Source organism: Ruditapes philippinarum, unplaced genomic scaffold (genome assembly GCF_026571515.1).
Source record: "Ruditapes philippinarum isolate M1 unplaced genomic scaffold, ASM2657151v2 ctg2196_1_1_1_1, whole genome shotgun sequence".
Taxonomy (NCBI): Eukaryota; Metazoa; Mollusca; class Bivalvia; order Venerida; family Veneridae; genus Ruditapes; species Ruditapes philippinarum.
This window is the reverse complement of record NW_026860476.1, coordinates 200-117,303: the sequence shown is the minus strand read 5'-3', so window position 1 is coordinate 117,303 and position 117,104 is coordinate 200. Positions and strand designations below refer to the sequence as shown.

Here is a 117,104-nt window from a genome sequence, read left to right as displayed (position 1 = left end):
CTAATAGAAGAATATTTTACGAGAAAACTCGCATTATATGTTGGACGCGCTCGTGGGACCTGTTAAGCTGTATCTTTAAGGATAAAACATTTGTAATTAGAGTTTCCAAACTGTCATTTATTGCAGTCTGAAGTCTTTAAATTTAATTTCATATTCACAGACCGCAATCAACAACTTGCGAAATATTTTAGCAGCAAATGAATTATTACAGCCTTTACAAAAATTTGTTGACGCATCTTTGTGGTTTTGAATGCACATTAAATTATGTCTAAATCTTTGTTACAGTCAATATTGAAGATACAAGTACATTTCGGAAAAGTATGACACAAGTGCATTTTGGAAGAAATATTACAATAAATATTAAAGTACTCTAGACAATGATAAATTGGTCATTGAATTCCTCTTAAGCTAATACATTACATGTAGGTCATTTAAGGCCCTTTCACATGTACTTGGTCTAATAAACAAGTCGTTTGGCTCTGCAATTGCAGTTATGGAATCTTATTAATCATATCAAAGAGGTCATATAAATACTCACATACTCATTAAGACATACATTATACTATATAAACCTTTAAAGTGATCGATGCTAACATGTGTTTCATATCACATGACCTTACTTCTGATCTTGGTGTATATTATTACCATTTCATTTAGTCAACTCTCAGAGATATACAGCTGTTTGAGTCACACATGCAAAGTAAAATGAAACAAAGCTAACGTTATCGTGACAAGAATAAACATATTATTTCTTTCCATATGGGATCCGTTCAACATTAAGGATAAAAAAGTCATTGAAAATATATTGGTGCTAGCCAAATAAGTTGTTTGAAGCATCATTGTGTTCCAAATTGAAAAACTAAGAAAGTTTCCTTTAGCTAAATTAAATAGATAAATTTAACAAAGTAAACGTGCTCTAAGTAGTTTAGATATAGCATTTACATAGTTTTGTATTGGAAAAAATTGTGTTACATGTCTTATGCTATAGTTTAACTGAATAATACAACATATTATGGTTAAAACTGTAACTCTGATTGTGTTATTGTAAAAAGCTAAAACAAGGAATAAGTCATGGAAATAGTCTAGATATATAGAAGTAAAACTATTCAGTTCTAGCACATATCTATAACATGGACACAGCATCTGAATGATAGAATGATATTTAACATCCCGAAAGAAAGATGATCAAATAAACAATGCAAAAAGCTACACGATTACAGAAAGACATATAAAAAAATCGTAATGTTTTAAATTTTAGTTGTCTTTGAAAATCCGATCCGATGGGGAGAAAATTGGATTCGTAATCCAAGGTCGCTTGTTCGTTCCTCTGGCGAGGCGAATTTCTGATATTGTTTTGTCATTTGTCGCCCACTGCTGACTCTGAAATCACGTGATATATAAAGTCGGTCAGTCGAAGAGAAATCGGTAATTAAATGTTACTTATCCAGCCGAGATATGTCCTAACATGTGATAAAATTCGGTGTTAAAACAACCAAACTAAACATTTGGCTCATACCAATACGTTTGTGTATGAATTTGCAGATACTGTCAGATAAGTAAAGGAACACACGTCATATACGTGGATGCTCTCGAAAAATGTCTTACCAACCCACAAACATCAATGTCAAAAGGACTGCTTTTAATTTCATCTGTGTCTTATTTGCCTATATTCAATATTTAACTCAGTATATTGTATCAGTTTAAACGTTCATTTAGAAAAGGTTAACCGTACATGATAAGACAGGTTGAAATTATTTACTTCATGTTTGAACTGTTTGCAACATTATGAAATTAGGATTTTATTTTCTTTGTTTTAAAGACAAAAAACATTGTTTCTAGCTAAATTGAAATTAGTTATGGGTTCTGTACTGAATATTTCAGACTAACCGAGCATGAAAACTTACGCCCATTTTTAAACACATACTTGTTAAACAAAATGAAAAGTTGAATTAAGATACATTTTAAATGTCTGAGTATAAATTGATAATATAGCTTACATAACTCTTGTGTTCTCTGTTCATCGAATAAATGTAAAATGACGAGAAGCAATTCGTTTATAGTTCTAGAATTTATGATTCATCTGCCGTTTTGTTCTTCCTTGAACATAAAAAGGTCTTAAAGGGCACAAAATATATCATCAGCAATCTATCGAATTATTTTTTATATTTCAAATAATTGTATACGCGATCAGACAAATGTATATATGAGCCGCGTCATGACAAAACCAACATAATTGGTTTGCGACCAGCATGGATCCAGACCAGCCTGTGCATCCGCGAAGTCTGATCAGGATCCATGCTGTTCGCTATCAGTTTCTCTACTTGTTATAGAGTTTGTAAGCGAACAACATGGATCCTGATCAGACTGCGCGAATGCGCAGGCTTGTCTTGATCCATGCTGGTCGCAAACCCATTATGTTGGTTTTGTCATGACGCGGCTCATATGATGACGTAGAGGTATCCAATTTTATCTCAAAATACAAAGGTTATTATTCCTGTAAAACTGTGCATGCATAAAATACTTAAACAGATTTTAGACATTCGTAAGTGCTAGCTACTGACAACAGTTTCCCAGACTTTCTTCGTTTAAAAGACAGATTTATTGTTCTCTAGGGAACGCTCAACACGTTGTACGTATCTAATAAGAATAAAATACCCGACAATTACCCAAATACGTCAAGACATATTTTGAACTTTATGGCCGTTAAATTACAAACTGTTTCAAGACCAAAGACAAAACATTTTATGAAGAATGACAAATCATTTTCTCCTTTTCGCAATTGCTTGTAACTGTTTTAAAATACTGATTGAATTTCATACAAGTAATGGGTGATTCTATTAAAGTGTAAATTTGTTCCAAATCGACTTGCAGTTGGTCATAATATTCTAAATCAACGCAATTCTAGCATTTATTGCACTATATAGAATCATTTTCAAATTTTATGAATAAAAGCTGTCTTTTTAAATGTCAGGTTATTTAACCATGCAAAGAAGTAAAAGACCAAACGATATTCTGACTTTTAAATTATACTAAGATTGCTAGAAACATTGTCAATATGTTCATCAGACAAAGTCATGTTAATCATTACAATTATAATAAAACAATAACCGTTCAAACACTGCATAGGTTAGAGACAATTAGAAAATGATTTTTTTTTCAAATTTGATTCGAACTACTAAATTTTAGAAAAATAAGGCATCTATCTAGGAATCTTAGGTACATTATGCAACTTACATATCTTTGTACCACAGGAGATGCTGACATTTTTGAATATCATTTACGTGTATGTTTATTTATAATGTGCATGTATATGCTTTATCGTCATTAAAATGGCACACGATCGTGAAATGTGATTCAAGCTAAAATCTGAGATTATTAGAATGGTTATTACATAACACTTAACCTAGCATTTACAAATATGCAAATATGCAATCCTAAGGAACAAATCTTGAACAAGGGTGATCCCTCTAAAACATTAATGAAAAAGTGAAAATATTTCTCATGCTCATTAGCACTGGCTCCAATGGTAATAGATTTGCAATACTAAAGTGCTGAGACAAATGATTCCGAAGGACCAGAACATTTTTTAACAACTTTGTAACAATTACTGCTTAAACACTAACTAAATATTCATGCACATACAAATGCTTGAAGCTTATTCACACGATTTACTTTAATAATTGTTGTAATCCGTAGTAAATTACGTTGATACAAATTTTAGAAAACAACAGCATGGTACGGTGTTGTGTACCAATTTACTTAAGAGTAAGGTCAATGGTGGTCTAAGAAACATTGCATCGCCACATTCTTGTTTGTATTCTCATTTCTTCTCTCCAAAATACCGGGATTTTAATACAATAGTCTATGGAAAAAATGAATTGTTTTAATATAGAGGACAACAAAACAATGCTGTTTATAGAATAATTGAAATAAAAACACTGATACTGTAACCAACAGGACGCGCCGCTTCAACCACCGTCCCTCCTACCTCTTTCTCTCTCTGAGTTGAATAATCACTCTACAAATTACTCCGGCATAATTGAATTTGGCAGGCAATTTTGTGGTGTATCCCATATAATGACTCTCGGGTTGATGCAAAAATACGTTAATGGACTCCCTTCACTGTATTTTTCACCAAGATGTGTCACATTTTAAGAATAAGTATAATCCAAGATTGTCTCTAATATAACCAATACAATTTCTGTTTCTAACGATTGAATTAAATTACGACTAAATTCCATATTTACTAAGTGTAATACCGTTTTTTAATACATGTATTTAGGATGATTGTTTGGCATACGACACATTTCCTGTACTAATAACCATACAGCTGCTATTGAGGTGATGTGACAAAATAACTAAATAGTTCATGGATCTTAGCTACCCGAAAAATAACGAAGCGCAATATGACATTTTCAGTTAGTAATTCAAACTAAAACCTCACAGATTTTATATATCTACAAGATATAGTTATCAGTTACTGTCAGTCTTGATTTCATATAATAAAGTTTAATCACGCATATATATTAATGGTAGATAATGATAGGTTTTTATAGGAATGCGATACTTTGTCTACGATTTAAGGGCTGTTAATGTGATTCTTCACATTAGTTGACGCGAGCAATCACTCTTTTATATGTCAATACTAACCAGACATAAATACATTAATACTGTACAATTTACATAAATTGTATAAAAATCCTGTTATAGCATACATTTTACAGGGTATAATAGGAAACATTTATTCTATAACAAAAACGAACTCAAACGTTTAACAATTGTCACTTTTTTCGGTTTAGGTGCTTTAACATCAGTCAATAAGAGCTGGCTAAAAAGTATAATATATACCGTTATGTTCATTTAATTTACTAAAATAAAACCGTAGCAACAGCTATTATTTCTATTTTAATATGTTATCATCTGTAAAATACATTTCTATTATGAACTTGGATATCATATAGGCTAGATGTTTAGATAATGTCCCCTTTCCTCGTAGTATAATTGATGAAGAAGCTATTAGAAATAACTCACTCAAACTATCTGTTTACTTGATACATGATGATTACTTAAATCATTTCCTTAAGCTTGACCTACTTAGGAAACGTTAATGTTTACTTGTCATGTAAATATATTAATTAAACGTTTGCGATTTTCTCCCGTTCATTTTTAGATTTAAGTTTGTCTTCCTAATCTTCGCTAAGTTTTTCAGCAAAAATAAATCTACTTTTCACCGGTCAAAATTGTACGCATAAGCTGAAATATGACGTGCAACTGAGTCTGCAACATTTTAAATGTTGCCGCTTTGGACGTTCTTAATGGATTAATGTATATTGTGGTTGTTTTCCAACTTATTAAACGTCGAAAATTATTTTTTCTTTCAAGCAACAATCTTATTACTTTAGTCAAGCTATTATAGCGACAACATGGTATTGTTTTTCAATTGCTTTCATTAGCGTCACAGTGTATCGAGATAACTGCTGGATACTTTATCAGGAATGTTCAGTTGTTCACATATTATATGTTGAGCGCTCTCGTGGGAGCATGTTTTTATTTCATGCTCAAGATGAACTATAAGTATTAGCAAAGTGATGTTCTTTCACACTGTTATTTATTACATTTTATATCTTATATTTTGTGTTCTCCTGTCTGGCAAGCGCTTATGTAATGAATTTTCGCCAAATTTGTGTTGAAAGCAAAATTGAATGTGAATGTTGTGTCTACGGCGCTGTTCTAATACTCACACATTGAATGTATTTAATAGAGAAACTTGTACAAGAGACGTATTTATGTAACATATATTTCCTTTAAATGTAAAATTACTTTCGTACGTTTTGTCTACATACCATTAACTCATTTCCAAAGGCACTGCACTGGGCAAACATTATTTAAATTTTATTCATCAGCGACCACTAGCCATATTTAAGAATCAACCCTTATCAATGGTTTTATGTAAACTGCATACATATCATCAATACTCAAATACTTTTTACTTTGGCAGATATCAAGTATATTAATTTCCATGATGGTATTCAAATGTATGGACGGTTATGAGAGCGCGGTGTCTTTATTGTTAGTCACATTAGCGATAAGTTACAGTTTCGAACCTTAAATATATCTACATATCTTTCCCAGGGATCACTTCATTCCAGAAGATTGACAAAATATTTTTAGCAGATTCAAGAAGAAACCTTTATCTTTCTCGGTTTCAACATAACTTATATTATTATTATATTTCTGCAACATTAGACAAAAATTGACATGTCAATTTTGTCGCGTTGTGTATTACTATAGTCCGAATTCAAGTTAATATAGGTTTAAAACTGTGTCGGGTTATTTTGAAATTTATGTATTTTGTTTTTATGTGAGTAATTATAGGTTGAGGATATTAAGTTTTGTTTGTAGAGAGCTTGGTATTGGTTGTCAGTTATCTTTGGTTTTTTGACATAGTTATTTAAACATCATATGTGCTGTTTAAGGCTTTAGCAAGTGAGAGTATATATTGATATTATGTCGAGGCTGTTACTGTTAAAGTTTTACTGTTTCTTTATAATGTTTTATTGTTTTGGTATATTATATGGATACATGTTTTTTTGCTCATGTTGACGGCATAGTTGTGTATGGTGTGTGATAGAGGAGGTGTGTTTTTATGTTAGCAAATAGAGAATGTGTTCTGTATTGCAGAAACTTTTTATTCTCATGATGGTGGAGATAAATTAAACCAAGCTTGAAACAAACCATACTATCAGAAACGCCTGTTTAAATACTGAGCAATTCACGAATGATTTTTTTTTTTATTCCAGAGAAGCAACAATAAACCTTCCGTGTCATTTGGTTTATAGATAGTAAATGACCTTTCATTGTAGACCTAACTATTCAATGCTTATATATTATTTAATTTTTACTTTGATCTTTTTGATTAATAGTCCTTTTGTCTTTCGTAATATGTGTAATGGTGTGTTATTATGAATTATATTTGTTATTGCACGGCTGGTGTAAGTTATTGTAATGCAATGCCTGTGTTTTTTATATTAATTGCGTATGATAAGTAATGGTCTATTTATTTTAAGAGTGCGGATGTGGATGTGTTTCTTTTATTCTGGTTAAGTATTATGTGGTCTTAGCATTGCTACGTTGTTGGTGTGAGCTCTGCACGTGGTATATGCAGTTAGTGGTGGGACTTAATAGGCTTTCTGTAGTAATGTGTACACTCTGCTATTCTTGTCAGCCAGGTAGCAGAGTGAGATGGTCGTGTTTCATGAACTGATCACCTCCCCCTCTTTCGATGTGTGCTTATTTTTGTCAGACTAGCGCTGGGTGGAGGTATGCGTGGCTTAAATATCATCTTCGCGCGTTTTTAAGCGCCATTGTTACTTTTTAATCTGGTGTGGTTAGTTTGGCGCTGTAAAAAACCTAACAAAACGAAAGAGCAATAACTATTGTATACTGTTCCACATACAGTTGTTGGTATATAGATTCTGGTTGCTGCTTTGTGTTTTTAGCGAAGAGGTTTGCGCCTGAGAGTCTTCGAGCCGAATAGCCGAATTGATCGTGATTCTACATATCTTTTTTTTACACATAGTGATAAAGTGCTAAGAATACTTATCTTAGATATGGCAAATCTGGCAGAGCGCGAAATAAAGGTCGTAATATGAATAGTATCAAAACCTTGAAGAGTCACATTATATCCACAGGCTTGTCGGTTTCCTTCGTCATTCAGTTTTATCTCTAGAGAGATTAGACAGGATCATAGCGCCTTGCAATATATTTGTACAGTTATTGCCTAGCGCAGTATTAGGGCTATGTGTTGAAGGTATGAGTTGGGGAAGCTGGCGCACGAGAGAGACGGGGGTTTCTGTAGAGTTGTGGGTTGGTATCTTCAGCTGCACATCGGATACAGCGACTAATTATAGTCTGGCGTTGCGTTGTGCCAGAATTATGTAGTCACGTTCCTTGATTATAGATGGTGTCCGGAGAGTCGTGTTTTTTTTCTTCGAGAGAGTATATTGTCATTGTGTGATGGCGTATTGAATTTTATTTTCTGTCTTTTTTACATCTATGATTTTATGGCAAATTAATGTAGGTGTTTCTGTGACAAATAGGGATCTAGTTTTTTGGGTAAGAGGCATTAGGTTTGTCATTTATACGTACTAAGTCACAAAGTTTGTAATATTATTTGATTCGGTGAATTGATCTATAATTTTATTCTTTCGGTTTGAAATAAATAAGAAAATTAATTATCATTTAATAATTTGTTTCTATTTTTATAAATATTAGATATTAATATTGAAAGGTTTATAACTATTGGAAATATTGATAGAATTGGGTTGAAGCGCCATACGTCTGCTAAAAGCTTTAAAATATTTGCATAGTTCGTTTTTAATTGGTATGCGCTGATTTCATTTGAGTTGGATTGTGAGGTTTGTTTTGGGCAGGTTCGTAGAGATAATGTTGTAAGATCAAACTATCCTTCCTATCGCCTTGGACTAGTCTACGCGGTACGCGTGAGGGTCAAAATGTCACATTCACTATATCGTAAAGTCGGTAGTTATTAATTCGAGTTATAATATATTGATAGTTGCATGGTTCTCTTGATTATTCTTGTGATTCGGCATATTCATGGTTGTTGTGTGTTGATATTACATTAATTATTTATTAAATATTTTAATTCTATCAAACTTAGTATTTTTTTTTTAAGTATATTCCTACGGCGCATACACGATCTCTTTGCATGTTTTTTAAACACTATATACCTTTATTTTGGATGGAGTTCATTATTTTTGTAATAACCGCGTCTTAATTATAGAAATGTAGCCTTTAGTCATACAACGTGTGAGCATTTCAAGTTCTTCTTTATGAGTCACCTAGTTTTTTAAATGAGCTGTCCAATATATTGAAATTAGTCAATAAATATATAATGATTTTTGGTGTAATTTATATTTGTCTCTCAGTAATTTTAGTCTTAATCTGGGCGCTCATGTCAACGCCGGGCCTCATATTTTCTAATTCTCTTGCCAAATGGTAGTCTAAATGTGTCTGGCCGGGCGAAAATTAGATCAACTTCCGGCCTAAAAGTTAGTGGCAAGGCGGCGCGGGCCCACATTGAGTGCCACCGACCTCCATGGTTTATCTGATTTCTTGTCAACCCGACCCCATTTTTATAATAATTTATTTAGCACTACCTTTCCATCATTATCCTTTTCTGCACATCGTACGTTGTATTCCGTTAGTTTTCAAACGTTGCATGTGTGTGTGCCGTTCAGGGTCTTTTGCTTCAGAAATCATTTGTTAGTAGGCGGTGTACCCGTTTGACGTGTTGCCCATCCTTGTTGTCCTTCTTTATGTAAAAAATATGTCCAACTTGAAAAGCAATAATATTGGATTTTTCTTAGAATAAGATTTGTTTCAAACTAAAAAATATATAAATCTGCTTCGATTGTACATCTTAAGCTTTATATTAGAATATTTTTAGAGCTACTGTTGGTTACAGGCCGAATAGATATTGTCTCCATTGATCTTATAGGTAGCATTTTGTTCAGAGTTTGCACGTGTTGGGGAGAGATATAGTTTTTGTTGTCCATTTATGGAGTCTATGTTTTTAAACTACTATTTTTTCAAGACAGCTCGGCTTTTAATGCGTTCACTTTCTTTCGCATAAGTTGGTGATAGGCGCTATGATGTTTATTGATCTTTGAACTGGCATTTAAGAGTTTAGTCATGCAACTAACTGTGCTGTGTGCGCATCACTATATATTTATGCTTTCTATAAAGACGTCTATCATGTGTAGTATTTATGTCTGAGCGGTGTTGACGATATGCATGGTAAACCTTTTGGTTATATCAGACACTAACGTGAACATGTTTTTGAAGAATTGCAATATATTGTATGTATAGCTTAGAGGCACATAAAAATTAAATGCAATATATCCATCAAAGGTTAGACCTCCTATGACATATAAATTATTGTTTGTAGTACATTTGGCAGAAAAAAGAACACCCAATCTGAGATTATTAGAATGGTTATTACATAACACTTAACCTAGCATTTACAAAATATCAGGAGTAGCACATCTCTTTATGGAGTTTACTAAATTCTTTGACAAGGGGGATCCGTCTGTCAAACACATTTAGAGTGATATATGAGTGAATGATATTTCTCTTGCTATTAGGCACTGCTCAATGTAATGAGATTTGCAATATCTAAAGTGCTGAGACAAATGATTGCTCGGAGGATCAGAATAAACTGATTATCTTTTATGCATCTTTGTAAACATTACTGGCTTAAACACTAACTTAATTTCATGTACATACAATGCTGAAGCTTTTTCAACTTTTTTGATTTTGTCAATTTACAATAAGTTAATTGCTGTAATCCGTGTAGTAATAACGTTAATACGATTTAGAAATCCACAAACAGGATTGGTACGGTGTTGTTTACCAATTTACTTAAGAGTAAGGTCCATGGTGGTCTAAGAAACATTGCATTGCCACAATCTTGCTTGTATTCTCATTTCTTCTCTCCAAAATACCTGGATTTTACTACAACAGTCTATGGAAATAATGAATTGTTTAAATATAGAGGACAACAAAACAATGCTCTTTATAGACAAATTGACATAAAAATACTGATACTGTAAACAACAGGACGCGCCGCTTCAACCACCGTCCCTCCTACCTCTTTCTCTCACTGGGTTGAATAATCTTTCTACAAATCACTCAAGCATAATTGAATTTGGCAGGCAATTTCGTCGTGTATCCTATATAATGACTCTCGGGTTAATGCAAAAATACGTTAATTTATTAATGGATTCTCTTGCAGACTGTAATTTTTCAACCAAAGATTTAACACATTTTAAGAAAATAAGTAGTAGGTTTAGGGTATCCAGATATGTCTCTATTATCTAATCTTCAATACAATTCTTGTTTTTTCTTGTATGGAGAGAGATGATTTACGCGACTAATTTGTCCATATATAAATCATAAGGGTTATAAAAAATTAATAAATTTAAAAAAAAAAAAAAATAGAAAAGATAAGAACACTATTTAATGTGTTGCACTGATGAAGGCATAATAGCCGAAACGTGTATGCAATTAAATTAAATTACTAAATGTTCGTGTTTGTGTGGCTTGTCTGATATATAAACAAAGTGTAATTACCGGGTGTTTTTTAATCATGTACAGAAATCAACTTTAGTGTAATAATGACTTAAGAAAATTAACTCTCGAAAATGCAAACGCTGTTGTTTTACTCAAGTTGAAAAATTTTGAAATATGTCATCATCGCAACGAAACCCAAATGTGTAAAAACCTTTAACTGTGAAATAGGTGCAAGTGCAATGTATTGACTCAAAAGGATTGGCAAGGTATCAGGTCTTGTGAGCCGTTCTATCACTGTTCGGATATTAATGTTCCGGTTATCTAGGAATAAATTTTCGAGGTCGACAGAGATTAGGTTTTTTTGAAAGGGGGCGTCAGAATGATATGAGTTCATTTCTTAGAAATGTATTAGGGTTTGGCTATTTCATCGTAACCTGCTTATACTTACAGAGGAGAAACAACTAGTATTTGCGGAAGAGAGAGCGTTTTAAGCTAGCCTCTATGTGAATTATAGCATGTTGTTGTTTTCTTTTCTTATTAAAACAAATTCACCTGTTGGGCGGGGGTTACTTCATATTACCTAGAACCATTTCGTTTCCTTTTTATGACGTGCATATATTATATAACAGTGCATTATATGACTGAATTATCCTTTTCTAAGAGAATAAGAGAATAATATGGGTAATTTTAGAACAATCTACATGTATTTAGTGTTCGGTGAATTAAGTTTTGGTGGTTCTGTATTTCTGTCGAAAGGGCGAGTTTGGGGGGATGTGATGAAGAGAGGCTTTACTCTACTTTGTTGATATAACTTCATTTCATTTGGTATATCATTATTCATTATAACGATAAAGCACATAAAATTATCGAGTCGATTTAGAACGTTCGTCTGGCGAAACTCCCAATTGTTCTTTGGGTCAGTGATGAAACAAAGTCAGATATGAGATATGATTATTTTGATAGGATGATTGTTTGACATACGACACATTTCCTGTACTAATAACCATACAGCTGCTATTGAAGTGATGTGACAAACTAACATAATAGTTCATGAATCTTAGCTACCCGAAAAATAACGAAGCGCAATATGACATTTTCAGTTAGTTATTCAAACTAAAACTTCACAGATTTTCTATATCTACAAGATATAGCGGTCTTGATTTTATATAATAAATCTTAATCACGCCTATATTTGATTGATAGAGGTGTGAGGAGGAAGAGTTTGTGACTATGGAAGGCGAACTTTTGTCTACTGAGCGGATTTATGGTTTTTTTCTCGGCCTAGATGGCATTAGCCGTTTGCTGCTTTATGATTAGAGTATTTTCAGAGTATAGTGTCTGTAGATACTAATCTGTTTACTTCTACATTTTGATAATATGTTTAGGGTCCGAGTTTGGTTAACTAATGGGCCCGGCAGAGATGTGGTTCAAACTTTTTTTGTAGTTTCTTTTTTGTCTTTTACACATATTCTAGCTGTACGGCGCGATTATCCCATGGTTGGATAAGGATAGAACATAGTGATGTGGATTTGTTTGTGTTTTAATTTATTATAAGATTGGTGATTACGGAAGTGTTGAGCTTAAATTATTCTATATCATTTGATGTGACACTGTATAGTTTTTATTCTAATAGTGTAATTCATTTTCATCAGACTAGAGCGGTATATAGAGTAGTAATTTTTTCATATGTGATTTTCGAAGATCATCTCAGATATTATTACAACGGTTTATTAAAATTGTATGAAACTTTGAACAGGACTAGCGTGCAATTGGTAAATGTGAGAATTTTTTTTTTGAAATAGGGTGTGGTTTGCGGCGCTATAGGGTTGAATTGGTCACGCAGTCATCGGGTGGGTAATTAATGGTGCGTGGTATTTAGGGTAAATTATTATACGGACGTCGAGTGATTAATTTATATAATAGTAGATAGTGACCTCGGAGAGTATGATGTTCGCTGCTTATTGAGGATGGATAGTATTGTTCTTGATATGTATCGTTCTTATTTGTTTCTACCTGATTTAGGAGTGGTGATAATTATACTATGTTTCATTAGATGTTATTGTTAGTGCGATATTTTATAAGGTTTCGTTCTGTGCATTTCTAAAAAAGAGCCCCATAACATCCTTTTGTCGTTGATTGAGAAAGAGAGGGAGGGCATATACACGGTTTGATTTCCCTGGTGAACGGTAAATTCTTTTTGGTGTTAAGGGTAATGGTTGCATTACACGTTGTTAGCTTCAGAGGGTTATATCATGCTGACCTATGATGTGATTTTTTTTTAGTTCTGATAGTGCCCATTGGAGGGGTCCTAATAACCGTATATTTATCTGTTGTATTGTGATTTCTCACCGGTAGGTTGACGACTGAGTTCAATCATAGTTTTATCCTTTTGAGTGAGGTTTCATATTACCAGACAGTCATTATTATCATTTTATCTGGTTATTATCTTTAAGACTATATAATGTGTGATTATTAAAATCTCTGTGATCTGAGGTTTGTTGGCGAGCATGTTTACAGGGGATTATATGGCAACTTGAGTTCTTATAAATTATTTGTGTTTGATTTGCAAACGAACTCAAACAGTTTAACAGAGTTTGTTGCACTTTGTTTTGGTTTAGGTTTCTGTTTTATAATCATCAATGTCAATTTTAAGAGCTTGCTTAAGTAAGGTATAATATGATAGGTTTGTTTTATCGTGATTTGTTTTTTGAGTTTGGGGTTTATCTAAATAGATAACCGTGCTTAGAGCAGCTTATTTATTTATTTTTAATATATTTATTCATCTTGTAATATATGATTGTGTTTACATTTTTTCTTATGAACTTGGTGTGATATCAAGATAGGCTATAATGTTTAGTAATGTCCCTCTTTCCTTCGTAGTATAGGTTTGGTTGATGATAGTTTATTTAGCTATTAGAAATAGATCTTCTAGCTTTGCGGTTTTGTCTATCTGTTTATCTTGATACATGAAGAGATTTAACTTATAAATCTATGGTTCCTTAAGCTTGTTACTTAACTTTAGGTATATAGCGTTATGGATTTACTTTTGTCATGTTAAAGTATTTAAATTAATACGTTGCGTATATCGCTCTCCTTTTGCGATTTTTTTTGAAGTGTTTTAGGTTTTTAGTCTTCCTAATCTTCGCTTGTTTTTGTTCAGCAAAAATAAATCTAACTTGCTACCGGTTGTGCAGGACCTTATCCCTTCGAAATATTTATGGGTTTGTTGGGTGTTGTGTGTTGTATGGTTGTATCGTGACTAATCTGTGAGTCTTTGCCATTTTTAGATATGTTGCTCTGTGTTGCTTTTCTTTGTGTAGTCGTTCTTAATGGATGTAATGTTGTTTTTGTTTCTTCGTTGCAAAGCTTTTTAAAGGTTCATTCGAAATTAGACTTTCTTTTCAAGGTCATACAATCATTATTTACTTTGTTGCGCATAGTTGATATATGTCGACGAACTATGTATTTTTTGTTTTGTTTTGGTTCAAGTCAAGATAGGCTAGTACTATTCATTATAGCGTCTTGCATGGTTATTTTATTATTAATTTGTCTGGTGGGCTAGAGCGTTTAATCAGAATCTGGTTCAGCGTATATTATCATTGTGTTTGAAGCGCTCTCTGTCGGAGCTGTTTATTTCGAGTCTGTCAAAATGACTAAATGGTAATTTTTAGCAAAGTGATGTTGCATGACACTGTATTTATCCGCTTTCCTTAGTATCGTTTATGTAGTGTTTGTGCGTGGTGCTGCGAGAGCCTTGTATATAAGTAGGGTTCGCGCAAATTTGTTTATGCAAGGCAAAAATTGAATGTAATGTTGTTTCCACTCAACTCACACATTGATGGTATTAAAGAAAACTTGTACAAGACGAATTTCTGTAACATATATTAATCCTTTAAATGTTAAAAATTAGCTTTCGTAGCGTTTTTTGGTCTTACATATTGTTCTCGATTGAAGCGGTTCATTTCCATAAATTGGCATCTTGCATTCTGCAATATCATTATGGTTAGAGATTTGTATTCTAGGCACTGACTATCTAGCCATTATGTTTATCGACGATACTCCTTAATCGAGATGGTTTTTTATGTATAGAGCTTGCGAGCATATTATGCGCGAGAGGTACTGATGGCGTGTCTAATATACTTATCTATTTCAGTTGGTTATATCAAATATTACTAAGTTCCTATATTGTAATATTATGGGATACTTAATGAGTTTACCAGAGGTTCAAACAGTAGATAGGGCAAGGTTACTCGGTTCTTGAACGTTATATTATAGGTCCTACATAATCTTCCCATCACTTCCCATGTCTCGGAGAAGATGACCAAAATATTTTTAGGCAGAGTAAAGAAGAAACGCTTTATCTTTGGTTTCAAATAACCCGGCAGAACATACCAAAAATGAATGATCCAATTTAAGCGTCATTTTATATGTAATAGTTTCAATTGACCAGCAATACGCCATTACAAATTGTGGTGATTATTATGTAATAGGTTGATGGGTTCATAATGTATAATTAATCTGTAATTAAGCTGTTCTAGTACATGGCCATTTTTTATTATCTGCGTATGTAAAGTGTAATCTTTATTTTCGGGAAGATTATTATGTCTACTCTTGTCAAAAGTGTCTTAAGAATAATTTGGTTCAGAGGCACGTTTCTGTGTGATATCATGAGTGTCGAAATTATTGATTGTTGTTTTTGAATAATTAGATTTCGATTTAGAGGTGCTATGCATATATCTTTAGTTTATATCATTGTTATAGATTGCTAGGTGTTTAATTTCGAGCGAGTGTGGCGTGTGGTGTCGTTTACTATCATAATCTTGTTTTATGGTCATAAATTTTCAATTCTTGAAACCAAATGTCTTAAAAGCAGGTGAAGAATTAAGTACAAGTTGTATAAAAAAACGAAAATATGTATAGAAAATGGAATTCTTTCTTTAAAATCAGACATTAACCTGCAAATGATGTTACCAATAAAATTTTAGCATTATTTTCTTTCATCTAAAAATTCATATGTAGCCACCAAAATACTGCTATAAGTATTGCAATAACCACCTGCAAAATGTATCTTATTTATGCTAAACAGCCTTAGATCAAACTATTCTCTACACGCTGTAAGCAAATGTTTCAGTAAAATAATCTGCACTAGCCAAATACCTCGGTAAATATAATGGACATCTATTCACGCTTTTTCTCGGCAATTTATATAAATTTATGTTTGTAAGAAAAATGGATATTTTCTGCCAAATTATGCATACAAAATGTCATTTGAATAATAAAGATAATAGAAAAGTCCCTAGCTACAATTGTAAGATCAAGTTGTCTAACTAAAAAACAAATAAATATCAGTGTTTAGATTTGTTTCACTAAACAATAATAATTGCATATCATTATCTGAAGCATTATAAAGAAATATTTTTAGACTTTTTGTTAACATGCATATAGTCCCAAAATGATTTAGGTACTATTTCAGAGTTTGCGTGTTTGGAGAACGTTTTTGTGCCATTATATCTGTTTTCGCTATTTTCAAAGAGACTGCTTTTCATCTCACTTCTTTCCATAAGTGGTGTACTCTTAGATTTTATTTTAATACTGGCATAAAAGATACGCAACACGCTGGTGCGCATCACATATTTCAAAAGAACTTCTACAGATGTGTTCATACGGTGACGATCATGGAACCTTGAGTATGACACTAACGTGACATTTTTGAAGAATTGCAATATATTGTATGTATAGCTTAGAGGCACATAAAAATTAAATGCAATATATCCATCAAAGGTTAGACCTCCTATGACATATAAATTATTGTTTGTAGTACATATTGCAGAAAAAAGCACACCCATGGGGATGCGCAACACGTAGGGAGAAAATGTCATTTTTCTTACATGAGAAATAAAAGATACATATTTGACATTTGTTCATTTTTATGATAAGTGAGTACTTTAAAAACAAGTTAATGCTTTAAAAATGGTTCAGTCAATACGTTTGGTGAAATTAAAATTTATTTTTGAATAGAAACTAAATAGGACTTCGTTCCACACTGTTCTCCCTTGATGATTTTTCACTTTCCTTCTTATCACAGAAACTTGAGATTAAGGACAACTATAGTGTAGTGTGTATAACCTGTCTCATCCAAAGTTTAACTTAACTCAGCTTTGGCTTTAATGAAGTAATAAAAATGTTTGAATAAATTAGGTTTTTTATTAAAATTAAATTTCGTGTTTGGTGTCCTGCTCGGCTCCTTGATCACTATCCTGTGATGGGGTTGGGTGGCTTAGTGCGTTCGTCTCCCTTCCTTCCTTGGTGATCTTGTTATTCTTTTAATATCTATAAATGCGCATTTGCTAATAATAATTTAAAACACAATTAAAGCTTAGATTGATCATCTATTCTTACAAATATAATTAAGAAGTCATGACATTAATACACTTTATGTATTCAACCAAAGGAGGAGTACGTTAATTATAGTGCACGACGTCCAACTTATTTCATTGCTTTTTTATTTATTACTATCATGTGATGATATACGTACGTATTTTGAGACAAGTTTATCATAGATACCTATAAAGCCTTTAGTACAGTAGGTCGAAAAATATAACGCTGTATATTACATATTCGATTTGTTTGGATATGGAGACAAAGGCAATTTTTCATCTGATTTTTTTTTTGAAGAAGACACAAATGGTTAGGCAGCAGTAAAGCGGTCGTAAATCATCAGTGTATACGTTCCACGGAAAATGTGTAATCAAGGACTTCGCGTATTTCTGGATGATTTAGCAACTAGTATTTCGCGTGATCACTGGCCAAATTGAGGCTTTCATGAAATACTTTAAGTTTTTTTTCAGTGATAACATGAAATCCTTGAAATTATTTTGGATTTTTACATGAATTCCCTGACATGATATACTGCATCCTCTACCATTTATAATAGTGGAAATTGCTGACAACTTATTTGATTTATAACTTATCGTGTACATTACTATAAGGTGCAATCTTTTTTAGCCGACATAATATTTCCGGTTTTCAAAAAATGCAATATTCTTACTGCATTTTTCATAGAAGCAACAGAGCCTTTTTCAACATGGTTAAATTTATATATTTTTTCGCTGAAAATCAACAACTTGTTGTAAGATCACATCGTTGCATTTTGAAAATTTGACAATGTAATATTTTTTATCAGGTAAGAACATCTTAACCATTGACCTGTTTTTACTGGAGCTAAATATTCGTTATCCGTTACAGAAGCAGAGGCAATGCTATTTCAATTTTTGTCAAAGCTGATTTTGATAATATAGATTCGTGTTATAACAGGTTTCCTATATTTAATCATGTAGTTTACACAAGGTCACAATGAAATGTTTTTTTTATTCATGATGTTGTTGTCTTAAGAATAATATAATAATAGGGGTAATGCGCCGTAATATGATTATTTTTGGAACCGAAATGTGCGGAAAAAGTGGAAGTTGAAAATAAAAATATTAGCAAATGACATAAACAAACAAGAAAATGTGATACTTTTTAGGAATGATCTTACACCTGCAAAAAAAAATATTTTCAATAAACTTTTAGCATATATTTTCTCCTAATCTAATAACTGAAATGTACACAGCAAAGTGTTGGTATGAGAATTGCAATAACCACCTGCAATATCTATCTAATTCATGCTCAATAGCCTTAGATCACACTATTCTATCGTTAAATCTACTTGACGTCTGATAAATGGCTTTCTAAGAAATTGATACGCTCTGCGGTGCTCGTATATTTGCTATTAAGGGAAAGAACGATATTAAATATTTTCTCGAAGTACCAAAACTGTGGTGTTAATTAGATCAAAGGTAAAATTTCATTGGTAGTATTCAATTTTTTTTGTATTTTTCTTCTAATGTTGGAAAGGGAAGTTTATTTTAACGGAGACGGATATTTTGCATATTCTATTTCTACTATTTTCTCTAAATGACATAGTGATTCAGGATTACTTGATTTAACTCTGTTCTTGTGATCGGAAGGAGATACATTTTATGATATCTTGCTTAATTGGCAGAGTTTCCAAAACTGTTTTTCTCACATTTCCTGTTTTCTCCAACATTTTGAATTTACATCTTAGTGTGCTGACGTTTTTGCGAGTTCTTTATATAACTTTAATAAGGTGACGACATGTCTGTGTGGGTTTGTTTAAAACTTCCTATCTAAAATACTCTTCGTTAAAATATCGATGTCGATTACTTTTTGAAATTATACAATGATATACATACAAATACTTGTTATGCGATTAGGTCTATAATGTGACGAAAGATAACATTTATCTGGAATTGTATAATTGTTGTTATATTTTGTCATAGTTAGAATGGTTGAGGTTATTCGTGTTTTGATACAGAGGTCTGACCCACTATGTTGTGGTTGCTATTCGATATATATATAGGATTGAGTCCCTATGTTGTATGGTTTTATCCTTTTAGTTAGTAATGACGTTGAAGTTTCTGATATGTTGTGCGGTATGAACGGTCCGGCCTTGACATTTGATGATCTAAAAAATAAACATATGACGTATAAATACCTTTTTTACAAAGTACTGGTTGCGAGCTTGCGATTATAGTGTCTGCTAATGTTTATGTTTAGGATTGATATTTTATATGCAAATACTTTTAGCTTATAATCATTTCTTAATTTAGAGACTACTCTCTGAGTAATATTGTCCGTTACGGTTCCAGTTATCTGTTTTAGGTCGCCTGTAAGTAGTTTTACAGTTTAAGTTTTAACTGATTCAGATTTGGCCTTTTGTTCCAATAATACAATATATTTTCATTGGTATCTAGTTCTTGTTCTGTTTATTCTGTTAAACTTGAGTCATACTATATATCCGAGAGACACGTTTTACATAGAATTTTAATGCGTCCCACTTGTATGATTTTTGTATTTTAAAGAGAAGATGTCACCATACATAATTATCGGTGGTTTATAAACATTTAATTTTTGTTGTAGTGTATTTGCCTTTGTTTTGTAATTGTCGTTGCTATATACATGGCAGTGGTAATTAATTGGTCACTTTATATTGAATCGGGGTATTTTTTGCGTGAATTTAACTTGATTATATATTTTACCGATCTTCTTAAACTTTTATTTTGGATTACTGTAATTGACCGTAGCCTAATTATAGTTTTATCATCTAGAGCAATCTACTTTCTCTTGAAAAATCTTTAAATAAGAAAAGTGTATAAGAATTTTCGGTGTAGCATTAGAATGCGACAAAATTTTTTATGGCTATGTTTTAGTATATGAAAATGGGTGCAGAGAGACGTACTGTTATTTTAGATTGAGCTTCTGGTCCATTTGAGAGTGAGTACTGTAATGTCGTGCAGACAGTCCTCACGGGCCCGTCCTTAGCAACGGTTAACGGTTTAACTGGTCTAATTTCTGCAACTTTTAGTAGTAGCTTTGGATCTATGATCCTTCGAGGAACAGAAAAATATTATTAGACATAGTCCTCATTAGATTATTGTTCGGTTTATCTATGGCAGCAGTATCTACATCAACAACGCGAAGTTGGTTGATTATTAGTGAAGATATCCCCTAGCAGTTTCTGTTGTATGTTATTGTGATTGGAGTTATGATTATAGCGTTGTAGATGTCGTCGGTAATTGATGGTACAGGTAGGTTTTGCGACTTGAGAGTGAGAATCTGCGAACATTTTTTCGAAATAATTATCATAATTCATCATGAAATAATTGGTAGAAATGTGATATTCGTACATCCTTACATGTACTTCTTATTAGCGTGTTTAGAGAGCGATAATGACAGGGTTCTGTTTTTTTTTCAAAGCGAGCTGCAATTAAGGTCATTGTGCTACTCGTAAATGTCTCGTGTTACTTCATGCCGAGGTTATTGATGAGTAAAGTAGAGCGGGATTTATATAGTAGAGAAAGACCTTGGTCAGTAGCTATTTCAACGAGGCAAGATTACCGTCCGTAATGGAACTTCTAATGCACCTATTATAATTTACTGTTACTGTTTTGTCCTAATATATTTGTTTTTATGAGTCATTTTAGTGGTGTGGGGATTTTTTTGTTTAAAGTAATATGGGAATTTAATTAAGTGGTGTGCAGAAATTTGTTTTTGTCTATGGTCATGATTTATAGATATGCACAGGTATAATCTTGATGTGACATAATATGTTTTTGTCGCTTATATTTGAGGAGATTATTGTCTACCTAATAGATCTGATGCGTTGGAAGCTATTTAATTTGCTTCTACTGTAATTTAGATTCTCTGATATGACTGAAGTGTTGTTGTTTTTGTGATTCTTCATTTTCACGAGTTATCTTTAAAGGTTTTAATTAGATTAGTAGTCTTTCGTACATTTAGTTTTATAGTATCGATTGGCGTCGTCTCTTAGCTATTAATGATGTATATTAGCGAGAATTATATTGCATTGAAAGACATGTTTAACTCTTCCTCTAAGCTCTTTGAAGTATTATTATCCGTGTGTTATGAGTATCTGGTATGCTAGGCGCATAGCTATCTTCCTCGCTTGGCCTTAGTTTGTCTGTCTAATACCTTTGTGCCTAATTAAGAATCAGTTTGGACATGTTTTTTTTTTTTAACATTGGGGTGAGTGGTTGTCAATAACTGTTCAATCGTCCGAAGAAATGTTCGTATGTTGAAAACTTTTCGTAAATACTATTTAGCTTTTTGTCTGCGTTTAAGATATTTCCAATCTAAAATGTTTTAGGCTTTACTCTACATATTTTGGGCATAGATAAAAGTGTTTTACCGCTTAAGCAAATTTCAACATTAAATATAAAAACTGTGTGAATGTAGAATTAAGTAACGTCCGCAGACGTTTTCACAATTAAGCTTAAATAGTTATCTTTTTTCTTGGATATAATATATCCATTGATTATATTCTAATCACTAATCTGAAAGTGATTGGAAATGTAATAGCTGAGAGAAACTAAAAAGTAATATAATAGAGAATCCTGTTCACAATTATACTGTGACTCAGTTATACGTTTTTTGATTGAACTACAATTGTGCAGAAATAGTACGCCCATGGGTATCCGCAACACGTAGAGAGAAAATAACATTCTTGTATCTGAAATATAAAATACAACGCTACTTTATAGTATAAAAATCTGTCCCATCCAAATTGAAGCAAAACAATGTTTCACTTCAGTGTTATTATATTTTTTACTGGTCCTTAATTTTAGCACTTTTAAGTGTTGAAAGTAGAGCACCGCTCAAGCCGGTGCTAGAGGGCGTGAGGGATGTTGCATTTTTTCATCATCCCTCATGCAAGATTCATTTAAACCGAGTCTGCAATTTTCATATAATTCTGTTGTGGTTACGGGTTCCAAGGAATCACGTTTTTTTTTTCAGAATTTTAATAATATGTACAGAAGATGTTACACTTTCCTTTTTCTCATCGATTTTTATCGAAAAGGTACACAAACCTATCATGAACCTAAATACTATTGAAATGACCCGTCAGCCGAATATTGTTTTCTTTCATTTGCGAACTTACCAAATATCAAAGAGTAGTAATCGTTCGCATGTTATGCAAGTGCGCTTTTGTTAAATGGATCAATAAGTTAAAATTATTAATCTAAAATTACCCTATCCCGATCAAATCTTGTTTTAGGTATATCTTCCATAAGGTCTTACCTTAGACGAATTATTCACGCTGCAACACTACGGTTGCTCAATACCATCATTAGTTTCTCCTAGATTTCTCGTCATGTTTTATATGAAATAAATCTTTGTACTTGTTAATGAAATAAGCGATATATCATATCAGCACCACGCCGAGAATTCATTATTTTGGGATAGGACAAGGGAGAACTGAAGAGTAAAATATTGTTTTGTCTGGTCAGTGCTGCTTGTTGAGTATTTATCAACACTACTTTACATGAATATTTATAAGTAAATGTGAATATTACTAAACAGTGAGGAACAGTTCATTCTGTTGATATAAATATTAAAACTATAAAAAGGATTTTCTGATATTGTTCCATTTGATATTACTCTCTTTGTCCAAAATTTAAAACATTTTTTAATGTTTATCAAAGTGAAGTATCCTACTTTCCAGCAGGTTTCATGCAATGCAGTTCTGAGAAAAACACACACACTCGAAAATCTTGTTTGATTATGAATATATTTTATAATTTTTAAGTATTTCAAGTATACATTTTATCTTCTTTAATCGTGTCATACATTTTCTAATAGAATAGTTCATCAATCTCTATTTCTATTTACCTCTAATATCATGATATTACAACAATTTCTATATATAGTTATATTACAGTTATATCATAAGGAATTCCTCCAAGCGTCTTTAATGAAGATTAATGGAATTTAATCAAATACGCATATCCAGTACCGCTGCTATCATAAACGCATGATTCATTCTGACGTCACATTCCGCATTGAGGAATGTTCTATTTTAATAATTTTGTCTCCTTGACTAACGACGAATTTTGCAAAATTTTAAGTGAAATACAAGTTTATATGTATGTCTTTGAACGCCGATTTCAGCACGTTGTTTTCTCAAATCTCGGCGGTCGGACCGCCTAATCGGTTTTCTTGGATGACGAACCAGTTATTTCAAATTTAGCCCCAAGTAACAGATGAGCCGCGTCACGACAAAACCAACATAATGGGTTTGCGACCAGCATGGATCCAGACCAGCCTGCGCATCCGCGCTGCATCAGACTGCGCGGATGCGCAGGCTGGTCTGGATCTATGATGGTCGCAAACCCACTATGTTGGTTTTGTCATGACGCGGCTCATTAACTATTTATCATTCATGATTTTTGCATAAATGGTTAAAGACAAATGGCCATTAGACTCAATATACGAGATTACTTGTCTCGGAGTTCTGCCTTGCAAACGGACCAAACCAGCAAAACTTGAAATAAATTCCACGCCATTTTTTATTTAGCATAAGTTACTTATTTTTCATTATTACTGTTGTATTGTTACTTATTGTTGCAGCCCGACATATTAATGTATTTAAGTATCATCATCATTGAATGGAGTCTTATGCTATGTTTGAAATAAAAAAAATATTATGTTTTCATTTTCAATTGATGTACAAAATTGCATTAAGTTTTCCATCTAAGTGTATTCCAACTTATATTTTTATCGAATAAAACGTATTACGTATTATCGGTGGCAGCAAGAAACTAAAACTGGTTTGTTTATTATTTATCATTATTATAACAAAGTTTCGAAACCATTTCAATAAAGTAGACAATTTAGTTTAATATTTGTATTCATTTATATTATATTTTCTGTAATGTATGACAAATGCTTAACTTGTAGTTTATCGATCTGCAAACATACAATATGTTCTGATAAAGATGGTATAAGTCAGAAATAGCTGGCCCTTTCAGTAGGGGTGACACTATAATAAACAAGATCTTTACCTTTATATATTTTATATAGTTACTTATTTTCATATTATCATAATGGTATATCATGTTTATTTTGCCATGGTATTGCATGTTAAAATAACCATTGAAATTGTAATAAAAACTGGCCTTTATTTCCAGATAAAGGAATACAACTTCTGCATGCAATGTTTTCGATGTTGAATACATTTAATTCCCTTGGGCACAAATATAACCAAGGTCTAAACAACAACATATACAATATAATTAATAACCAAGGAAAAATGATATCGGATCACATGTTTTTATTAAATATAAAATAATGTAAACAAAAATCTAATAAAGAATTGTTACAATTGATTCTTTTCTAAAGAAGTAAATACGTATTCTTATGAAAATATATGCTGTATATAATATATAAAGTATTAAGAAAGAAAATGTATGAAATATGAAAAACATGTATTACATTGTCATAAAATAAGTTTAGAAAAAAAAATGTTCAAATTTTATAGATAGATCAAAATATAAGGTCTTCAGAACAATTTTTAAAATGAAAATCTCAATAGATTTGTTTTAAATAAATGTTATCAGGTCACAAAGTTGACAATAACTTAAAAATGATGGGCAAATTCTACTAGTCGTGACACTTTACTTCTTGATATGCCTCAAAAAAGTGAAGAAACCATTTCAGAATTGACTTTCAACAGATCTAAGACCGTTTAACAAAGTATATTGTTAAGTGATACCCTCATGTCCACCACGGTATGCCATAAATAATTCATTTACGTATAATTTCCTCCGGCTGGCTACCTACTGATCGTCAGACCCGTTCATTACTATCAATCACGTGGCAGAGCGGGCGTTAAGACGAATTCAAAATATATCGCATAAATACACGCGATCTTGCGAGAGTTTCGCAATGATTACGAGCGTGAATTACGTGAATTACGAGCATATGTTATTTTTCATTCGATTGTTCGGTACGAGAAGATTGGTGAGGAACGATTATGGAGGTCTTAAATCTCTCCACGAAACATTTATCATAGTGGCAATGGGATAATCTTTACCCTCTACTTATTTCTGAATCACCGCCAAAATCAATGCCTTGTTGAGAAGGGAACGAAAAATAGACATATTACAACAGTGTGGTCGGAAAACTTAAACATTAGTATATAGACAGAACAGTCTGCTACCCACCATACTGAAATAAAATGTAGGGCTTCATCAGGAGGTTAAGTTTTTATTTTAGTTATAAACTTATCTTTAAAAAAAAGCATTAGATATCAACGTTATTTTATATGCATCTTTTTGTTGCAAAAAATGTTAACTTGACATATGTCCTGACTAGTAGGTTTACAATTTTATCTCGTACATAACAGGGGATATAAGGGACTTTTCCTTGAAAAGAAAGAAACTATACAAATTATTTATAAGGGTGTTTCAATAACAGTCGTTGTTATGTGAAAAAAAATAGGTTTAAATATCACTATTTACTAAAATTCCTATACAATGCACTTACATATTTCATCTCCTCTGTAACAAAACCTACTTAAGGAATGCAACTTCCCAAACATACTTTATACATTCACTTAGATATATTCAGGAAGAATTTACTAGATTTCAATAAATATCTGCAATAGAAGTATTTTACTCCAAGATGAGCGAAGTAAATCTTTAAGAACAGAACAGAACAGAACAGAACATAAGTTTATTAATAAATCGTATGCGAACAGCATATTGATTAAACAATAATATTTTACATGCATGCATAAAAGTATGTAATGAGAGCATATACAATAATGAATCAATGTATCAAAGATAAATACAAAGTCTACATATTTTCGATAGATTTGAGATATTCGGCTTTGCTATTTCTGACTATTCATATACAATTATGATAACGAAAATGTCAAACTTGGTAATTGTTATTTCATATGACACAGTATTTAAGTTAAGTATTTTAATTAACTATTTGTATTTAAGCGAGTCTTTCTTTCTTCAAATGCTTTGATTAGATATTTTGCCAGTCTGTATAAAATTTGCACATCACTGGATGATAATAAATCAATGAATTTAATCATATTTGGCCTTGTTCTATACCAATGTGGTATATACTGTCTTCTAATGTTATTATACACCGGACATTCTAATATGAAGTGGAATTCATCTTCTATTGTTCGTTGAAGTAATTTACACAGACGCTCGTTCCTAGGAATGTTCCTATGCCTACCTTGTTCAATTTCAAGGCAATGAGAGGACAAACGTATTTTTGTTATTACATTTCTATATTTCTTATTTTCCATCAATGTTAAATAATCTGCCATTCCAAAGTTTTGTTTAATACTATTAAATAACATGATACTTGGGCTACTTCGCGTACACACTCTCCATTCACTAACATATATGTCATAACATCTTCGTTTGAATATTGGTATAAACGCGTTAATATCTACCGAACGTGGATATAGCCATACTTCCCCAAAGCCACATACATCAAGTAGTTTCTTCAATTTTGAGGCCCAGTTTTGCAGTCCATTTTCAGCTGTTTTTAACATAGATTCGTACACATTCCATATTATACAGTTCCGTTTTGTCCGTTGTGTAAAAGTTTCAACCAAAAATTTAACAATTCGAACTTTTCTGTTAAGAACTAGTGGATGTCTACCCGTTTCACCGTATATGCCATGGCTACTTGTCGATAGTTTCACATTTAGGACTCGCTTAATGAATTTTCGGTGTACACGTTCTATTACTTCTGCGGATGAAAAACCCATTTTTCAGCACTATAACAAAGAAATAGAAGTAACATATGCGTCGAATAGGTTGAATTTTATCTTAACTGGCATTTCTATGTCTTTTTGTTACCGATAGTAAATTGTTCATGGATTTTATAGCCTTTGATGCAAGGCATCAATGCCCCGTTTCGCCGAACCATTACTGCTTAGTACGTAGCCCAGATAGTTGAAAGATTTCGACGATATCTATCCCGTTGCCGTTATATGTCCATGTTTCGTTATCTCTCACACGCCCGTTACCTTTTTTGAATACTATAAATTTTTGTTTTCGTTACATTGACGGTTAATCTCCATTTTTACACAATAGTTATATAGCAAATCGAGATGTGATTGCATTCCTTCCGGGGTTTCGCTCAATAGTATGCCAGTCATCCCGCATGAGAGCAGAAGGTAAATGTTTAATTGGTCAAGAGTTAATCCAGACTGTGTATTTTCTTGTATGGTCATTTCGATATCATTTAGGAAGAGCGAGAATAATATGCTTGACGTTATTTCTCCTTGAAATACGCCTATATCACAACTGAAGAAGTCGGATACTTTGTCTATTTGTTTCACACAAGATTTTACATTTGCGTACATTGATCGTAGAACTTTTAAAAGTTTGCCGTCGATTCCATGTTTTATTAGCTTATACCATAATACACTTCTAGAAACAGAGTCAAATGCCTTTTGATAGTCGATGAAAGTAGCGTATAGACGTTTCCCTTGACTTAAGTATCTGTCAATTAATGACTGTGATACAAATATCGCATCTGTAGTTCCATAATTAGGTTTAAATCCGAATTGTGCGTCAGTTATTGTTTAAGATAATACAAAAAAGTTTATGACACCTGATAATATGTCTAGAATATTATTTTGTAAACTGTTCTGGTCCGTTCTGATATAAATACCTGAAAATAATAGTTTTAACATAAATTGTCCAGTTTCTTGATACATAGTAACAATTGTTGTGACCATTTACTACATATAATATGCGGTCGTTGGTCGCGCTTGCTTTTTGAGGGTTGTTTCCCCTTACACATACAACAATTGATATATCTTATATGATTTCCTGATATATGACAGGAAATATAAATTAATTTAAAAGTTAATTTTCATACTTATTATGATATCAAAATATTGTAACAGAAAAACAGTTATCATCAGACATATTTATTCGCTGTAAAATGCATTGTATCTCTAAAATATAATAGTATCCTTCCAAAAAAATGTAAAATTTTTAAGCATGGGTGATCTGTTTTAGGAATGGAATAAAAACAAAATACTGAAAAAAAGAAACACACATGTAGTTATGTATTCAGATACTGCGAAAAAGGGAAGAAAAATGTAATCAGTGCGCCGAAAAAATACCTCTTTTACCGATATGCCCTCTTCCACCTAATTGCGGAGGGTTAGTTTAATATTTTACCCTGATTAGCCTTTGCCATCAGAACAGAACTTGCTCATTCGGGAAGTCTCAACAGGATCTATTGGCTGACTGGCACATATTATATTATACATTCCTCTTCATATCCCTAAAATAGATAATGGAAGTCACTAAACTTGAAAAAGGACAAGTATATTAACAATAAGAAAGTGAAGAGTATAAAATAAAATAAATTAAATACTTAATGCAACAGCAATGTAAAATTTTATGTCATAAGTAGATCAATTGTAAATAGAATGTGACTGAGATGAAAACAAAATTAACATTCCTACTCTTCATTATGACAATGACAGTATAAGATTTATCAGTAACATGTTTCAGGTGTTACCTCTGATTTTCTGATACGTATGAGCCGCGTCACGACAAAACCAACATAATGGGTTTGCGACCAGCATGGATCCAGACCAGCCTGCGCATCCGCGCAGTCTGATCAGGATCCATGCTGTTCGCTTACCAACCCTATTTCAAGTAGAGAAACTGATAGCGAACAGCATGGATCCTGATCAGACTGCACAGATGCGCAGGCTGGTCTGGATCCATGCTGGTCGCAAACCCATTATGTTGGTTTTGTCGTGACACGGCTCATATAAATGTTCATAATGAGTTATTTTCAAGGTGCAACGACAGTTAAATTCGCAGTTTTACATGCACAACTTGTACGCCATACGCGCCAATAAAAGTAGGCAGCCATTGGTTGATGTCTTTTAACCGTGACAAAGTTTGGATGTGTAATTAACAGGTGATTTACGAGATATAACAGCAGATGTGGGGTCGATCCGTTTACTATCTGGGATATGAAAAAGTCATTGAAAGTGTGGTATTTCTATGTTGTACTCCATATTATACCTTTGTCTGAAATTCAGTTTAACTGTAAGTGGTGTTTTTGACCTATAGAGACAGTTCACACCATTTTCAGAACATTTACGCATGCATTATAATAATGAAACTGATATTGTGATGGTAATACATGCTCAAAAATATTGATATTTCAGAATAACTGAACGATAAAAGAAACTTTTAATGACTGATGTTACGAATATAAATAAATAATAATAAAATAATAATAAAAATATAATAATATTGTATCATGTAAAAAATGACACTATCATTAACAATTTATTTCTGTTCAGTACTTGTAGAAAATATGATTTTAATTCATATGACAGCGTGATATTCCATAATGGAAAATGTTATAGTTGTTGCAATTGTCACAACACACTTTTCCTTTACTCCACTGAGGTCTTTTGACATAATGGGACTGAAAATATTTTTTCCAGATAAATGTAGCATTTGATATAGGTTTAGACTACTAATCTTTGTGCATAATTTCAGATCATTCCCGCACTTCGTTTTTCAAGAATAATTATTCAAATTGTAAAAAAATGACCAAAAATAAAAAGCGTCAAACATTTTTCACTGAAATCGGGCTAAGAAAAGCATAAAAATACGATTTTCAATTTATTTCAAAGTATATTTCTTAACTATTTTTGCATATATTTCTGTTTAAAGTGCGCCAGCTCATTTATGTAAGGAATTCAAATGTTATGTTTTAAGGCTTTTAAATTTCAATGGAGTCCCTTTAAATAATAAGACCTTTTGCTACCTATTTTGAATGATAAAATATTACCACTTTCCATTCCATATTATATATTGCCCATTAAATGTTATTTCAAGAGATATAGAAATGTTACTACAGGCATAAACACCCATAATACCGGGGGTAACACGTACACGAAAGAGGACATAAATTGGTATTTGGCTTGCTTTTTGTGCAACTCGATCATTTGTTAAATCAAGTTCATTCAAAAAATATTCAGCGGTCGCGACTGATGCCTTATCTGCAATTGTTTCGTCACGCGACATGCACGCGCACATTAGTGACGGCGCCATTAAAAGCACGCAGCAGATATCGGTTGATTTAAATTTTACCTTAGAAAATATTTAACCCGTGTTTAACCGGTTGAAATTAAAGGTTCTATGTCATGTGATTTTTTTTGTTCGAAAGTTTGTCTCATATCAAGATTGTTACAAAAGTTGTAGTTTTGTCCTTTAAAAGAAACAAAAAACTTAAGTAAGAAAAGAGAACATTTTAGAAATACATGTAAAAATAACTCTAACTTTAGGTAACGCTGCGTATATCATCTTTTTATATTTGTTAATTTAAAAAAAAGCTACTGAAATGGCCCTTTAACTATTTTTCATTTTTTAAAGTTTGTCCGGACTACTTCTTTTATACCACTAAAGCAATTTCAATGAAACTTTACAGGATTGATAAGTAGGCAAAGTACTTGAGCATATTACACGGGTTTTCCGCTTGAATGATTTTTGGCCTTGTTATGGCCCTTTAATGAAAAGGGTGTTAATAAAGTTTGTCAGGACTACTCCTCTTATACCATGCATGCAATTTCAATAAAACTTTACAGGATTAATTGGTAGGTCAAGTGCTTTTGCATAATACACAAGTTTTTCGTTTGAATGGTTTTCAGCTGAGTTGTTGCCCTTTAATTAAAAAGTGTTTTGCCATGTTAATGGTTTCTGGGTCTCCTGCTACACAGTATGCGATTGGCTATCATGAGGCGACACATGTCATCACTTATGGCCCTTGTCTACATAATACGGGGTCGTTGGTCGCGCTTGCTTCCCCTTTAACTTACAACAATTGATACATGTTATATGATTATAATTATTAATTGCACCTTTATTAAATTATGGTAGTGAAGTGATGGCTTTTAGTTTAAGCCAGTCAATTGAAAAAACACATTTGCAGTTTTGTAAACAGATTTTAGGTATTAAGAAAACAACCCAAAATGACTTTATTTACAGTGAACTTGGAAGAATATATTTTCAGTGTAGACACTTGTTTAATATCATTTAATACATGTACTAGACAAAAGTTTTAAGAAGTAACGAGAATAGTACATTTATAAGATATATCAATTGCTTAAGAACGATTTTGAAAATAATCCAACTAAAGTGAATTGGTGTTCACGATTGAAAAATGTATTATGTGTTTGGTTACAGCAAAATGTAGGAAATGCAGACATATTTCTAGAATTAGTAAAACAAAGATTACAAAGACAATTTTGTTCAAAACTGGCATGATAGGATACAAAGTTCACCACGAGCATTATTTTATAGAAATATAGCAATTTTCAAGTTTCAAGAATATCTAGATCACATTACAATTAATAAGTTTTGTTTTTCATTGATAAGATAAAAAGTGTCTTATTGCAAATAGAGGCAGGTAGATGGACTAGACCATTAAGAACACCAATTGATGAAAGTTAATGTACTATAATTTGTATGTAATATGTTAGAAGACGAATATCATTTTATTCTTGAATGTTCATTGTACACTGATTTAAGGAAAATATATATACATAAAAGATATTGGAAGCATCCAAACATGATTAAATTTATTGAATTGTTAACAATAGAAAATGTAAAAATTGTTAGGAAACTTGGAATTTATGTATTTAAAGCTTTTGAAAAACGAAATAATGTGTTGTACGGAAGTAATACATAATACAATTATTATTATTATTATTATTATTGAAATAATGTGTTGTACGGAAGTAATGCGTAGATACAATTATTTTTTTATTTTTTTTTTTTTTTTTTTTTTTTTTTTTTTTTTTTTTATTTTTTTTTATTATTTTTTTTTTTTTTTTTTCTCCAACTTTCGATGCATTTTAAGATTACATCCTTATTAAATGTTAAGTATTATTACTTTAATGAAAATATTAAAGTGAAATACTTATGAAATACTTACGATATCTCCTTAATATTGGTCTTGAATTTCGTCTCGTCAAGACCAATAGCTCGATATGGAGGTCGTTCTAGACATAATGACTGAGATCGGTTTAATGTATCAAATATAATTTATGAATACATGTATATCAATATGATCTGCGCATTACATCCGTAAGACTTATATGTATGTACATATATATATATATATGCGCGTGAGTGTGTGTGTGTGTGCGTGCGTGCGAGCGTGAATGTGTGCGCGCGTGTGTGTGTATGTTCTTATGTTTGTAATATTCATGTTCGAACTTCTCCAATTATTGATGTTTAAGGTACATTTTACTTGTCATTGTTCGCCATTTATAACATGCTTGTAATGCCATCATGGGCATATTGCCTTATGGAATAAAAGAATAAACTACTACTACTACTACTATGATTTTCTGATATATGGCAGGAAATAAAAATTAATTTAAATGTTAATTGTCATATTTATTGTGATATCAAAATATTGTTACAGAAAGACAATTATTCATCAAAAATATTTATTCGCTGAAAAATGTATTGTATCTCTAAAATATAATAGTATCCTAACAATAAAATGTAACATTGTTACGTGAGTGATATGTTTAAGGAATGGAATGAAAACGAAATATTGAAAGGAAATACACATATTGTTATGTATTCGGATACAGAAAAGAGAATATTTAAGAAATACATGTAAAAAATAACTCTAACTTTAGGTAACGCCCCTTTCAATGCTTGCGCATATCATCGTTTTGTGTTTGTTAATTAACAAAGCTACTGAAAATACTTATGTCCATTATGTACATAACAAACATTAAAACTCCTGGATAAAACCTTTATGCAACCATTTTATTAAGAATTTTTTGGGACTTAAAGTTGTTAGAATACAAAGTTGTATCTTCACAATAGAACGGTCACATCCATTGATCATCTCTCATGCGTCAGAATAAGGTAAAAATAAAATATATGTACATAGGCTACGACAGATGTTTCATAGAAGATTTAGATAAAAGATAACTTAGCAAATGTCATCCAGTTGAAATCTAGGAACTTAAAGTATTCACACACATTCTAAAGATAAAAACCCTTAAAGTCTATGAATATTTCGTATAAGCTTTGTTTAAGGTTGCGGAATTTATCTTTTAATTTACATGTTTATAAGACGCTGTGATAGACTTACTTTAAACGTAATTAATAAAACGGGTGGAGAGAGGGGGTTGACTAATTATGGATCATAAAAGTTGACCATCGGTAGAAAAGATATGTGAATTTCCGTTAATCCAGATATGCAGTTGAACCCCATATGCAAAACAAAGTCATTTACAAAGTTAGTTTTCAACTTTTTCAACATTTCTATAAAAATCAAAGCCTTAAAGAAAATTGATATGTTATTATATCCTTCTGACTTTCCTTTATATTTACCACTTTTTATTTTGGATTTTAATGCAGTCTTTGTGAAGATATTTGTTTCCTATCGTGGGCTCTGGTGTGAATATGCGTATGAAGAAAATGCCGCAAAACGAACATATGAGGTTCAAGTGCACATCTGAATTAGCGGAAATTTACATATCTTTCTACCGATGCTCATATTTGAGATCCATATGTAGTTCACCCCAACGTGCATTTAAGACAAGCATCGGCATATATCATTCAGGGATATATTGGCCTTTTTATCCCTTAATATATATCGTTTAATATATCAAGTCAAGTCGTCCAGTTTTTAGTAAGATCTGCCCATATAACCATCAGGTTTATTTTTAGTATTCTGCATTTTTTTTTTCAAAACGATGATATCAAACACCGTTCTGTACAATGTCTGGTAATTGTTTAGTTTTTTTTCCAGTCAGACAAACATGAAGGAAGTTAATGATTGTGTCCAGTAAATTACGATGTTTTCCTGATATCATTCAACACAAGGTGGCAGCAGTCAATCCTAGTAGCCGTCAACACAAACAAGATGTAGTGAATGAGAAAGAAATAAGTGTCCGTCTATTAGACATAAATACTTTTGTTCTCTTTCAAATGGTTTGTAAATTTATACTTTCTGATGGTAAATTGAATTATTTTCTGGAAAAAAAAACAACATGAGTGTATTGTTAATAAATGGACCGTGGAAAAGCATGGTTTGTGCATTTCGTTACTGTTTGTTGATGATTGTTTTAGTCATATTGAATATTTTTCTTTCTGTGCTTTTTATTCGCATTATAATCTTACTTGTGTTGATAGTTATGATATAATTGTCATGAAAAAATCAGTTTTATTTATGCATACAGTTCAGATAACGAGTTTTCTTCCTCTCTCTCCACCATGGCGGTTTAGAACCATTCACGTGCTCGGTTGATTCAGAAAAAGGATGAAAACAACAAATGACACTACAAAATAGCGAACAATCCTTTGTATTGTAGACGATTGTTGGTTTCCATTCAAACCTAAAGCGCCAATGCTGCATCGAATAAACTGATTGATAATATAACAAGCTAACGTTGCAAGTATATTATATTGTTGTTTACAAAATGTTGTACATTCTGAGTTCATACTAATTAGCTTCAGTCTTCTTTTTAGGGGGTCATTTTGTTGATTGTACAAATGTACTTTAATTGAATGTACTAATGTACTTTTAAAAAACTTTTAACTTTACTTAAATCCCCTAAATTTCTATATGAAAAGGTTTAAATAATAGTTTGCAAAAACAAAATGATAAGCTGTAAGGACGATGCTTAACTTTCAAGAATTAATTCAACTATGTACAATGTAAATTTACGTTGTGTACTTACACAAAATATTTTTGATAAAAAATTTAAGGGAAAATATTTTGTACAATTAAGATCTTGCCATAAGGTAAGCTCGTGTTATTTTCTGTTATAATTCCTGTTATTGTTATTGTTTTCAGCTGTTTTGTTGTTAACGTAGACAAATGCGGTATAATATTAGGACAATAGTTATGAAGGTAATGAATAAATTACGATGTTTTCTTGAAATCTGTCTTGCTAAGAATATACTTTCTATCTCCATAGTTGTCAATACCTTGTTAATATGTCTAAAACAAGCTGTCAAGATACTGAAATATTTATCAATCTCTTTAATATCGGATTCTAATAAATTGAATGTTAATTATCGAGATACATTTTCAGTTTGCTCAGAAACGTCTTAAATTTCGATTTCCAGTTATTTACTGTTCATTGGTATCGTTTGATTATATCTTGTTTTACCTTACTTCAATTACACATTAATTAATACAAAGCTTTTAGTTTTCAAAAAATTAGAGATGTCAGGTTTCGTAACTAAATTGAAGTTATTTACATTGTCGATTTGAATATTGATACTGTTTGATATACGAGGTTTGTTCGATATGTAATGTATATTGTACCATGGCACGATAACACTTTGCACGACTAATGTTTATGCGCAGGAATATTTCTATTATATACCTTTGCAACGGTATTAACACGAGCCTTCAGCTAAACACAGTTTAAACCAATTGCAGATTTGAAACAACCAGCCGGCTGTTGACCACTGTTGTAAAAACGGTTGGGAAACGGGTCGAGAATATTAAGAAATAAGAACTTTTATAAAAGTTCGCATAAAACTCGGTCACGCGGACAAACATATTTTGACAAAACAGTGAGGGAAGTAAATAGGTCTGATTAAGTATCTTACAGGACAGTTCGTAGGTGGCAAATAAGTATCTCCATACGACTTTCTCTCTTTTCCAAAATTTTAAAAAGTTTTTATCTGGTCGTCGATACAAATCCCGACAGACCCTTGGCTCAGCCATCAGTCAGTGCTTCTGAGGTCTACCTAAATCAACGTAGCATGATGAATTTCATAAATGTATTTCAGCAGCGTCATGACAAAACCAACATAGTGCGTTTGCGACCAGCATGGATCCAGAACAGCCTTCGCATCTGCGCAGTCTGATCAGGATCCATGCTGTTCGCTTACCAACCCTATTACAAGTAGAGAAACTGATAGCGAACAGCATGAATCCTGATCAGACTGCGCGGATTCATGCTGGTCGCAAACCCATTATGTTTGTTTTGTCGTGAAACGGCTCATATAGTAAAAGTCACTGTTTTTGTTGTTGTTAGTGTAAACAATATTTATTTATAATCTATACATTTACATAATTAGGTACATAAAATAAAATTTACGGATTGAGTAGAAAGCTTGAAAAGCTTTTTTGAAACTCTCTCCTTAATCAGTATTTAACAAATTTTAAATAAATGGTAACACAATATTAAATATCTAAACTAAACCCTATTACAAGTAGAGAAACTGATAGCGAACAGCATGGATCCTGATCAGACTGCGCGGGCTGGTCTGGATCCATGCTGGTCGCAAACCCATTATGTTGGTTTTGTCATGACGCGGCTCAAATGTATTTAAAGATTTCAAACCACGGAGGATAATTTGAAGGGATGTAATTTCAATTGACTGAGTCGATAGCTTTTGAGAAAACGTACAATACATATTACATAAACTCAAATACATTCTTTTTGCCATCCGTTATTTTTTTATATAAATTAGTATTGAAATATGGATACAATTCATTATTTAAGTGAGTGCAATTACTAGAAAAAATGCCATGTTCTTTTTTTTCTCTCTAAAACATCATTTTTATATATAACTACTAATTGGGTTAAAACGTCTCTCAACGATTCTATCAGGCACTGTTGCTATATAAAAACTTTTTCTATAAACATAAAATATCAACACAAAAAGCAGCTTAGGGACAAAATGTGTCGCATGAAAATCAGATTTTCTTGATGGATGTTGGTTTCAATTATTAAATCAAAAAGTATTCTTATTGTTTTGTAAAAGAAAATGAAATTCTTCAAAGAATGTTCGAAAAACATAATTATTGAGTTTCCTGTACATTGAATATAGGAAGATGTCTTCCCAGAATGAACAGTTAAATGTTTGTCACACTTTCATGAAAACAAGGATTGCTTTATAGATTTGTTCTTATTTCTAATTGTATGGCATTTTATCATTGACAACTTTATCCCATGTTGCATTCATCACAACGACACCGATTTTGACTATTTGAGCCGTGTCATGACAAAACCAACATAGTGTGTTTGCGACCAGCATGGATCCAGACCAGCCTGCGCATCCGCGCAGTCTGATCAGGATCCATGCTGTCCGCTATCAGTTTCTCTACTTGTTATAGGGTTTGTAAGCGAACCTGATCAGACTGCGCGGATGCGCAGGCTGGTATGTTGGTTTTGTCATGACACGGCTCATTTGACTTTCAATTACTATTTGCAATTGTCTGACGTTTTATCACATGACATTTCTTGTTTTAAATGCAATTTAATTAAAATAAATGTTTTGTTATTTATGTTAATAAAAATGATATGCCAAAAGCATATTTTGAAGTGTTTCGGCATTTCTAGCATTTAATACTATGTATTAAAAATGAAAAAAAAAATCCAATTACTGAAATGTCATGTAGTCTTATACTACACTCGTTCCACAATTGCGACATCCTCGTTTTAAATCTTTTAAGCAATTTTCTAGACATTTTTTACAAAAGTTTATATACAATGACAATATCAGAATAGTTGTGTAAATGGTATGTAGAATCCGAGAAAAAATTTGCCGCTATTAAAAATAAAGTACTTCAGACTAGGTAAAAATTAATGTGTTTTAAAATTTACATTGTTAAGACTAATCGTTAAAGTGAGACTTTTTGCACAGTTCGGAAAACTATACCATTTTTTATGTTGTTTTAAAAATTATGATACTTGTTTCAGAGTAACTGTCATGCTATTTTGTGTTCTTACTTATGTTTTTGTGTCTGTGGTCATTATCTTAAAAAAATAAAGCACCTTCAAATATAAAACGGAAGTGTCGATGGGTAATTTTGGTGGAAGGGCAGGGAGTACTTCATTTAACTTATTTTATACATTGCATCCCCTGTTCTGTAATGGGTTGAGCGAATCATGTTTGTTTGGTTGAGTTTAACGTCGCAACAAAACAATAGAGGTCATATGGGGACTTTTCATCTTAACTGATGAAGGAAAACCTCAGGTACCCCTCTGTGCATTATTTCAGGCACGAACGAGCACCTGAGTAGAAACACCACTGTTCCGTAAGCTAGCTGGATAGCTTCCTCACACGAAATAATAGAAAGTCTTTGGCGGGATTCGAACCTACAACGGTGAGGGGCAAGTGTTTGAAGTCTACACGGTCACGAATCAGTAAACAGTACTATGTCACTAAGTGTGTTAAAACTTTGGTTATATTTTTCGGGAAACAAGGGAGAGAGTCCACGATAACGTTGTTAACATTTTGCATGACCCTTTTGTATCTACAATAAATTGATGTTAAATTGTGATAAAAATGTAGATTATAAGTAAATGTAAATATTAAAATATCATTTAACTAAAATTATAAGAAAAAACATACACTTCTGATCATAAATACTTTCAGACTTATAAGTAACTCAGCCAGGAAATATAACAGGTTTTCTTCTTTTCAGACCCTTTCCTTTGTAAAGAGAACACATCTTAATGTGTGTTATAAGGTCTTCGGTTATATAATTTTCTAAAATATTCCATCTGGTATTGTTGCTTTGCAACACCAATGTGACGGATTAAACAACAATAGCAACACAAAATAGGGTTTAGCGACAAAATCTGTTGCATGCAAATTAGGTATTGTTATCGTGTATTTGTTCCTTTTTGAACACAAAACACTATTGTTGTTGTAAAGAATCTGCTTCATATTGTTTAAACGAACTTGAAAGAGAGGTATGGTATCCTGTTATTTTGAACATGGTTCGTACTTGATGCTATCAAAAGCATTTGGTAAAATGTGATCTTTAACTTGAATTATACCAGAAAAAAAAACATCTTTTTATATAAATGGCAACATTTAGACAAGATCAAATTATTATTCTCAAAAGGCTTATATTAAAAGAAATTGAAAAATAGCACAAAACATTTTTTAATGTGACTATTAAGATATGCTCTAAATTAGGTTTTACCAGTTCATTTTGTTTTTAAGAATGTCGACTACAATCTTATTTTACAAAATGTTTCAGGTCCCTAGCTTACTAAAGGACAAATATAGTATAAAATAATAAAACAACATTGTATTTTACGACGATTTTGAATATAATCATAGCGGGACCCGTCCCCTACCTACAGTGATCAATGATATTTTAGAATATGTATCTTATTCCACTGGACATTTAATTTCATTAATGATCAAAATTGCTCTTTCTGTCTGGGAAATCAAAATGACTTGTGGTGAAATATGCGACACCTCTGATGCTCTGATATTAAGAAATCGGAATCAAAAATGCGTGGTGTTCTTCATTATGTAATTAAAAAAAACATGCCACTTAGGAAGGAAAGTGGTATGTACATTTTCTGTCAGAAATGTCTGATAATAAGATTTGATCATTCTCCTCGTTTTTCTCCCGTTTTATTTGGTTCATAAATTCGCAAATCCATTCGGAAAACAAAAGTTAGAGTGTAATGAAAACTCGAGTCGGCAAGCATAGTCGAAAATTTGATAGATGAGTCGAAATTGGTATTGTTTTAACCAGCATGAGTCGAAATTGGTATTGTTTTAACCAGCATTTTACGTACATGTTATTTCAATATTGTTAAGCTAAATAAGAGGTAAAAAATAGAATTTCACGATATGAGTCAAAATTCACTTAAATCAAACCATTATTTTCCAAGACAAAAAGAAATAAATAAAAATAAAATGAAAAAGGAAATAAAAACTAAAAAAATAAAACACCACTCCCACCCCACAAAAAAAAACCAACAACACAAGTTTAGTTTAGTTTAGATATTTAATATTGTGTTACCATTTATTTAAAATTTGTTAAATACTGATTAAGGAGAGAGTTTCAAAAAAGCTTTTCAAGCTTTCTACTCAATTCGTTAATTTTATTTTATGTACCTAATTATGTAAATGTATAGATTATAAATAAATATTGTTTACACTAACAACAACAAAAACAGCGACTTTTACTATATGCTACGATGATACGAACCATTTTTTTAAAGCTATTTATTTAGCTAGTAGCCTAGAATTAATTTTAAATAAATAAAGATTGTAGTGAATTCGTGATATTATGTAATTCTTTCATTTTTTCTGTTAATTTATATTTCTTTCGTTATTTACAACCATAATAATGTTTGGTTAACGCAGTCCACTAAATTTAATACATCTGCCTAATATTTGATTGAGTTGTCTGTCTGTATTTCTTTATATATTTGAGCCGCGTCATGACAAAACCAACATAATGGGTTTGACAACCAATTCACAAAACATTTTGTATTGGATACTCTCTCTTATCTTTATTTTTTAAATATATCATTTTCATGAGCGAAAACAATAACCTTATTTCTATAGATCTAGCTGACAAGTGACTTTAGCTAAATAAAATCAGATAAGACAGCTTCAAACATAACGTGTATTTAGTTTACTCCTATCTTTTACACCATTTACTTTGTTTAACTTTCATTTAAAATTCTTTGCTTAGATTAAAAGAAAGACAACTCCATAAAACGAAATCAATCAATCTCATTCGGCTATCAAACCACCGTACTACAAGCCATTAAACAATATTTTACACGTATCAACACCTTCCTTTAAAGAAACAAGTTATCAAATACGATTGTTGATATTTGATAGTATGCATATTTATTCAAGCACGCGACCTGCACGCGGCAAGATTTAAAGCCAGTCATTGGTCGTTTTCATGCTACCATGACGATCACGTTCGATGAATGACTACAGGTAATTTTACTACCTCAACAGCAGGTGAGGAATTAAGTTCAATATTCTATCTGATGGCATTTAACCTCGTAAAATGGAATCGATTCTTTTAGATCTCAACGTCAGTGAACTTGTTGAACTAAACTTGTTAGTTTGAATATTGATGTTTCTAGTTCTTATGAAGTATGTCTTTTTCCATCCTCTCCGTTTCAAATGTGATCACAATGTCCTCTTTTAAGTACATGTATGTGGCGACTGGTACAAAAACATCTTCAGGGCTGTCGTGAACTTAAATAATCTAAATCTATTAGATCTATATGTAACTCGTCTCTTTAAAGCATAAATTATTCAAAATATGTACAAAATGTAACAAAAAAACCATCGCTGGTAAATCAAGCGTCATACAGTTTTCGAAATCATGAATGTAAAGAATATTATTCCACGACACTTTAAACATAAAGAAATTGAGAAAAAAATCAGTTCCCCGGTGCATTATTAGATGACATATTGGCTTGAAATTTTGACCCCATTTGAAAATCAAGTATAGATGTATTATAAATATATCGCTAAAATGTTTTGTAGCACCTGGAACCTATTTACCCCGGTAGCACTGATTGAAAATTAAACACGGAAAGTAACCATGAATAAGGCCGAACATTCTTACAGTCTATGGGTTGGGATTCATACTCCTACTCACAAACATAATATGACAGACTCCTTTTCACTTAAAATACTGCATGTTCAAACTGTAATACCATCTGAAATGTATACAAAGATGAAAGAACACAAGTGACTTGCACGGAACGCAGGAAGAATTATTTCACAGAAAAAAAGGATAAAGAAATGTAATTGTTGTAATAAATTTCTACAATTTTCATGAAAATCAGGTGGTAGAGAGTGATGAACTGCTCAACAGGCAGCATTCTCCTATTCAGGAAATATTTTAAAACCTTTTCTGCTCAGAAAGTTTCCTCCTAATATTTTTTTCATCAAAATTTACAGCAGATTTCACAGCTTATTTCATGATACGTATAATTTACTAATCGAAAATCGGACGTTTTCAGTACGGCTTGCGGTATTTATGCATAACAAATTAGTTATTGTTCTAGAAATGCAATATTTTTTCATTACAGACGATTAAAAATAGGTTTGAAAATGTAGCTATATGGATAAATTGTTGATCTCTCCGGGAATCCGGGAGAAAATTAACAATGTTGTTTGATCTATGAGCGATGAAAAACATTTGTTGTAATTTTAGATGTCGTAAACATTACAAAAAAAACCGCACCACGATTTCAGAGAAAATTACTTGAACTTTCCAGTTATTTCAACTGGCGCTTGCTTTATAGCTTACTTTATATGGACTGTTTCTTTAAATGGAGTGAGATATTTTTTCGCACATGTTTGATTAAAGTAGCTCTGAATAATATTCTCAAAGTTTTTAAGATAATAAATATTGTCTTGTTATAGATATCAATATTGATAAAGCTTTTAACCTAATAAAACCCATCATTTTATTGTCATTTTCGTCCAAATAATTGGTGTTTCAAATAAAATAATTCTTTAATCATCCAATAATTACATCAAACAGGACTTTAATGTACGTATGACAAAATATAAATAAAATATGTAAAAATGTATTTTTTCCAAAAAAATTAAATAAATATTTCAAAGTATTATTCATTATATACTTGTATGTTCCTCTTTATAATGACCTTTTTAAACTTCATTTTAAATGTTGAATAGTAGTAAGACTATTGAAATTTCAAGTTAATGTTTTACTGCCTGATTCTTTAAATTAGTTTAAAACTTAATACGTTAAAATTCAAATTGACTTTTCATTGTTTTAAGACAAACAAATAGCCAGGACAAAATATTACACAACATTCTAGATACAAGTTGAATGTGTCTCTAATTGAAACACGGATTTCCTATTAAAAATAGCTTTGTTTTAATTTTCACACAGTTCAGATGAGCCCAGAAAATAGTTTTTCCTGCTTTTCAATCTCAGACATATTTATCATGGTTTATATTTTGATCATCTGACAATTACATCTAATATCAGTCATTTGTTTTCATTTATCCATTACAAACACAATTTCCTCCGTTAACTGGTGATATTTCTTTGCGAAATGAGGTCCACGTCATTTATTGTGATGCATTGCTCAACAGGCGTCCGTGTCAGAAGGAGAGAAATCTTCTCCTTAAATAATTTTCTTTGAACGTGTAATGTTATTAAATGTAATTAACAAATATTTTGAGGAAGTAGCTGAATGATGAAGAAAATAAAAAAAAAATAAGAATACTTCTTATGAGCATTTTGTGAAAAATGGCTGTTTTCATTGAAAAGTCTCCCGTTACAAGTTCAAATTGCTATAATACTATAAAAACTGCTTTAACACTAATCAAACTTGGCACAAATGTTGACTGGACCATTGCCCTTGCAACAACATGCTCAGGCTTACATTTTCTGTTACCATGGCAACGAGGGGACATCTCAAAATTGCCAAAAATCACTATTTTGCGTTGATTTTTTCCATCATAATTGATTTCAAAGTGCTGCAACTTCTCAATGGATTGAGATAGAGTCAAATGCTTTTCAGCGTTGGTTACACGTTACGTTATGGTCAATCTGGGGTCATTTATAGCCTCTCACAAGTCCAAAATTTTCTTGGTTGGGGGGCCGCGCCGAAAAACTGGTCACTTTTTTCAACAACATTTCTCAAACAAAAACAGGTGTTGGGGCCCTAAATAAGGCATTTTTTCACCATTTGAGACAACAAAAAAGGGGGGGGGGGGTGAAAAAGGCGTTAAAAGGCGTGTATATGACGTAATGGGTTAATGATGGTAATCAGGAATATCAAAATCATCTTTTACTCTGATAACATCGTTATAAATATAAAAAAAGAAATATTCCTTTTTTGTTCATGTAAAAGTTAGCAAATAAAATATATACCAACTCTAGTTATACAATAAATTCAAACTTAAGACAGTTATAGAACCATACATACCGTAAACACTACATATTGATAACAAAAATTAAATGCATTATTGTTGCATAAATCTTAAAATATATGATCGAAATATATATATTTTTTTTTTTGCTATTAATTTGTTGATTAAATGAAAAAGGATCAAACAATACAATTTATTTTCAAATATATATTTCATCCCAATACGAAGATTGGTATCGGAGAAACGCTTGAATTTCCGATTCAAAAACTTGATAACATGCTCCTTGTCTACAAACTTGTAATGTGTAATTTTAAAGTATGTTAAACGTTTTACTATCTGATAGTAATACGCGCCTGGCACGCGCCAAGAATACCGTGTGTTCATTGGACGATTGCATTTATCCGTAACCGAAATACAAGTTAATTTGCATATAATGTCAACAGGTGTGTACTTTGGCGTTCCATCTGATGGTATTTAAATGCATTAAAGGTATTGATCACTAAATGCAAATAGCATTGAACACTTGTTGAACCCGATTTACAATCTTCTTTTGAAGCAAATGTTTCATTGTTTACTTTTGATGACTTTATTTATTTTATATAAAAAAAAGAATGAATTTAATCGGTCTAAATATAACAACAGAAAATGTGCGAACAATTTTAACCGTAAATGCAGTAATAAAAACACATGCACATGTAACATTTAAAAAATTTATGCTGTACCTTATATTATCATGTTTTCTTTTTGTCAATTCAATTCAATTTATGAATGCATATATACTTACTTATAATAATTGAGCATTTAGTATATTCTTAAATTGTACTTCAATGTTATTATCGCTATATTTCATTTCTCATTAAATGGTGTACAGAATGACACCTTAACGAAATTAAAAACACTACCGCTTGATCAGTTGCAGAGGAAACTTTCACCATCTTAAAGTAAGGAAAAACATTTTAACCAGACATCCTTTATTTACAATTGATTAGTGATTGTATATCACTATTTTGAGTACAAGTAAAACTAATAGTTTCATCACGGATTTATATTGTAATATAAATTCGTGGTTTCATCAATATGAAAGTGACAACGGCTGCTAAAACTAACTCAAGTACGAAGCTCGGAATATATTTGAAATGACTTAAATAGTGTATAGATATGATATGATTATAATTTGCTATAAGTATATATTAACTTAATTGCAATAAACGTTTGAAATTTGAAATTTACTGAGAAGACAGTCTTTCAAATAGAAAACTGTTTGAAAGACACTTAATGACCTCAGTTTCCAGTCCCGCTACAATAATTTTTATATTATCCGTATCATCCCACCGCGAAAGCATCTTTTTATTCTCATAAGAAAAAAAGACCGAGTCTTCAAATATAGCGACGGCCATTTAATGTTGGGTGCATTTTCTATATAAAAGAAATAAAACTTGTACACGCGAATGGCGCGCGCGCCTGTAACTCCTTGCTATACAAGCGTAAAACCGCTGAAAATATGTTTAAAACGTTTAAAAGCGTGCTTCATGGTTCTTTGACATCAATAAATTTAACACCAGCTTGTGATTAACATCGTTAGAGTATCGGAAGGTATTCAAGTTTATAAACAAAAACTATGTCTTTAAAACTATTTCAAATTAAATTTATGAAGTGTCTTCAAGTCTAATTATGCCCAGAGTCTGTTAAAGCACGAGTGATTTACAAGTTATTAGCAATAATACGAATAATTTTCTAAACAATGTTTTCCGCATCAAACAAATATTTTTTTATACATTCGCAGCTTTTAAAATCTATTACAGATACGCATTAATACAAAGTATGTTTTTATCAGCTTCCTTGCCACATTTTACATAATAATGGCATACTCCTATCCTCGTTTATGTAAAATCCTAAATTTATATACGCCCTTTATTTCCCTAAGACATATTTATCATTGTATATGTTTCGATCATACGGAGATTATATCGGTCATTTATTTTCATTTATCCTTTTACAAATTGCTACTTTCTCACTTAAATTTTGCCATGAATATCGCATTACTCAAAGAGATGAATCGCTCAACAGGCGGTCAAGTCTAAAGAGGGAAATATTTCACCGCCTTTTCCTTCTAGATACTTCTCTCTTTCAGCGTTCTCTTTTCGAAATTTATTGCAAGAATGGCCAAAAAATTTAATGACGTATATCAGTTATTGGGTGAAATTCGTACCGGTATATTACCGCTTGCGGCTTCTATGCATAACCGATTAGTTATTGCGTAGCTCGTGTGATTATTCCTTATTAAAGATGCTTAAGAGTGAAGATAGAAAATGTAGCTATATAGAGTAATTGTTGCTCTCCCCAGGAATCTTGGGGAAAATTAGCAATTCAGTTTGATCTACGAGCATTGAAAATATTCTGCTGTATTCTAAGACGTCGTAAACATATAAAAAAAGATACACGCCATGGTTTCTGAGAAAATTGAGTTTTCAAAATTTCCTGAACATTTTATCGTTATTTCTTAGGTATGAATTTAAGTGGAAAAAAATATTTAGAGAAAATTGTTAGCAGAAGTGAAACTCTTCTATGCTTTAGATTTCTAATGTTACTTATGGATGCCTTTAAATAAAGTTGTCCCGTACTTTACTTCGTCCCGTACTTCACTTCAGTTTTCTTATATTTTTGTGGTTCTCCGGGATCATTGATACCAGCACTTTGAAGTGTTGAAAATTGAGTACCGCTCAAGTCGGTGCTATCGGGCCTGAGGGATGTTGCACTTTTTCATCATCCCTAATATACAGACTCAATCAAACCGAGTCTGCATTTCTCATGTTATTTTCTTGTGATTAATGCTTCCGAGGGATCACCCTTTTCCCCGTTTTTCTTATTCTTTCCATTGATTTGCTATCATTCTACGATATATCACATAGAACAAGAGAACTGTAAAGTATCTATTGAAAGCATAATATGTTTATTAATATAATTTGAATCGTTTTGATTGATTTTTTCTTGTTGGTTTACTCAATTAAAATATTTCCACTTACAATGGTATTTCATCCGACACGTTTAATATTATTGTTAAAGACTGTTCGTAAGATCATTTAGTATTTCATTTTTTTTTAACTTTTATTCCGTGAAATTTAGTTTGTTATTTCGGACTTTTATCAATTTATATTGAATATGATAAATAATTGTTAAAAAAAACAACAACCGTAATGAATATTCGATTTTCAGTTATGTCCGATATGATATATATTTTCTTCTCTTTCAATAATGACATCTAGTCCATTAGTAAAAGAACTTTTTAGAACAATGGAAATGTTCTAAAATTATCGGGATAAAAAAATAATGATAAGAGACACAAATTTTTATATTTATATCAGAAGTAATTTGTAATGTTACATTTATATTTAGGCAAGTGATTAGAACTACATGTGTACATTCTACTAATAAAGATGGACTTATGACTTGGAAAAACTGGCACTACGCATGCTCGTTGCGAAGACATTTAAATATCGCAGTGATAGACTCCGCCCTTAAAAGGAGAATATCTCTTTGTAGTTTATTACAGAGTGTCGGGAACTATAAATTCGGAAGAAAAGGACGACACTAACCAAATACTGGAATGTAATTGAAGATTCTCAGTCAATAAACTACTTTTAGAGATACTTTGTGGCAATTACTGTTTGCCAATACTTCGAGCAGAAAGCATGTAGATTATTCTCATCGTTTCTTTATTTAACTGATGACCGAAGCAAATCTGTTTTAAATACATACAAAAATGGTATTTTGATTGATAATTTTCATGCGTGTGAATAAATAACAGAATTTAAGACTTGATAAAGATAAAATCGTCTACAAACTGAAGTTAGTGTGATAACTTAATTCAGTGTAGTCAACAAATATTTGTGTGAATTACAAAATCGAGGTTTTAAACACTGTGACCATAAAAAAACTGGCTGATTGCTCAAAGGGTCCCTACGGATAAAGGAATTTCGATGAAATTATTGGTTGTACTCCTTTAGAAGTTAATTGGACCGGATCAGGATAACCAAACCACACAGTATATCAGAAATCACCTGTCGGGTAGTAAATGGGAGCCCGGTTTTTTTGTGGACCATCTGCCTGAGATATCAACACGTCACTAAAGGCGGGCGAGATTTGAAAATCTTTAAAGTATTTCGTGCTATACCGGAGTGAGGACCGTTTGATTTCGGGGTTTTCACTCTATGTTTTGCATAGAGCAGTGAATTAAATGCAGATGGACTTATCTTTATAAAAAGAAAATTGCGGAAAATTGCGGCGTTATGAAATTATCCGAAAAATAAAAATTAACAATTTGACATGTTTTTCATCATAAAAAAGAAATAAAAACGATTCAGTAACACAGAAACTAAGACTTAAATAAGGAACATTTAAGGACTATATGTAGGAACAATCGCAAGTTCTAGATGTAAAACAAATTTGGCGAACATAGCTTAAAGCAAAACTGGTCTGCTAACTGTTGAACAGATAGAGGCTGTAAAACATATCGTACGTGTTGGAGTTGATCAAATTTGACGCATGAAGACACTATTTCCTGATCACCAGCTCTGTAGACAAGACTGCGATAATTCGTTTGAGACTGATACAATAGCCAGAAGATCTGACTAAATTGATATCCAACAAGTGCAATTGATTAGTCGAGGATATGAATGAATAGTTGCCCGTCAACTAGAGGTGTACTTACCGTGAGAAATGGGCAACGATGATTACAGTCAATATGAGTAAATAAATTGGTCTGCCACCAGTTGTGCGAACTTCGCAAATCGAGGAAATTTGAAGCACTCAACAAGCAGAAACGGAAAAAAGTTTTTGTTGTTATTCAAGAAATGTTGAATGTAAAATCTTTTTAAACTAATTAACACTTTCGAACAATCCATTTCGTTTCGTTTGTGAAAAAAGCATACACGAATAACAAACGAATAAATATCTGTTTAATTTCATGACAGAAGGAAAGAAATATCTGCATTTAAGACATTAAATCAATGGTTATAACTACTTTGTAAATGAATTAGCGGATAATACACAAAGATGCCACGTTCTTTCTTAGTGAAAAAGCACGAAGAAATTCGGGCTTACCACAGCTACAAACCCCGTGACACCAACCCCGATGATGTCATTGTTCCAGATAGCATATATGCCATTACACCATATACCCCTGCTGTCCTACCGCTGTCTGTCAAAGTAAATAATGGTAAGTGTTTTGATATACATTGGTTAATTATGCAAAGTTTACCAATAAAATTTCATACTCAATAATTGCAGACGCTTGATAATTCAACAGTAAAATAATTTTGAATTAAAATCGACTTTTCAAATATAAAACCACAAATCGTGAAAAGCCGTTGAAGTTACTATGTTTTGTAGAAATATCGACATTAAGAGGTGTTCTTTTTAAAGCGCTACAACACTTGTTATACTTGTGTTTAGGGACCCTGTTGTGTAATGTTGCACGTTTGAGCCTCTGGTTGGTCGTGCGGCCTCAAAAATGATTGTCTTAAAAATATGTCCCCTTACGTTTACGTGCGTATCAATGCTTCATATCATTGACAAGTCAAATTATTCAGTGTTCATTTAATTACGCTAGGTGTTGAACCCCGTTTAGCATTAATTTATTAATGCTTTATTATAATCATAATAACATCTAAATCATTTATTTATGTTTCAATAAAGACTATAATTTAAGCGAAATACAAAACGTGTCATTTCTCTAACAGGGCTGCAATTAGTTAACACGCAATATTGAGTCCATATTTTAATATTAGTCAAATTACATATTTAATCTAAAAGATACATTATGAATACATGAATACGTACACTTACTCTAAACTGCACAATTTAAGAGTTTTCAACGCTCATTGGTCTTGGGCATGATTGGAAACATAATTGCGCCTTTATCAAAATCATGAAATCGTGGTTGTCTTAAAGGTGAGCTATATAAAACAAACATCATGTCACGTACAACAACTTTGCAAAATATGTAACGAATGATCTGATCAAATTGAGATGCGCATATTTAAAAGAGACAATTAAACAAACCATTAAGTAAATATTTTGTTTTAGATTTTAACGCTCTTCATCTTTCCTCTGTATTATCATTGATTAAAAAGTCAGGTCTGTTGAAAAGTGACAATACATCAGGTGCAAATTTCGACAACACTTGTTGGAAAAGAATTCCATATTTGACTCGACGAAATACGCGTAACAGTAACCTAGTAACATTATTTAAATGGAGTTTTGATTTGCTTCTTCAGGATATGTTAATTTTGTTGAATTACGACGTGTTCCACCCCGCTACATCAGCTGCTTTTATCACGTGACAAATCTTTAAAAATGTATTGTTAGGAGAGCATTGCAACGACCCGGCATTTTCATTTCCTTTTGTAAGCTGTTTTGTTTGTTAAGTATGGCTAACAAATTATTGCAGTTTCATGACCAAGAGATGAATTCAATTATTGAAAACACACATTGAACAGTTGTTGCATTTTTGTTCAGCTGTTCACAAGTAGAATATTGGTTCAGTTTAAACGAAACGGAAATTATATAATAGCGTACAAGACCCCTCACATTTCCTGCGACCAGCCAAAAGAAGATAGGCATTTGTTTGTACTGAAACAAATTAAATAACTTTGTAGAAATTTACTTCGACTGAAAATAATTAAAACGTCTTTGGTGTTAGTAAAAGGGTTGTAGAAAAGTAAACCTTGATCATAAAAAGTAAAATTAAAACCAGTTTTACAATAACAAAATCTTATGAATAGAACTGTCTGAACATAAACATTATATATCTATTTCATACCTATATTACATCTATCTATAAAAAAAGTTTATGTATACACTGTTGTTCAACAGATACCAATTTAAAATGAACCAACAGTTATCAACTGGAAAACTTGAAAATCATATGAATCTGAAATAATTTCCCTTTTTTCACTGAAATAATTTCCATTCTTTTTCATTGAAATAATTTCCCTATTTCAGGTTATATACATGACATAGTGAGTCCATCTATACCTAGTGAGAGGGAGCATGAGGACCAAGAATCAGCTAAAGAATTTGATAACCATGTTGACAAGGAGATTGATGACAACGCCATTGCAGCAGAGATTATAAAGAAATTTCAAAAGAATAACTACCCAAATGGCGTAACTATAGGTTACACATATGACGCGTTCTTCGTCAGTGACGGGAGGTCTCGAGGTAAGAATTTCGGGGAAAAGAACGGCGGTAAGCCTAGATACACGTGTAACGAATGCGGAAAAGATTATGCCACTTCCAGTAATCTATCAAGGCACAAACAAACGCACCGGAGTTTAGACAGCAAACTTGCCAGGAAATGCCATCATTGCGGGAAAACTTACGTCAGTATGCCTGCATTGTCAATGCACTTGTTGACCCATGATCTTAAACACAGGTGCAATGTCTGCGGTAAAGCCTTTTCGAGACCTTGGTTACTGCAAGGTCATTTCCGATCTCATACTGGTGAAAAACCATATGGCTGTGCGCATTGCGGGAAAGCGTTTGCTGATCGGAGTAATTTGCGCGCGCACATGCAGACACACTCTGCGTTCAAGAGCTACAACTGCAAGAGGTGCAACAAATCTTTCGCGCTAAAATCGTATCTAAATAAGCATTATGAATCAGCATGCATAAAAGAAGACGGGATGTGTCCAAGCATGGACATGGACGGAGACTCGTCTGTCTGCTCGGACGACAGTTTTAGTCATCATAGAAAAATTGAATAAGGTTAAATAAAGCTGACAAATTTAAATGACTCTTACAATATCAGCATTTCTTTTTGACTATTAAAAACCTGAATCAGTGCAATGTGTCTTTATTAGGAACTTTTTATTGAGGCAATAAAACAGTGGTATCGGAAGGGAATGAGAAATAATTGTTTTCCAAATTAGAGGAACAAAAGTCAACAGCAAATTGTTAGAGAATTATTGAATTTATGTATATACCTTTATTGTTTTATTTTTACACACACTTGTTTACATTTTTGTGCAATATAGGACTCTTACTTTTTACCTTTTATATGTTTTTTGTACATTCCGGCGCAGAATGTTTTATTGTCATTTCTTTACTCATTATATGACAAAACATTGTATTTTTATATGAAAATACATTTATTTCAGCATTTTATATAGGATATCTCTGAACCAAACAATATTTCAATAACTGGATGAAAGGCGTTAAAAGTAACTTAAGTATTTTATTTTCTACCATAACAGTATTTCAAAATGTAAGCTAAGGACTATGCGGATCCATAATGACACATGGACGCTATGGAAACATAACAATATAATTTGAACAAATTTGATATCAATCCGCCTAATCTTATCTTTAACATAGTATTTGGCTGCATTTTATGTCAAATACCACGTTCACGTTATAGTGATCCAGCAAAGTATCTAAGCAATAACACTACTCCGTGTTTTATAGAGAAAATGGCATATTATCTTAGTTTTAATTACTATAATGACTATATACTAATGAATACTTTATAGACTGACAGGTGATCAAGACGTTTTATCAATGTCATATTTCATCAGGTAATTAGATGACAATCAGTTGCTCAATTTGACAAAAATTTAAGGTTCAGAGATGTCTTATATATTGTTCTTTAGGTTTTGATTCTTTGTATATGCAATTTGTTGGAAGATTCTCAAATCATCTTCACAACGAAGCCGTTTCATTTACAACGAAAATGTATTATAGCCCTATTTCTACTGTAGAGAAAATTAACTTTTATTGGTTGTGCAATAGATGTATTGGTTGTGCAATAGAAGCATTGTGTATTATATATGATTTTGTAAGAATGTTGACGAGTTTTGTCAACAATATGGTTGTGCAATACATTAAAATAATCATTTTACATTACACTATTTTTTATTAGCAATAAATATTTTACATTGTTTCCATAAATCATACGCAATATTTCGATATAGAATTTACATTTTTGACAATACCAATACAATTATTTATACATTTATTTGAAGCTTTTTTTAAGCAGAGAATCTTGTGCAATTATATATATATATATTAAACTTTGTTTGCTATTTTCAAAATTACATTATACTCTTCATATGAATGTATATAACAAACAACAATGCTATGTGCAATTGATTTAAAAAAAAACGTTTTTCTTTTTCTTTAGAATTGAGATGAGTTTATACCGTTAAAATATTTGTTCTTTAAATAGTCACGAGGGTTTCGTAAGTGTGCAATTCAGTTTAGTACGATGAATTATTTTTATTTAGTTTATTTGTATCAACGAATTTAGTCATTTACTTATCAACGAATTTAGTCATTTACTATACGTATGCAATTTCTAAACTGTGCAATACATAACATATTTTAATTATATTTTCAATAATAAGATTTTATTTTTCTTTCTAAAATTACTTTCATTGTTATAAAAACAACGTTTTCAACAATCAGTCAATTAACTAATACTTAATTTATGCCGAGCCTGCGACATTCCAATCATTTTAAGATGACCAATTAAAATAATTTGATGGCTTTTACGTAGCACCAACACAATATTGGCATATGGCGACATTCAAGGAAGACCTCAGATGCCCTTCTGTGTACTATTTCAGTCACGAACGGGCACATGAGTGAAAGCAACGATGTACCGGAAGCTAGCTAGATAGCTTCCTCACATGAAAAGAATACAAAGTCCCTGACGGGATCCGAATCCACAGCGGTGAGGGGCAAGTGGTTTATATTCAAAGCCATTAACCACTAGGCCATGACCAAAAGCATAGTTATGCCATACCTTAACATGTAGAATTGAAAGATTTACATAGCACATGCATGACCACTGTGGCAGTTACGCCCTACAGGTGCCTAGTACCACTTGATTGTTCTTTATTTCTTATTGTTGTGTGCAATATTTACATAACACATTACGGTTTAAGATATATTCGCAATATAATGTATGAGATATTTATGTACTAAGAAGTTTTATATAGTGAATCAAGGAATGTTTGTTTTGCTATGTTGGAGTGGTTCCATTCACCTGCTCAATTTTATCTTAATGATTCACAACGATATTTTCCTATAATACTGTTTTATATAACAAGCCCATGGCAATGTCTTCATAAACTATTGAATCTTCTTAAGGATCGGATGTTACGACTAATGTCCGTGTAATGGACTTTTACAAGATAAGATACGTGTGTAACAATTTGACAATTTTTGTCTACTGAATACTGGCAGGGCAATTGTCTGAGTCTCATAACTTAACTTTATAAGCAATCATTATAAATCTTTCAGGAACATATATAATATATGGCTAGAACATATCTTATGGTTCTGAATACTCAAACTTAGGTAAAGTTAAAGCGTGAGTTTAATTAATGACGTTATCACCTGTAACATCGATTTCTTGATAAAAATGTAAATAGCACTTAGAGTAATTTTAGAATTAAACAATCATGTTGTAATATTTACCTTAAGTATTATTCCCAAATTGTCTTCCATTGTTATTTTATCTAAAATGCATATTGTCCAATATACATGTATATGTTTCCCTGACACAGCATTTTACAATGTATATACTTGTATTTTGTGTAACTTGAGAAATGCATTATTCAATTTGTTTTTATTTCTTTTTTGTTTGTAAAATAGTTTTACCTTTTGATGTGCAATGAAATATATGTTTTGTGTAATATTTTGTACATGGATATTTGATTATTTCCTTTTTTTAATTCCAATGAACGAATCGTGCAATGTCATACCGTCATATCCGTACATATTATATCTACTTATCACTATTCCGTTTTTTTCCGAAAGTAATGATACAAAAAAAATCCTACATTTCAGAAAATATTTTGGTAATATCCTTATGGTACATGACAAGGGCAACATACAATTTCAATTCATTATTCATAAATAATAAATGTAAAAGATAGTTAAACATAAGACAATAATGACAATAAATTAAAGGGACTCCACCGAGGTTTAAAAGCCTAAAAACATAACATTTGAATTTCTTACATAAATGAGCTGGGGCACTTTAAACAGAAACATATACAAAGATAGTTAAGAAATATACTATGAAATAAATTGAAAATCGTATTTTTATGATTTTCTTAGCCCAAATTTGGGTGAAAAGCGTCATTTTTTTACCGTTTGAAAAAAAATTTACAACGTAAATTTGTACGTAAATTTTTACAATTATTCTGGAAAAACGAAGTGCCCGAATGATCTGAAATTTTGCACAAAGATAAGTGGTCTAAACCTACATAAAATGGTACATTTATCTGAAAAAAATATTTTCAGTCCCATCATATCATGTGGAGTCCCTTTAACAATTTTTTTTCCAATTACTTATCAAATAGTTCTTAAACCATAATATAATAATATGTCTGTAAATATTTTACATTTGCTAAGAAAAATGTCTAGCTCTAACTTTCTTTGATCCAGTTAAAATAATAACAATCATAATAATAAAATACTATAATTGTTGCACCAATTCAAATGAAAGTTCTTTGTGTGTTTTGATGCGACATTAGTCTGAATTATTTTTGGCATTTATCTTTAATTCACATCAGAACCAGTTTCTTGTATCATTGCCAATGCATGATGGATTAACATTAGATACTCAAAACAAAACATTTTTTCCTAAAACTTGTTTACTTACATGTATCATAAAATGAACTGGGGAAAATATTATAAGGAAGCAGGAAATGTTCCTTTTATACTGATGTTGTGAAACTTGTAAAATTATAAGTGTCAAAGCGATAAGTTAAGGTTTGTTCATCAATCTTGTGTACTTGTGTTGATTGCAAGAAACGAGACATATGTGTTTTATATTGTTCACACTTTGCAACAACAATTTATGCACCGATTTATGTGTCTTTTTATGCACTGAACTTTGTTTTTATCTTTTTCCTATGCTATATTTTTACCAAATATGTGCCTACCCTGTTGAATTGTAATAATTGTGAACTAAGTGCACTTTTTTGTTAACCATCGTATAATTTTTTAACAAAACAGTAGTTATATCTTGTAGAGGTAGAAAGAAACATTATGTAGTTGTACCATTTTCCATTGGATTATATTTGTATTTACCGACTAACAATCATATATTAATCGTGTTGCCTCGATGTAATCATCCTGATAAATTCTTTTTATTAAGTGATGTCTGTATGTGAATGATGCCCGAGAGAAGTGACTGTATTCAAGCTAAATGACGAAGTGACGGTTGTCTAATGAAAGTGACAGCTGTCTGGAGAAATTGACAAATGCTAATGACTTATCATATTTTTGAAACTATTTTTTGTATGACTTTAATGCAGAATTTTCAGATGCTAACATAATAAGTGTGTGATTATTACAGATTTACCGATTTTATTTTACCATATTTAAATTAAATGTTCATAAAGAGTTTAATACTTTTATTGGAAAACATGGTCCTTGAAGAATTGAATTATAATCATTATTTATTACTATCCTGTATAACCATCATTACATATTTATATCAAAACATTTGTCTGGCTGTAGACATACACGTTCATTTTGGTTTTTGTTTCGAAAAAGCAAGTTTTAATGATTCATTATAGTAATTAACTTTGCATCAACAGGCAAATTAATTTAAAAGCTGAAATTTCTGAAAATCATGATTTGATATAATTATCATTAAATGAATAGCACAAAGATTGATATCTTCGTGTAATATGCAGATTTTATCTAATAAATGAGAATTTCTATAGTGGCTTTCTTTCAAATTTTCTCGTTTTTGTCCAGTACAAGCAAACAATTTAAATATTATATTTGTTACTTCTCTGAAAACACCAACAAAAAGAAAAAAACCCAGCAAAGTCTGATTGTAAAATGTAACAGCGCGTTCTTTAAGATGTTATAAAATGTTATGTTGTAACACGGAACGAATGTTCCCTATTGAATGATGCGTTAGTTTTCGTGTGCAGTTGTTTAACTGGGCAAATTACATATACCTCTTGCAGTGAAAATGAGGATTTAGAATATAGATGATTTACTTATTATATGTACCGTGATAGATTATCAATAAATTGAAAATGTCTTCTGCAAGAAAATTTATGTGTACTCAGTACTTTAATGGATGTGATTTGTTTTATGGTTTGATTTATCAAAATTCGAAATTCCTACATCTGTCAACTTGTAACTCCAATATTAGAAACCTTTGCAATAGAAAGATTGCGTAAACCTGTATTTGAACAGTATTTAGCCTCATATAATTTTGATATTTTCATTACTTATTGTAAACTGGGATGGTTTAAATCACTTTCATAGCACTGTAACTTTTGTCAATTGAACATAAAATGTTGTTACAAATGGTTCGGAAAAAATGGGACCAAAATCAATGTTAAATAAAATCTTGCCATTTTATTGTTTGAAAGAAATATATGTAGACGAATTTTACGTTGAACATGTCAAATAAAATGTAGATAGATATCTTAGAATTTCTTGTTATTTCTTTCATTGAATACTAACATTGGAAATATATTCTCAACTGGGTTTCTGAGAGCCCCTAAAATGTTGGATGAAATTTGGTTTTATATGGATGTTGGCTCTGTCATAGTATAAAACATATTGAAAGACTAAAAGAACAAGCTTGTTTGGTGGCTGTAGGGAGTCAGTCATCTCCCAGACCCATGTACACTTTATATGCTTTCCTTTCTTAATATACAGAATAAATACCGCAGGTACCCACAAAAGCGTTGAGATAAACGCATTGTTGACAGGAAGGTTTCACAGTTGTGATATTACTTTTTTAGTCCCATGTGACAAAATGGACGTTCTGCTTCTTATGTAATTTAGAAGATTGAAATGTATGTTTACTTGAATAACAGATGTTGCGAGGGACGTTCATTTCATTTAAATGAAAACTCTGCAATGCGCATTATCACAGTCATATTTTGTTCACTTAAATCTTTTGTCAGATAAGGTGTTTTTCCTAGTCTTGGAATTCATAGAACAAATGACTGTTAGGTCACACAATGTAGACATTGAAAATTAGCACAGCACCACTCACTGCCATAATGATATATACGTCCATATATACGTCCAGATTTTATCTTAATCTATGAAAAAGATAAATCACAGTGACAAAGGACTGACGAACAAGGCGGATGGAGAAGCTGAAATGCTTTTCATTATCTTAGACATCCTGAACCAACGAACACTTGTGATATCACCTACATTGTCGCAAATAAGGCATACGCTTCGAGTCCAATTGCTGGTCTACTTTTTGAATCTCGGATTTGAACAAGAGACCCATAACATTCCGGGATTTTATACTTTTGGTAATGGCTAGTCTTGGTTTTATGCGTAGCCACTGCTTTTTACTGACGCTGGGGCTAAAAAAAGGAATAAATCCAGCTTTCATCTCCTTCAACAATGCAGTCATCCTAAGTTTGTTTCACAATTTTGTATTCTTTACAAGACATACGGACATTTCTAAAATGGTAGCTTTTTGATCATCTGTCCGGTGGACTTATTCCGGAGTCAATTTTATGATGATATTTACCTACACTTTAAGCAAGTTATTTAGTCGTAAACCTAGCATCTTGGCCAATTAGATTCTCCAAAGCAGCACCATTACATTTGGTAACAACAGTTTTGGGTCATCCAGGATGGGGGTAATATAAGGCCTAAGTTTTAAGTCAGTTTTTTAAAATGCTCAAACTAACCCGACCTTTCCACATGGGTCCCGATTTTAAAAATTGACCGTCTTTATTTTTACACACAGTAATACAGCTCGGAGCTTTGATATATGACTGCACCTTTTTGGTATGTTAATAAATAAATAATTCACAAATGTGTGTGCCATTATTTATGAACACCAAATGGCCAGAATTTTAACAGGATTTCAAAACTACGAAAAGATACAATAAAATGATTGGTCATAGAAAATACTGTATAAGGAGCGAGCTATAGATGTCCGATCTTGCTGGTGTTTATTCCTTATCCTCAGGACCTACTTAATATCGAACTTGGGACCTCATAGCGTCACAGCCCCGTAACACACATGATAAAACGATGTCAACTTAAGATAAAGATTCATTATAACTATGACATATACAATGCACATATATAACAAGACAATATCTTCCTCCTTGAAACATACTAATTTAAAATGATATCATTATTATGATCTACTTCCGTTAATTTGCCTCATAGCTACATGAATAATACATGCCATAAAAGTTTAGTTCTTGATTAAACACCAGGTAGTCTTGATTTATTAAAATCTTTTTCTCTTTTATTATAAATTAGACAACATAAATTTCATCATTTATTTTTCTGACAAAATTTACAAAACTGTTACAAGATATTTACATGAACACAATTGCAGCTACATCAATGGTTGTTCTTGAAAGTACTTCCACTGAAAAGCATAAATTTTACCTTTAACATCCTTCAACAAGAACTGCAAGAAAATTGAAGTCAGTAAATAGAGTAGAACCACAGCTGTAAAAGAATCTAATTACATAAAAATCAGTACAATTAAATGCTAGAGTTATAGTTCTTGGTGATCAATGGCCTACAATAATGACCCTGGAGAATGGTGTTAAGTTCAATATGAACAACTTCGGTCATTTTGGGATTATAACGTTCGTGCAAACCTTAACCAAGAAGTTTACAGACGGTTAAAAATCCATGCTAAAAACGGGTCTTGGTCATTGACCTGCAATTATGACCCTTTACGCCTTCAGCAGTGTTTATTACATGAAGAATTGTTGCTAGTATTGTGAGTTTCAAAGAATGTTCTATGGATAATTTGGAGTTATCTTTGCAGGAGACCAATGAGAACTAACAGTAAAGCACCGAAGGAGTTTATAAACTTTGCAAAAAAGTAAATTTACTGTGAGATATTCTCTAAGTTGACAAGATATAACTTCTAAATATTGTTTATAAAGGAAATTAATCCATAGCTTATGCTTAAGTCATTTATACATCATGGTTTAAAAGAATAATTACACAAAATAAAGTTTGACTTTTTTGAGCACCATAAGTATTAATCTTGAGCTAAAGGCTTTAAACTTTATTCATATAAAACAGTTTTACGTTATCCTACTCTGATAATTTAACTATAAGTAAAATCAAATTAAAACATATTTGCTATTATATTTGAGCATCACTTCAAATGTTAACAAAATACTGCTGTTCTTTCCCCTGCTGCACTAATTTAAGTGATACAAATTAAAGAAACATGTGTAAAAATATGTTAAGAAAGACGGCATGTAATCTCAACAACTTAATCTCCTAAATACTGAATACAAATTTTTTTTTCTCCAGTTTCCATAATTTACTTTTAATATATCAATGCAACTACGTATTGTATTAAAGTGACATGAACTAACTATTGACCTATGTTAAAACTCAATTTGTAAACTCATGTGCAGATTCAGACATGGGTTAGGGGATCATAACACATTAGATTATGCATGGTAAAAATATTCTGAATCTGAGTCTGAAACTTTGGTCAGAGGTTATAAATAAATTCAAAAAGCTCAAACTGAGTTGATCTCAGTTATTTGATTGGTCAGAAACTGCCACAGAATGTGCACTGACCAATGAAAATCCTGGGATTGAGACAAAACTCAGAAAACATAACCAATCAGTTTTATAACCCTGAAGGATAGCAGTTTTGTAGAAAGTCCTAGAATGACCTCAAATGAACCTTTGGGCAGCTGGTCCAACAGATCAGTTATCGTAAAATCACATAATAATGGGTCATTGAATATTTTTTCTGAACTAAGAACATAAAATAATGGTCATAAAATGGTATTAATACAGTGTGATCAGCTCATTTCAAGGGTATAAATGTCTGCGAAATGTTGCCGAGATGGTTATAAATAAATAATAAATTTGTGGAAATAATCTTTACTGTGAAAATAAGATTATTTAGTTTTCTGAAAGCAATTGTATGACCATTTCTTTAGAACAAGAATATTAGGTATGACTGAGAAAAGCTCCCCATGTCCCTGTCACAAAGCTGAAAGCAACCGCCTTTGCTATAATGAACAGAAATGAAAACTAAACTTTACCCTCAGTGATTATGGGCCATTGACCTGAAACATCATCAGATAAAGGACCATGAAGGGTACCAACACATCAAACATGTAAAATATCAGGTTATAATAAAAGGTGATAAGAAGTGTGGCAGGTAAAGAGAAGAACAAACCAGAGAATATGCTGCATGCTCAAAGGTAAAATTTTGTTGAACATAAAAATCACCATCATGTAAACAAAATAACATATATCATTTGTATTAAATGACACTAAACCAACACTGCTTTAATAATTGCTATATCTTTTTTAGCTAAGTTTTTAATGAAATACAAGATATTTTATCAAGATTTACATCAATATCCACTATAAATCAGACAATTTTGGTCGCTTTCCACATGTCTATAAATAGTTTACAAAATTTAATGCCAAGCTGTCCGGTGACAGAATTTGTTGATACTACAAACTATATCAAACATTTGCTTTGCTTATAAAGACCACAAAATCGTTATTATACTGAATCTTAAAGGGACTACACTGTGGTTTAAAAGCTTAATACATAAAATTGGATTTTTTACATAGATCAGCTGGGGCACTGAAAACAGAAAGATATGCAAAGAAATTATACTCAGAAATAAATTAAACACAATTAGAATAATCATTCTATAAAACCAGAGTGAGCAAATGATCTGAAATTTTTCACACAAGGTATTGGTCTATACCTACATCAAATGGAACATTAATCCTGAAATATTATTTTCTGTCCCGTCATGTAAAGAAACCTCAGTGGAGTCCCTTTAACAAACTAACAATGGACTGGCATAATTTACCTTTTCACCATTAACCATGACGCTGGGAGTTAAATTGAAAATTTCACATCATTTAAATCAATTAACTGCATCTACAAAAACTGGCTATCATTTTACATTGACATTATTAACTGACATTTCAATTCTAAAGTTACTATGCAACGATTTAAAATATCTTATAAAATATCTTTATAACCTTTACATTAATAAATTAGTTTCCGATTATTATAAATAGTCAATATCCAATTCTCAGCATGACTTAACCAACTTCTCACACAGAACAGCACAAGAATGCCACTTTCTTGTTATATTATTTCCAATTAGTTTCTTCTATACAATTTCAAAGTTCTATTTTAGTTGATTAAAATCACTTGCTTTTTATAGTGAAACGGTTATGTTCAACGGGTGGTGATTAAACATGTTAAAGTGTTATTTTCTTGTTAAATTATCAACTTAAATAATCATGCTTATCGTACTAACAACAAAAACAACACTTTGTGATGTGTTGTGGTTTTTTTAACCTATCTCAATCATGTCAAATGCATAGTGTAAATTACTGTTTATTTTGAAATTTGAACAAGCATTTATAATTTATACTTTTTGACAGGGTTTCATATAACTTTTAGGTAAAGTCAAATCATAATAAAGTTTACATGGCAACTTTTAGGTCAATTCAAAAATAAATCAATCAAGTTTATACAATAACTCAAGTTAAGCGCAAACTTTTCAGAATATATGTCCACCTTAAGGTCAAGTCAAAACTATTTTGTTTTTATGTCCACTGGTGGTAAGGTCAAAATTATCAAGTTTAACCGACATCCTTCAAATCAAGCTAAAAAAGCTATCCACTGTATATGGCCACATTTAGGTCAAGTTAAAACTATCAAGTTTAATTGACAACTTTCAAGTCAAGCTCAAACTGTTCAACTTATTTGAGCACTTTGTCAATAGGACCGAATACTTGACTATCTTTGGTACTTGAAAGTAAAACAAGAGCCTTGATATTGCAGAATGTTCTAAGTTCAAAAAAGGTCATAATTCTGTCACAATCCATGTTTCCATGTTTGAGTTATGGACCTTGGGTAGTGACTTTCTATTATGCTCTCAAATAATCGTGTGAGGTTTCAACCCAATTCCTTTAGTACTTTTGGAGATACCAACTTGCACACAAACACTGGTTAACAAAACTGTAACAACAAAAACTTTGGTTAAACAGTGTAATGCCAATGCCCAGGAGGTAAGTAAAATTCCTATGTCTATTCTGTGTTCCAGATACTGGTATTTATAAAAATGTTTAATTATTTTCCATGTGAATGAGCAACAACCTTTAGAAATACGGATTACTTTATTATGTCCCTTGTCTTACTGATATGCCTTGGCCAAATTAGCAAGAGTGATTTCAGTACAATGTGTTTGATAGTTTTCAATATGTTTTATCAATAACTAATTTTAACAAAAGATTCTTAGTGTTGATACCTTTGATAGTTTTAAAATCATTCTACTTTATTAGCAATTTTGACAAAAAAAAATCTAGGTGAAGAAAGAGGGAATAACTCCAATTTAGTTAAGCATTCAGAATACTAGTAATAGTAAGATTTCAGAATAGTCTAGAAAAGCCTTGCATCTGCACCTTGTCATGATAAGCAAGTATGCCAAATTTACATATTGATACCTTTAAAAGTGCTTGAGTAATGGGCTAGTGTAGATTTTTTTTAAGTTCAAAAAGGGCCATAATTCTGTCAAAGTCCATGTAAGAGTTATCAGCCTTGATCAGTGCTCTAAAATAAGTGTGTGAAGTTTCAAACGTTTCCCTTACTTTTGGAGATACCAACTTGCATGCAAAAACTTAACCAACGTGTAACATTGACACCTACACCTTGGTGAGTACAATAGCTCTCCATAATCTTTGAACAAACTAATCAAAATAGCATAAACAAAACTTCTAAGGCTGCAGTATTGAACAAAAATCAATTTGTTTATAAAAATCATATAGTTATAATTCATATGGGGGTTGGCCATTTTAGAAATTTAATAAGGGGGATAAGGTAGCAATTTAGGGACATTAAATCTGAGGGTGATTCGGTTGCCATTTTCGATTAAATCTATCTCAGAAAGACAAGACATGAAATCAAGACTCTGTTTGGACAACATAATTATGACAAATTCAATAATTTTGACCTTGACAGTCTAGGTCATTTAAAGCTAGAGATCAAGGTCAGCTCAACCTTTTAGAAAGCTTTGTCCAAAGGATTATTTTGTCCAAGTATGAAGATAATCCTTTGATTAATTAAAAAATTACAGCCAATTATATCAAAATCAAAGAAAATTCAAGTATTTGACCTTCAAGGTTTAGCATCAGTTAAGGTCAATTTGAGTCTGATATACACAAAGGTCTTATTCTAAAGTTTAATGTGTCTAAACATGAAGTTAATCCACTTATACATAAAAGGTTCAAACCAGTAAAAGAAATAAAGACAAGAGAATTTCATATATTTGATCTTGATAGTCAAGGCCAATTAAAGGTCAAGGTTGCATCTAAGTTATGCAATATGTGTGTTTGGTCACAAGTCTTGTTTTATTACAGTATAAATCAAATCTGTACGGACAAAACAAACTTATGATAATTTAAGCAAATTAAATAATTAGATCTTGATGGTCAAGTTCATTTAAAGCTCAAGGTCAAGGTCAGTTCAACCTATAAACTGGCCTTGTCCAAAATGTTGTTTTGTCCAAGTATAAAGATAATCAATTCATTAATTACAAAGTTTCAGTCAATTATAGCAAAAATCAGTGAACATTCAATAATTTAACCTTCAAGGTCAAGGCCATAATTGAGTTAAGGTCAATTTTAGTTTGATAGTGGGAATGTCTTAGTTTATTATACAAATGTTGTAATTAAAAACAAAATTTTGAGTTATTGTATGAGGGGATACAACTGTGTGTGTGTAGGGGGGGGGGAGCATAATTACAATTTTCAAGTTCTGCCAGAGAACTAATTGGAATTACAGCTTAAACATTAAGTACATATTGAAAGATATAAAAACTATGTTTATAAAATGAACATATCTCTAACATAAAACACATGGCAGTGATACTTAACAAAAACATTGTGACAATTTTACAGACAATCTTTATTTACAAAGACAATAATGAAATGAAATGAAAATGTTTCATGAAAAAATCCAAATGTGCTTTCCTTATGTATAAAATAGTCTAAAATAGCTGCACCAGACTTAACAAATGTCTAGTTTTTTTAAATGAAGAGTAAATCCTTCCATTTTCACAGTCTGAATGAATTGCCTGAATTTTTCAACATCTCTGTCAATTCTGTTTTGTTGTTTATTGTCACAGCTTCTATATACAGATACTTTAATGGGCAACACTCAGTTGTAGTTGAAATCAAATCTGAAATTATAATACAATTTTGTTTCATATAAACATATATAGGTTATTAGTTATAATAAATGAATATGCTGTTGGTAAAGATTTCTACAGCTTATTATTAACAGACTAAATCAACTGCAACTTGCAACATTTTAAAATTTTCTGGTTTGGGCATTTTAACTACATGTATTAAAAAAAAACAAGTCATTTTTCTAAACGAACTTGGTAGTGGTTATCAATACAATGATTTACACTAGTTACAGTTAGTGAGATGTTTAAAGGCTTTTCTTAGATAAGACTGTAAAATCATGTAATCGCCTAGTTTGACCATAGGGTTTGGTTTGAATAACTATCAATCAATATCCTAAATCTGAGAGAGTGGTTACAAAACTGATGTAATTTAAACTACATGTACTGTAATTGTGGAAGACAGACACACTGTGCGCAGCACTTATGACAGGCCAACAATCCTTACAGCACACCATGTGGACCATGTGCTCAGGTGAGCTTAAAAATTTAGTTTGACAAAGTTAAATTATTACTTTGATTTGTCAGTGATTTCTCATTTATAATAAAGAACAACATCCTTATTCATTCTATGAGGTTTTAATACCAAAACTCTATAATTTAGTGGCAACACTGTATTGATAGTGGTCAAGGATGTATTAATACTCCATAGCCAGCCAGACTTTATATTAATATTGATGGCATTAGATAAGTCAACATTACCGCAAAGATGCAAAAAGTAAAATTTAATACAGTGGATCAATAAAATGTACATCAAATTTTCTTAACTTATTCTTAACCATCATTTTTTTGCAAAGTATTAAAGCTATAAAACCCACACAAACAGTGAATTACTATATATTAAAGAAGAAACTATTTATCCTCTTTGTTCCACTGTATTCCTAGATTCTCCTCGAGCATAAATTACAAATTCTCCTGAAAAATTTACATTTTAACAATAGAAATGAGTACAGCTAACAAATTGTTTTTAACACATCAAGATACCCTCACAAGTATAATTGACTTAATTCTCCCCAGTTTTTTTTTCTTCCTTTCAACAGATGGCCAATTTGTAAATTGCATTCAGGGAGAGCTCAAAATAAGCATCAAGTGATACTCTTAAAACTTTTCTAATCCACTGGGACATTTGATCAACAATATTCCATTAAAAAACATGCTTCCTATTTTAAAAATAGATAAATCTCTCTATTTTAATTTTCATATTGTTTTTTCCAGCACAATGCCTTCATCTTGATAAGTGCATGTGTACTTAATGTTATCTTAGCTGTAAGAATGATGATCTTGGGAATTATTATAAACTGTGACATGTGATTTAACATATAATATGCAAATTTCCATGTTTTATATTTTTTTCTAATGACAGATTTGAGATAAGCATTGTTTTAAATTTTAATGATCTGGCGTATTTAGTCATGCGATTCAATGTTTAGGTAACTCTAATTATAGAGAACATGTCTTATTAGTCTCATAATTAATATAATTTCCCCCTTACCATGCTTAATAAATTTAATGGACTTTTACATCAGACATCACCTTAGTGCAGTAATGTGTTAACATCTTATATAATTAAATAGGAATTTAAACTCATTACTGCACTGAGGTGATGATCTTTCATCATTATTTTAAGGGATCATTTTGAAATATGTTTAAAATATTTATTGACTGAATATGGCACAGTGCAGACCATGATCAGACAGTACAGAAGTGGACCCAGTCATCTTGGTCTGCACTGTTTACATAGGTAGATTCAGGTAGCCACTACCAGGCTACGAGTTAAATCACTAGCCACTATACCAGGCTACGAGTTAAATCACTAGCCACCACCAGGCTACGAGTTAAATCACTAGCCACCACCAGGCTAAGAGTTAAATTACTAGCCACTATACCAGGCTACGAGTTAAATCACTAGCCACCACCAGGCTACGAGTTAAATCACTAGCCACTATACCAGGCTATGAGTTAAATCACTAGCCACTACCAGGCTACGAGTTAAATCACTAGCCACCACCAGGCTACGAGTTAAATCACTAGCCACTATACCAGGCTACGAGTTAAATCACTAGCCACTACCAGGCTACGAGTTAAATCACTAGCCACTATACCAGGCTACGAGTTAAATCACTAGCCACTACCAGGCTACGAGTTAAATCACTAGCCACTATACCAGGCTACGAGTTAAATCACTAGCCACTATACCAGGCTACGAGTTAAATCACTAGCCACCACCAGGCTACGAGTTAAATCACTAGCCCCTCACTTTTGTAGTCATTTTCATTAGAGAAAATAAGAATCCCTAAAGAAAGCCCATTATGGCAAAATTGAAGATGTTGCAGGTTCGGTTTGTCATTGAGCCTGTTCATGTACGGTACTGTCAAGTTTCATAATTATGAAGAAGGTATCCAGTCAGCAAACTTACAGACGTTCTATTCAGGTACAAACCCATGCCTGACATAATGTATGGAGATGCACCTAAAACCTCCCTTATATAATGTAATATCTTATCTAAAAGACTGTCATATATAACCTTCACAGCGTTGATGGGCCTAATGTCTTGAACACATTAATTTTCAGCTAACTATCCCCCTCAAAAAATATAGTCCTACTAATCAGAGACCTCGATGTTTATCCCTTCATAAAAAACACTATAATTATTATATAGTATAATTATGAAAAGAAAGCAATTTTAATTCCTATTAACAACTTAAATACACCACATTCTATCAATTTCATCAAATTGCTTAATCTAAATCAAAATTTCATTTAATTTTATTTCATCTAGACATACATAAAAAGAAAACAAAATAAAATGATAAAAAGAACACCTCATTAATTTATGTTATATTTTTAAACCGAACGTCTAAAATATTATGCATATTAAACATTACTTATAGATTGTTAAACACTTTATGAACACAACATAATTATCAAATATCACGCATGTGGGATCTTAACTATATGGATTGTAAAACACTTAAAAACACAAAATAATTTATCATGCTTGAAAAAGAAGTTTACGAACACATTTCGTCTGTATGTTACTACAGGTGATACATCAGTCAAACTTTCCTTAAATCTATACAGTAACTTGAGAAAATGAAGACTTAAGAAAACAAAAACTGCCAAAAACTAGACAAAGAAGGCAACTTTCCCCTATTCAACACCCTATAATCTGGGAACAAAGCATGTCAGAAACAAATCAGCCATCAACAACTATTGGATGCCGATCATCAAACAAGTATTTCACAATCATCTCATTCCGACCCCTTCGTACGACCTTTTAACAAAAATTATTCTACTAACGTGATTTGAGTAAATGCGATCTTTTCCGTGTAAATATTCTTTGGTTCACGGTATTGTTCACGATTTGATGCTTTCGTACAAATTAGATTAATTGTGCTGGGTATTTTGTGACTGGAATATTAATGACCGTTATATGGTCTAAGCAAGCTGGAGCGACAGATTGCTCAAAATTGTCCCGTTTTTCCCGTTTTGCTGTTTTAAGATTTGTTTTGTTTTCTTCGTTTGTCCAAGATCGATAAATTCTCTTGGGTTGTCATCTCTCTCAAATAAAGATATTTCAAAAATTACTCAACCAAAAAATGGCCATGACTGCTTGAAAACACTGTGATGAAAACGTGTTCTTTATTTGGGAATACTGACAAATTTCACTCCCCTTGTTTCCAGCTAATTTCACTCTGACTATGTGTTGCTTTCCTTAAAGAGAGATTTAAGATAATGAATATAAAAAAAATAAACACCAACAAATGGCCCTCTCTTTTAAAAAAGAATCTTTGCATTCTCATTTTTCATCTGTTTTATTATTTTAAATCATGTCCATTCTGACTGTCTTAATTTATTTCTCTTTATTATTGAACTTGAATTTAACTTGTACACATGTAATACCAATTTTGGCAATCTGACTTTCCTATTTCCTCAGATGCATCATTTGTAAACAAATTGACCACAATGCTTGACCAGTTTCTATTCAACAGTTTATTACAATGCTGCTAAATATAGGTAGCAATTTCTATATGTGTCCATAGATCGTTGTACAAGTGTCCCGATAGGCAGATGTCCATCCTCTGGCGAAACATCAAATTTCACACATGGATTGAATCTTTAATTAAAGGGTATGAATAGTTTCTACCGAGACTTTAAAGTAACGAATAGCTTCCAAGGTGTTGATTTATTTTTAGGTGCTTTACAGGTGGCTTCAGGCATTCAGCGTCAACGATTTTTTCCTCTATATATGGCATGATATCGCTCTGTCATACAGGAAGACAAATCAAACCTGTAATAAACTCTGGCAATCTAATTAAGTCACTATGGCCATTCTCTGTAATCACAACTCTAATTTTAGAAATTTTGATGCATCTTAGTTAATTTCTATCTGTTGAAGTGTCTTTAATCATACACAATTTTGCCCTTGGGGAGAAAAATTTTTCAATGAATTTTGCATATTTTGAATAATTGAGGTATAAAACAATATAAAATCATTGATAAAAATTATACAAAATTTTTTATTTATTTTTATGTGAATTAAGTCTTGAAACTTAAAGCATTGGCAGTGCTTTATAAGTAAACAAAGATGTCCATTCAAATACCAATAACTGCAAGCATCTTATCATTAAGAGGCAAATAAGAACAGTCTCTTTTAATTCTTTTAGGAATGGTTTACATAATACAACTTAATTCATTCATCTCCCTGGAAGGTCAGATTTATTATATAATTACTTGCATATTTTCACAATATTAATTAATGTTATATATTATAAAGTTATGTAAACTTTGATGCCAACTTGAGAAATAACTAATAATATATCATTACATAACATCCTCCAGAAATGATCCATAAAATATACATTTTTTCTCTGCAAATAGAAAGAAATATTCAATTTGTACATGAAATAGTGGATTTATTTTTACATGTATTATTCAAAAAGAATTCTAACTACTTTAATGGAAAACAATAATTCAACAATTTTTAATAAAAAGAAATCCCCAAAACACCAGCTTTATTTAGAAAAAGTTGATCCAAAATAAATTATTCACATTCAAATTAAAATTAAGAAAAAAGGACTATTGTGTGTACTTGTTACCAGCCATAGCTAACAGATGTGACAGAGTGGTCATCTGAGTTCATACTGACCAAAGGTCAACACAGGACAGCTGCTCAATGTCCACAACGAACCGCTCAAAGGTAATCACTTAATTTTGTTACAATACAATGCTTCCTTTAAGATACCCTAAATACATTCAATTTAAAATGAGATTTTTATGATGATAATTCCCTTTTCTACAACTGAAATTATTCAAGCTGTTAAAACACAATTGTTACAGAACAAAACTAAGTTTGGATATCGGAGATAATTTAGCTCATTTATCAAAATTAATGATAATTTAACAAGAATAAATTTTGTATCTTATTTTGGAACTTTATTAATGTATTATTTAAGCAGTTGCTAGTTGTGTTGCATAAACCTCTTTATTCAATGCATGATAAGTAGTGACATGGCCAAGTCGGGTTATTGCGACGTACTAGTACACTAAGAACTGTTGACCGCTTGGGTTCAAACCCTGTCAGAGGCAAGCCGTTGTTTCCTTGAGCAAGAAACATTACATTTATTGCTAAGTACTGGTTTGTTTCTGGAACAGATTTGGGAGTGTTTCAATAAGCTTATAGCTTCCAACACAAACTAAAATACATTCATACAAACAAATGCATGATAATGCAGGAGAACACTTTTTACCTTTGTTAAGGTTACATTTCAGGTCATTCAAACTTTTACTCAGGTAAGAAGACAGAGCCTGGAACTCCTTCATTATGCCAAAAGTAAGTCCTTTGTTACAACAAGTAAACTTATATCCAAATACCTTACTCATTTGAAAAAAAAACAAAACAAAAAAACAAGATCAACAACCTAAATGCCCCTTCCTCAGCAAACATGGCATAATGATTAACAAAGTCAATAACCCGGGTAATGTCAGCTGGTTATTCCGAGATTTATTTGGCAGGCAACCAGACTTCATTTTTTTGACACTAAGGTGACTTAGAAACAGGTTGCAGGTAAATGTTGATGATTAGACTTCAAATTTCTTACATAATGCTGGTGGCTGCTAATCAAATCTAATAGGGTTAATACAGACAACATGTAAGCCATCTTTCTTAAATATATATATTTAAAGAGAGCACTGCAGTCAGACTGTTCACGTTCCTCTGTTAAATATTGTAAAGTAAAAATGGGAATCACTCAAAAAATGTTTCTTTCAAAATTATGACCCTTGTCTAACAACTGAACTTTGTCATGATAAGCAAGTATTCTAAGTTTCATGTTGGTATCTTTTAAAATGATTGATTATTGGGCTATATTAAAGTTTTTGCATGACGGCAAGGACGTTGATACTGCAGTAATCAATTTATAGCTTGACTTTTTCTTCAAGACAAGACATGCTAAAAGCTTTAAACAAAAAGTCATTTGTTTTCTTTTAACTTTTATGTATTTTATTTTAAATAAAATTAATATACCACGAAAAACTCATTAAGAAAAATATTCTAACATTCTGTTTTCATATATCAAAAAAAAAAATCTCTATAAAACATATTATTGATGGCTCATTAACACAAAAGAAAATGGAATATCAAATCATTAAGCAAATCAAATTTATTGGCCAATATGAAAAGCTCCTATAAGTTATGGTCAACATTTCTTCTCTTAATGTTTAATGATTGCCCATAAACTATCCAATTAGAAACACAAATGTGTCAAAAATTTCTTTTCAAAAAATCATGGTGGCAGACGTCTGACAAATAGTTTTTTCTTAATCCAATCACCAGCAGAACAGGGCCCTTAGCTGAGACATTCTTTGTACATGACAGAACCCGGCTTCAATATTTAATACCAACAAAATTTTCTGCCAAATACGCCATCAGAAAAGCACAATTTATGGTTTCTTTAATTGTGATAACTCCTTTTTTGGAAGTTTTCTCTAATTATATGGAGACGCATGCATACCCCGGCAACAACCAGACACAAGGAACCATTGTGTTACGATTTAGGACAGCCTCTTTGAAACAAAGGAGTGAGTTATCCTGTATCAATGACTAAAAATCCATTCATTACAAAGGACAAAGCATTTTTTTACTATGAGTCTGTAAAGGGGTATGACCCATATACTGTAGTTGTGAGGCATTTTAAATGACCTTATGTTAGTCAGTGTATGAGAATGGGCTGACATTTAACTAATTTGATTAAATGATGCATCAGGTATATGGAGATTAAATATTCAATTTAAGAGTCAGATAAGAAACTGCTGTAAAGAAACACACACAAAAATCCCATATTCAATAGATGTCAACAAGAAATTTTCTGTCACAAACAAATTTTTTTGTAAAATTATCTAAAACTGCAAAAGACAAAAATATATTTTTATATTATTTTTTTTGTATATTGGTATACATGTATATAGCTACTTTAATGAATATTGCAAATAACAATTTCTTGCATTAAATTGAATGGAATCAGCAGGTGTTTCTGTTTATAAAATTTAGGTAGTACTTACATTAAAGTAAAAAAAGATAGATGATAAAAGCTTTGAAGAAACAGAAATTTTCAGTGTAAAATAATTTAATTTTAAAAGATGATATTCAATAGTTTAAAAAACCATTTTCAGTTAATATTAAAGGCGTTATGAAATCCTAACAGTTAGAAAGAGCATTCTCTCCTAACAAAGACATCATAATTTACAAATTTACATATTCAACTGTTAAACCTTTTTTTTTCTAAGAAATAATTGCAATCCAATATCTTTTGTGTTGAATACAAAGACGATCTGATAAAATTTTGTCAGGCCGCTACAGGGCCCCTCGTGTCTTGTTGCTTGCTAAATTAACCCCTATTGTCACGACCTTTGTTCCCCTACAACAAGTATCCGCTCCTCTCCTCCTCCGGTCAAATGAGGCATCACCCAGTCACAGTTCCCGGGCCGTCATGAATCCATTATTTCGCTGTCCCGACAATTTTTTTTTTCCTTGAGAGACAAAAGTATCACAGATGGCGGTTCCACAAAAAAGTTCTCATCAAATTCAAGAATCATTACTTTTCCTCATAGACAAAGACAATTAAGGCTTTCAAATGTTAAATGCAATAAATATTAATTAATTTCCTTTAATTGTATGGTAAGAGTCTCTAGTGTTTGGTATATTTAAGTCAAATTTACTGAGAAACTTGTCATTTTCAAATTCAGTTAACTTCAACAATCGCTAATTGCTCGTTTCACAGGAAAACAATTGTTTTTTAAAGATTTCTATAATGTGAGAAGTGAAATTATTACATGTACGAAAACGTCATTAAAAAATTTAATATTTTGAATCTTAATTTTTTTAATATGAAAATAATCTAAAGATAGAATTTCTTCCTTTTATAAAAATATAGAACAATTAATAATCTATCATTTAATCATTCAAAAACAACAAGATCTATTCTGTTTATTATGCAATCTTCTTTGTACATAATAATACATAATCTAACAGATTTTCATTCTGTATAATTAACCTGATGTCTTAATTCATTTGTTCATCTTCATTGCCCCTTAAGACCAAGGTTACAGTTGCCCTATTACTGAAGTCAAATCTTTAAATGGCCAAGTGTTGGTTTTCGGCGATGACGTACGCCGTATTGAATTACACTCTTCTATTAACCATCTTCACAATCTTAAATGCTCCCCACTGTTTTGATTAAGTCAGATAATAGCTTTAATGGAGCTAACTTTGATTTCCCATTTTTCACATTGAAAACGATTTCCCCTTACTAACTATGACCGTGTGAGAACTGCCGTTTCAAATGAACAAAAAAACTAGGTCTTTAACAAAAAGACAATATTTGATGATGATATATGTTCAACCTTTAAATGGGTAAAAAAGATATCAGAGAAAATCTTAAAATTGTGAAAAAATAAATTCTTAAACAGTCATTAATGGTAAAAAGAATTTTTTTTTAACAGTCTTAATATTATTTTATTTTTCACTAACGTTACATAACTATATTTGTTTTAAAATATTCTATTCTATTAGTCAATCTGTCCTGAAAAAATGAATTCAATTTTAGGTTGTATAGCTTATTATACTAGTAAAAGATACTGTTTAAATAAATTCCAAATCTTCAAAAATTGTTCTATAACTTTGGGATCAGTAGATGGTTACTTGTGGAGATATTGACAATAACAGTGTTTAGTTATCCAGAAAAACCTGAGTTAAGAGGGTCAACCCTCCTGGAATCGGAAAATATGTTAAAATTTACGTAAAAAATTAAGACAAACAATTATTATTTGTTATAAAAATAGAAAATAATATAAACAATGAAGTACATGTGTTTTGACTCCCATATAAAATATTAATTGATATAACTGTACTTATTGCCAAAGCAAAATATGGTATTTTGCCGCATTTTGGAAACTTAAACAGGACACCTGCAACAACTCAGAAGCTTTGGGGAATGAAAATAACAGCTTTTCTGAGGCATAATGGGCCTTTACAGGCAAGTGTTATATTTAGTAATGTTAAATTAAAGTTACAAGCAAATTTGTTTGATATCCCATACTGATTACTGGTTACAAGTAAATTCTTTAAATCATCTCAATATGTTGTTTTTTCTTTTGAAGTTTTATGTTTTATCCAAATAATCAAATCAGTCTATTGACGAGGGGTGTTCGGGAAGTTTAAGGACTTCTGCTGTATTTTTTTCCTTAATGGTGCGTTTTTATCCAATTTATTTCACAAAATGTAATTTAAATATGTGCTCAATATGTAGTATAATGCTCACTAACAAGAGTAGACAAATACCGCTCAAAACTTGTTTCTATAGGAACTGCATAACGCATACCCGGAGCACTCCGATTTTATCTTATTTAAGTTAATGGTACCGATATATTTAATTGATAATAATTTTCTTAAATTGCAATGGATAACGTCACGAAAAAGCACAAGCGTTAAATACAACGTCAACATCATTTCCTGAAAATTCTACTCGTAAATCGTTCCAATTGTTTGAATAACAACGGTTTTAACATCACTGGTGCTTACACAAATCAAGAGAAAAGTGACACTGAAGCGACGCTGAAGTCAGGGCAATCATCAAGTTTTGTGTAGGAATAGAAAAGAAACCAACAGTGACGTAAAAAATGATTCAAGCATCTAGTACATCAAAGAAATGCTGTAGATCACTAGTATTTAGATGGCACAACATGTTCCGAAACGAAAGAGAGTCAATAGAGGATGACAAGCGATGCTAAAAGAAGACAATATGTCTAAAATAAGTGCCAGGTGGGTCCCAAGACTTTTGCTGAAGAACGCCGAGCGGGAACGCTGATTACACTGTTCCCGGGAATTCGTGCAACGTGTCGAAGGAGATGGGTTGTCATTTTAAGATCACATCATCACAACGGATGAAACTTGGTTGCTCCACTATGATCCCGAGTCGAAACAGGAATCATCTGTCTGGAAAACTCCCAGAAGTCCTCCTCCAAAGAAAGCGCCGGTTCAGAAAAGCGGTGGAAAACACGGGGAATGCTATTACAGCACCAAATCCCGGAAGGACAGACTGTGACCGCCAATTATTACTCAAAGGTAATTATAGACACTCATAAATGATAATTTATTTTATTTTAAATATAAGATAAAACTAATCAAATAAATGAAAAACAATATATTGAATTATTTTTTAATACGCTATTCATAGAAAACTTTCAGGTTCTAAGGCGGGATCTCGTCCAGGCTATACGGAAGAAGCCCACGGGATCGACCTCGAGCAGATTATTCTTCACCAGGACAACGCCCCCAGCCACCATGCACAGTCAACGCAGTTGGAAATCAACCTCCTGGGATTCGAGACGCTCACGCATCCACCCTATAGCCCGGACCTTGCGCTGATGGATTTCCGAGTTTTTCCGGAAATCAAAGCACAGCTGGGGGCTGACGCTTTGTTTCCGGGTTGGAATTACAAATTGAAACCCAGAGAATAGTTTTGTCATTTGACAACATCTGGTACGAGGACATGCACAACAAATGGGTCAAGAAAATATATCGCTGTGAATGGAGATTACGTCGAGAAGTGAGTCGATAAGACAATCGGGGAAATTTGACAAAAAATTAGCACTGATGTGACGTTAGCATGCTCCGGGTATGCTTAGGTGTATGTTTTGTATTATTTGTAATTTACTTATTGTTTAATGTATTTCATTGTAATTTTTACAGCTGGCTGTAAAAGAATTAAATATTTTCATGGTGTTTTTCTTGTTTTTCAATTCCTATTATTTATCAAACTACAGCAAAAGTCCTTAAACTTCCACGAACACCCCTCATATATTTAGCAAAATTCAATAATTTGACCTTGAAAAGAACAAGGTCATTTCAAGGTCAAAGTCATGAATTATTCAAGTATGACCTTGACCTTTGACCTAAATTCAATAGAGGTTATCTACAAGCAATGAACATGCTAAACAAACTAAGCCTTATTCCTTTTGGACAAGAATTTACAGAAAGTGTCACTATGATATAATCTTTGACACACTGACCTCAAAAATGTCACTGTGACCTTTCACTGAATAACCCAAAAGATTAAGTTGGTAAGGCAAATATTCTAAGTAAAACAAGACAAATAATAATAAAGCAAAAGTTAATATAAAAGGTTTAACTGCCACTAAGAAATGCATTTCAAATTTAATCATGAAGTCTCTAAACAAAAAGGTAAAACAAGAGCTGTCGGTAGGACAGCAACGCTCGACTATTCTTAGTGCTTGATAGTAAAAAAAATGCTTGATAGAGTTACCTCCTCCTGTTTACAGGTTGGGGTCATGATGGTGAACAAGTGTGCAAAGTTTCAAAGCCATATGTCAATGAACTTTGAAAATATTTGAACTATTACAAAAACTTTAACGTAAATTCTAAGTCGAAAAAGGGGCATAATTCTGTCAAAATGCATGATAGAGTTACCTCCTCCTGTTTACAGGTTGGGGTCATGATGGTGAACAAGTGTGCAAAGATTCAAAGCCATATGTCAATGGACTTTGAAAATATTTGAACTATTACAAAAACTTTAACATAAATTCTAAGTCGAAAAAGGGGCATAATTCTGTCAAAATGCTTGATAGAGTTACCTCCTCCTGTTTACAGGTTGGGGTCATGATGGTGAACAAGTGTGCAAAGTTTCAAAGCCATATGTCAATGGACTTTGAAAATATTTGAACTATTACAAAAACTTTAACATAAATTCTAAGTCAAAAAAGGGGCATAATTCTGTCAAAATGCTTGATAGAGTTATCTCCTCCTGTTTCCAGGTTGGGGTCATGATGGTGAACAAGTGTGTAAAGTTTCAAAGCCATATGTCAATGGACTTTGAAAATATTTGAACTATTACAAAAACTTTAACGTAAATTCTAAGTCGAAAAAGGGGCATAATTCTGTCAAAATGCTTGATAGAGTTACCTCCTCCTGTTTACAGGTTGGGGTCATGATGGTGAACAAGTGTGCAAAGTTTCAAAGCCATATGTCAATGAACTTAGAAAATATTTGAACTATTACAAAAACTTTAACGTAAATTCTAAGTCGAAAAAGGGGCATAATTCTGTCAAAATGCTTGATAGAGTTATCTCCTCCTGTTTCCAGGTTGGGGTCATGATGGTGAACAAGTGTGTAAAGTTTCAAAGCCATATGTCAATGGACTTTGAAAATATTTGAACTATTACAAAAACTTTAACGTAAATTCTAAGTCGAAAAAAAGGGGCATAATTCTGTCAAAATGCTTGATAGAGTTACCTCCTCCTGTCTACAGGTTGGGGTCATGATGGTGAACAAGTGTGCAAAGTTTCAAAGCCATATGTCTATGGACTTTGAAAATATTTGAACTATTACAAAAACTTTAACATGAGTGGTTATGCCGACGCCGACGCTCGGGTGACTGCAATAGCTCTACTTATTCTTATCGAATAGTCGAGCTAAAAATAAATGGAAAAAGGAGCAAAACTGAGCTGAAGGATTTATAAGGTTTATCTTTTAAGAAAAGGGCCATTGCATCAAAAAATTACTAAGGCAAATAAATTGCATGAAAGAGATTAAGCTTATGATTATCTACCCTTTTGAAATGATGTCGCATTCTTACTTCACAGAAAATGGACTTTAATAAATGATCATTTAAATACCAATAAGATGGTCATAACAATAGCTTTGAAAGTTTAATATATAACAAGATATGTTTGTAAAACATGTATGCCCCCTATCAGCAGCCAATTAGTCATGTGATAAGGTTATTATGCATGACGTCTGACCCAGTGATCAAACAATTAATAAGGGTTATAAAGTATCTACTGGTCATGACCTTGACCTTTGACCCCTTGACCCAAAACTCAATAGGGGTCATCTGCTGGTCAATACCAATCATCATACAAAGTTTGAAGTTCCTAGGCCTAGGCGTTTTTAGTAAATTGATCAGAAACTGTTTTTACCTACAAGGTCAATGTGACCTTGACCTTTGACCCCTTGACCCCAAAATCAATAGGGGTCATCTGCTGGTCATGACCAATCACCATGCCAAGTTTGAAGTTCTTAGGCCTAAGGGTTCTCTTATTATTGATCGGAAACCGTTTTAACATACAAGGTCAATGTGACCTTGACCTTTGACCCCAAAATCAATAGGGGTCATCTGCTGGTCATGACCAATCACCATGCCAAGTTTGAAGTTTCTAGGCCGAAGCGTTCTTTAGTTATTGATCAGAAACCGTTTTTACTTACAAGGTCATTGTGACCTTGACCTTTGACCCCTTGATCCCAAAATCAATAGGAGTAATCTGCTGGTCATGACAAATCACCATACCAAGTTTGAAGTTCCTAGGCCTAAGCGTTCTTGAGTTATTGATCAGAAACCGTTTTTACTTACAAGGTCATTGTGACCTTGACCTTTGACCCCTTGATCCCAAAATCAATAGGAGTAATCTGCTGGTCATGACCAATCACCATACCAAGTTTGAAGTTCCTAGGCATAAGGGTTCTTAAGTTATTAATCCGAAAGCATTTTTACCTACAAGGTCAATGTGACCTTGACCTTTGACCCCTAGGCCCCAAAAATAATAGGAGTCATCTACTGATCATGACCAATCACCATCTCAAGTTTGAAGTCCCTAGGCCTAAGGGTTCTTTCATTATTGATCGGAAACCGTTTTTACCTACAAGGTCAATGTGACCTTGACCTTTGACCCCTTAACGCCAAAATCAATAGGGGTCATCTGATTGGTCATAACCAATCACCATACCAAGTTTGAAGTTCCTAGGCCTAAGGGTTCTTTTGTTATTGATCAGAAACCGTTTTTAATTAAAAGGTCAATGTGACCTTGACCTTTGACCCCTTGACCCCAAAATCTAAACGGGTCATCTACTGATCATGACCAATCACCATACCAAGTTTGAAGTTCCTAGGCCTTAAGGTTCTTTAGTTATTGATCGGAAACCGTTTTTATGTACAAGGTCAATGTGACCTTGACCTTTGACCCCAAAATCAATAGGGGTCATTTACTGATCATGACCAATCACCATACCAAGTTTATTGTTCCTAAGCCTTAAGGTTCTTTAGGTATTGATCGGAAACCGTTTTTACCTACAAGGTCAATGTGACCTTGACCTTTGACCCCTTGACCCCAAAATCAATAGGGGTCATCTACTGATCATGACCAATCACCATACCAGGTTTGAAGTTCCTAGGCCTTAAGGTTCTTTAGTTATTGATCGGAAACCGTTTTTGCTTTCAAGGTCAATGTGACCTTGACCTTTGAACTCTTGACTCCAAAATCAATAGGGGTCATCTACTGGTCATGACTAATCACCATACCAAGTTTGAAGTTCCTAGGCCTTAAGGTTCTTTAGTTATTGATCGGAAACTGTTTTTGCTTTCAAGGTCAATGTGACCTTGACCTTTGACCCCTTGACCCCAAAATCAATAGGGGTCATCTACTGGTCATGACTAATCACCATACCAAGTTTGAAGTTCCTAGGCCTTAAGGTTCTTTAGTTATTGATCGGAAACTGTTTTTGCTTTCAAGGGTCAATGTGACCTTGACCTTTGACCCCTTGACCCAAAATCAATAGGGGTCATCTACTGGTCATGACCAATCACCATACCAAGTTTCAAGTTCCTAGGCCTTAAGGTTCTTTAGTTATTGATCGGAAACTGTTTTTGCTTTCAAGGTCAATGTGACCTTGACCTTTGCCCCTTGACTCCAAAATCAATAGGGGTCATCTACTGGTCATGACCAATCACCATACCAAGTTTGAAGTTCCTAGGCCTTAAGGTTCTTTAGTTATTGATCGGAAACCGTTTTTGCTTTCAAGGTCAATGTGACCTTGACCTTTGACCCCTTGACCCCAAAATCAATAGGGGTCATCTACTGGTCATGACCAATCACCATACCAAGTTTGAAGTTCCTAGGCCTTAAGGTTCTTTGGTTATTGATCGGAAACCGTTTTTGCTTTCAAGGTCAATGTGACCTTGACCTTTGACCCCTTGACCCCAAAATCAATAGGGGTCATCTACTGGTCATGACCAATCACCATACCAAGTTTGAAGTTCCTAGGCCTAAGGGTTCTTTAGTTATCACTCGGAAACCATTTGGTCTACGGACCGACGGACCGACGGACCGACAAGTGCAAAGCAATATACCCCCTTTTTTTCAAAATGGGGGCATAAATAGCATCTTTTATCATGTTTACATGTATTTTCTTTCATTTTTATTTGCTATTAGTATGTAACTATATACATAACCCCAATAAAAGTGTGTGTATATTGTGTGTATTTGAGTTTATTTATACTTGCTGGGTGAGTTCACAAGAATAGTATTAGTCATTAGTATGATTTTAGATTTTGGAGGATAGTGCAGGATACAGATACAGAAAGATGCCCTGAGTTCCAGAAGCTTCTCCATGCAAAGTGTTAAAGCACTCATACACAGTCCCTCGATTTAAAGTCTCATCCGAAAGACTGATTAGTAAAAGTTTGAATTGAATTGAATTTATAGAAATTTAACTTCCTTAAAGGTACCATACTTTATATTAACATAAAAAACTCATTTTCATCAAATTTTAACAAACTGATAATTAGGATTCACCACCTTTAATTGACAGGTGATTATTTCACACCTCATGTGTCAAAGATGACATCAAATATGACATCAACTGTGCACACAAATTAACCAATAACCACTTAATTAGCCACAGAATTAGACCCCATTGTGAGAACTGTAATAGACACAATTATTCTCACCTGAGATCTGCAATATCTGCATCAAGACAGTGGGAAACTTTGTGGTTCACCTTGTGTGGCTGCTTTTGTTCAATGGAATTTTAACTCTCTCTAATGGTTCAAATTTCATGCTTGGTTGTGTGCATAAAATAAGTGCAGCGATTGCATGCAAAGATTTTTTTTAAAAGAATAATGACCATTTTGCCTTATTGTTTCACACACAAAGCTTCATTAAATTATTGTTATGATGATGATAATTCTGCGATTTTCAAGTTTTTGTTTTTTTGTTTTCCTTGTTCTTAGTGATCGGGCCTTTTCATAATTATATTTATTTGTTAATGACTGCTTAATTTATTGAATTTTACTGGAAAAATATGCCATCAATATATAATTTTTCCTGAGCAAATTTTATCAAGCTAAAACAAACACATACATGTATGTTATAATTTTTAGAAGTCTTTTGTATTTCCTCTACAAGAAAAGTGTTGCAGGACAAGTATTGTGAGACAAATATTTTGGATCTTATATACTATATACTTTTCTGTGTAAGTGAATAACGAGCATTGCAGACCATGATGATCAGACAACTCAGCATGGGTAAAATCTGAACTTGCTACAAGCAGGCTAACATTAATTCGTCAAAATAAAAAAAATGTCTTTCTTACTACTACGTATAATAATGAGAGCTATCTATAGGGCGAGCATGCTCCACTATTGTCAGTGCTTGATAGAAAATCAAGAGCCTGGATCATATAAAATTTTCTATGTTCATAATTCTGTCAAAACCCATGTTATGGGCTTTGGATTAGTGACCTCCTATAATGTCCTCAAATGAGTTTGTGAAGTTTCAACCCATTCCCTTCAGATACAATCTTGCAAACAAAAAACTTAACAAAATTATGACGCTCAGTTGCCAAGGCCTTTAAAGGTACAATAAATCTCCCTATTCTTCGAATAGTTGAGCTAACAGAAGAGCACCATATTCGGTGCTAATACTTGCCTGTTAAAAATTCTGAGTTAAAAAAGGGGCAATACTCCAAAAACATAGCTTTCAGAATTTATAATGCCCCTTGTCTAACAACTCCACCTTTTCATGATAAGCATGCAAATGTATCAAGTTTAATGTTGAGAACTTTTAAAATGTTTAAATAATGGGCTACATGAAAGATTTTGACTGACAACAATGATGATGTGGTAGCAATCATGATAGCTTGATTTTATTCTTTGAAACAGACAAGCTTAAAATGGTATCTTAAAGATCTATGTAAATCTTGCTAAAATAGCATATATCAATATTTTATCAAATCTCTTTGAGTCAGTGTCAAGAAAAGAAAAATTCTATTTGAATATCAAGAAACAAAACTAAGGGCTTGCCTATGAAGGGGCAGGGAATGGAACAGGAAATCTTCTGGAAATCTTCCTTTTTTTTTCTGTCACCCAATGTGGACTGTGTTGCCATTGTGAGGCACAGTGACAATGTTTAATTAAATTGACAAGAGGCGCTAATTCATGCATTCATCGGGACTACTCCAGATGTTCCATAATATCTTTAATTAGAAAATACATGAGCCAGCAAGTCTTCAGGATTAAGCCTTGAATGTCTCAATTCTAGACAGAGTTGGCATTTCTTTTGAGTCATTGCTAATCCTCACATTCATCATCATTATCCAAAAACTCATGTATTGTTTAATCATCTAGAAAATGAAATATATCGCTTTTTTCTTAATCCAGACCATGTTATACACCTAAAAAGTATTGAAAAACAGACAACAGACAAATTCAACAATTCTATTTTCAACTAAAGAACAACACTAGAAACCTGTATGCATATTACACACCTGCCATGATGAAGAAAATCTCAGAATATATTTCCCAACAATAGCTTTTTAATCCCTAACAGTAAAACTGGCTAGAGGCAAAAAAGATATGCAAAGGATAAAAGTTCACTCAATTTAACAGTCCTGATTTTTACAGATTAATGAGTAGCGTAAAAAAAGATGATAATGTTGTTAATGACACAATTAAACATGATTGCATGCGCAGCAGAAATGCATCATGCAGCAGACGACAAAATTATGCAAATCAGGCACTTCCTGCAACTGTAACATGTATCAAATTACAGCAGTGTTTGTAATTCTATGCAACGTTTACTTTAATTTCTACAGTCCCTGGATACATCGGTACAATTAAACCATCACATAACGTCTCCTAGACGGCACCATTTAAAAACATGCTTAAAATTGTTACTAAACTGATTCAGCACAAAATCTCGGATTTAATTCAAACATTTTGAGGTGAAAGAAATAATAAACAATTTTTTAGTGCCCATTTTACATTTAGAGTACAATTTTGTAAAGTGCATAAAAACAATATGTCCCAATGGCAGAATTCTGACAGATTAACAAGCTTAAAAAAATACAAAATTCTTTGTTCCAATAATATTCCATATCCAAAGCTCAATTTCTTGTGTCTTAAATAGATAAATAAAAAGCTAATTTTGTTATTTTAATGTTCTCTTAACCATAATTTGTTAAACAAAGTTCTTTGTTGTTGTTTTTTTCTGACAGCATTAAAAGAAAATATTATGTCACAAATAACCTCTTTAACTCTAACCCCCTAAATAACCTTAAATGGACCTGTCAGTCTTTGTAATCCGGCCAAAACCATTCAAAACTTGTTGGGATAATTTCAAAATAAATGCTGAGTGAATGATTATAGCTATCATGGTTAAACCATTAACCAGGGCAAAATCTTTGACACTGAAAGTCACATTTTATAGGTTAAGAAGAAAAAGCATTACATTTGGGAAGTCACAAGCCTATATCTTGAAGGAGTAAATGACTCCAAAACTTCCACTAACGGAAGCCCTGATTAACCATCTTATCTTAGTCTGCACTGGTCACATGTTTAGCATCAAGCGCTAGCTGCTAGCAGGCTAAGGGTTAAAAGCTTTATTTTCAACCTGTTATCCCACTGAGTCTAATAAAGATTTTTTGTGATAAATTCAAAACTCTTTGTGAAAGCAAAAACACAAAAAAACAGAAGACAAAAACTAGGAATTGAATTGACAAAACCTCTACAAATATGAAGATAGATTTAAACTGATTTCTTGTGACAGTGCCATCTGGCACAGTGCTAAGTGCTACAGAGCGAGAGAGGGCATGAGGCTCCCCAAGTCTTTAACTCTAGAAATGAGCCGCGTCCCGACAAAACCAACGTAATGCGTTTGCGACCAGCATGGATCCAGACCAGCCTGCGTATCCGCGTAGTCTGATCAGGATCCATGCTGTTCGCTTACCAACTCTTTTACAAGTAGGGAAACTGATAGCAAACAGCATGGATCCTGATCAGACTGTGCGGATGCGCAGGCTGGTCTGGATCCATGCTGGTCGCAAACCCATTATGTTGGTTTTGTCATGACGCGGCTCAAATGGTAATGCAACACTGCTTGAAAGTGAATACTGTAACTATCATACATCTATAATTAATATTTATATCTCAATATAAAAATCCTTATCAGATTGCAATGTCTGGAACAGATATGGCACAGTCTGAGCTCTATTTCTTGAGAGACATTAGTTTATGCTTCGCTGTTATTATGATCTGGGGGTCTGTGGTAATAAAATCTAGATAAGAGATATCAATTACAGTCTAACCTGTATATAGTGGTCTGCAAAAGGACTGAGCTAAAATGGCTGTTATAGAGAGGTGAACACTTTATTTAGTTTGGCATTGATATCAGAGTCATTTATAAAACATGAACATGCTTGTATACTTGTTGTATACTTTTTTCATGTTAAACTTAAGCACTTCAATTTATGTGTATAGCACATGTATTACTAGTATGATGCATTATTGTAAATGTATGAGTTTATTATTTAGATAGGAAATTAGTATATGAATAATTTTATGTTGGTACAATGTATAAGACGTCCTTAGCAACATCCTATTGGTCAACTATTTTCCATGAACTAAACTTCTTTCAAGAGAATTTGCAACATCAACTTGTTCTTCTATAGACGTTTATGTACAGCGTACAGATTGACAAAATTAACAAACAAAATCTGCATTACCTTAGCTGCTGACTATTTTGAACAAGGTCAAGTTTATAAACAGGGTGCATATACATGTAATAACTGTAACAGCCAGGGTCACGTTAAATTAAAGAGACAGGTAATACAATTTAGACTGTACGTCTTTACACAAAACTCTCTCATTGGATGTCTTATATTAAGGTTATTCAATATCAATTAACCAATAACAGTCATCGAATTTAAGATTTTGAATTCACTGGCCCGAATTTCAGTTTTGAATTTATTCTACTATATATTTAACTAAATTTTCTTGAAATTTACACTGGTCCGAACTAATTTTCACTGGCCATGGGCCACCGGGCCAGTGCTAAATTCGATGACTGCAATTAGACATTTAGATCTTTCCAAGTTTTATTTCTTTACCAATTTATTTTCATAACAAGTATGTTCAACACTTAACATGTCAATTTCATAACAAATACGTTAATTAAAATTAGCATGTTGAAAAAAAAAAAAGGAAACAAAAACAAACCCTCCAGTCCAATATGATTGTAGATTAAATTGACTACATAATGTGAGAATTTCCCTAATATATTCAATTTAAAAAGCATATAACAAGTGCAAATATTTCCAGCTTTATTAACAAAACAAAAAAATGATGATCAAAAAGCAAAGAATAAACACATAATCTTCAGTCTCTTCATCTTTGACAGGAAGTTGATACTTAAATGTGTCATCTGCAGACGACAATTTGTGATATTTCCCATAATTCCAAAATCTCAGACAATAGAAACATCACTTCCTGGAGATAATACCCATAATTCAACAGTCCAGACAATGGAAACATCACTTCCTGTTCTCGCTTGAATTCAAATTGATAAAAACTTTCCTTTTGTTTGTTTTTATCTTAACATTCAGTAGTGGATGAATAGCGAAAGGAAATTGCTTCAAAGAGCAAATAAGGTTACTCATAAAAAGGATAATAAATTTAACAAGTGCCCTACTTGTGAACACGTGGAAGTTAACTGTCCCGACTCCTAAATTTGATATTGAAAAAACTGGCATTATATCCTCACCCTCCTGTCACTGTCATTTTAAAGTCCATAGAATATAATTTTTATTATTTGCCACAAGCTCACATGTAGTAAACTTAAATCAGTTAATCAGTGTTCATGTACTAACAATTCCATAACTTAAACCTTTAACCCTATAGAGAAATACAAATAATAATTTACTTCTGTTGCCTATCCTAAGATGGTGACATTTCAACTTCTGAAATTCTCGGGTTCATCTTCATGAATTAACGATTTCAACTGCACGAACTCACTTTTTCAACTTCATGAATTCAGCTCCATGAATTGATGCTTTGAGCTTCAAAACATGAAGTTGAATTTGTGTTGAAATCATGAATTCCAGTGAAACTGAAATCGTGAATCTGTGAATTCCGTATGTTAAAAACGTGAATACAATTCATGAAGTTAGAATTGTGAACTCTAAAGATGAAATTTGGAAAAACTGAAATGTCTCTTAGCTGGTCTTTCGTACAATCCTGCTTTTGATACATGTATATTTGTTTATCATTAAACCTTAGTATAAGTAGCCTGCTGAATATTTATAAGAGCACTCGTCTTGTCTCCATTTTTTGGAACCATCCATTATTAATTTTGGGGATATCAATACAAAATTTTGAAATTGGTCAGCCAACAGTCTTGAACGTGGTCATACTGTTCTGAAGTGCAGTCTGGTCTGGCTCTATACTGATGGTGCTGGATAATCTCTTTTGGTTCCAGCAGTATATTATAAGCAAGAAAAGGCAATTGTTTGAAAAAAATAAATGACTGTCAAAGTCAACATAAAAGAGATTGTTTTCATTGCTATTTTGCATTTCAATTATCAATCTAGATACCCTAATTCAAACTTTTCAAGAAAAATTTTGGTTTAACATTTCTGCTGCCCTAAACTTTCGTCAAATGACGCTCTGTTTCACATAAATTTTACACAATAGCATCTAATTACCCAATCATTTAAATGTTGAGTCTATACAGATATAAACAAGTTCACGAGCCTACGAAAAGTAGGTCAACGATTTAGTTAGTTGGACGTTACTAAGGGAAGAATAAAACATCTTTAATTTAACTAAATCACTCCTACCTTCACAGACTTTTTTTAATTGTTTAGTTTTTCATTAATAAGCTTCTGACTCATAATTATGTAAATATTTGAATTGAAAACAAGAGCTGTCGGTAGGACAGCAACGCTCGACTATTCTTAGTGCTTGATAGTAAAAAAAATGCTTGATAGAGTTACCTCCTCCTGTTTACAGGTTGGGGTCATGATGGTGAACAAGTGTGCAAAGTTTCAAAGCCATATGTCAATGCCGACTTTGAAAATATTTGAACTATTACAAAAACTTTAACGTAAATTCTAAGTTGAAAAAGGGGCATAATTCTGTCAAAATGCTTGATAGAGTTACCTCCTCCTGTTTACAGGTTGGGGTCATGATGGTGAACAAGTGTGCAAAGTTTCAAAGCCATATGTCAATGGACTTTGAAAATATTTGAACTATTACAAAAACTTTAACGTAAATTCTAAGTCGAAAAAGGGGCATAATTCTGTCAAAATGCTTGATAGAGTTACCTCCACCTGTTTCCAGGTTGGGGTCATGATGGTGAACAAGTGTGCAAAGTTTCAAAGCCATATGTCAATGGACTTTGAAAATATTTGAACTATTACAAAAACTTTAACGTAAATTCTAAGTCGAAAAAGGGGCATAATTCTGTCAAAATGCTTGATAGAGTTACCTCCTCCTGTTTACAGGTTGGGGTCATGATGTTGAACAAGTGTGCAAAGTTTCAAAGCCATATGTCAATGGACTTTGAAAATATTTGAACTATTACAAAAACTTTAACGTAAATTCTAAGTCGAAAAAGGGGCATAATTCTGTCAAAATGCTTGATAGAGTTACCTCCTCCTGTCTACAGGTTGGGGTCATGATGGTGAACAAGTGTGCAAAGTTTCAAAGCCATATGTCTATGGACTTTGAAAATATTTGAACTATTACAAAAACTTTAACATAAGTGGTTACGCCGACGCCGACGCGGATGCCGACGCATGGGTGACTGCAATAGCTCTACTTATTCTTATCGAATAGTCGAGCTAAAAAGGACATTGAACCTGAATCTATTTTCATACAGCAAAGATAAAATGACATTTTAACAATTTTATGAATTTTTGGAACAAATACACGTACAAGTTGCAGACTGCGGAGTAAAAAAAAACAAGCTTTTGATTTAGAGTCTCATAAACTACAACTATATAACTACAAAAAAAGTCCTGCAACTGATATACTGTTTAAATATCTCGGTCTTAAGTTGGAAATCCAAAATCCATGTCTGTAAGAGAGTCTAACAAACAATCTATTTCCAAACAATTTCAACAACCATACCCATTATTACTAAATCAATTTTGTAATAGTATTTTCTCACGATTTTAAGGGCCCATGATAGTGGTTATTATTTCTTAAGTATCTAATATTTAATCCATCATTTTGGGTCTAGCAGCTACGTAATAACTTCAGGAAGATTTCTAATTATTCTCCATATAGAACGGCATTATAGTTTAAGACAAAAAACACAATCACTTTAATGTCAAACAAGTTTTTGCTTCATTACAGTTAACATTTGGTAGCAATTTACAGGTTTTATATTGAAAATTTATTGCTCCGCAAATGAAAAATCATTAAAAATGCATGTGATCTGTTGGAGATGTTAATAAAGTTTGATTTATGATCCCGACAGGGACTTTTATGTGTAATTACACAATATCTGATATGTCCATTATTACAACATTTGAAATTACGACTACCCTAACAGTCTTATTGTTTAGTTCGTATCTTTCAAAATCAGAAAATCGAATGAGACAGTGTCATACTAATAGCATTAACATTTTCCTTCCTTAAAGCATTTTTATGACCCTGCCTTTAGTCAAAATGAAATAAATGTAACAAGTTTTTTTCATTCAACCACTTATACTTTAATATTGAGCATTTTTTTCTTTAGCAACAGAATAAAAGCAATTTTTCATTGCAGATTCATATATTATTAATATCCCTGGTGTAAGAAAGAAGATATATTTTATTTTTTTTCGAGACAATCAAAAACATCACAAATTTCATAAACATCTTTTCTTATCTTGATGATCTTAACTATACTATATGTATTACTATTTCATACGCACAAAAAAAACAAAAGATCTCTGTTTTGTATTTTTCTTTTAAGTTTAGTTAAATAATGAGCAAGAATTCAAACTACTCCCAGCTTCTTTTTTTTTGAATAACGACAAAAAAAAGTACAACAAATATCTGAAAGTGCTAATATACAATCCAGTCTCACGAACACAGTTACAATTATGAAATTCACTTATAACACCATACCAGAGGCCCCTCCATGAAAAGTCTGGCCCGTGTTTAAGGCCACTGCAAAATTAAAGCTTATCCTGCAGTACAAGAAAGATATTTCTTATTCAATATATTTTGGTTGCAAATGCTGTGACATCTGGCATGTCTCGTTAATCATATAACAGTAGAGTCTACCATGGTAATATTTTGCCCTTTCCAGATTCACGTTTGTTTAAGGTAGTCTTAATATAAGGCCAAAATAATTCAAATATCGGCCAATACCGTAATATATACGTAATTTCCGGAACCTTACTTTTTCAAAATCTTCCTATTCAATAACTTTTAACCGTTTATAACCAGAAATTAGTATATAGAGATAAAGGATGAGTGATTGTAAATATTCTGATGCCAAGGATTTTGAAAAACAAAATAGCTACTTCCCCCAATTTATCAAATGTCAGAGGAATGTATTCATAAACAGGCATGTCTGTAACAGACAAAATATTGTCTGTTAATTATACAAGTAAAATGTGCGTAGAAAAATGATTGTCACAAATCTTGTAAATCAGACAATACCTTGTTATTCATATATTGTACAAGAACCCAACAGATTGATATATGTAACAAGATACTGGGGCGCCTTTCACCTAAAAATAGTGATCTTTACGCTTATAACTCTAGTCATAAATTTCTGTATCAACTTTTGCTCTTTTCAAAACTGACAATGCGTATTCTGTCCTGTCTTTATATAATACTTCATTCTAATTTGCTTTGAATTCCCATGATTTCCGATTTTTTATTAGAATTGAACACTAAAATGTAACCTATAATATTAAAGATCATTGTATAGAAATTACAAAGTAAAATTAATCAGATTTGTCAGTTGTTGCATTTTTGTGGTAATATGACTAACACAATAACCTTCATTCTAAACTAGTATTTTAATTTTATACTTTCAAAAAAATTGTATTTTTAGATTTCCATACAAGTCATGTATTTTAAATTCACATAGATAGATGCAAGTATATGAAACACGAAACGAAAGACACTGGCTAGTGATTGGCTAAAGCAAGCATGCTGAACATTTTAGATATAGATCTGTCAACATTTTTGATTTTGCCTTACATGATTTTTTTTCTGTATTCTTGAATAAAATACATATATGCATGTATTATTATTGTTTCACTACTAGAAACAAATGCAAACTGTTCTTAGAAATAGTTTTTCATATTTTACATGTAAAAGTAAATATTTCATAATGAGGTTATTACCCTGACATATATTCATATACAAAATGAATTTGCAACTCCACACGTAAGAGAAGTTTAACTGGAGACAACTCTTGATTTTTTTTCCAAAGTGACCTCAACGTAAGTTACTTCCCCTATGACAATAAAACTTCTTTTTTTCAAATAGAGAACTTCAAATAAGTAATGACAATTATTCTTAACAATACTGCAATCGTGTAGCAGGTGACACAAAAACATGATATCACTTTAGGCACTTAAGAAAACTACTGACCTTTCGTAATCTAACTCAAAATTACTGGCCCCATGGTAATAGAATAAAATGCATTCAATTAAATCCAAATGTTCATAAAACTCCTTGCCATAGATTTGCGGCCATAAGTCGACCAAAAACGTTTGCCAAAATTGTCCATAAAAATCAACTTGACTTATGGTCGAGTTACTAAAAAATATTGATCTTATTACGGTCTTTTTTGAGAGTTCTGAAAGCGGTGATGCGGGCTATTTTTCAGTACCGATTGGTAAAGAAACATAGACATAATGTTGAAAGATTACGAACTATGGCAGCGTATCTACGGTATTTCAATCACTTGAAATGTAAACCAGAAAGCTTGAAATTCCTTAATATTTTTTTAAGGATATGGAAAACAACTGAGAAATTTTCTCAACTGCAGAAGAAACAACTGATCATTTGCACACATTAATACACTGCACCGTATTTTTTGAAACTTGCATCTAAAAGTAAATTCTGTAAGTTTAGAGGAGGCTCAAACTCATAATCCCCAGATTTAAAGCCAGACACTAGCATACAGTGCTTCCACTGGATCGCAGGGCTTTTATTCTGAAATTCCTCACATAAAGAACCTTGATTTATAGACTACTCACCTGCTAAGAGCCTGTGGTAAACTTGAGATTATTGGACCATAACCAGATGAATTGTCGTACAGTTCAAATAATGGAGCTGCTACTAACTTGTAGTTTCTAGGGACTGCAAATAATGCTGAAATATAAATATTTACATTACCATCTAGAAACAAACAATTATCAAAAATAGCATATTACTTTCCATTAATTTTCATTCTAGACTAAAATATGAAAAACAAGAACTGTTGTTGGAAACAGACAAATGTCCCCCAAGCAGGGCCCAGTAGAGCAACCATGATCTTGTATTAATGGCATGTTTTACAGGTCATCATAAAAAGAGTGTTACAAGAATATATAAACATTAACAAATACTTCCTCGTATTCTCAGCTTGCCAAATTATTTATTAAAGCATCCATGAATGAATGTCAAAGATATGACAAGACACAAGCATCAATGTACTATCTTGACATTCAAGTTTAATCATCACCTTTTAAACTGTCAACCTGGCATTTGCATGTGTTGTTTTCCTAATGTGCCACAGAAGTATGCCTAGTTATTTTAAAATTCCTTCATGGATGACAGAACTGATGACTGGGAATAACTATCAATATACTTTTATGAAACTGTTAACCTTAAAAGTCCTAGCTTGACCTTGATCTTTAAGCAACAAGTTCATCACAAACTGTTTTAAGAACCATATAATTAAGCCAAGTTATCACAAAATCTGTCACTGAATGACAAAGAGACATGTACCGGACATGACTATCAATTCACTGTCATATCATGACATTTGACATTCAAGTATGAACTTGACCATTTGGCTGCTGTGTAAAATTTTGTTCATTACATATCATCTAAATAAACAACATAATTATGCATAATTATTTAAAAGTCAATGAATGAACAAAAGAAAACAATCTATTCACAGTCATCACATTTAACATACAGGTGTGACCTTGACCTTTGAACTGGATATCAGGCCCCTATGCTTGACACATCATCATCATGTTTTAACATATATGCCAAATTATTATAAAATTTGTCTTGTTGACAGGACACCACTTTCAATGCATTTTTATGAAAAAATTCATATCATGACGTTGGAATACATGTGTGACCTTGACTTTTGCATGCATCATCATTACATCTAACAAATTTATGCATAACAATTTTTAAATCTGTCAAGGAATGACAGAATTGTACTTTTATAAAAATTCATATCATGACTTTTGATTTACAAGTTGACCTTGACCTTTGAGATAGGGACCCGATTCTTGCGTGCTTCCCATTTTCATTATATCCAAAACATTTATGCATATAATAATTGACATTTTAGCTTCAGATCTAGGGCTTGCACAGAGATTGAAAATTCCACTCTTCCACTTGTAATTACGAGTAGAATTTTAGAGAATTTAATGCAGGATGAGTAAAAGGAAGTTGCATGTACATTGGATTTAGAAGCTACCTGCTCCTGCAGGACGAGTGACTGAAAATATTTTTCAATGCCTGTTGCACATGACAAATTGCCCAAAAGTGTTGCTTATTTCTACAAAATTATTTTAAATTCCATCCATAAATGACAAAGTTTATTCTGTTATTGCACTAAGGTGCACAGACACTTTGGGTTTGGAGCTCAAAACGCCTTTAAAATCCAAATAAAATGCATATTAGTCAATCCTAGCTTTGCCGTGTGCAAAATGCGCAGCACTTTTAGGTTTGGGAACCACATAATCGGATGGCTTCGTTCATAGCCGACTGGCACGTTTGAATTTTTCGAAAGATTTTGTCAATGGAGGAAAACGGCGATAATCTTGATGTTTATTTCGGCTGTTGCGTTGTTTATATTACCGTTGAAGTTTAAAATTGACCATCATTGTGAAGAATTATATCTTCTGTGTCGATGCACCAAAGGATTATGTGAAAATATTGGAAATGGAATAAAATACAGGGTGATTATGACTAGTGATGGAAATCGGATGAAATTTGTCCCAATCGATCATCGGTTCAATCGGATGGGACATAATCGATAACTTTTCGAATTAAGTCGCGTTAAAAAGAAATAGGGGATTAACATTTCTTCACAAGGCACTTGATTATATTTGTAACATGAACTTCATTTAGCACTTTTCAACACAGTTTTAACCTTATATAGTCATAATTTTACGAAATATATTTCATTTTTCAATGGATGTCAAATAATAGCATTCGCATCACATTATATTACTATTGTTTACATCGCGTATTGATCCTGTTCAACTCCCAATTGTCTCTAAGATAATTTTTTGCGATCGGCGAGGTGTTCCTAAAAGAAAATTACCGTCAGAATTAATTCCCTTTGATGCTTTAAACATTTTCGACGACGTCGCGGAATAAATTTTTGTGAATCGATTATTGTCGCTTTACATACCAATAACCGATTATCGGCAACTTGCTACAACCAGAACATCACTAATTATGACGGTAGGGGTGCGGATTTTTTCCAGCAGATGTTGAAATATGATTTTTTTTCAAAACGGCTTATATTAAGTTTTTTTGATATATATGATCAGTACATGTGCTGGGATTGACAAATATACATTTTATTTGGATTTTAAAGGCGTTTTGAGCTCCAAACCCCAAGTGTCTGTGCTAAGGTGACCATATGCCTCCTTAAATTGGGATGCATAAAAAATCAAGCATATGGTATTAAACATTTTAATGTTGAATATATTGTGCTGTAAGTTTGATATAATAGTCATATAGGGTAAAGTCAAGAGCCTTAGCTAAAATATGAAATATTAGCATTGAAAGTATATTGACGGTCTCATCATACCTGGTTGACAATTATGTACAAAAATTATCATAAAACATGCAACATTAAATGATCTTTAAAAGCATTAAAAGCGGTCATTTTCCGAATTTATTTTTAAATTCAAATACATAATTAAAGAACTATTTCTGCTTGAAGAAAAAAATCTATAAACCTATTTCTAACTAAGTCTTCAAGGCTGATATACAAAAAGACTTACCTTTCTCTGGTAATTGCACAAGGTAGAGTTTTTTATGTTCTTTAGGTCGTGTGATGTGAGCAGGGATGTATGGATACTGAAACATTAAAAAAAAAACATCCAAAATTTATCTTAACGCAACTAAATTTATAATAAAACTTTATTACATGCTTTTCGGTGGTGCGCCACTCATGAAATATACCTTTTGGTGCTCACTCGGTGAAATATATTCTGAACTAAACAAATATCCTCTATATCATTTTTTTCTTCACTAGGTTACAAGATTGCTTTACCTTGGAAAAAAATAAGGAACAAAAATTAAGTTTTCATTTATTTCAAAGATAGTAAAATCTAAATTTGATTGATAAAACCCTTTCAATTCTTAATGTAATGATAAACAGATCTTTGCTTAAAATCTCTTAATCTAAAAAAATTAAAGCAAAACAAGTCAATAAATTATACAAAATTTGAAAGCAGAAATAATGAATTAAAATATGATTTCCTTCCTCCCTTCCTTCCTTCCTTGCTTTCTCTACTGTGTACACATACCTGAGGGGGTTCAAAGTTTGGTCTCCACCAGTTACCTATTGTTTCTTCGACTGTCCATTCCATAGGAGCACCATCTTGTCTCCCCAATGTCTGCAAAAAAATCACATCAAATAAATTAATTTGATAAAGAATAATATAACAGCATGGTCCTGATATCTTATGACATTACAATCATATCAGGAATGTCTAACTCTTTAACAGGAATCAAATACAATTTCAGAGCCTAGCTGCTATAATTATTGCCAATCAACTTGTATGACAGGTATTAATTACCCAGCCATTGTTTGCATTCCTATGCTTGAGAATATCATATGCTTTAATTGTAATCAATAATTAGAAGTATGAAAATATGCCTCACCAATTTGTTTTGTCTGGAATCTTTCAAGACCAGATAGCATGTGATAATTTCACAGAATATACTTACTTTAAGCTAGTTGAGTTATCGCCCTTTCCATTTGTTGTGCCTTCTATAAGACACTTGTAAACACTGACAGCTAAAAATTTTTGACTAAAATTAAGACTGATATACGAGTCAAAATCCAAATGTCTCAAAGATTTTACGCAAGTCCCTTTAACTTGACTTACCGAAGTTCTGCTGTATTAGTCATTAAGACATAAAACCTACCTCTGTCAGAAGTCTTTTTAAACCTTCAATTTGGTCTTCTTTATTCCGCAACTCACCTCCTGGTCTGAAAAATTTGTTAAAACAAAGCATTAGGCAATGCTAGACTACTCTCTGATTACTTTTTTTTAACAGTAGATTATGCAAAGAAGAAACACATTTTTTTATGATTTGTCAACTTTGTTTTCTTGAATAAAGAAAGAGGTCACTAATTCTGGAGTTTTTTCCATATTAAACCTAACAAGACCAGTAAATGTATTAATTACTGTTAATATGAAGTTTAAATTAATTGTTTCATTATATCATCTGGAGGCAAGTGGCTTTAATAAAACTCAGAATCCAATAAATAGTCATTACAATATGTATTTTTTTACTTTTAGAGTTTTTTGAAAAAGGGTTAGCTAAAGTGCATTAAAAAGGATACAACTGTAAACTCTGCTATTCCATGATAAGGTTCACACTATTCAGTTTAAATTAACAACATATAAATAGCTTACAATTTAAAGAATGTTGTTCCGAGCTGTAGAAGTAGCACATGTGGCAAGCCATGTTCATGTACAATCAAAACCCCTTCAACAGATCTGCGCATTCCAAACTTGTCAAATTCTTCCCGCATACGTGAAAATCTTGCTGGCACTGATGCATCTTTTTCATATAATGGATCTTTTGTTCCAAATGTGTAGTTAGTTAGAGGATATCTGTAATATCATAAATAGTATTAAATAGACAAACTAATATAAATGTTATGGTTTATATCCATAGTCAGTAGCCTGTGTATGATAAACTTTTGTCACAGTATATGGGCTAATGGAGATAAAGGAAATAACATGAAGGGTAAAAATACTGAACTTACCACTTCAAATGGCTACATTAAATTCATTGGTTTACATGTTAACATTAGCGAGGTCTTCAAATATCAAATTGTTTTACATTGATGTCAATCTTTTTTAGCAGAAAACTGCACTGAAAATTTCAAGTTAATAAATATGATTTTAAAATGACAATCTTAAGAGTTAGATATATGTAGCAGGAGAGGTTTTCTCCCCAGCAATACATTACAACAGAAGTACAAAATGTACAACCTGCAGGGCTCTCAGTAGGGTCAGAATTTCACGAGTCAAAGACTCTTTGGCCAAAATTTTCATGAGTCAAATCATTTTTTTCTAGTGTCATTTGACTACATGAATCATTTTATGTTACAAAAATGACTGTATTGGAGGTCATTTTTGGAGATTCCAAAGTCTAAATTGACAGAAAAAATGCCTAATTATAAAACAAAAAAATGAAAGAATAAAATAAGCAGCAGCTTTTCTGATTAAATGTATAAAATATAAAAAAAAGTATCTTTACTGGTATGCTATATCATATCAATTTTAAATACCAAAATGTACCAGGAATATTTAATGGAAAAAGAAATAAGAAATGCACAGGTACTCCAAGTAAATCAAAGACGTATTATAAACCTTTAAAAGCAATCAATAATTGACACCTCAAGTATGTAATTCTTATCAGTTGTGTAGAGCTATTTTTAATGCTGTCAAATTGCAGCCACTGAATTGTCGCGCTTCAGTGCACAAGCTATAAACAATTGCCGTGTGTAAAGCATTTTATACACGGCTTATACTGCCTGTTGACATTTTAATGAGTGTGATTTGAACATATGTAGGATTTGATAGGTAATTAGGGGTGGATTTAAGGTAATTATTATTGCATAGCTGAAAATCCCATGTGGCAAATTGACTCTTGAGCAGATTTTATCATGTGTCAAATTTGTGCATTTCCCGATTTTCACGAGTCAAAACCCGGATCCCCGTGTCAATCGAGAGCCCTGAACCTGGTTTTGCAATTTCCACTCTATACTGTACACATGCCACTTTCAAAATCAAATGTATACCCTGCTTTAATTCACTTCAATTTGATTCAATATCAGTCTAATCAAAAATAGTAAAATAAAATGAACGCCTAATTTCACAGTAAAAGTAAATCAAGCTTGTTTTGAGGCTTTGCATTTTTCATATTAGATTTTTCTATCTGTAAATTTACAGACATTAAATAGGAAAATAGTAGAAGTGACATTAAAATTCAAAACCGCAGGTTAAATTGAATAAGTTTACGTATTATTTGATTAAATGTATCAGTACTAAGGCTCCCACGTTTACATTTTTTTGTAAACGTTTACACGATTGCTAAGAACCGAAACGAGACCGTTTAAACGGTGGTACCTCTATGTAATATACACACCATGTATTTAAGTAGCCAAATGATGTCTTTCTTTCTATTTTTTATACATGTACAAATAAAGAATGTGCAGGGCTCATCACGATTGAGTCAGCACACATTTTTTGCATTGTAACCCCCTTCTTTACCAAAAATGTATTATGTCACGAGCAATTTTGCACCGTAATGCTGTGTGGAGGGTTGTAAACACCTATTTTCCGTTTGTTTACTTTGGAATAAACCACTAGAATTGATAAAATCCATGATTACAGGCAATGATTAAAAAAATTGTAAGACAATATGGTCATTTCGATTAAACGGTAAACAATATCGTAAACGTTTATGAATGAAAATCGAAATGAATCCGTTTAAACGTGTAATCGTGGGGGCCTTAATCAGTACATATGGTAAGATTCAGAACAATTTTCAATTTTAACAAAAATTTAAAAATCATCATACAAAGATGAAACTCACTCCATTGCCTTTGTAAATATAAACAATCAATAAAACAACTTGTTTCAAGCTGCGGATTTTAGTGTAAAATTAAAAACAGCAAATTGCACATTGAAAAACATCAAATTGCACATTAAATATCTGTAAATTTATGGATTGAAAAATCTTTCAATTTCTTGACTATCTATAAATTAACGGAGAGTGAAATCCTAGGCCTGCTAATTAAAGCAATTTTAAACAGAGCCTTTTTTTGTTTTTCTGTCTTCAATTTTCGCGAGGTTTCTCAGAATTATAGTGTGAATTATTGAAATATTTGATACAGTGAAATAATATAAAGTCCATAAAAACATAAACAATTACAGATTAATCATTCGATTTGATTCCTGCCCTTGATTTTGAAGAGATGGAAAGGAATCACTCCTTTCTCTTTTAGGCCAACCGGTTGTTCTACCGTGGGACGCCATTTTACGAATAGTTAAAATCCGTATATTTACGGTACAGTGGCGTGTTTTCAGGTTGAACACCACTAAATGGCTCCCAGACACAGATGACCCTTGGATGTTTCATAGGGTCTTGATATTGCTAGAAAAGTGTACATTTGTTATTAAGGTAAGAGTTGAATTTTAACAAAAAGTTACTTCATATCTACATCTACATTATACTGCTTTAAAATCGTTAACGATTACACTAAGCAGGCACGTTGTCTGGGAATAGCCGTTAAAACAAATGTGTTTAGTGCAAATTTATAGGTATAAGATAAAAGCAAGTTAAAAGAGAACTACAAGACTGAGATAAAAAGTTAAAAGCAAAGCTGACTTAGAACTGGTAAAAAGGATGCAGCTTCCCAGTAAAGAGGCCTAATTTAACTGGGACTAGCTTGTAAGGACACAGGTAGGCAATTCCACAGACGAATACTTCTGAGGAAAAATTGAATAGGAATGGCATTGTGTCCTTGAATATGGTATTAGCTAGTGGTGTCAGATGGTGATGGTCGACCCTCACAAGATTGTGTTGGATTTTGTATAGTAGGGTAACAGAACAGTATTCTAAGTGGGGCCTTACATAAGTTTTGTAGGCAGATTCTGTAACCTTTTTGTTAGAAGTTTTGGCATTTCTTTTTAAAAAATCAAGGTGATTTATTTGCTTTTGCTGTCATGTTATTTATAATTTTGGTCCAAGATAGTTCTTTACTAATTGTTACCCCTAAATATTTTGCAGCCTATGTTGATTTTAGTTGTTGACCATGTAAATTATAAGGGAATGTTAATTATTGGATGTTTCTTGCGGCTAATACCAAGGGCTTCACATTCATCTGGATTAAATTCCATAGACCAATCAGATTTCCAGTTTTCAAGACTGTTGGGATCTTTTTGTAGGGTTTGTGCATCTTGGGTTGATTTGATTGTTTGGTATGCTATTGTATCGTCTAATAGCATATAGGCAAATAGTCTAACCTTGCCCGTAACACTTTCAGGGAGATCATTTATGTAAGATAAGAAAAGGCAAGGTCCCAGGACCGAACCTTGGGGGACACCAGAGAGAACAAGTTTTACTTACGTTGTTGAGAACTTCAGAAAATGTGATGGCACGAAGAGCCTGAATCATTTTGTTGAGTGGTCTTTTTCATTTTAAAATGTCACATATTTCTTATATTTTAGGTGTCTGTTTGTGTGGCTTTGAACGTTGAGATGGTTTTGTGTTACAATAGGCCTGACTAACACTTTTTTTATTGTGTCCTTTATGTTATTTTGTGGTGTTTTGTGTTGTTGTATGTGTTGTTTTGTTTAAATCTGTGTTCTTTTCAATTTAAAATTGAATATATGCCAGCAAAATAAATTACAAAATGTTGTTTTTTCACCTTTTGACCATTTATGATACACTCTTTAATTATGCACCTACGTCACCCGGGCACGTTTATTAAAAATGACCAGGCCAAAGAAATTTTATATTGCCAAAAGGTATATAACATTTTAATTAAAAAAATGATTAACTGAAATGACAAAATAATACTATTCAAAGCTTATTCAGTATATAATTATAGCCTAATTATGAAGTTAGGGATATTTGTATTGCTGTTAAAATGTAAGTTCTTCATATTATTTTGTTGTTTAATTTTAGTCCTTTTATAAACTATCATGTTTGTTTAGCTAATATATTTTCAAAATGAACGTCACTCATGCATTTAATATTAAAAGGATACTTTTTGTTGTATATAAAATGTATTTTCTCAAAACATGATGAAATATTATATATTTTCATGAGCCTGAACTGCGAATGAAAATATATGGAACTTTTTTCCTGAAAATATTTCCACATATCCGGTAAAACGAAAAATAACCTTTTTTTCATTTGACCGTTTAGAAAAAAGCAATGCAAATGTTTTACTGTACCCAAACTTGCTATGCATCTGCAATTGCACAACGCGCAGTTATATATTTAAAAAACAGAATGCACAATGGTAGGATACTATACGTCATGGCGACCTGCAACAAAATGCTCTCAATACAATTTACATTTTATTTCCATGAGGCCGAAGGGCGACTGTAAATATATGGAGAGTTTTCTTGTTTCCTGAAAATATTTCCATATCCTGAAAAATAAACATTTTTATATAATTTTACCATCAAGAAAAACAGAGAAAATTGTTTACGGGGTTAGGGTTAGGGTTAGGGAGTTGTTTACCAAACCACAACCTTACTACACATTTTCAATTGCACAGCGCGCAGTAATATTTGATTATTTGTCAGCGCCTTGCACGTTTACAAAATTTATCGAAGCCATCTTAAACTGTTTTCAGACAACATGACTAGGATTATTGTATTGAAATAGAGTAAATGAAATAATTGAAACTACCGACTGTCAGAGAAAAAAACATTTGAGAGAGTAGTCCCAATTTAGTAAATACGAGTTTTACTCCGCGCACTTTTTTATGAAAACGAATATAAAATATATTTGACTGATTAAGCATCATATTGGGTGGATAAGAATTATTGTTCATACATTAACCAGAATCTGTTGCATACTCATATTATAATTTCAATCATTTAGTAAAATATTTTACTCCTGTCGTTTTAATCTTTTCCAGTCATCACCTTGGCATTGTGCCAAAACAATGAAGAGGAAAGAATTAAAAATGGCGAAGAAGTTTCTGGAGGAGACTTTTCATTTGCAGTAAAGTTACAACTTAATAACAAACACATTTGCAATGGCATACTTGTTGATAGCAAATGGGTGGTTACTCTGAAAAATTGCGTTAATAAAAAGTAAGACTATTTTTACCTTTTATATATATTTAATTTGCATCTCTTCAACATTTGAATGACCCATTTAATTCATTATTACAACGTTACATGTAGGTATATTGAAGCTAATAACCTAAATAAATAGCGTCTGATTTTTGTTACACGTGCACAAATTTTACGAAACCATATTAACCGTAAACAATCCCAAATACTGTGACAAATTGCATGCACGTAACATAACTGCAAATACAGCGATTGAATATCTGGAAGTTTAACGGATTTAAACAAAATGCCCCCTTTACTCTGGCACATATAATTTTCACCTTGTAAGGGTATGAATGAGTACCGTTATGGCGCGGTTAGTAAAGAGCCATGGGATATCTGTCATCACATTACTGGTGTCAGGATTCAAAAGTTCGGTACAAAAAATAGAGATATAAAACAAATGAGCCGCGTCACGACAAAACCAACATAGTACGTTTGCGACCAGCATGGATCCAGACCAGCCTGCGCATCCGCACAGTCTGAACAGGATCCATGCTGTTCGCTTACAAACCTTATTACAAGAAGAGAAACTGATAGCGAACAGCATGGATCCTGTTCAGACTGCGCGGATGTGCAGGCTGGTCTGGATCCATGCTGGTCGCAAACGCACTATGTTAGTTTTGTCGTGACGCGGCTCAAATCTTCCGGCACCAACGTCATCATCATACAGTAAATAGTTGTCTAATTTTTTAACTAAGTATTCCAGCATGCTTTTTACCATATTTGAAAGGGTTTATTCTAATTATAGGAAAGTATCACAGTATAAAGTGTACATGAGCTCTTCACAAAGCAAGGGTACAGATGTAATGCGCGAAGTGACGAAACTTGAGGTAATGACATTTGTTCGTAAGATAAATATATTTGCACTCACACAATAGTATTCCTTTGACAATTATAATACATGTACACATATATGTAACCTCTGGTCTTTTATAGCATCTTATAACAACCAATTAATTTTAGTAGCACGATAAAACCTTTGGGCCCGTTGTGTCTGTTTCACTATTTGTGGCAATAGAACACTTTGTGTTCGTTCAAGTGATATACGAGGACTGTCTCACAAAGTCGTCATCAATTGCTTAAAAGCAAAACTATGACATTCAAGCAAAAACGTGTTTCTCCATCAATGTTAAGGTCTGAAAAATGCGCAGTTTTTGGCTTTGGTCGCATACGCACACCTAAGATCTGTATTTAATTTAATGCCTCGATCAATAGTTAGTAGTGTATGCATAATTTCTTGGGAATAATTATTCTTACCAAAACAGAGTTAAAATCTACCTCATGTTGTGTCGTTGATATAACAAATACATGTATGTTTACGGTGGTTTTTGTATGATTTTTACTTCATACGTTCATATTGAAAACAACAAGAATGTTTTGCGAGTGTCATAAAAAATGTACAGGTTACAAAAAATAGCAAATGTGGGATGCCTGTACTCAGGCGATCCTGAATAATGAACCAAGTTAAAACATTATTAATGAGAACAAATATCAATCACTTTGCAGAATAGCAGAATTTGTGACTTTCAATCAAATTTACAGTAATGAGAGTTTCTAAAAAGAATGTGATTTTTAAACAAGTGCTCGGCCATCATCGGGTCCCATAAACTTATGCTTATAAACAATAATAACGGTATAAATGTTATTAGATAATGAGTTCTGATGATTCGTCTTTGATTTTTTTTCTGTAATTATTAATTTGAAAATTACAGCAATACACAATTCAAGTAAAAGATATATATTATTTGAATGATGATGATTAGAATTTATGCACGCCCTTTAAAATAAATAAGAAATACTGAACATGCTACAATGTTATCATCAATGAAAAAAAAACTATAAGGAAAGGAACACAAAAAAAACACAGTCAGATAACGGTTATGGCGTCATACGAAATTAGAAGCGAACATAAGTTTAGAACTTTTACTTCTAGTTCTTATAAAACCTTTAAACTCCAATATAATGAGCACAATATCAATTTTGATATTTTATACAATATTTGACATTTTTGTTCAGGACTTTTACAAAATATACCAAATACATGTCTAGCATTTTTAGTGCTTTAGGGACAGAAGATTTTAATTAATAGTTTGAAACATAATTATTATACATGTATATTAACGGCATTCAATAACCTACATTAAGATAATAATGTTGAAATATTTTATTACCAAAGATATTCTTTTTATCTTTTTTTTCTTATAACTTTGATAATTGCAAATACAAGCAATATAATTTGGTAGTTATGTATTATCTTGCCTGAATGTTTGTCAATAATTATCAAATGATGTTATAAATTAACAATTAAAAGGGTTAAAAGGTAAAACATGTGTAATGATTAACGTTTATTGCAAAAATCTGCCTTAAGCTATGACATGTTGCAATTCAGTTTATCAATTGTAATAATAATTAAGTACGTCAATTTCAAATTAACAATTTTAAAAATATATCGATAAAATTATGGTGTAGTTAAAATCTAAATAACTGCAATATTAAAACTACAAGCAAGTTTCTTGAAAGACTACTTTTCCTTGCGACAGATGGGAGTTTTAAGACATTAAATGACATAAACAATGCTATGAATTATGATATATTCCTTAAGAAACGATAATCATTCAAGCCGGTGCTAGGGGGCATGTGTGGGATGTTGCACTTTTTAACTATCTCACATGTACAGACACAATCAAACTGAGTCTGCAATTTTTATCTAATTTTGCTGTCTTTAATGCTTCCGAGGGATCACTTTTTTCCAGATATTTATTAAAAACAGACTGGTAAACGTTTTGAACTCAATTAACAGCATATCAGCTTTAATAAGGCTGACTTAATTTACTGGAAAATACAAAATACCCCTATAGAAAGCTGATGCACATGTTGCGTTGCCCTGGTTATTAAAGAGCATACAGTTCGTGAAAGAAATAAATTTTTAAACTAAAAGTAAAACTCACTTTCAGAAGTAAATATACCCTTTCGAATAATATCAACCAAGTTTGTTTTTATGAACCAAGTAAAAATAGACAACAAGAATCCACGAAATTTTTAAAACATACCTCGTGCATAAAGACAGCAAGCTTTCTTATACAAATATATAAATATTTATAATCGAAAAAAAACAAAAAACAAAAAACACACACACACAAAACAAATTATATATCATATCAACAATAATTTATTTCAGAACCTAAAATAAACGATTATAAAGATAACATTATCAACAAAATTATGTATGCTATCTTTCACCCTACGAAAAGTTGAATGATATGAAAGCATGCATAATATATGTTATATATATATTTATACAAATGTACTAATCATTTTTTGTTTCTAAATGTTTTTATTCTTAGTACATGTAACTGACTCTGTTACATATATAATTTCCTGTTGTCAACACGACACAATCGTTATTGTGCGATAATTTCATAGTTTAGTACTGTAATTCAATTTAACACTACACACTTTACATTATAATAAATCATTGTATGCTAAAATGTTTTTCAGGTTCCAGACAAGAAAAATAACGATGTTATAATGTTGGAACTGAACAAGGAAGTTGATGAAAGTAATGATAAAGTGACAGCTTTAGATCGTTTCAGTACAGCGAAACTTGACAAGAAAATGACAAATTGCAAAGTAGTTGGCTTTACTGGTGAGTATGCTGAGTGAAAATTTGTCGGTATATAGCTCTCGAAACGGCTATTCCCGTAATTAAAATACTCATGATATAGATTATTCAAAGTTTGCAACAAATTATTGAAAAAAAACTTATTTCAAAACATCAAACGTTTTACGCATGTTTTTTTTTCTATTACTTGCTTCAACATGTTGAATTTAGCCGTTTAAGGGGTTTCATTACTCAGTCTGATTCTATTTTTCTATGTTTGAATGGGATATTTTAATAAATAAAATGGCAGTGAACAATTTACATGTAATTATAAAATGAGCCGCGTCACGACAAAACCAACATAGTGCGTTTGCGACCAGCATGGATCCAGACCAGCCTGCGCATCCGCGCAATCTGATCAGGATCCATGCTGTTCGCTTACAAACCCTATTACAAGTAGAGAAAATGATAGCGAACAGCATGGATCCTGTTCAGACTGCGCGGATGTGCAGGCTGGTCTGGATCCATGCTGGTCGCAAACGCACTATGTTGGTTTTGTCGTGACACGGCTCAAATACTCAACTCGTTGACAGTGAGAGACTACGAACGACGTGAAACCTTAGAATTTCCTATTTGACAACAATCCTAGATATGTTGTTTTGTTTTTTCCCCCCAGAAAATGGGAAGCGTCATAGTGAGGTAGCAGTTTCGTTAAAGTGGAACAAATGCAAAGGAAAAGGGAAACTTTGTTTTGGTACGAAAACAGGATCTGTTTGTAAGGTAAGCTGCGTCATGAATAAGTATACGAGCACATTATTTCGACTTTAAAAGCACAAACGCGTTTAAGCTCATAGCTGTTCATGTTCATGTTTGTGTATCTACCTTTCTGCCTTTTCTTTATATTTCTTGCAGCATATAGATGACTTTTATGTTTGAACTTACATTATTTTAAAGTAGATCCTATCAATTTGATCAAAATCGCCCTTCTTTGTACCTGGTGTATCTTTGGAAAGGGTTTAGTTTCAGAGATCATATGTGATTGACATATACATGCATCAATGGTTTGAATATTCTCATATATGAATGTTTCATAATCCAATATGTTCAAAACATCTGTTGATGAAATTGTAAATTTATACATGTTAATGTTCGTATACATGTATTTGTTTCTACCAATGTCGATGTTTTTACTAAAGTGACTGAAACAATTAATGTTTCTACTGCATTGGTAGGAAATTGCTATATTCACTTGACGGTTTCCGTTCGTTGTGTCGTAATGTAATCAGAAGAAACAAATTCAGTGCTCAACAAATATACTACAGTTACCATCTCATTTCTTCAGTATAGCTGTACGCTTTATGAAAATATATTTAGTGTTTGATGATAAAAACATTTCGTTCAACCTTTTGTACTATTTACTAGTAACCTATAACATTTATTGTTTTAGGTTGACAACGGATCCCCAGTAGTCTGTAAATATCAGTCAAAATGGTACCTCACGGGATCATCGTTCGTCAACAAAAAGTGCAGTAATAAAAACATCAAAGGATTTAGACTATCGTACTACAGCAGTGCCATAAAGAAAGTAAGAACGCTACAAAATAATATAATGTTTAAATGATTAAATTTGTTTTCGAAACAAATTTATGTATAACTTATAGTCAGTAAATCAAAGATTTACGATTTACCATTACGATTTAGTTACGTAAATCCGCCAGTTTTGCCTTCGCTCTATCAAATATTTCACGTTTTGCTTAAATACGATTAAAAAACAGTAGTAAAAGAATTATTTAAGAATTTTGTGTAAAGTAAACTATTAAATAAGCTTAAGAAGTTAAGTCAGTGTAATGCAATAAGTTCACAATAAGGGTGATGAAATGCTGCTACTAGAATATTACCGTTTATTACCGTTGGAAGGCATTTTCAGTCTTTGAATTGAATACATGTACGATATTTCTTCTGAAAAAAAAAACAACAAAAAAAAACAAAAAACAAAAAAAACATTTATGGAAAAATATTTAAATTAATTAAGAGTTTAAATTAATTAAGAGCATATTATATGCTTACTAAGATGCTTACCTTGGGAGGAAAGCAGTATTGAATGTGAAATTTGTTGTGTATGTTTTGTTTGGTTTTACGGCACACCAACACAATTCAAAGAGTATTGTTCAGAATTGTTTTCAGATCTATTTTATCAAGCATTGTTGATTTTTTTATCTTAATGTATAAATATGAATTTGAAAGGAACTTTTCGTTTCAAATAAATCAATGATTTATATTTATGCACATTAATCTTTGCTGCGAATTACCTGAGCATGTACCGACTTGTTTTGCTAACTCTCAGAATAGAGAAAACAAATTTTAAAGTATTGCAGAGATTACAAAATAATTTATAGAACATATGAACAAGTTGTGATTTATACTTTGAAGTGGAAATTCAGATTTCATATTGATTGTTTACACTCTATTCTAGGTTATTGAGGACAACGAGGAAAAGGGTACTTGATTTAGTATATTTTCATTATTCTAAAACGTCAAAATAATAAATAAATAAATGAATAAATAACAATTAAAAACACAAAGAGGATGGAAGACGTTGGTTTTCAAATAATTTCATCTATTATCTTGTTAACAAGATAATGTGTAATACATATGTCGGGTAACGAGTTTGAAGAAAGGGGAAATGAACATAGTACACACATATATTCTGTTATCATTATATGCTTAAAATGTTGTCTGCATCATAAAACTTCATATGGATTTAAATAATTTCTCCTAACACCTTACACTTCATGCATGGCATTATTTTATATAGACTTATAACATAACGGGAGTTTGGTAAATGTACTGATCTTTAGTGAATTGAATAATTTAAGGTGATACATGTAGAGCATGTAATGTATTTTTCCTTTCAGGATGTGGAACCGCTCCGGATATTGATAACGCAAACGTTCTTTTGTCTAATAGAAGTACAGACATTGGGGCTCGGGCTGACGTGAGATGTTTCCAGGGATACATTTCAAACAAAACCGTTCTTAATTGCTTAGAGTCCCGTAAATGGGAAACAACAGAATGTACAGCCATAGGTAAATGCAAAGAGATGTTAAATATAATCAAACAATAGCTACTTTTATTACTTAAGAACGTATCATTATTTTACAAGTTAAGTACAGAACTGTTGTGAACAGCATGAGATGTTTAATCCAATAATTTGTTGAAAAAGCAGTCCGATATTAAAAACAGATGATCAATTCAGACAGTGTCAGACAGTTTATCAAAGTTTGAAATTTAACATGAGTACCGTTTAGTAAACATATTTCATGCATACTTGTACCATCCAAAACAAATTTAAGATTATGTGAAGAAAGAAATTATATTAGTAAAAATGGCAGAATGTTAGAATGAGTCTGATTTTCTGTTGACAAGCGTTACGCCTCTTTGCCTAGCAGTATTCAATATTTAACATTGAATGTTTTAAAAACAAAACATATGTGTGAAGTTGGCAGCCTTGCGGCCCGGCGGCTTGAAGTATGCGGCCTAGCGGCCAAGCGACCTTATATCCCTAACATACAAATTAAATGGCTTAAAATGAAGTTTTTAAGACAAATCTTTTATAAGACATTATAAACAGAAAAATATGAAATCAGAATTTCAGAAAAATTCAGTCAACTTTACGACGGGAGATTTTTTTTTAAGGTGGCGGCCGAGCGTTATAATTCGAAATGAATATAATGAATATAATGGTACAAATTTCCTCCACATTCTTAATTATGTTTCTTCCTTATTTTATCTTACTAAAAATAGTTATATGTATACAACAGTTCGGTTGTATTGATATCTGAAATATATAATAATATACAAAACTATACAGCAAATGAAATATATTTTAAAATTCCAGCAATGTGCATATTTAAATATCTGTCCTTCTTCATTGACTTTAGAACAATAATGCATATCAAATTGTCTAAAGTTGCATCAATATTTCGAATAAAGAAAGAATTTAACAAGTGCATGTATATGGCTGTAGCAATTGAATATATTTTGCTTGAATGCCAATCTAGTAATACCCTTCTATTTGATACTTAAAATGCCTGAGTAGTTAACATATATTATCTTTGTGATTTAAAATTAAAGTTTTAAAGTGCAACAGCAATGTTATTTTATTTCTATTTTACTTTTTCTACGGGGCAAAAGGGTATTATTTGAACAAATATCACCTTTAGGATTTTTATGAAACAATGGTTGTCAAAAGATGTACCGTGTCAACAAAATGTCTATAACTTTGATGAATCAAAAACTGTTCTGAGAGTGTTTTTTACTGTTTATATATTTTGAGATGACAAGATATGTCAAATAATGTACCAAAATTTCATTAAGTGCTGTTTTGATTGTTTTCACAACTACAAGTTTAAAAGTTAAGGTCGCCAGACCGCTTGGTCGCTAGGCAGTCAGCTTCACAAAAATGATAAAATCAGAAACTTTTCTGAAATTGTATTTTGTCTGTTGATATATCTTTTTTAAACACAATATGTCTTACAAACTTCATAAATAGCTGTTAAAACTGTTTTTAAAAAGTTCTGAACAACTTTAAATGCTTGGGCATCTAAGCGTCACGCCGCAAGGCCGCCATCTTCACTCATCTAAACAATACGCTTGTAATAGCGGCCTGTTGTATCATATAAGCGATTTACAATTTCTTTTAATTAATAATTCAATTTTTAAAAGACATTTAGATAACGGCAATGCATTGTATAGAGTAAAGTTTAAGTTTTTATGTTAAATGTCATTATTCTCAGAACTTAGGTGATAGGAATGTCAAATCTATTCATATGTGAATACAATCTGTTGCCTGCTATGACCTATTGGGGTTTTATAAATGGATCTACACGTGCTTGAAATAGGTATGGTCATGGAGTGTATGTCTGGAGAGTGCTGGGACATTAACATAAGACACAAAGAATGTTGCTTTCCCATAAAGTAAGCCAAGAAAGAGAGGAACACCTTTTAGTGCTTAAAATGATGTTTACGTCCATATTGAACAATTTTCTTTCAGAATCAAAGGATTACGTAGTTCGCCTTCCACAGGACTTTGACCCATTACTTTATGCTATCGAATTACAACCTGACATCTACAATAATACGACTCCTGATGATTTTACTTTGAGTGGCTCTGTGACGATAGAAATGAATTGTTTGATCGACACAAGTATTATAACTCTAAATATATATGGGCTGTCTATAGACGGTAAGCGCTTTATATGTTGTCTTAGGACACAGAAACATTTGAGCCGCGCCATGACAAAACCAACATAATGCGTTTGCGACCAGCATGAATCCAGACCAGCCTGCGCATCCGCGCAGTCTGATCAGGATCCATGCTGTTCGCTTACAAACCCTATTACAAGTAGAGAAACTGATAGCGAACAGCATGGATCCTGATCAGACTGCGCGGATGCCCAGGCTGGTCTGGATCCATGCTGGTTTTATCATGCGGCTCATTTGCGTTTTGTTAAAATACACTACTACCTACTCACTACGTGTATTTTATTGTTCGTCTGTACACAATTCGCATTCCAGCTGTAAAAACGTCTAAAGTTTTAGTTGCTTCTACAAGGCTCCATCTGTGTCAGTTCGAATCAATATAACTTTATTCCAGTTGAATGTGTGAAAAGATGTATGTTCGATAAATTTGTACTCATTTGAATAGTTTAATTGCCTCTGTCTAATCTTCGTCGGAAATGATTGCCGCACCAAGACTAACAACTCGACATTTCGATGTACGTTACTCGAATGCTCTCAATTTAAAAGTGTGTGTCTGGTTGACATAATTTAAAAGTGTGTGTCTGGTTGGATATAGCTCATATCGAAGGAAGAAATAGCTTTTAAGGATGATGTATATGTATAGATGGTTCACAGTTTAAATATCTTTATATTATAATAAATGCATTTCAGCACTTCTGAAATCATAATGTATACAACAATCGAACGTTCATAATTTGTAAAAGTATCTGATTGTCTTTAAGCAGCATGCCTTCAGATTCATGCTAGTTTTCAAGATATTTTTGAAAATGTATTTAAAACGTAAATATTTACACATTGCTAACGTATACTTTATGTTTATTATAAAGGCGTCAAAATAAGCAAATAAAGTCCTTACTGCGTTAGTCACGTAGTAGAAATATGGTGATAAAAATACTGCAAAATCAGGCATAAATTGCAGATAACATTTTGATTATTACTTGAATTTTGATCTTTTTTACTTTTCATAAAAATTTAGTACATTATTCTCAAATTTGATTTGCTTGAAATAGCTCATTTAGAGGCATGCAGCTTAATGGATGTATAATGTAAACTGAATAAATTGTTGAAGAAGAATGATATTACATTCCAACTTGATGTGTAATGTTATATGAGCCGCGTCATGACAAAACCAACATAATGGGTTTGCGACCAGCATGGATCCAGACCAGCCTGCGCATCCGCGCAGTCTGATCAGGATCCATGCTGTTCGCTTGCAAACCCTATAACAAGTAGAGAAACTGATAGCGAACAGCATGGATCCTGATCAGACTGCGCGGATGCCCAGGCTGGTCTGGATCCATGCTGGTCGCAAACCCATTATGTTGGTTTTGTCATGACGCGGCTCATATACTCTATATTCAGGACCAATCGTTGTGAATCTCGAGGGAAGCTCAGAAAACTTGTACAAGAAACATGTGATTGAGAAAGAGCTACAGTTTTTATACATCTTGACAAACCAATATCTTAAGGCGGGTAAAAAGTACGTGCTCAGCATAAACAAATTTGATGGCTTTTTAGGGAGTACCATATTTGATGGATTCTTTTACGCTTCTGATGTGGAAGGGGGTAAAAAAGAGTAAGTATACAATCTAATGATTTTATCAGCTAATATAACTCTATTTACGATATAATTCTTAATGAAAAAAACTGTTGTTCATTTGCACGTGGTTCTGATGCAAACTTATTTTTTAAACGTTAAAGAGATTCGAATTTAAGAGTATTTTGCTTCTGTATAATTGAAATGATCAGGGGAAATTGTTCTGCAGGTTTCAACTTATCGAGTAATTCTTAAAGTTTGTAATATTGTTTGATTACAGGTATTTTGCCGCAACCCAGTTTCAACCGATATCTGCAAGAAAAGCGTTTCCATGCTTCGATGAACCAGCGATTAAATCCCAATACGACGTTACTCTTGTGAGGAAGAAATCAGTGTTATCGTTATCCAATATGCCACTTTCTAATTCGACAAATAGGTAATGACCAAGCTTACATTTTTCATGTCTCTTATGACATTTTTGTGTCGCCGTCCGGACGTCTCCCCGTCCGTCCGTCGGTTTTTCCTTGTCCGCCCAATAACTTGAGATTCCTTTGGCCCACAGTCTTCATATCTTTTTTGGCATGAAGGTTAGTTATGATTATTTGATGACCCCTATTGATTTTGGGGTCACTGGGCCAAAGGTCAAGGTCACAGGGGCCTTGACTTTAAAAAGCTTGTCCGCCCGATAACTTTAGATTCCTTTGGCCCACAGTCTTCATATTTGGCATGGAGGTTAGTCATGATAAGTAGATGACCCCTATTGATTTTGGGATCACTGGGTCAAAGGTTAAGGTCACAGGGGCCTTGACTTAAAAAACCTTGTTCGCCCAATAACTTGAGATTCCTTTGACCCACAGTCTTCATATTTGGCATGGAGGTTAGTCATGATTAGTATATGACCCCTATTGATTTTGGGGTCAAAGATCAAGGTCACAGGGGCCTTGACTTTAAAAAGCTTGTCTTCCCAATAACTTGAGATTCCTTTGGTCCACAGTCTTCATATTTGGCATTGAGGTTAGTCATAATTAGTAGATGACCCCTATTTATTTTGAGGGCACTGGGACAAAGGTCAAGGTCACAGGGACCTTGACTTAAAAACCTTGTCCGACCAATAACTTGAGATTCCTTTGACCCACAGTCTTCATATTTGGCATGGAGGTTAGTCATGATTAGTAGATGACTCCTATTGATTTTGAGGTCACTGGATCAAAGGTCAAGGTCACAGGGGCCTTGACTAAAAAAAGCTTGTCCGCCCAATAACTTGAGATTCCTTTGCCCCAAAGTCTTCATATTTTGCATGGAGGTTAGTCATTATTAGTAGATGACCCCTATTGTTTTTGAGGTCACTGGGTCAAAGTTCAAGGTCACAGGGGCCTTGACAAAAAAAAACTTGTTTTAAAATGTTCACATTTGAAGCATGGAGAATACATATCTTAGCAATGCACTGGCTTAGTAACCTCAGATTTGGCAGGGTGGTTGTCCTTGAGTTCTAACTTGTCACTGTCTAAAAAGTGGTATGCGGGGGTATTCAAGCCATGATCCAGCCATGAGAGTGGCAGTTCTAGTTATAGTTGCCCCGTCTACTCCTCATATGCCACTTATTTATTTAAATGATGTTTTTTTTTAGAATTGAGCGTGACCTTAAGTAGTTGCGCAAATTACAGGGCTTTTCTGGTTGAATATTTTGGCTGAGTTATGGACCTTGAATAAAAACATCGATTTGGCTTTAACAGTATATATATTTATTTAGTCTAAGTGAACGATAAAATACCCAAAATACTATACTGGAAGCGTACTCTCTCCTTTTCTTTTAATTAGTCTGTGCTCTTATTGAAAATCGAACAATTTTGTTATATTTCACATTGTATTTAGAATAATAATTATAAATGCCTATAATGTAAAGTATTCATCCTATGCTGTTTTTTTTTCTTTGTTTGTTTGAAAATACCAGTCTGACCTTGCAATTTAAATAATTATAATTTAAGCATTGTTTATGGGAAATATACTTAGATAGAAAGAACATGTTATTGAAATACCAAAATTTATAAAAGGGATGATCTCTCCCTCAGAAGCACTGACAGACCAAGTCATATCTCATATTTGCTTGGAATTTGCCGATACCAGTAACAAGATGTTCGTATTGAACTTGAGATGAAAACATGTAGATCGACTGATATTGCTGATTTATTGTTGTACTTAACTTTTTATGACAAAAGCGTTTGTTGAATATTTTAGAGGCAATGATTGGATAGCAGATACATTTGGAAGAACTCCAAAGATGTCTGTGTACCTTCTAGCTTTCGTTGTTGGTAACTTTGGGCATCTGGAAAAGACGACAGCAAATAATGTCACAGTAAGACAATTCTCAATCTTTTCACACACACACGCACGCACACACGCACGCACGCACACACACACACACACGCCTTCACGCACGCACACACAAATAAAATAAAACTGAACTGAAAAATATAGATAACAGAAATTAAATTTACTTAAATTATTATTTATAACTCGTGGCTTTTTCGGTAGTTAAAATGTTATGAAATGTATGAATTAAATGGTGCACTTTCTCTTTTTTTTTGCAGTCTAAAAACATTGAAATACCTGCAACATTGTATGTAGTTTAATTTAATTATACAGCCGTTTTAGGTGAAAAGTACTGAATAATCCGCAGTTATCCTTTTGTATCATCAGAAATTCTTTGAGCGGTCAGTCTTTACTAATAATTATCAGTGCTTGATCATTACTTGCTTATGCATCTTGCAAAAAATGTTTATGTATTTCAATTTACTACTTTTCTTATCTTTTTCAGTTTCGCACATGGTCAAAACCTAGTGTTATCAATAAAACAACGTTCGCTTTAGATCTAGGTGTAAAATTGCAAGAACATTTTGTAGATTACTTCGGAATATCTTACCCACTTCCGAAGCAAGGTAAAGATTGTACCAAATATTTTGCTTGCATTTAGAAAAAATGTTAACGGTGTATAGATGTAAGTTCGACCACCATAAACTGACAAAATATTGAGAAACAAAAACACAAATTAAATTATTCAGGCTGTACTTGTTTATACTACATACTAAGCAGTTCTAACGTTAAAAATCCACATATATCTATAGTTTATGGACTGTCTAATATTGCGATAAACTTGTAACATGAATATTGACGCTTTTAAGTTGCTTTAAAATAATTATAAGCAAGACAAGCGTACAATATGAATACACCGTGAATTATATATAATTATTTAAGATAATGTTATATGGTACAATAATAAATTATAACAAAACTGTAGACAATATTGCGATATCAAATTACCTTGCGGGTGGAATGGAGAATTGGGGACTTATAATTTATGCCGACGATCTGATGCTGGTAGATTTGGACAAAGATTCCCCTTCGTATGTACAGTTTGCAGCAAGGCTAGTGTCCCACGAGATTGCCCACATGGTAAATCTTTTTTATATATGCCCGAAAGGGCATATTATGTTATAACCTCTGACGTCCGTCTGTCTGTCTGTCCGTCCGTCCGTCTGACCGTCCGTCCGTTAGCAATTTGGTTTCCGGAGCATAACTTAAGTTCCATTTGGCCTACAATATTCACACTTCATAGGATGATTGTCCATATTGGGTAGAAGACCTCTGTTGAATTGGGATCAAAAGGTCAAAGGTCAAGGTCAGTATTACCTTAAAACTGAAAACAGTTTCCGGAACAAAACTTAAGTTCCATTTGACCCACAATGTTCAAACTTCATAAAATGATTGTAAAAAAGATCCCTATTGACTTTGGGGTCACAAGGTCAAAGGTCAAGGTCACTGTTACCTTAATGCTGAAAACAGTTTCCGGAGCATAACGTAAGTTCCGTTTGGCCCACAATGTTCAAACTTCATAGGATGATTGTCCATATTGGGTAGAAGACCCTTGTTGATTTTGGGGTCACAAGGTCAAGGTCAAAGTCACTTTTACCTTAATACTGAAAATAGTTTCTAGAGCATAACTTAAGTTCCATTTAGCCCACAATATTCAAAATTCATAAGATTATTGTGCATATTGGTTAGAAGCCCCCTATTGATTTTTGGGTCACAAGGTCAAAGGTCAAGGTCAATATTACCTTTAAACTGAAAACAGTTTCCGGAGCATAACAAAAGGTTCATTTGGCCCACAATATTCAAACTTCTTAATTGGTTAGAAGACCCCTATTGGGGTCACAAGGTCAAAGGTCAAGGTCACTATAACCTTAAAACTGAAAACAGTGTCCGCACAATAACTTAAGTATTAATCAACCTACAGCTGTTTAATTTA

The 117,104-nt window shown here is 32.4% G+C and overlaps 4 protein-coding genes across 4 annotated transcripts; 3 read left to right on the top strand and 1 right to left on the bottom strand.

Moving 5' to 3' along the window:
• Positions 1-47,817: 47,817 nt before the first annotated feature.
• On the top strand, positions 47,818-52,556 carry LOC132760241 (transcriptional repressor scratch 2-like). Its single transcript, XM_060752179.1, has 2 exons — positions 47,818-49,395; positions 51,183-52,556. Exons 1-2 carry the CDS (start codon positions 49,233-49,235, stop codon positions 51,944-51,946), a joined length of 927 nt encoding a protein of 308 aa, XP_060608162.1. The 5' UTR covers positions 47,818-49,232; the 3' UTR covers positions 51,947-52,556.
• A 12,574-nt stretch (positions 52,557-65,130) lies between these two features.
• LOC132760228 (cleavage and polyadenylation specificity factor subunit 5-like) lies at positions 65,131-99,594 on the bottom strand. Its single transcript, XM_060752163.1, has 7 exons — positions 99,436-99,594; positions 96,903-97,103; positions 96,409-96,472; positions 95,784-95,873; positions 95,256-95,331; positions 92,268-92,382; positions 65,131-65,422 (listed from the first exon to the last, which is right to left on the bottom strand). Exons 1-7 carry the CDS (start codon positions 99,537-99,539, stop codon positions 65,401-65,403), a joined length of 672 nt encoding a protein of 223 aa, XP_060608146.1. The 5' UTR covers positions 99,540-99,594; the 3' UTR covers positions 65,131-65,400.
• A 1,482-nt stretch (positions 99,595-101,076) lies between these two features.
• On the top strand, positions 101,077-111,413 carry LOC132760240 (granzyme M-like). The gene is made up of 9 exons (XM_060752178.1): positions 101,077-101,157; positions 102,161-102,338; positions 103,111-103,192; positions 105,861-106,008; positions 106,640-106,743; positions 107,411-107,548; positions 108,437-108,461; positions 108,879-109,049; positions 111,017-111,413. Exons 1-9 carry the CDS (start codon positions 101,124-101,126, stop codon positions 111,274-111,276), a joined length of 1,140 nt encoding a protein of 379 aa, XP_060608161.1. The 5' UTR covers positions 101,077-101,123; the 3' UTR covers positions 111,277-111,413.
• A 618-nt stretch (positions 111,414-112,031) lies between these two features.
• On the top strand, positions 112,032-116,251 carry LOC132760243 (aminopeptidase N-like; the record flags this gene model as incomplete). Its single annotated transcript, XM_060752182.1, is given in 6 exon segments — positions 112,032-112,044; positions 112,627-112,840; positions 113,082-113,237; positions 115,037-115,154; positions 115,617-115,737; positions 116,097-116,251. Coding segments are annotated over 6 exon segments (777 nt in total), but the record flags the coding sequence as incomplete, so codon positions are not given.
• Between the last annotated feature and the right edge of the window lie 853 nt (positions 116,252-117,104).

Excerpts from the sequence above, each read along its gene's own strand:
- LOC132760240 (XM_060752178.1), top strand. The coding sequence starts at position 101,124 with ATGAAGTTAGGGATATTTGTATTGCTGTTAAAAT. Across the intron at positions 101,158-102,160 it reads ATTTGTATTGCTGTTAAAAT|TCATCACCTTGGCATTGTGC; the intron begins GTAAGTTCTTCA and ends AATCTTTTCCAG. Across the intron at positions 102,339-103,110 it reads AAAAATTGCGTTAATAAAAA|GAAAGTATCACAGTATAAAG; the intron begins GTAAGACTATTT and ends TTCTAATTATAG.
- LOC132760228 (XM_060752163.1), bottom strand. The coding sequence starts at position 99,539 with ATGGCGTCCCACGGTAGAACAACCGGTTGGCCTAAAAGAGAAAGGAGT. Across the intron at positions 96,473-96,902 it reads GGAACAACATTCTTTAAATT|ACCAGGAGGTGAGTTGCGGA; the intron begins GTAAGCTATTTA and ends CAAATTTTTCAG. Across the intron at positions 65,423-92,267 it reads TTACCACAGGCTCTTAGCAG|ATTTGATTTCAACTACAACT; the intron begins GTGAGTAGTCTA and ends TTATAATTTCAG.
- LOC132760241 (XM_060752179.1), top strand. The coding sequence starts at position 49,233 with ATGCCACGTTCTTTCTTAGTGAAAAAGCACGAAGAAATTCGGGCTTAC. Across the intron at positions 49,396-51,182 it reads GTCTGTCAAAGTAAATAATG|GTTATATACATGACATAGTG; the intron begins GTAAGTGTTTTG and ends TCCCTATTTCAG.